Here is a 144,179-nt window from a genome sequence, read left to right as displayed (position 1 = left end):
CTGGGACTAGTTCCATCAATTTCTTAAAGTAAGTGTCCCTGGTTGCAGTATATTTAGGGCAGTGCAGCAGGAGTTGGTTTTCATACTCAAGGTTCTTCTGCTCACAGTGTTGGCATGGTCTCTCCTCCCTGGGTTTGTATGTTTGTCTGTGTCTTCCAGCCTCTATTTCGAGGTTGTGAGCACTCAGTCTGTAGATGCCCAGGATTTTGCTCTCTTGAGCGTTTTGGAGCTTTTCCAGGTATGGGGCCATTTTATATTCTCTCTGTGGGGACTGCTTTATTGTTAGCTCTGGTGACTGTTTTATTTCACTCCTCCATTTGTCCACCTAGTCCTCTTTGCTCTTGGCTGTGGTGTGTTTTATCTGGACTCTTGATAGGACCTGTAGATCTGGGGTTAAAGGAAGCAGAGAGTTGACCACTTAATTCAGTGTACACGGCTTTTCTTGGTCTTCATTATGCAGCATGGCTTTGTAGTGGGGTGAGTCGGGGCTGCTGCTCTGTAGGTGGGCCCAGAAGGACAACACTCTTTTCTGTATCTCAAGCAGTAATGGGAATCTCCCCAGCTCAGCTCGGCAGGCATTGTTTGAGGTACTCCGATGGACATGGAGAAGGTGTTTGCAGAACTCAAGGTGGAATATTTCTGTTGGGCTGGATTCCCATGTTGATTGGTCTGAGTAGGTGATGGAGCCCCATGCTTCACTTCCATAAAGTAGCATTGAGGTGATGACACTGTCAAGTACTGTCAGACAGACCTTTACTGGTGGTTTGGGGTGGTACAGTTCTTTCCTGATGGCATAGAACGTTTGGCATGCTTTGGCTTTAAAGTGAACTAGAGACTAAGCACCCTATATCAATGGTAACATAAGGAAAAAAAAAACTACCCTGCTCTCTGTTTCATCCTTCACTGCTCAGCCTGCTTGTTAGCAGCCCTGATGTCTTTTCAAGCCCAAGCCTGCCCCCTTTTAACTCTGCTATAATGACTCAGCTATAATGATTCCTGAGCAAAGCCAGCCTAAATGCTCAGTTGGGTATTTTATCAGTGCTGAAAAGAAGCAGGCTGAACAGTGAAGGATGAAAAAGAGAGCTGGGTAGGTATTTTCTCTAATGTCCCCACTGATATATATATATATAGTAAAATACATGAGGGTGCTTCGTCTCTGGTTCACTTTAAGGCCTCTATGGCTGACTTAAGGCTTCCAGATTGGTTGATTTCCTGACCAAGGTAGGTATATTTGTCAGTTCAGAAGATTAAAGGTTTTGCCATGAGGCTGCAACACATATGCTCAGAATACTCACTATAGTTTATATATACACAACTGGTGAATTTGTGTAGCCAGTAATTAACATACTAAAGATTTTTTGCACAAATTTGGCCATATACACTATTACCTCTCAGTTGTAAAAGTGAATCTTTATTGAACATACAAAACTGCCGGTAAACACCTTACACGACCAAAACACAGACAGTATTTGTCAGTTCTTCTGCTGATCACACTTAGACAAGCACGTGACCAAGAACCGGGTGTTGTGCCCGTCTGCTTTCCCTGAGACCCACTTCTTCCCACCTGCACCCCACTGGATGTAACTTTTGCATATTGCTTTATGTACCATCCTGTTGTGATGACCTTTTCATCTGTGCAATAAAAGCAGTGGAGGAGACAGTGCCCGGCCTATGTTTCTTGTTGCAATACTATTTACACTACGTATAGAAAACGGGTAATAGAATGTACACTAAAAAAAAAAAACAACAACAACACTGTATAGGCTACTAACTAAAGTAATAGCTGATAGTCCCTGGGGTTCTAATTCAGAAAAGGGGGCGGAGCTAAAAACAGCCAATCATATTTGCTTAATTTCAATGGGAAAATGCAAATTATTGATGCCAAGGACCCCAGAGCTCACAAACTTGGTCATTGAGTAATTGTGTGTAAAGGTTAGGAAAAGTGGGCGGAGCCAACACCAGCCAAATACATAACCGAGCAACACCGATTCATCAGCTAGTTCTTTATAAAGATATTCCCTAACAAGGATTTAAACAATGATGCTGGCCAGCCTCCCTGCTCCCTACACAGTTTTTTGGCAGTTGGACGAAGCAACTGCCATTCACTAAGTGCTTTTTTAAAACAAATAAATCCCTGAGAATCCCCTAGGAAGAAGTGACAGCAACATAGGAGGAAAGTAATTTATGGCTCATTTTACTCTGGAAGAAATGTACTTCTTATTTGTATACTAGCTGATTGCCCGGTGTTGCCCGGGTATGTATTTGGCTGGTGTTGGCTCCACATACTTTTTCTAACCCTAACACACAATTACTCAATGACCAAGTTTGTGAGCTTTGCAGTCTTTGGTAAGAATAATTTGCATTGAAAGGAAAACAATCTGAGTGGCTGTTTGTGGCTCCACCCCCTTTTCTGAATTTGAACCCCAGTCACCCAATAACCAACTGTACCAGGTTTAACCACTTCAGGACCACAGTCTTTTCGCCCCTTAAGGACCAGAGCCTTTTTCTCCATTCAGACCACTGCAGCTTTCACGGTTTATTGCTCGGTCATACAACCTACCACCTAAATTAATTTTACCTCCTTTTCTTGTCACTAATACAGCTTTCTTTTGCTGCTATTTGATTGCTGCTGCGAGTTTTAGTTTTTATTATATTCATCAAAAAAGACATGAATTTTGGCAATAAAATGACTTTTTTAACTTGCTGTGCTGACATTTTTCAAATAAAGTAAAATTTCCTATACATTTGAGCGCGAAAGTTATTCTGCTACATGTCTTTGATAAAAAAAAAAAAAACATTCAGTGTATATTTATTGGATTGGGTAAAAGTTATAGCGTTTACAAACTATAGTGCCAAAAGTGAATTTTCCCATTTTCAAGCATCTCTGACTTTTCTGCGCACCTGTCAGGTTTCATGAGGGGCTAAAATTCCAGGATAGTACAAATACCCCCCAAATGACCCCATTTTGGAAAGAAGACATCCCAAAGTATTCAGTGAGAGGCATGGTGAGTTCATAGAAGATTTTATTTTTTGTCACAAGTTAGCGGAAAATGACACTTTCTGACAAAAAAAAGAAAAAAAAAAAGTTTCCATTTCTTCTAACTTGCGACAAAAAAAAATGAAATCTGCCACAGACTCACTATGCTCCTCTCTGAATACCTTGAAGTGTCTACTTTCCAAAATGGGGTCATTTGTGGGGTGTGTTCACTGTCCTGGCATTTTGGGGGTGCCTAATTGTAAGCACCCCTGTAAAGCCTAAAGATGCTCATTGGACTTTTGGCCCCTTAGCGCAGTTAGGCTGCAAAAAAGTGCCACACATGTGGTATTGCCGTACTCAGGAGAAGTAGTATAATGTGTTTTGGGGTGTATTTTTACACATACCCATGCTGGGTGGGAGAAATATCTCCGTAAATGACAATTGTTTAATTTTTTTTACACACAATTGTCTATTTATAGAGATATTTCTCCCACTCAGCATGGGTATGTGTAAAAATACACCCCAAAACACATTATACTACTTCTCCTGAGTACGGCGATACCACATGTGTGGCACTTTTTTGCACCCTAACTGCGCTAAGGGGCCCAAAGTTCAATGAGTACCTTTAGGATTTCACAGGTCATTTTGAGAAATTTCGTTTCAAGACTACTCCTCACGGTTTAGGGCCCCTAAAATGCCAGGACAGTATAGGAACCCCACAAATTACCCCATTTTAGAAAGAAGACACCCCAAGGTATTCCGTTAGGAGGATGGTGAGTTCATAGAAGATTTTTTTTTTTTGTCACAAGTTAGCGGAAATTGATTTTAATTGTTTTTTTTCACAAAGTGTCATTTTCCGCTAACTTGTGACAAAAAATAAAATCTTCTATGAACTCACCATACTCCTAACGGAATACCTTGGGGTGTCTTCTTTCTAAAATGGGGTCATTTGTGGGGTTCCTATACTGCCCTGGCATTTTAGGGGCCCTAAACCGTGAAGAGTAGTCTTGAAACCAAATGTCGCAAAATGACCTGTGAAATCCTAAAGGTACTCATTGGACTTTGGGCCTCTTAGCGCACTTAGGGTGCAAAAAAGTGCCACACATGTGGTACCGCCGTACTCAGGAGAAGTAGTATAATGTGTTTTGGGGTGTATTTTTACACATACCCATGCTGGGTGGGAGAAATATCTCTGTAAATGACAATTGCTTGATTTTTTTTACACACAATTGTCCATTTACAGAGAGATTTCTCCCACCCAGCATGGGTATGTGTAAAAATACACCCCAAAACACAATATACTACTTCTTCTGAGTACGGCGATACCACATGTGTGACACTTTTTTGCAACCTAGGTGCGCTAAGGGGCCTAACGTCCTATTCACAGGTCATTTTGAGGCATTTGGATTCTAGACTACTGCTCACGGTTTAGGGCCCCTAAAATGCCAGGGCAGTATAGGAACCCCACAAGTGACCCCATTTTAGAAAGAAGACACCCCAAGGTATTCTGTTAGGAGTATGGTGAGTTCATAGAAGATTTTTTTTTTGTCACAAGTTAGCGGAAAATGACACTTTGTGAAAAAAAAAACAATACATATCAATTTCCGCTAACTTGTGACAAAAAATAAAATCTTCTATGAACTCATCATACACCTAACAGAATACCTTGGGTGTCTTCTTTCTAAAATGGGGTCACTTGTGGGGTTCCTATACTGCCCTGGCATTTTAGGGGCCCTAAACCGTGAGGAGTAGTCTTGAACCCAAATGTCTCAAAATGACCTGTGAAATCCTAAAGGTACTCATTGGACTTTGGGCCCCTTAGCACAGTTAGGCTGCAAAAAAGTGTCACACATGTGGTATCGCCGTACTCAGAAGAAGTAGTATAATGTGTTTTGTGGTGTATTTTTACATATAACCATGCTGGGTGGGAGAAATATCTCTGTAAATGACACATTTTTGATTTTTTTTACACACAATTGTCCATTTACAGAGAGATTTCTCCCACCCAGCATGGGTATGTGTAAAAATACACCACAAAACACATTATACTACTTCTCCTGAGTATGGCGATACCACATGTGTGACACTTTTTTGCAGCCTAGGTGCGCTAAGGGGCCCAACGTCCTATTCACAGGTCATTTTGAGGCATTTGTTTTCTAGACTACTCCTCACGGTTTAGGGCCCCTAAAATGCCAGGGCAGTATAGGAACCCCACAAGTGACCCCATTTTAGAAAGAAGACACCCCAAGGTATTCCGTTAGGGGTATGGTGAGTTCATAGAAGATTTTATTTTTTGTCACAAGTTAGTGAAAAATGACACTTTGTGAAAAAAACAATAAAAATCCAATTTTCGCTAACTTTTGACAAAAAATAAAATCTTCTATGAACTCATCATACACCTAACAGAATACCTTGGGGTGTCTTCTTTCTAAAATGGGGTCACTTGTGGGGTTCCTATACTGCCCTGGCATTTTACGGGCCCAAAACTGTGAGTAGTCTGGAAACCAAATTTCTCAAAATGACTGTTCAGGGGTATAAGCATCTGCAAATTTTGATGACAGGTGGTCTATGAGGGGGCAAATTTTGTGGAACCGGTCATAAGCAGGGTGGCCTCTTAGATGACAGGATGTTTTGGGCCTGATCTGATGGATAGGAGTGCTAGGGGGGTGACAGGAGGTGATTGATGGGTGTCTCAGGGGGCGGTTAGAGGGGAAAATAGATGCAATCAATGCACTGGGGAGGTGATCGGAAGGGGGTCTGAGGGGGATCTGAGGGTTTGGCCGAGTGATCAGGAGCCCACACAGGGCAAATTAGGGCCTGATCTGATGGGTAGGTGTGCTAGGGGGTGACAGGAGGTGATTGATGGGTGTCTCAAGGTGTGATTAGAGGGGGGAAATAGATGCAAGCAATGCACAACCGAGGTGATCAGGGATGGGGTCTGCGGACGTTCTGAGGTGTGGGCGGGTGATTGGGTGCCCGCAAGGGGCAGATTAGGGTCTAATCTGATGGGTAACCGTGACAGGTGGTGATAGGGGGTGATTGATGGGTAATTAGTGGGTGTTTAGAGGAGAGAAGAGATGTAAACACTGCACTTGGGAGGTGATCTGATGTCGGATCTGCGGGCGATCTATTGGTGTGGGTGGGTGATCAGATTGCCCGCAAGGGGCAGGTTAGGGGCTGATTGATGGGTGGCAGTGACAGGGGGTGATTGATGGGTGGCAGTGACAGGGGGTGATTGATGGGTGGCAGTGACAGGGGGTGATTGATAGGTGATTGACAGGTGATCAGTGGGTTATTACAGGGAATAACAGATGTAAATATTGCACTGGCGAATTGATAAGGGGGGGTCTGAGGGCAATCTGAGCGTGTGGGTGGGTGATTGGGTGCCCGCAAGGGGCAGATTAGGGTCTAATCTGATGGGTAACAGTGACAGGTGGTGATAGGGGGTGATTGATGGGTAATTAGTGGGTGTTTAGAGGAGAGAAGAGAGGTAAACACTGCACTTGGGAGGTGATCTGATGTCGGATCTGCGGGCGATCTATTGGTGTGGGTGGGTGATCAGATTGCCCGCAAGGGGCAGGTTAGGGGCTGATTGATGGGTGGCAGTGACAGGGGGTGATTGATGGGTGGCAGTGACAGGGGGTGATTGATAGGTGATTGACAGGTGATCAGTGGGTTATTACAGGGAATAACAGATGTAAATATTGCACTGGCGAATTGATAAGGGGGGGGGGGGGTCTGAGGGCAATCTGAGCGTGTGGGCGGGTGATTGGGTGCCCGCAAGGGGCAGATTAGGGTCTAATCTGATGGGTAACAGTGACAGGTGGTGATAGGGGGTGATTGATGGGTAATTAGTGGGTGTTTAGAGGAGAGAAGAGATGTATACACTGCACTTGGGAGGTGATCTGATGTCGGATCTGCGGGCGATCTATTGGTGTGGGTGGGTGATCAGATTGCCCGCAAGGGGCAGGTTAGGGGCTGATTGATGGGTGGCAGTGACAGGGGGTGATTGATGGGTGGCAGTGACAGGGGGTGATTGATAGGTGATTGACAGGTGATCAGTGGGTTATTACAGGGAATAACAGATGTAAATATTGCACTGGCGAATTGATAAGGGGGGGTCTGAGGGCAATCTGAGCGTGTGGGCGGGTGATTGGGTGCCCGCAAGGGGTAGATTAGGGTCTAATCTGATGGGTAACAGTGACAGGTGGTGATAGGGGGTGATTGATGGGTGATTGATGGGTAATTAGTGGGTGTTTAGAGGAGAGAATAGATGTAAACAATGGATTTGGGAGGTGATCTGATGTCGGATCTGCGGGCGATCTATTGGTGTGGGGGGTGATCAGATTGCCCGCAAGGGGCAGGTTAGGGGCTGATTGATGGGTGGCAGTGACAGGGGGTGATTGACGGGTGATTGACGGGTGATTGACAGGTGATTGACAGGTGATTGACAGGTGATCAGGGGGGATAGATGCATATAGTACACGGGGGGGGGTCTGGGGGGGGGTCTGGGGAGAATCTGAGGGGTGGGGGGTGATCAGGAGGGGGCAGTGGGCAGGGGGGGGATAAAAAAAAAATAGCGTTGACAAATAGTGACAGGGAGTGATTGATGGGTGATTAGGGGGGTGACTGGGTGCAAACAGTGGTCTGGGGGGTGGGCAGGGGGGGTCTGAGGGGTGCTGTGGGCGATCAGGGGGCAGGGGGGGGGGGAATCAGTGTGCTTGGGTGCAGACTAGGGTGGCTGCAGCCTGCCCTGGTGGTCCCTCGGACACTGGGACCACCAGGGCAGGAGGCAGCCAGTATAATAGGCTTTGTATACATTACAAAGCCTATTATACATATGTGCAGCGGCGATCCGGGTGCTAGTAACCCGCCGGCGCTTCCGAACGGCCGGCGGGTTACTACGAGCGGTGGGCGGAGCCAGTCCCCGGCGGCTGATCGCGTCACGAATGACGCGATCGCCGCATAGCCACTCCCGCAGCCGCCCCCGCCGATGGGCGTATTGCGGTCGTTTGGGCCCGGACTTTGCCGCCGCCCATCGGCTGGGGGCGGTCCTCAAGTGGTTAAGGCTTGTGCCATTTACAGCGCAAGAATGGCAGCAATTAAATATTCCCCTTGAAAAGCAATAGGTGAAGTTTGATTCACCTTTGTAGGCTCCACCCACTTTTCTGAATATTAATCCCAGTCACCCAGTGACCAACTGTGCAAAGTTTAAGAACCCTGCCATTAACAGTGTAAGAATGGCTGAAGTTTACATTTTCCCAGTAAAATTTGTATTTGTCTCCACCCACTGATGACCTGGCATTGCCCGGGAATGTATTTGACTGGTGTTGGCTCCGCCCACTTTGTAACCCTAACGCACATTCATTAAATGACCAAGTTTGGGAGCTTTGGGGTCCTTGGCATCAATAATTTGTATATTCCAATAGAAATTAAACAAATCAGATTGGCTTCACCCCCTCTCCAGCATTTGAACCCCAGTCACCCAATGACCAACTGTAGCAGGTTTGAGGCCTCTGCTATTAACAGTGTAAAAATGGCAGCAATTTAAATATTCCACTTGAAAATCAACAGGTGAATTTTGATTGGCTATTATGGACTCCACCCACTTCCCTGAATATTAATCTGGGCAAAGTTTGGGAACCCTGCCATAAACAGTGTAAAAATGGCTGCAGTTTACATTTTCCCCATGAAATTTGGTCTTGGCTCCGCCCACTGTTTGTAATATGGACACACAGTCAATCAGTGACCAAGTTTGTGAGCTTTTGGGTCCTTGGCATCAATAATTTGTATTTTCCCATGAAATGAAAGAAATCTGATTTACTGTTTGTGTCTCTGTCCCCTTTTCTGAATTTGAACCCCAGTGACCCAATTACCAACTGTACCAGGTTTGAGGCTTGTGCCATTAACAGTGCAGGAATTGCAGCAATTTTAATATTCTCCTTGAAAAGCGACATGTAATTTCTGATTGGCATTTTTAGGCTCAACCCTAAGCTTTTGGGTTCCTGGCATCAAACGTGTGTGAATGGAAGCAGTTTATCCAGAAAATAAATCTGGCTGTTTGTGGCTCCACCCCTTTACTGAATTTGAACCCCAGACACTTAACGACCAACTGTACCAGGTTTGAGGCCTCTGCCATTAACAGTGTAAGAATGACTGCAGTTTCAATATTCCCCTTGAGAATCAATAGGTGAATTTTGATTGGCTCTTTTAGGCCCCACCTACTTTTCCACATATTAATCCTAGTCACCCAGTGACCAACTGTGCAAAGTTTGAGAACCCTGCCAATAACAGTGTAAGAAAAGCTGCTGTATACATTTTCCCATGAAAAAAGTTAGTTGTTTTTGGCTCCGCCCACTATTTGTAATCTTGACATACAGCCACTCAATGACCAATTCTATGAGCTTTGGGTCCTTGGCATCAATAAGTTGCATTTTACCATTGAGATTAAACAAATCTGATTTTGGCCCGCTCCCTTTTCAGAATTTAAACCCCAGTCTCCCAGTGACTGACTGTACCAGATTTGAGGCCTCTACCATTAAGAGTGTATGAATGGCAGCAATGTAAACATTCCCCTTGAAAATCAAAAGGTGAAATTTGATTGGCTGCTGTAGGCTCCACCCACTTTCCTGAATATTAGTCCCAGTCACCCAGTGGCCAACTGTGTCAAGTTTGAGAACCCTGCCAATAACAGAATGGCTGAAATCAATCTAACAAATCTGATTGGCTGGTTGTGGCTCCACCTCTTTAGTGAATTTAGACCCCAGTCACCCAATGACTGACTGTATCAGGTTTGAGGCCTCTGCCATTAACAGTGTAAGAATGGTAGCAATGTGAATATTCCCCTTGAAAATCAATAGGTACATTTTGATTGGCTGTTGTAGGCTCCACCCACATTTCTGAATATTCATCCCAGTCACCCAGTGGCCAATTGTGTCAAATTTGGGAACCCTGCCATGTAAAAAAATTAGTTGTTGGCACCGCACACTTTTTCTAACCTTGACATACAGTCACTCAATTATCAAGTATATTCCCATTGAAAAATAAACAAATCTGGCTGTTTGTGGCTCCGCCCCCTTTCTGAATTTGAACCCCAGTCACCCAGTGACCAATTGTACCAGGTTTGAGGCATCTGCTATTAACAGTATAAGATAATGGTAGAAGCTTAAATATTCCCTTTAAAAATAAAAAGGTAAATTTTTATTGGCTGTTGTAGGCTCCACCCACCTTCCAAAATCGTAATCCCATTCACCCAGTGACCAACTGTGCAAAGTTTGAGAACCCTGCCATTAACGGTGTAAGAATGGCTGCAGTTTCCCAGTAAACATTCTTTTTGGCTCCGCCCACTTTTTTTAACCTGTACACACAGTCACTCAATGACCAATTTTGTGAGCTTTCAGGTTCCTGGCATCAAAAATGTGTGAATGGAAGCAGTTTATCCAGCAAGGAAATCTGATTGGCTGTTTGTGGACTTGCCCTTTAGGGAATTTGAACCTCAGTCACCCAATGACCGACTGTAGCAAGTTTGAAGCCTCCGTCATTAAAAGTGTAAGAATGGCAGCAGTTTAAATATTCCCCTTGAAAATCAATAGGTGAATTTTAATTGGCTGCTGTAGGCTCCACCCATTTTTTAAAATCTAAATCACATTCACCTAGTGACCAAGTGTGCCAAGTTTGAGAACTCTGTGATTAACAGTCTAAGAATGGCTGCAGTTTATATTTTCCCATTTAAAATGAATGGCTGAAATTTGATTGGCTGTTTTATGCTCCGCCCACTTCTCCTGTATTTGTAACCTTGGTCACCAAGTGACCCACTGTGCCAAGTGTGGGGACTCTGGCTTGAATACTGCGAGAATGGCAGCCTTTTCCATTTTTCCCATTGACTTGAATGGGTGAAATCTGATTTGCTGTTTGTAGCTCCGCCCATGTGTGCAGGGGGGACCCGAGACCCCCAGAACATATCATCCCAGGTAGTAAGGGATCTGCATACCAAGTTTCGTTCAAATTGGTCAAGCCGTTTTCGAGTGATCGTGGCACATACACACATACACACATACACACACATATACATCCGATTTTATATATATAGATGTTTGGACATACAGTGGTTTGCCAAAGTATTTGGCCCCCTTGAAGTTTTCCACATTTTGTCACATTAATGCCAAAAATCAATTTTATTGGAATTCCACGTGAAAGACCAATACAAAGTGGTGTACATATGAGAAGTGGAACGAAAATCATACATGATTCCAAACATTTAAAAAAAAAACCCTGCAAAGTGGGGTGTGTGTAATTATTCAGCCCCCTTAATTAATACTTTGTAGAACCACCTTTTGCTGCAATTATAGCTGCCAGTCTTTTAGGGTATGTCTCTACCAGCTTTGCACATCTAGAGACTGAAATCCTTGCCCATTCTTCTTTGCAAAACAGCTCCAGCTCAGTCAGTTTAGATGGATAGCGTTTATGAACAGCAGTTTTCAGATCTTGCCACATATTCTCAATTGGATTTAGATCTGGACTTTGACTGGGCCATTCTAACACATGGATATGTTTTGTTTTAAACCATTCCATTTTTGCCCTGGCTTTATGTTTAGGGTCGTTGTCCTGCTGGAAGGTGAACCTCCGCCCCAGTCTCAAGTCTTTTGCAGCCTCCAACCTTTTCTTCCAAGATTGCCCTGTATTTGGCTCAATCCATCTTCCCATCAACTCTACCCAGCTTCCCTGTCCCTGCTGAATAGAAGCACCACCAGAGCATGATGCTGTAATGTTTGGCGGTATATCCTCTATGGTCAGCGCGCAATGCACGCAAAGGAGACACACGCACAAGACGCAAGCAAGGTAAAAAAATATGAATCTCAGGGTATAGTGCGAACGCACAGGTGGAGGAGAGGACTGACTCCAGTAGGAGATGTGGTGCACAGAGCAGGCGTAGATCTGAGCAACTACAACAACACTTAATAAAGGTTGCTCAGCACAAAAACAGTGCTGAACGTTCTTAACCAGAACTTCAGAGAGAAAACGACAGGCTGACAGAATGAACGCTTGCTAATCTAATCACTCCTCCATGACAGCAAGCATTCACAAACAGGACAGACTGGAACGAGGCAGCCACTCGCGACCGCAGTGATGGCTTACCTCGCAAGAACAGGACTGGAAGGATTCGCTACTCCTCCACAGGAGATAACGCAATCCACAAGGCAAGACAAAGGCAGAGCAAGAAACAAGTAAAGGAAATACACAAATATATACAGTAATCCGTGTCGCAATATGGAAAAAAACAAACGCACTAGTATGCGTATATATTGGCAATGAACCAATATATGACGTAACACCAACTAGGAAACAATAATCCGCGACGTAATATGGAAAATAACAAAACGCGCTAGTATGCGTATATATTGGCAATGAACATATATATATGACACAAGACTAGGAAAATAACAAATCTAACTGAGATACGAATATACTGGCGAACCAATATATATGCACGTATCAGGAACTAACTATGGTCCCGAAGGACACACATAAACAAGGACTGAGAAGAAACGCGGAAAAGCCACCACATGGACGCAGGATGAGGAGGCTGTTTCCGCGGCTGGCATAGCAGAACGCGGAGAAACCGCCGCGTCTGACGCGGCGGTTTGTACGCATAGGCCTGCTTCTCTCAGTGGGGCGGAATGCGGAGGAAACACCGCACGCCCAGACAGCGTGACGGCGGATTCCACATCCCATGCAGCAACTTTCATTGGTCCAGCACTTAAGGGAGGTGCTGGAGAGCACTGGTGTATATATACTGGGTGCTGGACATTCCTCTGGTGTCTGGCGTTGCGATCACTACATGGTAGCACTCAGGCCTTGTCTGTATCTGTGTACTAGCATAGTTTCCAAAGGTGTTGACGATCACAGACTTCACACCTTAGCGTTAGGAAATTGAACTGTATTATTTGTTATGACCTTCTGCCTGCCTGACTATTCTTTTGATCTCTGATTCTGTACCTTGCTATTTCTGATAACCTGTTGCCAAACTCTGCTTGTTCCTGGACTCTGTATCTGCCTCCTGATTCTGTACCCTGCTATTCTGATACTCCGTTACCGAACCCTGCCTGTTCATTGGATTCCGTATCTGTCTCCTGAATCTGTACCTTATCTGTCTGTGTGTTAACGACCTGGCTTGCCCGACCTCGAGAACTAGCCTTACTGTTAGAGGAAGTTCCCAGATCTGTTAGTGACACTCCCTCATTGGTGTCACTCACACTCTGTCCTTCCTCTCTCTGCTTAGCTCCTCCCCCAGGAGAGTCTAGGCCACGGAAGGAACTTACTTCTGTGTGTACTCAAAGTATTACTGTGCATTAACACTCACTCGTTGCTTAGGTGTCCAGAGGTTAGAATATATATCTGATTATCGGTGATACTGCAGATCATCAATAATCGAGTATATTCTGCATTCTCGGTGCTACTGCAGTTCACCGGTAATCAGACCCTCTCTGTGTTACACCGATTGTTACACTGAGACAAACGGAATGAACGCTTGCTAATCCAGTCACTCTTCAGTGACAGCAAGCGTTCATATGTAGACAAACAGACAGGAGTGAGATAGTCAATAGCAACCGCAGCTATATGACTACTCTCCAGGAACAGGACTGGAAAGATTCACTACTCCTCCGCAGGAGCAAGTGCAATCCACACGAGAACCAGGAGCAGAGGCCCAGGAGTAACAGCTTAGACAGACTGAGACGGAAACTATTACAAGGCAGGGAGCACAGCAGGAAGCAACACTTTATACTGATGTCATCCAATGGGAGAGGACATGCAAATTCCCACACAGGTGATGGTAATCAGTCACAAGCTGACAGCAGGAAAAGGCAGACAAAACTATGCAACCTGCATGAAAGGGATTGCAGCTCAGCTGCAACAGGCAATGTTTACTTCTACACCGCTACCACAGAGTCCATACTTTGCTCCTCAGTCATCGTCTGGTATGCCAGCGCAATGGCTAGCAACAGACGCAAACTGCAAAGAATCATTAGGGAGGCAGAAAAGATCATCGGACCACCCCTACCACCTCTCGATCTCCTCCATGCAGCTAGGATGAGGAAGAGGGCCACCAGGATCTCCTGCAATGCCTCCCACCCCGGCAGCCGCTTCTTTGAGCGTCTCCCATCCGGCCGGTGCTTCCGAACCATCCCATCCAAGACCACCAGGTGCAGGAACTCTTTTTCCCCCCAGGCAGTTCTGCTGCTCAACTACACAGACTCATGACTATCCCTCCTAGTCTACAATCAGCACGCTGGCCTTCTGCCTTATCGTCTGCATCTAACTCACGCCATCACAGTGATGTCATCACACTGTTAATGATGCTCGGACTCCGTCCAGGGTATCTTGCAAATGCTGCTAGAATGTAAAATGGTATCAATTGCAGTCTTAATATGTATTGTTAATGTTGTTGTTTTGTATAACCGTAGTCACATATGTAATATGGACAACTGTTATCGTGTACTTTGCCTAAGCCATGTGTACCACAAGCAATTCCGAGTACGGTACCCCCGCACTTGGTGAATAAATCCTTCTTGTATCTTGTAAATTCACAAGAGCATCTCAAACTGCCATGAACTGCAAAGCTATTGCAGATAAAATCAACACTTAATGTGAGTGCAAGCAAAGCTATGCAAGCAAATGCATGTAAATAAATCAGAACTGCTTGGCTGCAGTACAACTGCAGCCAGCAGTACATGCTGTAAAAGCGATCATGACAGATCACTTGAACAGTGCTCTGTGGGATGTTCAAGGCTTTGGAAATATTTTTGTAGCCTAAGCCTGCTTTAAATTTCTCAACAACGTTATCCCTGACCTGTCTGGTGTGTTCTTTGGACTTCATGGTGTTGTTGCTCCCAATATTCTCTTAGACAACCCCTGAGGCCGTCAGAGCAGCTGTATTTGTACTGACATTAGATTACACACAGGTGCACTCTATATAGTCATTAGCACTCATTAGGCAATGTCTATGGGGAACTGACTGCACTCAGACCAAAGGGGGCTGAATAATTACGCACACCCCACTTTGCAATTATTGATTTGTAAAAAATGTTTGGAATCATGTATGGTTTTCGTTCCACTTCTCACGTGTACACCACTTTGTATTGGTCTTTCACGTGGAATTCCAATAAAATTGATTCATGTTTGTGGCAGTAATGTGACAAAATGTGGAAAACTTCAAGGGGGCCAAATACTTTGGCAAACCACTGTATTTTTAATTTTACAATTTTTCGCCATAGTGCCTCTTTAAAAATGTTTTCCCTATGCATTTTTAAAATTAATTTTCTCAAAAACTACAAGGTCTTTTTTTTTCCAAAACCTTGCCTTGTTTCTACTCTTCTGCTTAATCTCTCTGCGACCGCCTAACGCTGATCAGCAGTCGCAAAGTTGCTCCCCCAGGACCACCTAACGCCAAAAGGCATCAAGTCCTGGGGGAGGAAATTAGTGTGGATCGCGTGTGCGGATGCTCGTGCATCCCCGCTTGTGTAACGGAGTGGAGCTCCATCAACAATCTGCCATCGACAATCGTTGCTGGCAGACTGCATAGAAAAGAAACCACTGTTTATTTATGTTGTACAGCACTGCGATCTACTGCAGCACTGTACTGAGGACAGCCCTGTCACTGCTAGTGAGGAAGTACGGTGAAAGCGGCATTGGACGATGCAGAAGACCAGACCAGTGGCCGCCTGGAACCAGGAAGTGGTAAGTCGTTCCCCGCCCGCTGCCGCTTTGCTACATTCTGAAGGGAAAGGCGTGGAAGGGTGGGCCTAGGTGAGGGAGGGGGGCTTCCCCTTCCGTGCTGCATCCCCTCCTGTTCCCAGTCCGAAGGCCAGTTCTGCTGTGCTGATGATGGGGCCCCTCTGACTCGGAATGGGGCCCCAAGCTACTGCTTCGGTTGCCTGGTGGATAAACCGGCCCCATTAAACACATGAGTGAAGTAGACATGCACTCAGGGGCATCACTAGAGTAATTGGGGGCCCCCCACAAGCTCTGGGGCCCTGCAGCTTGTGGGGTGCCCCCAATTACTAACCTTCCCTTCCTCCGATACATAGTTACATAGTTACATAGTTATTTGGGTTCAAAAAAGACATACGTTCAACCAGAGAACAAAGTACAACACCAGCCTGCTCCCTCACATATCCCTGTTGATCCAGAGGAAGGCGAAAAACCCTTACAAGGCATGGTCCAATTAGCCCCAAAAGGGAAAAATTCCTTCCCGACTCCAGATGGCAATCAGATAAAATCCCTGGATCAACATCATTAGGCATTACCTAGTAATTGTAGCCATGGATGTCTTTCAACGCAAGGAAAGCATCTAAGCCCCCTTTAAATGCAGGTATAGAGTTTGCCATAACGACTTCCTGTGGCAATGCATTCCACATCTTAATCACTCTAACTGTAAAGAACCCTTTCCTAAATAAATGGCTAAAACATTTTTCCTCCATGCGCAGATCATGTCCTCTAGTCCTTTGAGAAGGCCTAGGGACAAAAAGCTCATCCGCCAAGCTATTATATTGCCCTCTGATGTATTTATACATGTTAATTAGATCCCCTCTAAGGCGTCTTTTCTCTAGACTAAATAAACCCAGTTTATCTAACCTTTCTCGATAAGTGAGACCTTCCATCCCACGCATCAATTTTGTTGCTCGTCTCTGCACCTGCTCTAAAACTGCAATATCTTTTTTGCAATGTGGTGCCCAGAACTGAATTCCATATTCCAGATGTGGCCTTACTAGAGAGTTAAACAGGGGCAATATTATACTAGCATCTCGAGTTTTTATTTACCTTTTAATGCATCCTAGAATTGTATTAGCTTTAGCTGCAGCGGCTTGGCAGGGGACTATACTGTAGATCGGGTGTTTTGTGGTCTCACTTGTTATGGGAAAGGAATATCATGGTGGCCTCACTTGTTGTATGACCTATGTTCTGTGTGCACACGCTCTGTACATGTACTTCATACTCTGCACACATGTTCTGCATAGATCAGCTTTTGGTCACATGATCAATATTTAGAAGTAACATTTGAGCACTCTGACAATGGCAATATTTACTCTCTGCCTGTATATGGCTTCTTTCCAGCATTAGAATGACATATTTTATCCAGATAACACACATTACAGTATTATCATTCATTATTGCTTCGAACTTACAAACCATTCCAAACATGTTATCTCTTGCTTGGACACTAGAGGTCACCAAAGCACCACTCAATAATTTCCTCTTTCATTTGTTCTGCACTATTCTGAAAGGAAGATCATTTCTGAGGATATTTAAAGGACATCCGAGGTGAACATAAACTGATGAGAAAAACAATTGTATCTATGCTCCTTCTCCTAAAAATGACTTTTTAAAAAAAAGATATCTCACAGTTCTATTTTATATTTAAATCTAGTTTGTTTAAAGAGAACCCGAGGTGTGTTTAAAGAATGTTATCTGCATACAGAGGCTGGATCTGCCTATACAGCCCAGCCTCTGTTGCTATCCCAAACCCCACTAAGGTCCCCCTGCACTCTGCAATCCCTCATAAATGACAGCCATGCTGTGAGGCTGTGTTTACATCTGTAGTGTCAGTCTCAGCTGCTCCCCTGCATAGCTCCAGTCCCTGCCCCGTCCCTTCCCTCCAATCAGCAGGGAGGGATGCAGGCGGGGACTGGAGCTCTGCAGGAGGCGGGGAGAGCAGCAGACTGACACTATAGAGATAAACACAGTCAGCTCTGACAAGCTGTTTGTCAGCAGCGTGGCTGGGATTTATGAGGGACTAGCTGATTGCCCGGCGTTGCCCGGGAATATATTTGGCTGGTGTCGGCTCCACCCACTTTTTCTAACCCTAACAATCAATGACCAAGTTTGTGAGCTTTGTGGTCTTTGGCATCAATAATTTGTATTGAAATGAAAAAATCTGAGTGGCTGTTTGTGGCTCCACCCCCTTTTCTGAATTTGAACCCCAGTCACCCAATGACCAACTGTACCAGGTTTGAGGCCTGTGCCATTAACAGTGCAAGAATGGCAGCAATTACATATTCCAAACTTGAAAGCAATAGGTGAAGCTTTATACACTATTGTAGGCTCCACCCACTTTTCTTAAAATAATCCTATTTACTGAGTGAGCAACTGTGCAAAGTTTAAGAACCCTACCATTAACAGTGTAAGAATGGCTGCAGTTTACATTTTCCCAGTGAAATTTGTATTTGTCTCCACCCACTGATGACCCGGCATTGCCCGGGTATGTATTTGACAGGTGTTGGTTCCGCCCACTTCTTCTAACCCTAACGCACAAACACTCAATGACCAAGTTTGTGAGCTTTGGAGTCTTTAGCATCAATCATTTGTATATTCCCATAGAAATTAAACAAATCAGATTGGCTGTTTGTGGCTCTGCCTCTCTCCAGCATTTGAACCCCAGTCACCCAATGACCAACTGTAGAAGGTTTGAGGCATCTGCTATTACCAGTGTAAAAATGGCAGCAATTTAAATATTCCCCTTGAAAATCGACAGGTGAATTTTGATTGGCTATTATATGCTCCACCCACTTCCCTGAATATTAATCTCAGTCACCCAGTGACCATCTGGGGCCTGGGCAAAGTTTGGGAACCCTGCCATTAACAGTGTAAGAAGGCCTGCAGTCTACATTTTCCCAGTGAAATTTGGTTTTGGCTCTGCCTTCTTTTTGTCACCTGGACATACAGTCACTCAATGACCAAGTTTATGAGCTTTGGGGTCCTTGGCATCAATAATTTGTATTTTCCAAGAAATGAAACTGTTTGTGGCTCTGTCTCCTTTTCTGAATTTGAACCCCAATGACTAACTGTGCCAGGTTTGAGGCTTGTGCCATAAACAGTGCAAGAATGGCAGCAATTGTAATATTCCCCTTGAAAATCAACAGGTGATTTTGATTGGCTTTTTTAGGCTCCACCCACTTTTATGAATAGTCACCCAGTAACCAATTGTGCAAAGTTTGAGAACCCTGCCATTAACAGTGAAGAAGGGCTGCAGTTTACAATTTCCCAGAAAATCTGTTTTTGACTCCACCCACTTTTTTGTGACCTTAAAACACAGTCACTACTCAATGACCAAGTTTGTGAGCTTTTGGGTTCCCGGCATCAAAATTGCGTGAATGGAAGCAGTTTATCCAAAAAAAGCAAATCTGATTGGATTTTTGTGGCTCCACCCCTTTAGTGAATTTGAACCACAGTCACTTGATGATCGACTGTAGCAGGTTTGAGGCCTCTGCCATTAACAGTGTAAGAATGACAGCAGTTTCAATATTCCCCTTGAAAATCAATAGGTGAATTTTGATTGGCTCTTGTAGGCTCCACCTACTTTTCCGTATATTAATCCTAGTCCCCCAGTGACCAACTGTGTCAAGTTTGAGAACCCTGCCATTAACAGTGTAAGAATAGCTGCAATTTATATTTTCCCATGTAAAAAGTTGTTTTTGGCTCTGCCCACTAACCTTGACATACAGTCACTCACTGACCAAGTTTATGAGCTTTGTGGTCTTAGGCATCAATAAGTTGCATGTTACCATTGAAATTAAACAAATCTGATTGGCTGTTTTTGGCCCACTCCCTTTACAGAATTTAAACCCCAGTCTCCCAGTGACTGACTGTACCAGATTTGAGGCCTCTGCCATTAAGAGTGTATGAATAGCAGCAATGTGAATATTCCCCTTGAAAATCAAAAGGTGAATTTTGATTGGCTGTTGTAGGGTACACTCACTTTCCTGAATATTAGTCCCAGTCACCCAGTGGCCAGCTGTGTCAAGTTTGAGAACCCTGCCAATAACAGAATGGCTGAAATCAATTTAAAGAATCTGATTGGCTGTTTGTGGCTCCACCCACTTTAGTGAATTTGGACCCCAGTCACCCAATAACAGACTGTATCAGGTTTGAGACCTCTGCCATTAAAGGATACCACAGCTGAATAAACAGATAACTCCAGTGTGTGGGGGGTCAAAAGTACATACCGTGACCTCCTCCTGCCCCCTCCGTCTGCCACTGTTCGTGCACTATTCATGCCGGTGTCCCGGTGACTTGCTTGACCCTTGACCTGGACATATTTCTTCCCTCTTCACTTCTGGCCGGCGCATAGCTTTCGGCTCAGAAGCACGCTGTCCTCTCCGTCTAATCTGGGCTGCGTGTGCGCTCCATTACACCAAGCGTCACATGATTAGCATGTGATGCTTGGTGTATTGGAACACACACGCAGCCCAGATTAGACGGAGTAAAATGTAATGTAAATGTTCCCCCTTGAAAATCAATAGGTACATTTTGATTGGCTGTTTTAGGCTCCACCCACATTTCTGCATATTAATTGCAGTCACCCAGTGGCCAATTGTGTCAAGTTTGGGAACCCTGCAATGTAAAAAATTAAGTTGTTGGCGCCGCACAATTTTTCTAACCTTGACATACAGTCACTCTATCAAGTTTATCAGCTTTGGGGTCCTTGGTATCAATACTTTGTATATTCCCATTGAAAAATAAACAAATCTGATTGGCTGTTTGTGGCTCCGCCCCTTTCTGATTTTGAACCCTAATCACCCAGTGACCGACTGTACCAGGTTTGAGGCATCTGCTATTAACAGTATAAGAATGGTAGCAGCTTAAATATTCCCTTTGAAAATCGAAAGGTGAATTTCTATTGGCTGTTGTAGGCTCCACCTACCTTCCAAATTCTTAATCTCATTCACCCAGTGACCAACTGTGCAAAGTTTGAGAACCCTGCCATTAACGGTGTAAGAATGCCTACAGTTTATATTTTCCTAGTCAAATTTGTTTTTGGCTCCGCCCACTTTTTGTAACCTGGACACACAGTCACTCAATGACCAAGTTTGTGAGCTTTCAGGTTCCCGGCATCAAAAATGTGTGAATGGGCCAAGATGGCGGTGTGAGAAGACGCTACTCCGAGAGCTCCGCTGCCTGGCGCCCTATCTAACGGCTACTAGCCTGTCCACCGGCTCACTCTGGGGTACAAATTGCTTCCTACGCCACCCGAGAGCACTTATGCACACTTCTGATGACAGGGAGCGAGACCAAGACACACTGGGAGCTCTTCCTCCCACAGCAGAGAGCGACCGGTACTCACCTCCGGGGCCTTCCCGCCTGACTCACGCCTCCTACCGCACCTCTCCATATCCCGCGGCCATGTCGCAGAGAGTAGAGTTGGGCCGAACCTCCGATTTTAGGTTCGCGAACCCTGTTCGCGAACTTCCGCGAAAGGTTCGGTTCGCGAAAAAGTTCGCGAACCGCAATAGACTTCAATGGGGAGGCGAACTTTCAAAGTTTTAAAAAAATTCTATCAACTGGAAAAATGATAGAAAACATGTTTCAAAAGCTCTAATACCTGGAGCCACACCTAATTGAGTGAAATACACATCACTGCTGGAGGTCCCGCCCACCCTCCCTCCTTCCCTCCTCCAAGCAAGGTCCTTTATACCATTTGCCTACCTACACTAATTAGTTATGGGACAGCTGCTACACACTCTGCTAGGCAGATTTGAATTTCCCTCCTCCCTCCTACCGGAGGGAGGAGGGTCACTTCTGCCAGGAAATTATACTATTTTAAAAACCAGTATACATCATACCATAGCTGGTACATCATACCATAGCTGGGAATACATACATGAGTATACATCATACCATAGCTGGGGATACATACATGAGTATACATCATACCATAGCTGGGAATCGAACCCAGATCTCACTGTGTGGTGTGCACGTCACCCTAAGCACTGTACCACTACAGAAGTAAGTGAAGCTAGCCTAAAATTTAACATTGATGCTCAATGCAATAGAACCATTAGGTTGCTTAAAGGAGAACTGTAGTGAGAGGTATATGGAGGCTGCCATATTGATTTCCTTTTAAGCTATACCAGTTGCCTGGCAGCCCTGCTGATCTATTTGGCTGCAGTAGTGTGAATCACACCAGAAATAAGCATGCAGCTAATTTTTCCTTTTAAAATAATACCAGTTGCCTGAATTGCCTGCTGATCCTGTGTCTCTAATACTTTTAGCAACAGCCCCTGAACAAGCATGCAGATCAGGTGCTCTGACTGAAGTCAGACTGGGTTAGCTGCATGCTTGTTTCAGGGTGTGATTCAGCCACTATTGCAGTCACAAAGATCAGCTGGACTGCCAGGCAACTGGTATTGTTTACAGGAAACAGCCATATCACTCTCAGTTAAGGTTCCCTTTAAAGGAGAACTGTAGTGAAAGGTATATGGAGGCTACCATATTGATTTCCTTTTAAGCAATACCAGTTACCTGGCTATCCTGCAGATCCTCTGCCTCCAATACTTTTAGCCCTAGACCCTGAACAAGCATGCAGCAGATCTGGTGTTTGACATTTTTGTAAGATCTGACAAGATTAGCTGCATGCTTGTTTCTGGTGTGATTCACACTACTGCAGCCAAATAGATCAGCAGGGCTGCCAGGCAACTGGTATAGCTTAAAAGGAAATCAATATGGCAGCCTCCATATACCTCTCACTACAGTTCTCCTTTAAGCAACCTAATGGTTCTATTGCATTGAGCATAAATGTTAAATTTTAGGCTAGCTTCACTTACTTCTGTAGTGGTACAGTGCTTAGGGTGATGTGTCCACTACACAGTGAGATCTGGGTTCGATTCCCAGCTATGGTATGATGTATACTCATGTATGTATTCCCAGCTATGGTATGATGTATACTGGTTTTTAAAATAGTATAATTCCCTGGCAGAAGAGACCCTCCTCCCTCCGGTAGGAGGGTAGGAATTAAAATCTCCCTAGCAGAGTGTGTACCAGCTGTCCCATAATTAATTAGTGTAGGCAGACAACTGAGTCAGATGGTATAAAGGACCTAGCTTGAAGGGAGGGTGGGCAGGTTCTCTAACACTGAAAGCAGTGTGTTTGACAATAACATGTCTGCTGACAGTGAAATGGAGGCTAAAAATTTTGCTCAATACAGCATTATGGGGCGAATCGAACTTCCGCAAAGGTTCGCCTGATGCAGGCGAACGCGAACCCCCAAAGTTCGCCTGGAACCGTTCGCAGGCGAACCGTTCGGCCCAACTCTAGCAGAGAGGCACTAAAACACAGAAGGACAAAGCGAAGGGGGACAAAAACAACGCGCAAGACGAGCACCTAACCACCCCAGCCCCGCCAAAGCACGCGGCCCGCACTGCTGCAGATAAAGATGGCGACACTGGGGGCGCAGAGGCGGTTGATACAGATCCCACTACTCCCGGCTGAACTACTCGCAGCAATACAAACCTGCCAATCCACCCTTACGATAAAATTTGATCATCTTGACTCTAAGTTCAGCTTGCTGCATCAAGACCTTGCCACGATCAGAGAACGCACTGTAGAGTTAGAAAGATGCACCTCCGCTACCGAGGACCTCACCCACGTGCATGACGCCGCCATTCCTGTTATTAACAAGCGTCTGGACGCCTTGGAATACCGAGCAGTGGACGCAGAAAATAGGAACAGGCGAAACAATCTGCGGCTCCTGGGGCTCCCCGAGGGAGCCAAAGGTAAGACTGTTCCAGCTTTTATTGAATCATTACTTAAGGAGCTGCTGCCCGAGGACACTTTCTCCTCGCACTTTGTTATCGAGCGGGCGCATAGAATACCAGCCAAGATGGGCCCTCTGGGTGCCCCCCCGCGTCCAGTCATTTTCAAGTTGCTCAACTTTAAAGACAGGGATGCCATACTCAGTGCGGCCAGGTCTGCGGGGGATCTAAACTATGGAAACACTAAACTTATGCTGTTCCCTGACTATACTATTGAGACTCAAAAACAACGGCAGTCTTTTGTCCACGTTAAAACTAAGCTTAGAGAGCGTAACCTCAAATATGCAATGCTATTCCTTGCAAAACTGCGAGTGGAAGATGGAGAAACTGTCAGATTCTTTGAAAAACCAGGCGATGTATCAAAGTGGCTAGACACCCTCCCAAAACCTTGATGTGATACGAGACCGTGTATTTTTACTTTATGCCTTCCGTCCTACAGAAAAGAGACACTATTCTGAAAAGGCCTGTGGACATGTATGCAAGATGCAAGAAGAATATATAAACTGCGCCACAAGCAGGAAAAGCACTCACGGACACAGCCCATCCTTAACCATTTGCTTTCTACATTTGTACCAGCAGAGAACTCCTGGACACAATAAAAGATCAGGTCTTTCTCCTTCCTGAATGCAGAGATAATGTGTTTTGAGTACAGTATGCATGAAGACTCTGGCATGCCAACAGTCTAGCCAAATACCTTTCAACCACATGACTCACTGAATGGCTCTTATCCATGAAGCTTGGATATACTACCATCTTAGACACTTATTATATCACGTCTTCAATGCCTTCTTGCCATATAAACTAATGTAATATGCACACAGTATGATAGTTTGATAACGTCCAATTATATATGCATTTCCTCTGGATTCGGTAGGGGTATGGGGAATAGTTTAGGAGTTCCCTCTATTCTGCGGGATCCCTCTCACACACTATCACACCTATGATCCACAAGTCCCTGCTAGCGGGGTAAGTGACTAACAATCTACAAAATACTAGAAGATTTCTTAGAGGATCCCTACATCACTGTTGATGATTTGAAAAAGCTGATCCTGCTAATACGCTCCAACATACATCTCCGAATAGTGTCAGTTCTCTCTATCTAAATGATGGAAGCATTTGCTAACAATAATACAACCCACTGGTCACATGACTATTAGAAATGGGTTTATTGGAATTTTATATAAGCTATATTCAGGCAGCGGAGGCATCCTTTCCTCCTCGGAAAGCCGCATCTGCAGGCGCGCACACCTCTTTTAGGCCCCACTCCTAGCGGATAGTTAGGAAGGGACCACGTTCAGGGATCCAAGCTACACCAGGTTATTGTTGTTGTTAGGGCGTAGCAGGGTGGGGGGAGTTATAGGGATGGATTTAGTTAGGTTGGTGGGCCCACAGGACTCGTGGCCCACACGCGTGTTATGTGTTAATGACTGTTCTTCTGTTCACTTCAAAGTCTTGTCTCGTCACATGATGGTTGTCCTGACTTGGTTATATGCCCAGCCTGTTGCTCCTTGGAGTTCTGGTAAGATAACCCTTTTAACAATTCTTAATGGCTATTCAAACACTGTATTTGATGTTTACACCTCAGATCATGGTTAAACTGATATTATGGAATGTCAGGGGTCTTAACTCCAAAATCAAAAGGTCGCTTGTTTTTAACCACTTGAAGGCCCATAATCCTCAGATATGTATTCTAACAGAAACCCACCTGCATGGCAGTAGAATCCTCGCCCTTAAGAAACCCTGGGTAGGCCATTATTATAATGCTACGTACTCAACATACTCTAGGAGAGTTGCCATCCTAGTGCATAAAACGTTGCCCTTCCAACTTATTAACGTACACATCAATAATCTAGGCAGATTTGTTATCTTACATGCCCGTATATATTCCGAGGAACTTGCTATAGTGGGACTGTATATACCCCCGCCAGCGTCGTTATCAATGCTAAATGATGTCATGCATAAAATCGCTCAGCTACCCACATCCAAAATCTTACTATGTGGTGATTTTAATATGGTCCTTAACCCACTTACAGACAGGTTAACCCCCAATCCAAGGGATACCCCTCTATTACATAACTGGGCACAATCATTCAATCTACTAGATCTTTGGCAAATGCGTAATCCTGGTCAGCCAGGGTTTACATGCCACTCTACCTCTTACCAATTTCTATCTAGGATTGACTTGCTTTTGACTTCCCCATCTATGGCCATGCAGGTGGGTCAGGTAAAACTTTTACCCAGGGGGATCTCAGACCACGCTCCTATTGAAGCTGCCTTGCTGCTGTCACCTGTCACATCAAAATTACCATGGAAACTCTCACCAGGTTGGATAGCGCATGATTTTGTAAAAATGGGAATGCAACAACCCTTGAACGACTACTGGGGCAGAAATGAACGCTCTGCTTCCCCCTCGGTGGTATGGGATGCCTATAAGGCCGTCACTAGAGGGAATTATATCAAAACCATAACTGAAGCCAGATTCCAGGACAGGGTAATCTTGTTTAATGCTGAGCAGGCTGCAGACACCGCTGAACAAACTTATATAGCTAATAGGACTAAACAAGCCTATGATGCATGGCAAGTGGCATTGACACGCCTCTCTGATAAACAACATGTGGCAACGTCCAGGATAGAGTCTGCGCGCCAAACTCGAATTTATGAGCAGGGTGAAAGAACGGGGAAACTTTTAGCGTATCTGATAGGGGAGGAAAAGCAAATATACCACATAGGAGCAATTCATAATTCCTCTGGTGACACCCTGGTAGAAGCTGAGTCCATCAATACAGAGTTCTTCAATTACTATCAAACTCTATATACATCTGACACTGAATATACTAAAGAACAACTCGATGGTTTCCTTGACACGATATGTTTCCCAGTGGTGTCTGCTGATGATAGAGTTTTCCTGGAGGCAGACATCACCGAGGAAGAAATCAGGGGGGTAATTAAGGATCTCCCGAACGCCAAAGCCCCAGGATCAGATGCATTCCCTGCCGAGTTCTATAAACAATATAGCAAGACCTTGGTCCCACGTCTATGACGCACTTTTAAATTTGCACTGGAAAATAATAAATTGCCAGAAACCATGAGTGAAGCACTTATCACGGTCCCCCCTAAAAATTGAAAAGATCTTACGCTATGCAAGTCCTATAGGCCAATTTCATTATTAAATCAAGACTACAAAATCCTAGCTAAAATCCTGTCCACTAGACTTAACACATTGTTAATTAAAATTATCCACCCAGACCAATCGGGATTTATCCCAGGGAAAGGGACAGATATAAATCTGCGACGATTAATGACTAATTTATCTATTGCACATGCCCAAATAGGAGACCGCATAATTGTATCCTTAGATGCCGAAAAGGCCTTTGATGTGGTGGACTGGAACTTTCTCTGGGAAGTGCTACTCCGTTTTGGACTGGACAATAGATTTGTAAGCTGGCTTAAGATCCTGTATACAGCACCAAGAGCACGGGTGCGCACGGGCCTATCAATATCCGCACCTTTCACCCTTTCTAGAGGAACTCGGCAGGGATGTCCCCTCTCCCCAACTTTATTCGCACTAGCGGTAGAACCCTTGGCCATATTACTGCGCAACAATAGTTCAATTAAAGGACTGCTTTATTTCACGAGGGAGGAAAAAGTATCGTTATATGCAGACGACCTCCTCTTATACCTGTCAGACTCAGGCCCCTCCTTAACTGCAGCACTAACCCTCATTAAAGACTATGGGAAATACTCTGGGTTCAAGGTGAACTGGGATAAATCAATTATTCTGCCTTTGGATGCACAAGTACCTGCACTCCCAACTCTAACCCCACTACAATGGGTATCAGAGTTCACTTACCTGGGCATTAAGATCACAAAAAATATCAAAGACTATTACCACCTAAATTTAGAACCGGCGCTACTTAAACTCAAACAAAAATGCAAAGTGTGGCAGACTCTCCCTCTATCCCTGATGGGGCGTGCCAATGCCATTAAAATGAACATGCTGCTAAAATTCCTATACTATTTCAGAAATAGTCCTCTGCTTATCCCAACTAAATATTTTAAAGAAATAAACAAGGCCATTACTTCATTGTTATGGTATCCTAAAGGCCCGTGTATTGCGCTTACAACTTTGCAGCTTGATCAGCATAGTGGAAGGCTTACCCGACTTCGAACATTACTACTGGGCATCTGCCCTGGTCACAATACGATGGTGGTTTGACCAATCGCTGTACAACCCAGCCACAGCGTTAGAAGCAGAAATTATGGGTTCCTTAACTGCTCTTTCAAGTCTCCCATTCAGAGGTAGCAAGAACATCCCCAGAGCTACACCAAACATGTTAATGTCGGTCCAAGTCTGGGAGAAAGTCAACTCAACTTTGTGCAAGCCAGGCCAAATTTCTCCATATACGCCACTTTGGATAAACCCCTCTCTGCCTGAATTTTTAACGATCCCAGATCCAAAGGCATGGGCGGACTATGGAATCTTTAAGCTAAAAGATATAGTTGAGGGGGATAAGTTAAAATCATACACATCTTTAAAACGTGAATACAATCTCCCTAATCATATGTTCTTTAGATACATGCAGGTAAATCACGCTTTTAAAGCGCAATTCCTATCTAGAAATAGATCAGTATTGGTGCAGTCCCATACCACCGAGGGCGAAATAATAAAAAAAGATGTGGAGCATGTCGTTTCGGTCTTATACAAGACTCTTCCTGCAAAGGGTCAAATAAAAATGAACAAACTCTTTTTGGCATGGCAAACAGACATACCAGACCTGTCCCCCGAAACCTGGTCTTCGATTCTAAGCTACTTTATTACTACTAATGTTTCAGCACGCGACAGACTAGTTGCCTTGAAATTCTTGCACAGGAGCTATCTATCTCCAAAGAGATTACAAAAAATTGACCCTAACACTACTGGAAGATGTGGCAGGTGTAGGCAGCCTAAAGCCGACTTCTTTCACATGGTTTGGCTTTGCCCATATGCCCTTTCCTTCTGGCACCAGGTCCATGCAGAACTGCAACGCGTATTTGGGGTTGCAATTGAATTTGCTCCAGAACAGATGCTGTTAGGAAACCAGATGACCTATTATCAATACATAAAATGTTAGCTTTTAGATCACTTATTTCTTATGCCAGAAAGCTCATAGCTATCAAATGGAAACAGCCTATGGGTCCCAAGAAAAAGGATTGGATTGCGTACGTGCATAAGGAGCTGGTGCTATTGCGAAAGGTATATCTTAAGCGTAAATGCCCCAAAAAGTTCCGAAAGGTCTGGTCTAGCTGGATCTCGCACTTCAAGCTCAAATTTGATGATTAAACTACTGTAGCCAGGGTGTTCTCAGCAGCCTCAAAGTTCTCCAGGGGGGATTGTAACCAAGTCATGACTAATCTACTCTTTGATACACTTCAAATAATTATTTTATGCTGTTTTTTCAATATTGGATTGCCGATCTAATCTCTGCGGTCACATACTATCTGCTTAATATATGCTGCAACCGGGAACCCTAGTATGTAATGTACGATGTTAAAACGGGACAAGACTGTTTGAATGTTACAGTGTCAGTTATCTGACACTGCTGTTGTTATTGTTGATGTTTAAAATGTAAAACTCAATAAACATATTCTTTCAAAAAAAATGTGTAAATGGAAGCGGTTTATCCACCAAGGAAATCTGATTGGCTGTAGGTGGCCCCGCCCCTTTAGTGAATTTGGACCCCAGTTACCCAAAGACACACTGTAGGAAGTTTGAAGCCTCTGCCATTAACAGTGTAAGAATGGCAGCAGTTTAAATATTCCCCTTGAAAATCAATAGGTGAATTTTGATTGGCAGTTGTAGGCTCCACCCACTTTCTTGAATCTTAATCGCATTCACCCAGTGACCAACTGTGGCAAGTTTGAGAACCCTGCGATTAACAGTCTAAGAATGGCTGCAGTTTACATTTTCCCATTGAAAATGAACGGCTGAAATTTGATTGGCTGTTTTATGCTCCTCCCACTTTTCCTAGATTTGTAGCCTCGGTCACCAAGTGACCAACTGTGCCAAGTGTGGGGACTCTGGGTTGATTACTGGCACAATGGCAGCCTTTTACATTTTTTCCATTGACTTGAATGGGTGAAATCTGATTTGCTGTTTGTAGCTCTGCCCACGTGTGCAGGGGGGCCGCGAGACCCTCAGAACATATCATCCCAGGTAGTAAGGGATCTGTATACCAAGTTTCATTCAAATCGGTCAAGCCGTTTTTGCGTGATCGCGGCACACACACGCACGCACGCACGCGCGCACGCACGCGCACACGCACGCGCACACGCACGCGCACACGCACGCGCACACACACGCACACTTTTATATATATAGATTGCAGAGTGCAGGGGGAGCTTAGGGGGGTTTGGGATAGCAACAGAGGCTGGGCTGTATAGGCAGATCCAGCCTCTGTATGCAGATAACATTCTTCAAACCCACCTCGGGTTCTCTTTAATGTTTTGCTGTTTCATTGTCTCTGCTAAATGACACCTTCATGGAAGTATGCCAGAGCTCAAATCTATGAATTATTGACCATTTGTATCTCTTTTCTGCTCTCAGAAGCCATTTACTGACAGGAAAGATTTTTATGGCTCTAATTACTTATTAGTGAGGGTTATGCTGCAGTCTGACCCGGTCCAGACCCGGGCAGAAACTGTCACTTGCATACCTGATGTTTAACGCTTTCAGGCAGAGAAAGAATAAAAGGAACACAGCATAGTTATTTGTGTGCTAGGCACTGTACATACCCATGCCTATCTCATCTTGTCACATGGTTGACAGGTTAACCTTTAATTAATCTTTCTTAAAACAATAATGAAAGTTTCCAGCCAAAATGTCAGCTTTGAACTGGTTATTTACTGGTGAGTAGTATATTTATACATTCAAATCTATCTAGTAGTGATCACTTCTCTGCTCTTTCTGTTTCTCAGCTCAGTAAAGGTGGCCATACACTGGTTAGATTAGCAGCAGATAGATCATCAGATAGATTTTCTGATCTATCTGGTTTGTTTAGGAACATTTTTTACTAGGCACAGATTTCCAATAGATTTCAGTATGAAATCTATTGAAAATCGATCTGATGGCATTTTTTTGCCATCAGATTTCCATTAGGTCTAATGCAAAATGATAAGCAATCTCAACAGATCGACCTAGATTTTCCAGCATGTCAGATCGATTGAAATCGATCGAAATCAGCTGCAAATCGATCGATTGGTCAATCGATCGATCGATTTCGATCGATCGATTGGCCGCTTATCGGCTCAGTGTATGGGCCCCTTAAAGCTCAGTTTCGGCAGTTAGCTAATGTTTACTAAATGCATCTGACAAAGGAATGTAAACAAAAGATAACGTTATCAACTCTTTGGATTCAGCCAGAAGCTTTCCACTGAAGATGAAAATGCCGTGTTTAACTGTTTGAATGCTGCTACATTTTTTGTGGTAGTAGACTTTATGCTGTAAATCTTTTAGAACAAAGAGGAAATATTGAGTTTCATACCACTTCAACTAACTACTTGCCGAAGGCGTCACGCCGATGGGTGTGGCCGTGGCGGCAGCCCCAGGACCGCCTAACATTGATTGGCTTTAAGTCCTGGGGCTTCGCTTTGCAGGAGATCGTGCGCAGGTTGTGCGCATCTCTGTTCCGCCTTCAGTCTCCCAGCGGAACACTGTTAGGCGAAACCGCCGTCTAATTACCCTGTACAGTGCTGCGATCTATGGCAGCGCTGTACTGGGGACAGCCGCGTGACATAGCTGTCCCCTCCAGAGTCTCGGCGGTGATCCGCTGTCATAGGCTTCAGCCTATGACAGCCGATCACAGTGATTGGCTGGCAGGGGGAGGGAGGGCGGGTTTGTTAAAAAACAAACTAAAAATAAGCAAATATATTTAAAAATAAATACAAAACATATTTATAAAAGAACAAACATCTGGGGGGCTATCAGACCCCACCAACAGAGAGCTCTGTTGGTGGGGAGAAAAAAAAAGGGGGGGGGGGAATCACTTGTGTGCTGAGTTGTGAGGCCCTGCAGCTTGGTCTTAAAGCTGCAGTGGCCTATTTTACAAAAAAATGGCCAGGTCTTTAGGGCGGTTTAACACTCAAGTCCTCAAGTGGCTAAATAAATAGTTTTATGAGACAAGGTAAACCCTCCTCCCCACCAGTTGTTTATATCAGGGGATCCTGACAGAGAATTATAGAACATCACAGACTATCCCCTCCAGGGTATTTTGACTCCTATCCTCCTATCCTCATGCTGGCTGGCATTCCCAGTTCAGGTTGGAGCTCACGACCATAGGGTTTGCACTGGAAGTACAACAAGCTCACACGGGCCATACTATTGCGGCGGGGAGGGGGGTCAGACCCCCCCTCAACTGGGTCCCCCATGTGTGCTCTACCTCCAGCTTAAGCTCAGCAGGAACCCCCTCCCCTGGGTCCCCCATGTGCACTCCCCCTCCAGCTTAAGCTCAGCAGGACCCCCCCTCCCTCACCTGGGTCCCCCATGTGCGCTCCCCCTCCAGCTTAAGCTCAGCAGGAACCCCCTCCCTCACCTGGGTCCCCCATGTGCGCTCCCCCTCCAGCTTAAGCTCAGCAGGAACCCCCCCTCACCTGGGTCCCCCATGTGCGCTCCCCCTCCAGCTTAAGCTCAGCAGGAATCCCCCCTCACCTGGGTCCCCCATGTACGCTCCCCCTCCTGCTTAAGCTCAGCAGGACCCCCACTCCCTCACCTGGGTCCCCCATGTGCGCTCCCCCTCCAGCTTAAGCTCAGCAGCAGCCACCACTATTAGTAAGAGGCAGCGGGCGGGGATGACTCACCTCTTCCACGTTCCAGCGTGCGTTCCACTGTCGTCACTTCCTGCAATGCCGCTACTGTATTGGTGTAATTTGCCTTCTTATAAGCGAACATTTGTGGTTACCCACAATGCACTGCTACTAAATATGCAAATTTTCCCTTTTCACCCTTGGTAAGCCAAGCAAGCATCCAGAACCACTAGTGTATACCAAACCTATAGCTTTAAATTTTAAACAGTCATATCAACCCCACATGTAGACAGCCTGTTTCAGACTTTAAGACCTCATCAGTACTTAGCAGGGCTTGATACAGATGTATGAGATAGGGCTTGGACCAGTACAACAGAGTAACCAAGCAGCTCAGGGTGACCCAAACCACTCTGAATGTATAGGGGGATAAAAGGGACCAAAAAGCCCTCCTACTAAAAAAAAACAAAGCTTGGTGTAATTTGTCTTCTTAAAACAGAAGGAAATCTGCAATAATTCAGCTATAAGTGAACATTTGTGGTTACCCACAATGCACTGCTACTAAATATGCAAATTATCCCTTTTCACCCTTGGTAAGTCAAGCAAGCATCTAGAACCGCTGGTGTATTAGTGTTGTCCGGATCATGAACGATTCGAATCTTTGATCCGAATCCTTTTCGTGAGTCGATCATCCGGATCATCACAGTGAATGATTCGATCACAGTGGAAGAAACAGGAAGCGCATATCTTATCATTCTGCACAAGTCTACATATCATGTCTTTAAACAGAACTAAAAGTGCAATATATCAAAGAAGTTGACACATAGCTTGCTATACTGGTTTGCTATAATAGCAGCCAGCCTTGAACTGAATGTACAGTGCAGGAAACGTCCCATCCTGCTAGTCATTTCACCCCATCTGCTTCACTAGTAAAATGATCCCAAGATTCAATTCAAAGATCCAGATCTTTTCAATGATCCAATTGGAATCACCTGGATCATTGAAAAGATCCTAACTTCCCATCTCTATGGTGTATAGCGAGTCTACAGCTTTAAATATTACACAGCCATATCAACCCCACATGTAGACAGCCTGCGTCAGACTTTTGGTCCTCATCAGTACATAGCAGGGATTGATATGGCTGTATGAGATAGGGCTTGGACCAGTACAACAGAGTAACCAAGCAGCTCAGGGTGACCCAAACCACTCGGAATGTATAGGGGGATAAAAGGGACCAAAAAGACCTTCTACTAAAGCAAACAAAGCTTGGTGTAATTTGCCTTCTTAAAACAGAAGCAAATCTGCAATAATTCAGCTATAAGTGAACATTTGTGGTTACCCACAATGCACTGCTACTGAATATGCAAATTATCCCTCTTTGCCCTTGGTTTGATATGACACTACTTCTTCCTCTTGCTTGGGCCAGCCCCTTCTTCTTGCTTGGACCGGCCCTGGGGGCAGGGCGCTACTTCTTCTTCTTGCTTGAAGGTTGAGGCACTCACTCTATTATATATATATAGATAATGAACAGAATAAATTCATATTTAATATGCTGTACATATATTCATCTATGAGAATGCGTAAAACAAGTCTGTATGCTTATTGTGAAACTGCAAAATACAATTATTATTATCATCATTATTATTTATTTACGTAGCACCCAGCATCTTACGTAGTACTGTACAAAGTACTAAACAAATATTGCGGGGACATATATACAAGTCGTTCAAGACACTGTGTACAATCACGACATCCATCAATACAAGTGCAAATACATGAATAGCTGATGTGTGATTTGAGACATCACTAATACTGGTGCATGTTCATATGATAAATTACAGCAGGATATGAAACAACAAGAGGAGGTCCCGGTCCTTGAGAGCTTACAGTCCAGAGATAATAATAATACATGGATGTTTGTTATCACATTGAGCTGGAGAAATAGGAGAATATATCACACTTAGAGAATAGATACAACTGATGAATGTGTGCAGACTCACCTGTGTACTTCCAGCCAATAATGATAACGTGAACTTCAAATTTTAGGTTTGCAAACTCGAACCTCTGCAAATGTTTGTGAACATGAGAACCCGGTGAACCGCCATAGACTTCAATGGGCAGGTGAATTTTAAAACCTACAGGGATTGTTTCTGGTCACAAAGTGATGGAAAAGTTGTTTCAAGGGGTGAAACACCTGGACTGTGGCATGCCGGAGGGGGATCCATGCCAAAAGTCCCAACAAAAATTACGGAGTTGATGCAAAGTCGGGTTTTAATCCCCAAAGGGCAGAAATCACAGTACATTCCTACAAATAATGCACTGGAGTGGTACTCTGTGCTTGCAACTAGAGTTGGGCCGAACCTCCGATTTTAGGTTCGCGAACCGGGTTCGCGAACTTCCGCGGAAGGTTCGGTTCGCGTTAAAGTTCGCGAACCGCAATAGACTTCAATGGGGAGGCGAACTTTGAAAAAAAAAAAATTATGCTGGCCACAAAAGTGATGGAAAAGATCTTTCAAGGGGTCTAACACCTGGAGGGGGGCATGGCGGAGTGGGATACACGCCAAAAGTCCCCGGGAAAAATCTGGATTTGACGAAAAGCAGCGTTTTAAGGGCAGAAATCACATTGAATGCTAAATGACAGGCCTAAAGTGCTTTAAAACATCTTGTATGTGTATACATCAATCAGGTAGTGTAATTAGAGTACTGCTTCACACTGACACACCAAACTGTTCACTGAACAGAACAGGTATGCAGTGGCGGGTTCACTGAACAAAACAGGTATACAGTGGCGGGTTCACTGAACAGAACAGGTATGCAGTGGCGGGTTCACTGAACAGGTATACAGTGGCGGGTTCACTGAACAGAACAGGTATACAGTGGCGGGTTCACAGAACAGGTATGCAGTGGCAGGTTCACTGAACACAACAGGTATGCAGTGGCGGGTTCACTGAACAGAACAGGTATACAGTGGCGGGTTCACAGAACAGGTATGCAGTGGCAGGTTCACTGAACACAACAGGTATGCAGTGGCGGGTTCACTAAACAGGTATACAGTGGCGGGTCCACTGAACAGAACAGGTATGCAGTGGTGGGTTCACAGAACAGGTATGCAGTGGTGGGTTCACAGAACAGGTATGCAGTGGCAGGATCACTGAACAGGTATGCAGTGGTGGGTGGGTTCACAGAACAGGTATGCAGTGGTGGGTGGGTTCACAGAACAGGTATGCAGTGGCAGGATCACTGAACAGGTATGCAGTGGGCTCACTGAACAGAACAGGTATGCAGCCAGGAAAAGCTAAGCCTAACTAATCTTTCCCTATGAGAGACAGACAGCAGCTCGCCCTACTCTCTCTAATGCAGGCACACGAGTGACCGTAATGGCCGCCGCTGCCTGCCTTATATAAGGGGGGGTGGGGCTCCAGGGGCTAGTGTAGCCTAATTGGCTACACTGGGCCTGCTGACTGTGATGTAGAGGGTCAAAGTTGACCCTCATAGTGCATTGTGGGGCGAACCGAACTTCCGGAAACGTTCGCCTGCGGGAGGCGAACGCGAACCACCGAAGTTCGCCGGGAACCGTCTGCCGGCGAACCGTTCGGCCCATCTCTACTTGCAACTTAGTGTGGCCACAATAGCAGTAGAGTGCACAGCTCTGCGTGTCAGTGGGCTATGGAGTGTCACACGCAAAATAAAAAAACAGGAGACCGATGTACTAGCCCTCAAAAGGGCTATTTGGGGTGCTTTCAGCAAGTAGTCAGTGAGGAACAAGAACACAGGCCTAGCTAAAGCTTTCCCTACCTATCTGCAGCAAGTCTGACCCTGCTCTCACTAACAGTCAGCAGCCAGCAGAAGATTAATGCAATATAGCTACCACAACTGTTTTTTAATGGGGAGGGGGGGGGATCCAGGAGGGGGTGCTAGCTGATTGGCTGCCATGTGTCTACTGACTGTGAGGTAAGGAGTCAAAGTATGGCTCCATGGTGATGTATAGTTGGCGGGTCGAACACTGCAAATGTTCGCAGTTCGCCGAGAATGCGAACAGCGGAAATTCGCCGGGAATTGTCAGCCGGTGAACAGTTTGGGCCATCTCTACCAGCAGCAAATAGATTTCTTGACCTATCTATCTGGAACAATATGTCTGGAAGAGAACAAATCGAGCTTGTGGGGAACAGTGCCAAACAGGCTTTCGACACTGTTCCCCACAAAAGTCTGGTGCAAAAGTTGAGGATGCAAGGACTGGGGAAGAGTCTGTGTGGATCTCTCAGCGGCTTTTGATACAGTTGACCATGAAATCCTGCTTAACAGACTGCAGGAGTACTGTGGCATCAGTGGATCAGTCCTCCAGTGGTTCAGATCATTCCTGACTGACAGAACACAGAGAGTATCCCTAGGACCCATAATGTCCAAACCTGCACCTCTACAATTCGGAGTGCCACAAGTATCAATCCTATCCCCTCTGCTGTTTGCAATCTACATGTTGCCACTCGGCACACTTATCCAACGACATGGCCTGACGTACCACTGCTACGCCGATGACACACAGCTATACCTGTCCTTCAAACCTGGTGGAACAGACCCTACCCCAAAAATAAACTCTTGCTTAGCTGAGCTACAGGCATGGATGAATGATAACTGGTTGAAACTGAATGCTGACAAAACTGAGGTCCTGTTTGTCCAAAGCCAGTGCCCGCCATCAAAACAGCTCTATCCTAAAGCAACACCAATCAGGATTGGGAATTCAGACATAAACAGCTCCAACTTTGTGCGCAGCCTTGGCGTACTAATCGATGGGGAATTGAGTTTCAGAAACCAAATTTCATCTGTAGTTAAATCCTCCTTCTTTCATCTGAAGAACATTGCAAAGATTAAACATCTGATTCCCCCAGAGGATCTTCCAACCCTAGTCCACGCCTTCATCACATCACGTCTGGACTACTGCAATGCCCTTTATGTTGGCCTCCCCAAAAAGGACCTGCGTCGCCTGCAATTAGTGCAGAATTCTGCTGCCAGATTGCTAACAAACCAGCCTCGCCACTGTCATATTACACTGATCCTTCGCTCACTGCACTGGCTACCAGTAGAATGGAGAATACTCTTCAAGATTGGACTGCTGACATTCAAATCCCTGCACAGTCTAGGCCCTGGATACATGAAGGACTTGCTGAAGCTGCACCACACCTCTCACAACCTCAGATCAGCAAGTTCTGTAAACTTGGTCACTCCCAGAGTGCACCTCAAAAAATCTGGAGATAGAGCCTTCTGCCATGCTGCCCCTACTCTCTGGAACTCCCTACCACACCCAGTAAAGACAGCACCATCCCTGGAGCTATTCAAATCCAGACTGAAAAGCCACCTGTTTAGCCTGGCATTTCCAGATTTATAAAATGTCTTCCTCTGTACCACGATGGTCTGAGCCATGCTTATGCGCTTTGAGTCCCACGGGAGAAAAGCGCTTTACAAATGTTATTTGTTGTTGTTGTTGTGTGCATGGATAGGGAACTGGCTAATGGACAGAAAACAAAAAGTTGTGGTCAATGGATCTTATTTAAAATGGGTGACTGTTAGCAGTGGGGTCCCACAGGGGTCTGTTCTGGGTCCAGTGCTCTTCAATTTATTTATTAAAGTGATCCTTAAGTCTATTAAAAAAAATTAGATTTACTCACCTGGGGCTTCCCTCAGCCCCCTGCAGCTGATCGGTGCCCTCGCAGCCCCGCTCTGATGCTCCAGCAATAGCAGCAATAGCAGCATAGGGGGCGATATTATGCCTGTCGGCCGGTGACGGCCAAATCGCAAGTGTTCGCTGGCGTGTCCTGGAGCATCAGAGCAGGGCTGCGAGGGCACTGATCAGCTGCAGGGGGCTGAGGGAAGCCCCAGGTGAGTAAATCTAATTTGTTTTAATAGACTTAAGGATCACTTTAATGACCTAGTAGATGCAGTATTGAGCAATGTTGCTATTTATGAAGATGATACAAAATTGTACAGAATAATCAACTCTCAGGAAGATAGTGACATATTGCAACAGGATCTGGATAGGATGGCTATATGGGCACATACATGGCAGATGAAATTCAATGTTGGAAAATGTAGTCATGCATTTTGGTTGTACCAATGGTCTAGCACCATACAAAATAAATGGGATACAGTTGGGGACATCAAACTTGGAGAAGGACTTAGGAGTACTCATCGACAACAAGTTAAATAATCGTATTCAATGCCAAGTCGCTGTAGCGAAAGCTAATAACATTTTGGCATGCATTGAAAGGGAAATAAAAACTCGAGATGCTAGCATATTATTGCCCCTGTTTACCTCTCTAGTAAGGCCACATCTGGAATATGGAATTCAGTTCTGGGCACCACATTACAGGAAAGATATTGTAGTTTTAGAGCAGGTGCAGAGACGAGCAACAAAATTGATACGAAGGATGGAAGGTCTCACTTACCAAGAAAGGTTAGATAAACTGGGTTTATTTAGTCTAGAGAAAAGACGCCTTAGAGGGGATCTAATTAACATGTATAAATACATCAGAGGGTGTGAGATGTGGAATGCGTTGCCACAGGAAGTAGTTATGGCAAACTCTATACCTGCATTTAAAGGGGGCTTAGATGCTCTACTTGCATTGAAAGACATCCATGGCTACAATTACTAGGTAATGCCCCGTGATGTTGATCCAGAGATTTTATCTGATTGCCATATGGAGTCAGGAAGGATTTTTTCCCTTTTGGGGCTAATTGGACCATGCCTTGTAAGGGTTTTTCGCCTTCCTCTGGATCAACAGGGATATGTGAGGGAGCAGGCTGGAGTTGTACTTTGTTCTCTGGTTGAACTCGATGGACGTATGTCTTTTTTCAACCCAAATAACTATGTAACTATGTAACTATCATTGTGTAAACTTTGTGTGTGTGTGTGTGTGTGTGTGTGTGTGTGTGTGTGTGTGTGTGTGTGTGTGTGTGTGTGTGTGTGTGTGTGTGGCATGTGTGGCATGTGTGGCATGTGTGTGTGTGTGTGGCATGTGTGGCATGTGTGACATGTGTGTGTGCGTGTGTGGCATGTGTGGCATGTGTGTGTGTGTGTGTGTGTGTGTGTGTGTGTGTGTGTCATGTGTGGCATGTGTGTGTGTGTGTGTGTGTGTGTGGCATGTGTGGCATGTGTGTGTGTGTGTGTGTGTACAGTGTGTGTGTGTGTGTGTACAGTGTGTGTGTGTGTGTACAGTGTGTGTGTGTGTGTGTGTGTACAGTGTGTGTGTGTGTGTGTATATATGTGTGTGTGTGTGTGTGTGTGTGTGTGTGTGTGTGTGTGTGTGTGTGTGTGTGTACTGTGTGTGTGTGTGTGTGTGTATGTGTGTGTGTGTGTGTGTGTGTGTGTGTGTGTACAGTGTGTGTGTGTGTGTGTGTGTACAGTGTGTGTGTGTGTGTGTGCCCCCGGGTGATTGATTATATTCTTTTATACCTGCCTCTCTTGCTGCATCTCTATTATACAACAAACACCAATCTCTTGGTCAGATCATGATGGTGTGATGATAGCATATGAATTGAAATCTGGAGACTAATAAGGCCTCATACACATCAGGGACGTTTCTGTGCACTTTTCACATCGCACTGCCCTGTGCGTTCTGCAAGGTATAGATTTTCCCATGTAATTAAATGCACCTGGTTCACATCTATGCGCTGCGCTGAGCAGTGTTACAAAAACTTAGGGCTGCAGGCATTTCTGTGCGTTGAGCTGTAAAGCGTACATCAATGCAAGTGAATGGGTGCGCTTTTTTAGTGCATACAAGCGCGTAGCAGCACATGCGTTTTTTTTACCCCTAATTGGGAAAAAATACATTTACATATGAAAGCAAAGCTTTATTGACAACTGCTACAATAAGCAAAGCACAGAAACATGCATTAAAGCGCGCACAAGCGCATGCTTTTTTACCATGCGCTTTTATATGTTTCTTAGCCCAGCAGATGTGAACGAAGCAAGGAGGCTAATTATAAATCAGTAAATCAGTACAGTGGGCGGCATTGAAGAAGGAGAAGACCTGTGGCGCACAGCGCTCCGACGCCTGAATTGCACAAGGAAGAGGTGAGTCATTCATTCCCCATAGTGTTGAGCTGATATTTTTGTAATTTTGTGTTTTCGTAATTACGGTTGCGGATTTTGCTGCTTCGACGCAAAAATTCATAATTTCGTAATTGCCATACAAACCTTAATTTGGAATTCCGTAAACGTAATTTCTGTTGCGTAATTTTGCGTTTCAGCGCAAATTTGCATTTAAAATTTCTTAATTTTCTGTGTGTTTTTATTGAAACAAAGTTATTTTAATTACGAAAATGGACATAATTTAGTTTCTAATAGTAATTATGCAAATTTAAGTAATTCCTAAACTCAAGGAATCCACTCATTGATTGCAATTACTAATTGCAATTACTGATAATGTAAAGGCACCTGCACGTGCTGTTGCTTTAAATGTATCTGGAGGCTCTACCTGCAGCCACATCTAAGACAGGTGCTCTTTGCCAAGGTGCACTTAGTGGTCATGCACGCTGAGACACTTGGTTTTGGGCCTTGCAATATTTGATAATGCAAACACTACAAGTAATCCTGTTTACTGAATCATTAAAACTTAACTTTTAATAAAATATAAAATAGAAGTTGTTGGCTGTCTGATTGCTCAAAAATTCTTGCAAAAATGATGCTGGACCTATACGGTCAATGCTAAGTGAATAAGGGAGAGATTTGCCTCTCCTAGGTCCTCTAGCATCACTTAGTTAAACATAAAAATTACACACCCCCCACCAAATAACCCGACATGTTTCACTCCATTAATGGAGCTTTTTCAAGGGATAAAGTGCTAAAGATAAGTGCCAAAGTGATAAGGTGCAAAGTTTACATTTAAAATAACAAGTTTAGAGACATAGCATATAAGCTCATAACATGATAGCAGCCAAACGGCTCATGTTATGAGCTTATATGCTATGTCTCTAAACTTGTTATTTTAAATGTAAACTTTGCACCTTATCACTTTGGCACTTATCTTTAGCACTTTATCCCTTGAAAAAGCTCCATTAATGGAGTGAAACATGTCGGGTTATTTGGTGGGGGGTGTGTAATTTTTATGTTTAACTAAGTGATGCTAGAGGACCTAGGAGAGGCAAATCTCTCCCTTATTCACTTAGCATTGACCGTATAGGTCCAGCATCATTTTTGCAAGAATTTTTGAGCAATCAGACAGCCAACAACTTCTATTTTATATTTTTTTAAAAGTTAAGTTTTAATGATTCAGTAAACAGGATTACTTGTTGTGTTTGCAGTAAAAATTCAGGTTCTGTGTTCTTGAATATTTGATAATGCAAAGGTACCTGCATGTGCTGCCACTTTAAATGTATCAGGAGCCTCTGGAATGGAACACAATTTCGAGAATGGCCAAATTTCCGCGTTAAACACAAAATTCTGATTTATTTCCCTTACAGAGATGATCATAAGCACGAAAAACGATCGGAATTATGAAATTCCACATTATTGCGAAATTTTGTGTAATTTCGTGAAATTACAAATTTTCAATTACGTCCGTAAACGCAATTAAGCGATTTATGCAAAATTTTGTGTAATTGTAATTAGGTCATTATGATCATCACTAATTCCCTGCACGCTGCCGCAGACAATGCTGTAACATCGGGAGGGGGAGGGTAGGACCCAGGTGAGGGGAGGCTGACCCCTTCTCTGCCACTGTGTGCTCGCAGCTCCCCATTCCAGGCTACCTACACTGAGGCAACTATACAAGCTACCTATATTGGGACAACTATACTACCTATACTGGGGCAACTATACTACCTATACTGGGACAACTATACTAGCTACCTATATTGGGACAACTATACTACCTGTATGGGGCAACTATACTACCTATACTCTGGCAACTATACCAGCTTCCTATACTGGGACAACTATACTACCTATACGGGGGCAACTATACTAGCTACTTATACTGGGGCAACTATACCTGGCTACCTATACTGGAGCAACTATACTAGCTACCTATACTGGGGCAACTATACCTGGCTATCTATACTGGGGCAACTATACTGGGGTCAACTATACTAGCTACCTATACTGGGGCAATTAAATTACCTATACTGGAGGCAACTATACTAGCTACCTATACTGTGGCAACTACAGTATACTAGCTACCTATACAGGGGCAACTATACTGTGGCAACCATACTACCTATATTGGGCAACCATACTACCTATATTGGGCAACTATACTACCTATACAGGGAGTCAACTATACTAGTCACCTATACTGGGGCAACTATACTACCTATACTGAGGGCAACTATACTAGCTTCCTATACTGGGACAACTATACTACCTAAACTGGGGGCAACTATACTAGCTACTTATACTGGGGCAACTATACTACCTATACTGGGGCAACTATACAAGCTACCTATACTGAGGCAACTATACTATCTATACTGGGGCAACTATACTACCTATATTAATCCCAGTCATCCAGTGACCAACTGTGTCAAGTTTGAGAAACCCGTCAATAACAGGATGGCTGAAATCAATCTAACAAATCTGATTGGCTGTTTGTGACTCCACCCTCTTTAGTAAATTTGGGCCCCAGTCACCCAATGACTGACTGTATCAGGTTTGAGGCCTCTGCCATTAATGGTGTAAGAATGGTTGCAGTTTATAGTTTCCCATGTAAAAAATGTAGTTGGCACCGCCCACTTTTTTTAACCTTGACATACAGTCACTCAATTACCAAGTTTATGAGCTTTGGGGTCCTTGGTATCAATAGGTTTGTATATATCAATATATCAATATAGTATGTATATAGTTTGTATATTCCCATTGAAATTAAACAAATCTGATTGGCTGTTTGTGGCTCGGCCCCCTTTCTGAATTTAAACCCCAGTCTCCCAGTGACCAACTATATGAGGTTTGAGGCTTGTGCCATTAACAGCGTAAGAATGGCAGCAATTTAAAAATTCCTCTTGAAAATCAATAGGTGAGTTTTGATTGGCTGTTGTAGGCTCCGCCCATTTTCCTGAATATTAATCCCAATCACTTAGTGATCAACTCTGCAAAGTTTGACAACCCTGCCATTAACAGTGTAAGAATGGCTGCAGTTTTTATTTGTGAAATTTGGTTTTGGATCTGTCCACTTTTTGCAACCTTGGCACACAGTCATTTAATGACCAAGATTGTGAACTTTTGGGTTCCTGGCATCAAAATGTGTGAATATAAGCAGTTTATTCACCAAAGAAATCTGATTGGCTGTTTTTGGCCCCGCCCCTTGAATGAATTTGAACCCCAGTCATCCAATGACCGGCTGTAGCAAGTTTGAAGCCTCTGTCGTTAACAGTGTAAGAATGGCAGCAGTTTAAATTTTCCCTTTGGAAACCAATAGGTGAATTTTGATTAGCTGTTGTAGGCTCCACCCACTTTCCTGAATCTTAATCTCATGCACTCAGTGACCAAGTGTGCCAAGTTTGAGAACCCTGCCATTAACGGTGTAAGAATGGCTGCAGTTTACATTTTCACATTTAAAATTAACGCTTGAAATTTGATTGTTTTATGCTCCACCCACTTTTCCTGGATTTTAACCTCGGTCACCAAGTGACCAACTGTGCCAAGTGTGGGGACTCTGGCTTGATTATTATGAGAATCGCAGCCTTTTCCATTTTTTCCATTGACATGAATGGGTGAAATCTGATTTGCTGTTTGTAGCTCCGCCCAGGTGTGCGGGGGGGCAGCGAGACCCCCAGAACATATAATCACAGGTAGTAAGGGATCTGTATACCAAGTTTCGTTCAAATTGGTCAAGCCGTTTTCGAGTGATCGCGGCACATACATACATACATGCATACATACGATTTTATATATATATATATATATATATATATATATATATATATATATATATATATATATATATATATATATATATATATATATATATATATATATATACTAGCTGGACGCCCGGCGTTGCCCGGGTATGTATTTGGCTGGTGTTGGCCCCACCCCCTTTTCCTAACCCTAACACACAATTACTTAATTACTTAATGACCAAGTTTGTGAGCTTTGCGGTCTTTGGCATCAATAATTTGCATTGAAATGAAATAAATCTGATTGGCTGTGGCTCCACCCCTTTTCTGAATTTGAACCCTAATCACCCAATGGCCAAGTGTACCAGGTACAAGTGATTAACAGTGCAAGAGGCTTGTGCCATTAACAGTGCAAGAATGTCAGCAATTAAATATTCCCCTTGAAAATCAATAGGTGAATTATGATTGGCTTTTGTACGCTCCACCCACCTTTCTGAATATTAATCCCAGTCACCCCGTGACCAACTGTGCAAAGTTTGAGAACCCTACCATTAATAGTGTACGAATGGCTGCAGTTCACATTTTCCCAATCAAATTTGTATTTTTCTCCACCCACTGATTTCCTGGCATTGTTTGGGTATGTATTAGGCTGGTGTTTCTAACCCTAACACACAATTACTCAATGACCAAGTTTGTGTGCTTTGCGGTCTTTGGCATCAATAATTTGTATTGAGATTAAACAAATCTGATTGGCTGTTTGTGGCTCCACCCCTTTGTCTAAATGTGAACCCCAGTCACCCAATGACCAACTGTACCAGGTTTAAGGCTTGTGCCATTAACAGTGCAAGAATGTCAGCAATTACATATTCCCCTTGAAAATCAATAGGTGAATTTTGATTGTCTTTTGTAGGCTCCACCCACTTTTCTGAATATTAATCCCATGTATTTGGCTGGTGTTGGCTGCGCCCACTTTTCCTAACCTTAACACACAATGACTCAATTACTCAATGACCAAGTTTGTGAGCTTTGCGGTTTTTGGCATCCATAACCTGCATTAAAATGAAACAAATAAGATTGTCTGTTTGTGGCTCCACCCCCTTTTATCAATTTAAACCCCAATGACCCAATGATCAACTGTACCAGGTTTGAGGCTTGTGCCATTAACAGTGCAAGAATGGCAGCAATGAAATATTCCCCTGAAAAATCAATAGGTAATTTTTGATTGGCTTTTGTAGGCTCCACCCACTTTTCTGAATACTAATCCCAGTCACCTAGTAATTAACTGTGCAAAGTTTGAGAACCCTACAATTAATAGTGTAAGAATGGCGGCAGTTTACATTTTCCCAGTAAAATTTGTATTTGTCTCTGCCCACTTATGACCCCATGTTGCCCGCTTATGTATTTGGCTGGTGTTGGCTGTGCCCACTTTTCTAACCCTCACACACAATTAATCAATTACTCAATTGCCAAGTTTGTGAGCTTTGCGGTGGTTGACATCAATAATTTGCATTGGAATGAAACAAATCTAATTGGCTGTTTTTGGCTTCACCCCCTTTCTCAAATTGAACCCCAGTCACCCAATGATCAACTGTACCGGGTTTGAGGCTTGTGCCATTAACAGTGCAAGGATGGCAGCAATGTAAATATTCCCCTTGAAAATCAATAGGTGAATTATGATTGGCTTTTGTAGGCTCCTCCCACCTTTCTGAATATTAATCCCAGTCACCCAGTGACCAACTGTGCAAAGTTTGAGAACCCTACCATTAACAGTGTAAGAATGGCTGCAGTTTACATTTTCCAGTTAAATTTGTATTTGTCTCCACCCCCTTTTTGGTTATGGGAATAAAAAGTATCCTATACTTTATTCCAGGTAGTGTACTATGTGTGTGCCAAATTTCATTCAAATCTGTTCAGCCGTTTTTGCGTGATCGAGTAACAAACATCCAAACATCCGAACTTTCCCATTTATTATATTACTTGGATATAGACTAGTTAGTGGCCCAGCATTGCCCGGGTATGTATTTGGCTGGTGTTGGCTGTGGCCACTTTTTCTAATCCTAACACACAATTACTCAATGACCAACTTTGTGAGATTTGTGGTCTTTGGCATGAATAATGTGCATTGAAATGAAACAAATCTGATTGGCTGTTTGTGGCTCCACCCCTTTTTCTGAATTTGAACCCCAGTCACCCAATGACCAACTGTACCAAGCCTGAGGCTTGTGCCATTAACAGTGCAAGAATGGCAGCAATGAAATATTCCTCTTGAAAATCAATGGGTGAATTTTGATTGGCTTTTAAAGGCTCTGCCCACTTTTCTGAATATTAATCCCAGTCACTAAGTAACAAACTATGCAAAGTTTGAGAACCCTACCATTAACAGTGTAGGATAGGCTGCAGTTTACATTTTTCCAGTTCAATTTGTATTTTGTCTCTATCCACTGATGACCCGGCATTACCCGCTTATGTATTTGGCTGGTGTTGGCTGTGTCCACTTTTTCTAACCCTAACACACAATTACTAAATAACCAAGTTTGTGGGATTTGCTGTCTTTGGCATTAATAATTTGCATTGAAATTAAATAAATCGTATTGGCTGTTTGTTGCTCCACCCCCTTTTCTGAATTTGAGCCCCAGTCACCCAAAGACCAACTGTACCAAGTTTGATGCTTGTGCCATTAACAGTGAAAGAATAGCAGCAATTAAATATTTCCCTTGAAAATCAATAGGTGAATTTTGATTGGCTATTATTAGCTCCACCAACGTTTCAGAATATTTATCCCAGTCACCCAATGACCAACTGTGCAAAGTTTGAGAACCCTACCGTTAACAGTGTAAGAATGGCTGCTGTTTACATTTTCCAGTGAAATGTGTATTTGTCTCCGCCCACTTTTTGGTTATCGGAATAAAAAGTATCCTATACTTTATTCCAGGTAATGTACTATGTGTGCGCCAAATTTTATTCAAATCCGTTCAGCCATTTTTGCGTGGTCGAGTAACAAACATACAGTCACCACATAGTCACCACCAACACAGACTTTATTAAAGTTTACACCCTTTCCCGCCCTCTTCTACTTTTTTTTTTTTTACTGTATTTGTATAGTGCCAAATGACTCGCAGAGGTAGAGGGCGAGGCACCACCAGGAGAGACAGTGCCATTGCAGGAGCCACTGCCAGTAGCAGCAGGTCTGGGACTGGTCCGTCCCCAGCCACTGACCGCAAGGAGGAGGGAGCAGAGGCGCAACAGCAGCGCGTTGCGCCCATTTTTGAGACGGGTCATCGCCCACGGCCCATTGTGGAGAGTCAGGTGAAGGCTGTGGTGGAAATGATGGCGGAGCAGGAAGCCACCGTTTCCAGCCAGGCCTCCAGCACCAGCGAGACCAGTGCCACCACCACCAGCACTCCTGTCCGCAGCAGGCCTCCACCACCGCTTGAGGCCATGATGACGGTGACCCCATCGACCAGCCTGCCCTCAATGAGCACGCTTTTCTCCCCTGAGACTGTGACCATGTACAGGGATGTTTTGGAGAAGTATGAGTTGGAGATGATGGGGCTATCCAAGGAGGAGGAGGATTTTGAGGTGCTCACAGGATATGTTTGGGGTTGATGATGATGACTTGCTGGATCCTTTCTATGTGATATCAGTACCACCAGCACAGTTGGATGAAGGCAGCTCATCATCGGAGGAGGAGGCGTCTCTGGCGCAGAGGCGTGACAGCAGCAAGGCGGCCAGCACAGGGTGTGGAAGGCAGGAGCCACAGCCTGCTGCTTCAGCCGCTAAGACCACCCGCAGCAAACCTCCAACTAAAACAAAAAAGGCACAATCCTCCAAGGGCACCCAAAAACCCCAGCCCTCAAGCTCAAAGAGCAGGTTGAAGTCCCCAATCTGACGGTACTTCACCAAGTGCCCAGTGGACGCAACACGTGCAATTTGCAACACTTGCGGTGTCAGTCTCAGCAGAGGTCGCGATCTGCTCAAGTTGAGTACGTCGTGCCTGCAGACCCACTTACAGAGCAGACATTTTGAGGACTTTAGTGAGTTGGAGAAGCTGATGCAAAGTGGTGCAGGCAGTTGTCAGAGCCAGGCAGCCACTGCACAGATTTCAGCAGCAGCAGCATCCGACCCTCCTGCCCATCCAGCAGCAGCAGCAAGAGCACAGCAGCAACTCACTCCCACTGACCCCCCCCCCCCCCGGGAAGCCAGTTCTCAGTGGCCTCATCAGCTCCCTCCACAGTGGCCTCCTCATCCTCCCGTGCAGGCAAACACCGCCAGACCCTGCTCAGCAAAGCATTCCCCAGTGTGACCAAGGTGCTGCCTCCCGCCCACAGGCGCATCCGGTTGCTGAACGGGTTGCTTGCCCGGGCCATGTGCTCCCAGCTCCTGCCATATACCTGTGTGCAGGAGGGGAGTGACATCAGAGTGCTGCTGCAAGTTGGGATCCCGGAGTGGCAAGTCCCCAGCCGCCACTATTTCTCAGGGCGATCCCAGCACTGCACCGCTCTGCCATGGCGAACGTGGGCCGCGCGCTCAATCATGCTGTGAGTGCGTGGATCCACATAACCATGGATTCATGGAGCAGCCGTTTTGGGACAAAGCGCTATCTGTCCTTTATGGCCCACTGGATCAGCCTGGTGGAAAGCCCGAGCGAGGAAGCAGCAGGTCCACTCTCGGGAGCAGAAGCAGCAGCGGCACCAGTCGCCCACTATGTGGTGCCACCGCGTTGGGTCAGGGGAGAAGCAGCAGCTCCCGCCGCCAAGTGATCCCGTCTCTCCAGCAGCGTGAAGGCCCGCCACTGCCAAGCGCTGCTGGAGATGAAAAGCCTGGGGAAAAACTCCTTGACGGCATCGAACGTGCTCCGGTACCTCAGGGAGCAGGAGAGGACGTGGCTGACCCCCAGAGGCCTCACTGTGGGATTGGTGGTGTCTGACAATGCCGCCAATCTGCTGGCTGCCATCAGTAGGGGAGACTTGCTCCACGTCCCTTGCTTGGCCCACGTCCTGAACCTGGTGGTGCAAAAGTTCATGCCCACCTACCAGGGGATGCAGGAGCTGTTAGAAGCGGCGTGGAAGATTGTACGTGCTTTCCGCAAATCAGCAGCTGCCGCAGCCAAACTGGCAGACATCCAACAGCTGGAGGGCCTGCCACGACACCGCCTCATCATAGATGTGCCAACTCGCTGGAACTCCACCCTGGCGATGTTGGAGCGGCTGGTTGAGCAGAGGAGGGCTGTCAACCGGTACATCTATGATGCCACGGTCGCCGGCACCGGCAGCAGCACCACCAAACTCCAGCTCCTCACCAACGCACAATGGAGGCAGATGCAGCAGGTCTGCTTGGTGTTGGCTCCCTTCCTGCAGGGAACCAACCTGGTGAGTGAACAAGGGGCATCCCTCTGCCAGTGGGTGCCCTTTGTTTGTCTGCTGGACAGGGCACTTGGCGATTTGGTGGATTTGGGAGAGTAGGCCCTGAAGTAGCTGGAACAGAAGCCGCCTGCGCATTCCACTGCTCCGCAGGTATTTGAGTCCCTGGAGGAGGTTGAGGAGGAGGAGGAGTTGGAGGTGCTGGACATTGCTGCTGGGGGGGGGGAACATCGAAGCGCAGCAGCAGTGGTGCGAGGGTAGAGAGAGGAGGAAGAGGCTCAGGGGCAAGAGGAGGAGGAGGAGGAGGACGCTGACCCTGATGTCTCTATTGGACGGTCCACCCTGTTCCCCATGGCAGCGCACATGCTGCGCTGCCTGCGCACAGACCCCAGGGTCAAGCGGATGCAAGCGAGGGAAGACGCCTGCATCAGCATGATCCTGGACCCACGGCTGAGGGGGAGGTGGGATCAGTTTCTGCCTGCCAGAGACCGTGAGCAGCGAGCAAGGGAGTTGCAGGAGATCCTTGTTTGGCGACTGGAGGAAGCCTTCCCCCGCCTTCCACCCCCTCTGTCCCTGTCCAGCAGCCAGCAAGCAGCCGGTGCCTGCGGCCAGCATCAGGCGCCCAGGAGACCTGCTGTCATTGACGCAGGCATTCTACATGAAGGTACAGCAGCTGAGAGAGGAGGTGCGTGCAGCAGCCACCTTTGCTGAGAGTCACAGCCAGCGCATGATCCGGATTGTGGCCGACTACATGGGGTCCTTCAGTGGGCTTGACACCGGCAGCGAGGAGCCTGTGGACCCCATGGAGTACTGGGTGCAGCGCTTGCACATCTGGCGGGAGCTTGCGCAGTACGCCCTGGAGGTATTGTCTTGCCCCCATACCAGCGTGCTGTCTGAGAGGTGCTTCAGTGCAGCCGGTGGCGTGGTCACCGAGAAGCGCTCTCGTCTGTCCATAGAGGGCGTGGACAGACTGACATTTTTGAAGATTAACCAGGCCTGGATAGAGGGCACGTTCCTGGCACCTGTTGTCGGCGAGAGGAGGACATGAGGTGCCTGCCTGGGAATTACAATACATTGCCTGCTGCCATACGTGATGACTCCTCCTCCTCCTGCTGGCCTGCTGCATTTATTTATTTATGAATTTATTTATGTATTTATTATATTTCTACGTGACTCCCCCTGCTGCTGCTGGCCTGCTGCATTTATTTATTTATGAATTTATTTATGTATATATTGTATTTCTACGTGACTCCTCCTCCTCCTGCTGGCCTGCTGCATTTATTTATTTATTTATGAATTTATTTATGTATTTATTGTATTTCTACGTGACTCCTCCTCCTCCTGCTGGCCTGCTGCATTTATTTATTTATTTATGAATTTATTTATGTATTTATTGTATTTCTACGTGACTCCTCCTGCTGCTGCTGGCCTGCTGCATTTATTTATTTATGAATTTATGAATTGCTGCCAGTGCCACACGTCACTCCTCCTCCTGCTGCTGTATTTATCCTGCTGCCGTCTGTGGTCCCACCGCCAAGGTCCACACAATACATTGCCTGCTGCCAGTGCCACACGTCACTCCTCCTACTGCTGCTGTATTTATCCTCCTGCTGTCTGTGATCCCACCGCCAGGGTCCACACAATACATTGCCTGCTGCCAGTGCCATACGTCACTCCTCCTACTCCTGCTGTATTTATCCTCCTGCTGTCTGTGGTCCCACCGCCAGGGTCCACACAATGCATTGCCTGCTGCCAGTGCTACATGTCACTCCTCCTCCTGCTGCTGTATTTATCCTCCTGCTGCTGTATTTATCCTTCTGCTGTCAGTGGTCCCACCGCCAGGGTCCACACAATGCATTGCCTGCTGTCAGTGCCACACGTCACTCCTCCTACTGCTGCTGTATTTATCCTCCTGCTGCTGTATTTATCCTCCTGCTGTCAGTGGTCCCTCTGCCAGGGTCCACACAATACATTGCCTGCTGCCAGTGCCACGCGTCACTCCTCCTCCTGCTGCTGTATTTATCTTCCTGCTGCTGTATTTATCCTCCTGCTGTCAGTGGCCCCACCGCCAGGGTCCACACAATACATTGCCTGCTGCCAGTGCCACACGTCACTCCTCCTACTGCTGCTGTATTTATCCTCCTGCTGCTGTATTTATCCTCCTGCTGTCAGTGGTCCCACTGCCAGGGTCCACACAATACATTAGCTGCTGCCAGTGCCACACGTCACTCCTCCTCCTGCTGCTGTATTTATCCTCCTGCTGTCAGTGGTCCCACCGCCAGGGTCCACACAATACATTGCCTGCTGCCAGTGCCACACGTCACTCCACCTCCTCCTCCTGCTGCTGTTGTATTTATCTTTTTTATATATTTTTTTTAATTACACCTATTTCAATGTGATTTCCCTTTAAAAAAAAAAAACGCATCCGAATTCCCGAACACAAATTTTTTACCGAATTTTGAGCCCGACAACTGAACCGAATCCGAACCGAATTTCGTGGTCGAACGCGAATTCGAATGTCATGCGGACCCGAATTCGAATGTACCCGAACCAAATTTTGGTACATCTGAGCATGCCTGATGTACGGCCCCCATCGTTCTCGTGAGAACATGAATAGTGCATGTTTGCCAAGTACTCTTATCTGGTGAACATGGTATGCCATCCCTACTGGAGGCACATTTGGTTACATATACAGGGATAGGCACAATTCAGGGGGTGGAGGGCATCCTTTTAAATCTCTTCCCTTAGTGTTGAAGAACCTTGTCCCGGTCCTGTTGGCTTATTATGGGGAACCTGATGGTTAATGTATGAAGAGCAGAATAGCAGCACTTACTATATAGAGGACATGATGGCAACACTTGTTAAATAAGGCGCCTGAAGGACAACACCTCTTTTATAGGAGTCACGATGGCTGTTCTAATTACATGGTGGGGATGGGGGGATATAATCATTGCTCATGTTATTGGCACATGATGGCAGCACTTGTTTTATGAGGTACATGAGGCCAAAATGTTTCAAATAAGGGGAATGAGAGCTGCTCTTGTTGGATGGTGGTGGTGATGGTGGGGAGGGGGGCACTATGGCTGCTGCACTGCTCGTAATGGACACAATCATGGCATTTACATTTTTGGTAAACTTTTTACAGAGGCTCGTGTGAAAAAAGAGAAGCAGTTTCTAAAAGCTCGAATCAACATAACTAATTAAAATACGTTAACTATATTCTTGAAATTGTATTCTCCAGCATACATTTTATTTTTAATGTTGCCATTATTTCATCTGTTTATGGTTTTGCAGCTGTGTCTGTGAGTGTAGATCAGTGTGAGATGATGTATATAATATGGTGTCTCTCTCATGTCCTGAGGATGAATACAGTGACAGTAGCTCTGCTGTGTGACATGGCCTGGTCATCTCTGTGCTGATGTATACATCTGCCGGTGACAATACCTCTGCTGTGTGACATGGCCTGGTCTCCTGTCCACTCTGCCTCTTACCTGCTCACCCTTCTCCTGCCGGTGACAATACCTCTGCTGTGTGACATGGCCTGGTCTCCTGTCCACTCTGCCTCTTACCTGCTCACCCTTCTCCTGCCAGTGACAATACCTCTGCTGTGTGACATGGCCTGGTCTCCTGTCCACTCTGCCTCTTACCTGCTCACCCTTCTCCTGCCGGTGACAATACCTCAGCTGTGTGACATGGCCTGGTCTCCTGTACACTCTGCCTCTTACCTGCTCACCCTTCTCCTGCCGGTTACATACTGGAGAGCAGCGACAGCCTCTCTCTGTGCACTGAATGCATTCACACCTTTCTTTGAGTATGAATATTACCAGAAGGGAGACGTAATTATCGGAGGACTTCTCTCTGCTCACCACAAAATGCTGAAGTTTCATGATATGTCTGACATTCTAGGTCTCCCTCCAAACATTCCCCTTAGAGATCACAACCCTACTCTCTGTGTTATGTATGTATCTATCTACCACATTTTCCTTGTGCATAACTGTGCTCATGTCTCCCAACTTTCTGAGATATGAAAAAAGGGATATCTTCAGACATGCCCCCAACACACCGATTGTCACACATATAACAAAAAATGTATGAGTAAAAGACATACAATAGGCTACACATGGGGGCGGTCAGAAATGCCGATTTTTGATTCCGAAGAAATTGTCATTTCCACCTATGCCGATTACCGATTCTGTGGATTTCCAATTTCTGATTTCCGATAAGTCTTTTATTTTTAATTTTTTTTGGTAATTTTTTTGCATCCCCTGATTGGCCAAATACTTCCGAGTTGTCTCTGCATTCTTTGATTGGTCCAATGTGTCTCATTCTGTGATTGGTAGATAGTGATTGGTAATGAACGCAGGAGTGCTCAGATGGAGGTCGTGATCACGACTTGCCGTGATTCCACGACCATTTTTACGCTATCCGCCACGGGTATTCATCACCGTGGATCAATTTTCAATCACTAAAATCCGCTCCGGCAGACCGTAAATGCGTACATTCGAACGCATTCACGCTCGTGAAAACCGGCGCAGAAGCCGTGGTTAGGGGAAATGCGTAGAAATGGGCAGAAGTGACTTCCCTGGTCAATCAGAGGCCCCCAGCAAGGCCCTAGCAACCAATCATATATTTATATAAAGCGGCAGCCATCATGAAAAGCTCCGTCCTTGCTGCTAGACTCTGGTACTGAGCGGATCATCTCCAGGCCATTGTTGCTTCAGCAAGGGCATTTTTGTGTGAAAAACCTAGCGTTTTTACTGCTAACAGTGCTCTTATACTGTCCTTCTATTCAGTTAGCTAGCCAGTGAGTCATTGCTGTAGTTAGTTGTAGTCAGTGTAGTAAGAGTGTACTGGTGATTAGTGTGTGTAGTGCAGGCAGGCAGGTTCAGAGTGCTCACTTGTATTCAGCTAACCAGTCATACACTTCAGCTACTGCTTACAGACAGTCACACTGCCACTGCCAGTGCTGCTCATTCAGTAAGTTTAGTGAGTGACATTGTGTACTGTGCTCACTGCTCACTGGTATTATTCATCTCATTTGGCAGTGATACCCTTCAGTTACGTTGTACTACTGTGCTCACTGCTTACTGGTATTAATAATCTCATTACCCAGTGATACCCTTCTGCTACGTTGTACTGTGCCCACTGCTCACTGGTATTAATCATCTCATTACCCAGTGATACCCTTCAGTTACGTTGTACTCTGCTCACTGCTCACTGGTATTAATCATCTCATTACCCAGTGATACCCTTCAGTTACGTTGTACTCTGCTCACTGCTCACTGGTATTAATCATCTCATTACCCAGTGATACCCTTCAGTTATGTTGTACTGTGCTCACTGCTCACTGGTATTAATCATCTCATTACCCAGTGATAGCCTTCAGTTACGTTGTACTGTGCTCACTTCTCACTGTGCTTCACCAATGTATGAAACCATTAAAAGAGCAGTGGAAAGTAATTGGTGGATTATACAGCAGGACAAGTTATTCCAAAATTACAAACACTTCCTCCTTCCGTGTTGAAGGAGGAAGTGTTTGTACTCACGTGACACGCGTGGACCGCATCGTGGGAGGCGCCGAGGGACGGACCGAAGAAGACGTCATATGGGTAAGATTGACCCCCTGCCCAGCCCGCACAGGTGAGTAGATTTAACAGGATGAAATCTGGATAACAACTGTCCGGATTTCATACGAATTCGGAGTTGAGCGTCCCTGGCGGTAACGCTCAAAGAATTGAAGCCCATGTGTCTTAGTTTGCTTTCCACATATTCTTACTGAAAAGGCTAAAAGTTTCCTTTTGTATTTTGTTTCATTATTTTCTTTACCTTAAATGGTTGTTGCTTTCCTGCAGGGTTAACATTGGAGAGTACAGAGGCATCTTAGCTCTGATCTTTACTGTGGAGGAAATTAATAGAGACCCCGATCTTCTGCCCAATGTCACTCTGGGATATCATATATTTGATACTTGTGGAGATCCCAGCCTGAGTGTGGGGTATGTGCTGCAGATACTATCTGGATACAAGATGGAGGCTCCAAACTATTCCTGCAGGGAACGTGAGGAAGTGGCTGGATTTATTGGTGACACCACTTTCCCCACAAGCCACGTCATGGCCCAGCTACTCAGCCTGTATCAATACACACAGGTCAGTGATCACCACAGTACAAGAAATGTATACTGTCCCTATAAAGCAGGGATCTCGAACTCCAGTCCTCAAGGGCAGAGGTCCTCACATATTTTTGACCAGGGATGGTCGTAGTCAGTCAACTTCACTACACTGGAACTACGCGTAGTTTTACGCAATTACGCTTCACCAAACTACGGCTTCGAAATCAAATATTCGCTTCGTATGCATTTAGTAAAATACGCATAAAAATACGCAATTACGCGTAGTGCGAAGCATAGTGTTTGCAGATGCTTATGACCGTATGCAGTAAATTTTACGCATTAATTCCTACATAAATGCTTACACCGGGAACTCTTCTATGCGTACATTCCCATTTCCAATGCGTAAATTTGTAAGCATACAATCGCACGTGAAAAATTAGACGCCAGTAGCACATTCGTAGTTTACTATGCAATACACATGTTAACTAAGCATAGCGGTACTTTACTTCGCGTAAATTCGTAAGCGTAGTTTTGAAACTTCACCTACGAACTACGATGCGTAGATGCGAACTACGATGCGTAAATTCGCACTGGCGTAGTTTCTGCTCATCCCTGTTTTTGACACAGCTAAATTAATGGGAATGAATCAGGAAAGGTATGGCCCATAAAGTAGAGTCCATTTCTCAGTCCATCCTAAACACTGATGTGGATAAGGCCTTCGAGGATGGAAGTTTGACACCTGTGCTATAAAGTCTCAGTAAGGTGGTATTTCCTTGGAATTCCGATTTCTGCATACTGAAATCTGCCATGGAAAGCCCTTTTCCACTAGGAAACACAGAAATTGGAATTCCACGGAAATCAGAAGCTCATCATTAATCCTTGCAAGCAGATATATTTCTTACCTACCTGACAGGAGCAGTCATCAGGCAGTGGCGGCGCTACACTGGGGCTTGCCCAGGCTTCAGCCCCAGCTGGCAACTTGTTAGCCCCTCTTAAAGCCCCCCCGCTGGCCGTGGCCACCGCAAGTCTGTACTTGTCAGATGACAAAAAATGATCGAGGCGCCAGCCGCGCTAATAAGGGATGCGGGAGCCTGCTTTATTCCTCCCTTCCTATGACTGCGCCCCCACCTGCTGTGAATGTCCCCCCCCCCGTAGGCAGTGTGTGCGGAGCAGAGCGGAGCGGTAGGTCCTCTTACCGCAATCCATGCTCACCGGCAACTAGTCTCTTGCTTCCTGTTTACCATGACGTCACAGGAAGCAGGAGACTAGTTGCCGGTGAGCATGGATTGCGGTAAGAGGACCTACCGCTCCGCTCTGCTCCGCACACACTGCCTACGGGGGGGGGGGGGACATTCACAGCAGGTGGGGGCATTCAGAGGAAGGGAGGAGGTAGGGAGGAATAAAGCAGGCTCCCGCATCCCTTATTAGCGCGGCTGGCGACTCGATCATTTTCTTCCTGTCTTCTCTCCCCAGGGCAATCTCCTCATACACAGGGGCACCCTCCTCCCCACCCACGGGCATTCTCCCCCCTCCACTGACGACCCCCCTACCCACTGGCACTCTCTTCCCCACCCACTGGCACCATCCTCCTACCCACTGAGACTATCCTCCTACCCACTGGCACCTTTCTCCCCCACCCAGTGTCACCCTCCTTTCCACCCACAGGTTCCCTCCTCCCCACCCACTGGCACCCTTCTCCTACCCACTGACACCCTCCTCCTGCCCACTGGCACCCTCCTCCCCACCCAGTGGCACCCTCCTTTCCACCCACAGGTACCCTCCTCCCCACCCACTGGCACCCTCCTCCCCACCCACTGGCACCCACTGAGCTGCCCTGGGGCCCCCAGCCCACCACCACCAGCCAGGCCTGAGCTGCCCTGGGGCCCCCAGCCCACCACCACCAGCCAGGCCTGAGCTGCCCTGGGGCCCCCAGACCACCACCACTAACCAGGCCTGAGCTTCCCTGGGACCCCAGCCCACCAGCCACGCAGGCATGAGGCCTCCAGCCCACCACCAGTCAGGCTTGAGGTGCCCTGGGGCCCCCAGCCCACCACCACCAGCCTGACTACATATACTGGGGACAGCTATACGCCTGGCTACATATACTGGGGACATCTATACACCTGGCTACCTATGCTGGGGACACTGTCTGTCATTATGTGCATTAACTGGTGAAAAGCTGTCCCTTATGTGCATTTACTGCGGAAACGCAGTCTGTCATTATGTGAATTAACTGGTGAAAAGTTGTCTCTTATGTGCATTTACTGGGGAAATGCTGTCTGTCATTATGTGCATGAACTGGTGAAAAGTTGTCCCTTATGTGCATTTACTGCGGAAACGCAGTCTGTCATTATGTGAATTAACTGGTGAAAAGCTGTCTCTTATGTGCATTTAATGGGGAAACTGTCTGTCATTACATGCATTAACTGGTGAAAAGCAGGCTCTTATGTGCATTTAATGGGGAAACTGTCTGTCATTACATGCATTAACTGGTGAAAAGCAGGCTCTTATGTGCATTTAATGGGGAAACTGTCTGTCATTACATGCATTAACTGGTGAAAAGCAGGCTCTTATGTGCATTTAATGGGGAAACTGTCTGTCAATACGTGCATTAACTGGTGAAAAGCAGGCTCTTATGTGCATTTACTGCGGAAACGCAGTCTGTCATTACGTGCATTAACTGGTGAAAAGCTGTCCCTTTATGTGCATTTACTGCAGAAACGCAGTCTGTCATTATGTGCATTAACTGGTGAAAAGCTGTCTCTTATGTGCATTTAATGAGGAAACGCTGTCTGTCATTACGTGCATTAACTGCTGAAAAGCTGATTCTTATGTGCATTTACTGGTGAAAGGCTACCTGTCATTATGTGCGTTTACTTCATTTTTTTTTCATGTAACTACGTTAGCTGGTACAACTACATTAAAGTTAGCCCCGCCCACATGACATCATGACCACGCCCAAATTTTCGCTGCGCGCAAATCCCCCCCCCCCTAAGCCCGGCCTGCCAGCCCTCGTGCCCCCTTTGAGCCCCCCAAAAAATCTGAAGCTGGAGCCGCCACTGTCATCAGGCCACTGTGAAAGAAAACATCCTGAGATCTGGATATTTTGAGAAGCTACAGACCTGTCTCTAACCTCCCCTTTCTGGGGAAAATTCTTGAAAAGGCCGTGTATCTCCAATCGGAAGCCAGGCTCTCAAGGTACATCTTTGACCCCCTTCAGTTTGGCTTCATAACGCACCACAGCCGTAAAACACCCTCACCCAGATATGATCTGCACATGGCCAGAGACAGAGGTGAGTGTTTCATCCTGATACTGCTTGATCTTTCAGTGGCTGTTGACAGGTGTGCAGCTAAGGTTTTGGTGGCCCCAAGCAACAGCCCATGACTTGAGGCCCTCTGCCCCCTTGGCAAAAAATGGGTGTGGCACCAACACCAAAGGAAGCAGGTTTCGATAAAAAATGTCAGTTAAATATATCATATAGGAGACCCACACAGCGATACTTGAGAAGTGAAATGAAGTTTATTGGATTTACAGAAAGTGTGCAATAATTGTTTAAACACAATTAGGCAGGTGAATACATTTGGGCACCACAAAAAAAGAAATGAAATCAATATTTTGTAGATCCTCCTTTTGCAGAAATTACAGCCTCTAAAAGCTTCCTGTAGGTTCCAGTGAGAGTCTGGATTCTGGTTGAAGGTATTTTGGACTATTCCTTTTTATAAAACATCTCTCGTTAATTTAGGTTTGATGGATTCCAAGCATGGACAACTCTGTTCTGTTCTCAACATTTGTCGCTTCTGTCTATCCAAGATTTTTCTTGATCTACCACTTCAAGCCTTAACTTGAACTGAGCCTGTGGTCTTCCATTTCCTCAATATTTTCCTACCTGTGGAAACAGACAGCTGAAATCTCTGAGACAGCTTTCTGTTTCCTTCCCCTAAATGATGGTGAACAATCTTTGTCTTCTGGTCATTTGAGAGTTGTTTTGAGACCCCCATGTTGCTATTTTTGCGACAATATATACAGCTTCATCTTAGCCTCAGGGGCACAGATATACTTGTCTCACTGTGACCAGTGACCACCACTGTGTGCTCTCCCATGTGCATTCTTGATGACGCCTGTTAATACACAAATCTGTGAAAGGGGAACACAGTTCCCATACACTGATCTAAGTGCCTGTGATCAATGATCAACAGCATCAATGAGATGCCAGTGGTCATTGGCAAAAGTGAAAGTAAAACATACTATGTACACATTACTTCCTCGGTGTACTGTTCACAGTATATAGGAAGAATAGAATGGAAGGAAATTTAGTGGCCAAAGAGGGAAATTACAGCTATATACATTACATGAAATATAAAAATAAAATACCTACCCATTAATTAACCACTTACCTCCCTCCCATAGGCGGAAAAAAATTACATTTAACTTTTATTGAGAAATAATGTTTGTTATTTTTTTATTTATTTTTTTTCTTAGTATTTCCATTAAAGTGCATTTAGAATAAAATAATTCTTAGCAAAATGTACCACTCAAAGAAAGCTAATTGGTGGCGAAAAAGAAAAAAAAAAAGATATACATAATTTAGTTGTGATATGTAGTGATAAAGTTATTGGCAAATGAATAAAAGGAGCAGTACTGATGTGTGAAAATTGCTATGGTCCATAAGGGAAAAAAAACCCTCAGTGGTGAAGTGGTTAAAGCAGATGTGACAGACCCCATTCCAAAAATAAACACACGTTTAGCCTAGCTTTAGTAGTGGATGAATAACAAATGGCTTAAAGGAATACTGTAGGGGGGTTGGGGGAAAATGAGTTGAACTTACCCGGGGCTTAGTTCTAATGATCCCCCGCAGACATCCTGTGCCCACGCAGCCACTCACCGATGCTCCGGCCCCGCCTCTGGTACACTTCTGGAATTTCAGACTTTAACCACTTCAGCCTACAGCTTCAAAAATCTTATGCATCCGAGCAATGTTCACCTCCCATTCATTCGCTAATAACTTTATCGCTACTTATCAAAATTAATTGATCTATATCTCGTTTTTTCTGCCACTAATTAGGCTTTCTTTGGGTGGTACATTTTGCTAAGAGCCACTTTACTGTAAATGCATTTTAACAGGAAGATTAACCACTTGAGGACCACAGTCTTTCTACCCCTTAAGGACCGGCCACTTTTTTTCCATTCAGACCACTGCAGCTTTCACGGTTTATTGCTCGCTCATACAACCTACCACCTAAATGAATTTTGGCTCCTTTTCTTGTCACTAATAAAGCTTTCTTTTGGTGCTATTTGATTGCTCCTGCGATTTTTACTTTTTATTATATTCATCAAAAAAGACATGAATTTTGGCAAAAAAATGATTTTTTTAACTTTCTGTGCTGACAATTTTCAAATAAAGTAAAATTTCTGTATACATGCAGCGCGAAAAATGTGGACAAACATGTTTTTGATAAAAAAAAAAACCATTCAGTGTATATTTATTGGTTTGGGTAAAAGTTATAGCGTTTACAAACTATGGTGCAAAAAGTGAATTTTGCCATTTTCAAGCATCTATGACTTTTCTGACCCCCTGTCATGTTTCATGAGGGGCTAGAATTCCAGGATAGTATAAATACCCCCCAAATGACCCCATTTTGGAAAGAAGACATCCCAAAGTATTCACTGAGAGGCATAGTGAGTTCATAGAAGATATTATTCTTTGTCACAAGTAAGCGGAAAATGACACTTTGTGACAAAAAAAAAGAAAAAAAAAAAGAATCCATTTCTTCTAACTTGCGACAAAAAAAAATGAAATCTGCCACGGACTCACCATGCCCCTCTCTGAATACCTTGAAGTGTCTACTTTCCAAAATGGGGTCATTTGTGGGGTGTGTTTACTGTCCTCGCATTTTGGGGGGTGCTAATTTGTAAGCACCCCTGTAAAGCCTAAAGGTGCTCATTGGACTTTGGGCCCCTTAGCGCAGTTAGGCTGCAAAAAAGTGCCACACATGTGGTATTGCCGTACTCAAGAGAAGTAGTAGAATGTGTTTTGGGGTGTATTTTTACACATACCCATGCTGGGTGGGAGAAATATCTCTGTAAATGACAATTTTTTCATTTTTTTTACACACAATTGTCCATTTACAGAGTTATTTCTCCCACCCAGCATGGGTATGTGTAAAAATACACCCCAAAACACATTGTACTACTTCTCCCGAGTACGGCGATACCACATGTGTGGCACTTTTTTGCACCCTAACTGCGCTAAAGGGCCCAAAGTCCAATGAGTACCTTTAGGATTTCACAAGTCATTTTGCGGAATTTGATTTCCAGACTACTCCTCACGGTTTAGGGCCCCTAAAATGCCAGGGCAGTATAGGAACCCCACAAATGACCCCATTTTAGAAAGAAGACACCCCAAGGTATTCCGTTAGGAGTATGGTGAGTTCATAGAAGATTTTATTTTTTGTCAAAAGTTAGCGGAAAATTGATTTTTATTGTTTTTTTCACAAAGTGTCATTTTCCACTAACTTGTGACAAAAAATAAAATCTTCTATAAACTCACCATACTACTAATGGAATACCTTGGAGTGTCTTCTTTCTAAAATGGGGTCATTTGTGGGGTTCCTATACTGCCCTGGCATTTTAGGGGCCCTAAACCGTGAGGAGTAGTCTGGAAATCAAATTCCGCAAAATGACCTGTGAAATCCTAAAGGTACTCATTGGACTTTGGGCCCTTTAGCGCAGTTAGGGTGCAAAAAAGTGCCACACATGTGGTATCGCCGTACTCGGGAGAAGTAGTACAATGTGTTTTGGGGTGTATTTTTACACATACCCATGCTGGGTGGGAGAAATAACTCTGTAAATGGACAATTGTGTGTAAAAAAATCAAAAGATTGTCATTTACAGAGGTATTTCTCCCACCCAGCATGGGTATGTGTAAAAATACACCCCAAAACACATTGTACTACTTCTCCCGAGTATGGCAATACCACATGTGTGGCACTTTTTTGCACCCTAACTGCGCTAAAGGGCCCAAAGTCCAATGAGTACCTTTAGGATTTCACAGGTCATTTTGCGAAATTTGATTTCCAGACTACTCCTCACGGTTTAGGGCCCCTAAAATGCCAGTTCAGTATAGGAACCCCACAAATGACCCCATTTTAGAAAGAAGACACCCCAAGGTATTCCGTTAGGAGTATGGTGAGTTCATAGAAGATTTTATTTTTTGTCAAAAGTTAGTGGAAAATGACACTTTGTGAAAAAAACAATAAAAATCAATTTTCCGCTAACTTTTGACAAAAAATAAAATCTTCTATGAACTCACCATACTCCTAACGGAATACCTTTGGGTGTCTTCTTTCTAGAATGGGGTCATTTGTGGGGTTACTATACTGCCCTGGCATTTTAGGGGCCCTAAACCGTGAGGAGTAGTCTTGAAACCAAATGTCGCAAAATGACCTGTGAAATCCTAAAGGTACTCATTGGACTTTGGGCCCCTTAGCGTACTTAGGGTGTAAAAAAGTGCCACACATGTGGTACCGCCGTACTCAGGAGAAGTAGTATAATGTGTTTTGGGGTGTATTTTTACACATACCCATGCTAAGTGGGAGAAATATCTCTGTAAATGACAATTGTTTGATTTGTTTTACACACAATTGACCATTTACATAGAAATTTCTCCCACCCAGCATGGGTATGTGTAAAAATACACCCCAAAACACATTATACTACTTTTCCTGAGTACGGCGGTACCACATGTGTGACACTTTTTTGCAGCCTAGGTGCGCTAAGGGGCCCAACGTCCTATTCACGGGTCATTTTGAGGCATTTGTTTTCTAGACTACTCCTCGCGGTTTAGGGCCCCTAAAATGCCAGGGCAGTATAGGAACCCCACAAGTGACCCCATTTTAGAAAGAAAACACCCCAAGGTATTCCGTTAGGTGTATGGCGAGTTCATAGAAGATTTTATTTTTTGTCACAAGTTAGTGAAAAATGACACTTTGTGAAAAAAACCCAATAAAAATCAATTTCCGCTAACTTTTGACAAAAAATAAAATCTTCTATGAACTCGTCATACACCTAACAGAATACCTTGGGGTGTCTTTTTTTCTAAAATGGGGTCACTTGTGGGGTTCCTATACCGCCCTGGCATTTTACGGGCCCAAAACCGTGAGTAGTCTGGAAACCAAATGTCTCAAAATCACTGTTCAGGGGTATAAGCATCTGCAAATTTTGATGACAGGTGGTCTATGAGGGGGCGAATTTTGTGGAACCGGTCATAAGCAGGGTGGCCTTTTAGATGACAGGTTGTATTGGGCCTGATCTGATGGATAGGAGTGCTAGGGGGGTGACAGGAGGTGATTGATGGGTGTCTCAGGGGGTGGTTAGAGGGGAAAATAGATGCAATCAATGCACTGGGGAGGTGATCGGAAGGGGGTCTGAGGGGGATCTGAGGGTTTGGCCGAGTGATCAGGAGCCCACACGGGGCAAATTAGGGCCAGATCTGATGGGTAGGTGTGCTAGGGGGTGACAGGAGGTGATTGATGGGTGTCTCAAGGTGTGATTAGAGGGGGGAATAGATGCAAGCAATGCACTGGCGAGGTGATCAGGGCTGGGGTCTGAGGGCATTCTGAGGGTGTGGGCGGGTGATTGAGTGCCCTAGGGGCAGATAGGGGTCTAATCTGATAGGTAGCAGTGACAGGGGGTGATTGATGGGTAATTAGTGGGTGTTTAGGGTAGAGAACAGATGTGAACACTGCACTTGGGAGGTGATCGGACGTCGGATCTGCGGGCGATCTATTGGTGTGGGTGGGTGATCAGATTGCCCGCAAGGGGCAGGTTAGGGGCTGATTGATGGGTGGCAGTGACAGCGGGTGATTGATGGGTGGCAGTGACAGGGGGTGATTGATGGGTGATTGATAGGTGATTGACAGGTGATCAGTGGGTTATTACAGGGAAGGACAGATGTAAATAATGCCCTGGCGAATTGATAAGGGGGGGTCTGAGGGCAATCTGAGCGTGTAGGCGGGTGATTGGGTGCCCGCAAGGGGCAGATTAGGGTCTGATCTGATGAATAACAGTGACAGGTGGTGATAGGGGGTGATTGATGGGTAATTAGTGGGTGTTTAGAGGAGAGAATAGATGGAAACACTGCGCTTGGGTGGTGATCTGATGTCGGATCTGCGGGCGATCTATTGGTGTGGGTGGGTGATCAGTTTGCCCGCAAGGGGCAGGTTAGGGGCTGATTGATGGGTGGCAGTGACAGGGGTGATTGATGGGTGGCAGTGACAGGGGGTGATTGACAGGTGATTGACAGGTGATCAGTGGGTTATTACAGGGAAGGACAGATGTAAATAATGCCCTGGCGAATTGATAAGGGGGGGTCTGAGGGCAATCTGAGCGTGTAGGCGGGTGATTGGGTGCCCGCAAGGGGCAGATTAGGGTCTGATCTGATGGGTAACAGTGACAGGTGGTGATAGGGGGTGATTGATGGGTAATTAGTGGGTGTTTAGAGGAGAGAATAGATGGAAACACTGCGCTTGGGTGGTGATCTGATGTCGGATCTGCGGGCGATCTATTGGTGTGGGTGGGTGATCAGTTTGCCCGCAAGGGCGGGTTAGGGGCTGATTGTTGGGTGGCAGTGACAGGGGGTGATTGATGGGTGATAGGTGATTGGCAGGTTATTGACAGGTGATCAGTGGGTTATTACAGGGAAGGACAGATGTAATTAATGCACTGGTGAATTGATAAGGGGGGGGGGGTCTGAGGGCAATCTGAGCGTGTGGGCGGGTGATTGGGTGCCCGCAAGGGGCAGCTTAGGGTCTGATCTGATAGGTAACAGTGACAGGTGGTGATAGGGGGTGATTGATGGGTGATTGATGGGTAATTAGTGGGTGTTTAGAGAAGATAACAGATGTAAACAATACATTTGGGAGGTAATCTGACGGCGGGTTTGCGGGCGATCTAATGGTGTGGGTGGGTGATCAGATTGCCCGCAAGGGGCAGGTTAGGGGCTGATTGATGGGTGGCAGTGACAGGGGGTGACAGGGGGTGATTGATGGGTGATAGGTGATTGGCAGGTGATTGACAGGTGATCAGTGGGTTATTACAGGGAAGAACAGATGTAATTAATGCACTGGCGAATTGATAAGGGGGGGTCAGAGGGCAATCTGAGCGTGTTGGCGGGTGATTGGGTGCCCGCAAGGGGCAGATTAGGGTCTGATCTGATAGGTAAAAGTGACAGGTGGTGATAGAGGGTGATTGATGGGTGATTGATGGGTAATTAGTGGGTGTTTAGAGGAGAGAATAGATGTAAACAATGGATTTGGGAGGTGATCTGATGTCGGATCTGCGGGCGATCTATTGGTGTGGGTGGGTGATCAGATTGCCCGCAAGGGGCAGGTTAGGGGCTGATTGTTGGGTGGCAGTGACAGGGGGTGATTGATGGGTGATTGATGGGTGATTGATGGGTGATTGACGGGTGATTGACAGGTTATCAGGGAAGATAGATGCATACAGTACACAGGGGGGGGGGGTCTGGGGGGGGGGGTCTGGGGAGAATCTGAGGGGTGGGGGGGGTGATCAGGAGGGGGCAGGGGGCAGGGGGGGGGATAAAAAAAAAATAGCGTTGACAGATAGTGACAGGGAGTGATTGATGGGTTATTAGGGGGGTGATTGGGTGCAAACAGGGGTCTGGGGGGTGGGCAGGGGGGGGTCTGAGGGGTGCTGTGGGCGATCAGTGGGCGGGGGGGGGGCAGATCAGTGTGTTTGGGTGCAGACTAGGGTGGCTGCAGCCTGCCCTGGTGGTCCCTCGGACACTGGGATCACCAGGGCAGGAGGCAGCCTGTATAATACACTTTGTATACATTACAAAGTGTATTATACACTTTGTAGCGGCGATCGCGGGGTTAACACCCCGCCGGCGCTTCCGTATGGCCGGCGGGATGTTACGGCGGGTGGGCGGAGCCAGTTGCCGGGGGAAGCGCGCGTCATCAATGACGCGATCGCTCCCCCGGCATGCCTAAAGGACGCGCCGCCTGAAGGCGTATTGCGGTCCTTTAGGCGTCCACTTTGCCGCCACCCATGGGCTGTGGGCGGTCGGCAAGTGGTTAAGATAGAAATGGAAAAATATCATTATTTCTCAGATTTGGCCATTATAGTTTAAAATTAATACATGCTACAGTAATTAAAACCCATGCATTTTATGTGCCCATTTGTCCCGCTTATTACACCGTTTAAATTACGTCCCTATCACAATTTATGGCACCGATATTTTATTTAGAAATAAAGGTGCATTTTTTCAATTTGCGTCCATCACTATTTACAAGCTTATAATTTTAAAAAATTTAATAAGATACTCTCTTGACATGTATATTTAAAAAGTTCAGACCCTTAGGTAACTATTTATGTTTTTTTTTTTTTTTTAAATGTATTTGGGTAATTTTAGTTTGTGAGGGAAACTGCTAATTTTAGATGTAGTATAATGTATTTTTTTATTTAATAAAAGGATGTGGGTGCAGTTTACTATTTGGCCACAAGATGGCCACATTCAAAAAATTCCTGGATGCGAACGATGTCGCATCTAGGAACTAAAATGAAGAGAAGAAGTTTCCTGGGGGCAGAAATACCACGCTCTCTGATGAGAAAGCGTCGGTATTTCTGCCGGGGACTTAGATCGGTGAAAGGGAATTATATTCCCATTCACTGATCGGGGGGGCAGCGGGAGGCAGCAGGAGCGCGCCCGATTGCGCGCACCACATGGCTGCAGCACCACTGCCTATCTGGACGGATATGTGCGTCCAGATATGGCGAAGTGGTTAAAGTCTGAAAACCAATGCTCTTGTGTTGCCATGTCCTCGCCCCAGCTGATGTCACCAGGAGCGTACTGAGCAGGCCCAGTATGGTCTGTACCTGCGCAATACGCTCCTGGTGACATCTGTATGCATGTTGGATTAATGTGGCTCTGTACAATTAACAAGCTGACACATCATTGCATTCCATTGGTTCTGGGGGTGTTACTAGCTTACAGGGACAGCAAGGGATAATTTGCATATTCAGCAGTGATTGTGAGCATTGTGGGAGACATCATATGCTCACTCCAATCTGAATTATTGCAAATTCCTTCTGTTTTAACCACTTGCCGACCACCTTAAGCCTGTTCTTCCCTGTAATAACCCACTGATCACCTGTCACTGCCACCCATCAATCACCCCCTGTCACTGCCACCCATCAATCAGCCCCTAACCTGCCCCTTGCGGGCAATCTGATCACCCACCCACACCATTAGATCGCCTGCAGACCTGACGTCAGATCACCTCCCAAGTGCAGTGTTTACATCTGTTCTCTCCTCTAAACACCCACTAATTACCCATCAATCACCCCCTATCACCACCTGTCACTGTTACCCATCAGATTAGACCCTAATCTGCCCCTTGCGGGCACCCAATCACCCGCCCACACACTCAGATTGCCCTCAGACCCCCCCTTATCAATTCGCCAGTGCATTATTTACATCTGTTCATCCCTGTAATAGCCCACTGATCACCTGTCAATCACCCATCAATCACCCCCTGTCACTGCCACCCATCAATCACCCCCTGTCACTGCCACCCATCAATCAGCCCCTAACCTGCCCCTTGCGGGCAATCTGATCACCCACCCACACCATCAGATCGCCTGAAGACCCGACGTCAGATCACCTCCCAAGTGCATTGTTTACATCTGTTCTCTCCTCTAAACACCCACTAATTACCCATCAATCACCCCCTGTCACCACCTGTCACTGTTACCCATCAGATTAGACCCCTATCTGCCCCTAGGGCACCCAATCACCCGCCCACACCCTCAGAACGCCCTCAGACCCCAGCCCTGATCACCTTGCCAGTGCATTGCTTGCATCTATTCCCCCCTCTAATCACACCTTGAGACACCCATCAATCACCTCCTGTCACCCCCTAGCACACCTACCCATCAGATCAGGCCCTAATTTGCCCCGTGTGGGCTCCTGATCACTCGGCCAAACCCTCAGATCCCCCTCAGACCACCTTCCGATCACCTCCCCAGTGCATTGATTGCATCTATTTTCCCCTCTAACCACCCCCTGAGACACCCATCAATCACCTCCTATCACCCCCCTAGCACTCCTATCCATCAGATCAGGCCCAATACAACCTGTCATCTAAAAGGCCACCCTGCTTATGACCGGTTCCACAAAATTCGCCCCCTCATAGACCACCTGTCATCAAAATTTGCAGATGCCTATACCCCTTAACATTCATTTTGAGACATTTGGTTTCCAGACTACTCACGGTTTTGGGCCCGTAAAATGCCAGGGCAGTATAGGAACCCCACAAGTGACCCCTTTTTAGAAAAAAGACACCCCAAGGTATTCTGTTAGGTGTATGACGAGTTCATAGAAGATTTTATTTTTTGTCACAAGTTAGCGGAAATTGATTTTTATTGTTTTTTCATAAAGTGTCATATTTCACTAACTTGTGACAAAAAATAAAATCTTCTATAAACTCACCATACTCCTAACGGAATACCTTGGGGTGTCTTCTTTCTAAAATGGGGTCACTTGTGGGGTTCCTATACTGCCCTGGCATTTTAGGGGCCATAAACCGTGAGGAGTAGTCTAGAAAACAAATGCCTCAAAATGACCTGTGAATAGGACGTTGGGCCCCTTAGCGCACCTAGGCTGCAAAAAAGTGTCACACATGTCATATCGCCGTACTCAGGAGAAGTAGTATAATGTGTTTTGGGGTGTATTTTTACACATACCCATGCTGGGTGAGAGAAATCTCTCTGTAAATGGACAATTGTGTGTAAAAAAAACCCCAAAAAATTGTCATTTACAGAGATATTTCTCCCACCCAGCATGGGTATGTGTAAAAATACACCACAAAACACATTATACTACTTCTCCTGAGTACAGCGGTACCACATGTGTGGCACTTTTTTGCAGCCTAACTGCGCTAAGGAGCCCAAAGTCCAATGAGTACCTTTAGGATTTCACAGGTCATTTTGCGACATTTGGTTTCAAGACTACTCCTCACGGTTTAGGGCCCCTAAAATGCCAGGGCAGTATAAGAACCCCACAAATGACCCCATTTTAGAAATAAGACACCCCAAGGTATTCCGTTAGGAGTATGGTGAGTTCATAGAAGATAGCGGAAAATGACACTTTGTGAAAAAAAAAAATTAAAATCAATTTCCGCTTACTTGTGACAAAAAATAAAATCTTCTATGAACTCACCATACTCCTAACGGAATACCTTGGGGTGTCTTATTTCTAAAATGGGGTCATTTGTGGGGTTCCTATACTGCCCTGGCATTTTAGGGGCCCTAAACTGTGAGTAGTAGTCTTGAAACCAAATGTCGCAAAATAACCTGTGAAATCCTAAAGGTTTTCATTGGACTTTGGGCCCCTTAGCGCAGTTAGGCTGCAAAAAAGTGCCACACATGTGGTATAGCCGTACTAAGGAGAAGTAGTATAATGTGTATTGGGGTGTATTTTTACACATACCCACGCTGAGTGGGAGAAATATCTCTGTAAATGGACAATTGTGTGGAAAAAAAAAATCAAAAAATTGTCATTTACAGAGATATTTCTCCCACCCAGCATGGGTATGTGTAAAAATACACCCCAAAACACATTATACTACTTCTCCTGAGTACGGCAATACCACATGTGTGGCACTTTTTTGCAGCCTAACTGCGCTAAGGGGCCCAAAGTCCAATGAGCACCTTTAGGCTTTACAGGGGTACTTACAATTTAGCACCCCCCAAAATGCCAGGACAGTAGACACACCCCACAAATGACTCCATTTTGGAAAGTAGACACTTCAAGGTATTCAGAGAGGAGCATAGTGAGTCTGTGGCAGATTTCATTTTCTTTTTGTCGCAGCTTAGAAGAAATGGAAACTTTTTTTTTTTGTCACAAAGTGTCATTTTCCGCTAACTTGTGACAAAAAATAAAATCTTCTATGAACTCACCATGCCTCTCAGTGAATACTTTGGGGTGTCTTCTTTCCAAAATGGGGTCATTTGGAGGGTATTTATACTATCCTGGAATTTTAGCACCCCATGAAACATGACAGGTGCTCAGAAAAGTCAGAGATGCTTCAAAATGGGAAAATTCACTTTTGGCACCATAGTTTGTAAACGCTATAACTTTTACCCGAACCAATAAATATACACTGAATGGATTTTTTTTATCAAAGACATGTAGCAGAATAACTTTTGCGCTCAAATGTATAGGAAATTTTACTTTATTTGAAAAATGTCAGCACAGAAAGTAAAAAAAGTCATTTTTTTGACAAAATTCATGTCTTTTTTGATGAATATAATAAAAACTAAAACTCGCAGCAGCAATCAAACAGCACCAAAAGAAAGCTGTATTAGTGCCAAGAAAAGGAGGTAAAATTCATTTAGGTGGTAGGTTGTATGACCGAGCAATAAACTGTGAAAGCTGCAGTGGTCTGAATGGAGAGAAAGGCTCTGGTCCTTAAGGGGTAGAAAGACTGTTGTCCTCAAGTGGTTAAGAAGGCAAACTTTTGTTTTGCGTAACATTTTAAAGTAAGTGTGTTTTTTTTACCCTTTGTAGCCCCTTACACACTCCAGTAAGTTCTGGTTCAACATGATCTTGCTGGGCACCCTGTAACCGTAAACAAGTTATCAGTTTATAATAATACTAGCTGATGGCCCGGCGTTGCCCGGGTATGTGTTTGGCTGATGTGGGCCCCGCCCACTTTTTCTAACCCTAAGGCCTCGTTCACATCAATTAGTGCAGATGGCTGTGCGATCGGAATGCAACGCGTCCGATCGCACGCCATCTGCGCTCCAATGCGCTACGCTGCAGATCCCATTCATTATAATGATTGGGATCTGCGCTGCGATTCACAAAAATGCGTGAAGTACGCGATAGCACAATCGCGCTGCCACGCAGCGCATATGATGGGAACGGTAGAAGGGCTGTCTATGCCCTTCTACCGTTCTTGCGTGTCACACATTATACGCGCTGCCAAAATGCGCACGGCAGCGCGTATAGTCTGAACGAGGCCTTACACACAATTACTCAATTACCTAGTTTGTGAGCTTTGCGGTTTTTGGCAGCAATAACTTGCATTGAAATGAAACAAATCTGATTGTCTGTTTGTGGCTCCACCGCCTTTTCTGAATTTGAACCCCAGTCACCCAGTGACCAACTGTACCAGGTTTGAGGCTTGTGCCATTAACAGTGCAAGAATGGCAGCAATTACATATTCCCCTTGAAAATCAATAGGTTAATTTTGATTGGCTTTTGTAGGCTCCACCCACATTTATGAATATTAATCCCTGTCACCCAGTGACCAACTGTGCAAAGTTTGAGAACCATACCATTAACGGTGTAAGAATGGCTGCAGTTTATATTTTCCCAGTAAAATTTGAATTTGTCTCCACCCACTGATGACCCGGCGTTGCCCGATTATGTATTTGGCTGCTGTTGGCTGCGTCCACTTTTCTAACCCTAACACACAATTACTCAGTTACTCATATTTTTCGGCACGCTAAGCGGCCGCACAGCTTCACCAGTAGGCCGCACCACTTCTTCCCTGCCTTTTTAATCCCCCCCACCCCCTGGAAATCTTTCTTCGGACGCCCATGTCTGCCACCACAAATACACACAGAACGATGGGTGGATTATACAATTATACAGGGTATAGATTCAGGGTAATTTGGTGCACCAATTATACCGGTATATGCATATATGTATATATTTTTCTTCAGGCCCCTTTAATCCTGTTCAGTTGTACTATAGAACGTCATCCAAGAGAGAAAAGCAGTATCTTCAATCCACCTTCTATCAACTTATTAATAAACAAGCCTCTGTTCCATTTGTAAGGTACGCCCCCATTACATGCAGCCAGCGGCTAACAAAACCTTGCTTGCCTTAAACTACGACCAGAACCTCAGCAGATAAGGGTAACTTTAACAGGGATTACTTTGACTGATTATTCAGAGGCACATAGCGTTGGGTCGGGTCGGCCAACCAAGCCTGGTACTCACGTGCCCTGTCATGTTAGCAGGGACTTGGTCGTTGTTGTAGCGCTGTTCCAGGGTGTCCGCGTTATCCTTGCGGCTGGACGGCAGGTTCAGACGCGCACGAGTAGTGACTACTTATGGATCTCATTACAATGAGGTTAGGGATATACTTACAAAACATTGGCACTTGCTAAATAGGGATCTGATTATTAAGGATCTAGTGGGTGATTATCCCCATATAGCGGCAAGACGTGGCAGAAACCTGTCGGATGTGCTGGTGAGTAGTGAGTTCAAGCCCAGGAATCGAAGAAAAATATATACATATATGCATATACCGGTATAATTGGTGCACCAAATTACCCTGAATCTATATCCTGCGTAGGTTGTTCTATAGGTCATGAGTTTTAATTGTTTTTAACTATGTGGATATAATTATGTGGTTTTGATATATGTTTAATTGATTAATAAATATATTTAATGTGACATCTCAGCTCCCTATATGTGTTGTTGGAATTGTACTAAGTTAATAGGTGAGGCAGAGTGGTCAATTACTTAATTGGTTTGATATCCCGCAGTAATCTATGTGGGATTATACAATTATTCCTAAAAGTGCATTGTGCTGTACAAAGACTCTAATATGACCATATTTCACCACACAGGCTTCCTTACCATATCTATAAGTGATGATGGCAAGATTAATATGGAGATTTTCCATAAGCCAACATCCACGAATTCCCTACTGAGGTGGGAGAGCTCACATCCTAGCTCCCTTAAAAACGGGCATCCCTGTGGGACAGTCTCTCCGTGCCAGAAGAAATTGTTTGACCGAGACAGCTTTTGCAAATGAATGTGATCTACTTAGGAGGCGGTTTAAACAAAGAGGTTTTCCTGACCATGTAATCAATAAAGCACACCAGCGAGCAAAAGACACCCCCCGAGATTAGAAACTTTGGTGAAGAATCAAAAGACCCCCACGACAATCAATGCAGGGCCTAAGAAAATAGATACCAAGATGCCAAGAATGGTCGGTAATTTTACAGACCAATCACATACTATCTTTGAGATATTTAAACACTACTGGCCGATCTTGCAGAAACATAAAGATCTGGCATAGGTTTTACCGATAAATCCAGCTATCATATATAGAAGATCTCCAAGTTTGAGAGATATGTTGGATCATAGCACATTTTCACATGTACATACTCCTGTACAGACTTGGCTGTCATCGAAGCCAAATGGATCATTCCGATGTGGGAAGTGCAAGGTCTGCAGATATATGCCTAGAATTAAGAAATTTACAGCACCCACGAATGGCCGCACTTTTGAGATTAGATCCTTTATAAACTGTGATACAAATGGGGTAGTATATGGAGCAAACTGCAAGTGCAATATGTGGGATATTGGAAAAAACACAAGACAACTGAAAGATCGAGTACTCGAACACGGGGGTGACATTAAGCATAAAAGGGAAACATCAATTGCAAGACATATGAGCGAGGTACATACGAGCAGCCGCTTCGATATAGCTTTTTGGGGGATACAGTGTTGGAAAAAGGATCAAAGAGGAGGGGATTTCGACCGTAAACTCACATAGATTGAATCACAATGGATTTTTCGACTGGACACAATTGCACCAAAGGGCCTCAATGAGGACTTTAACCTAGCCTGTTGTTTTTGACGTAATGGAGTGATCAACCCTTTTCCTGGATAGATACATACACAGGCCGATCCCTTCACAACACTAATTGTATCCTCACTGGCTGAGGATTAGAGATAGACCGAACCTTCGATTTTAGGTTCGCAAACCCCGTTCGCGAACCTTCGCGGAAGGTTCAGTTTGCGTAAAAGTTTGCGAACCGCAATAGACTTCAATGGGGAGGCGAACTTTGAAAAATAGAAAAATTATGCTGGCCACAAAAGTGATGGAAAAGATGTTTCAAGGGGTCTAACACCTGGAGGGGGGCATGGCGGAGTGGGATACACGCCCAAAGTCTCGGGGAAAAATCTGGATGTGACGCCCAGCAGCGTTTTAAGGGCAGAAATCACATTGAATGCTAAATTGCAGGCCTTAAGTGCTTTCAAACATCTTGCATGTGTATACATCAATCAGGGAGTGTAATTAGAGTTCTGCTTCACACTGACACACCAAACTCACTGTGTAACGCACCGCAAACAGCTGTTTGCGTAGTGACGGCCGTGCTGGACTGATGCGCAACATGGCCAGAGTGCAGGTGATGGCGGCTTTTCAGCCCATATGGTCGCCGGGCTGTGGTAGCTCAATGATAGAACAACAGTGACTGTCCAGCTGATCAAATTTGGTCTGTCCACAATGAAGCAACGACCTTATTATCTTCTTGTACGTAGGTAGGCATAGGTAGGAGTCCCAGTATAGGTAGGTAGGCATAGTTAGGTGCCTTAGTAGTTAGCTAGGCATAGGTAGGAGACTCAGTATAGGTAGGTAGGCATAGGTAGGTGCCTCAGTAGTTAGCTAGGCATAGGTAGGAGACCCAGTATAGGTAGGTAGGCATAGGTAGGTGCCTCAGTAGTTAGCTATTCATAGGTAGGAGACCCACTATAGGTAAGTAGGCATAGGTAGGTCCCCTAGTATAGGTAGGTAGGTGTCCCCGTATAGGTAAGTAGGTGCCCCAGTAGTTAGGTAGGCATAGGTAGGTGTCCCAATATAGATAGTTAGGCAGGGCCTGGCTGGCACAGTAATAACAATTACCAAGGTCCAGCTGCAACAGATAGGGCTGTATAATGTCAGTGTCAGACACACACACAAAAAAACACATCAGGAAAACATTAGCTCTCAAAAGAGCTGTTGAAGGGTGCTATTTTAGCAATAACAATCAGCCAGGAGCAAGCCAAGAGCCTAACTAATCTTTCCCTAGGAGAAAAAATCGGCAGCAGCTCTCCCTAGTCTGTCTATTTGCAGCAGGCACACGAGTGAGTGTCATGGCCAGCGAGGCTGCCTTAAATAAGGGGGGTGGGGCTCCAGGGCTTAGTGTAGCCTGAATGGCTACAATGTGCCTGCTGACTGTGATGCAGAGGGTCAAAGATGACCCTCATAGTGCATTATGGGGTGAATCGAACTTCCGCAAAAGTTCGCCTGGTCCAGGCGAACGCGAACCCCCAAAGTTCGCCTGGAACCATTCGCCGGCGAACCGTTTGTCCCATCTCTACTGAGGATTTAGAGTCTGGTCTAAAACTGACTATGTATCCCACTATCCATATACATGTGATGTGAAGTATGGTGGGGTCATTCATTGTACTCAATCTGATGTCCGTGGTTGCATAGTTACTAGAGATGGCCCGAACGGTTTGCCACCGAACGGTTCCAGGCAGACTTTTGCGGAAGTTTAATTCACCCCATAATGCTCCATTGAGCTCAACTTTGAACCTCTACATCACAGTCAGCAGGCACATTGTCACCAATCAGACTACACTCACTCCTGGAGCCCCCCCCCCCCCCTTATAAAAGGCAAGGTTCTTCTATCGTTTTACTCACTCGTCTGCCTACAGTAATTAGTTAAGGGACAGCTGATGACAGACTTTGCTAGGGAGAACTTAGTTAGGCTCTTGTAGGCTTGTTCCTAGCGTATTGTTATTCCTTATATTCATCACTCCCTCCCTCACCCCGGAGGGAGAAGAGTCTTTTCTTCCAGGGAATTGTAGCATTTCAAAAGCCAGCTTACATACCTTGGCCAGGAATTGAACCCAGGTCAGAGTGCTTGGTAGGTAGCTCTCTTCACCACTATACCACCACCAACACTACATGCTGAAGCCAGCCTAGCATGTACCATTATGATATATCCAAGAGAAAAATGAGCTTGCTTACGGATTTGTAGTATGTCAAAAGCCAACTCACATTGGCCAGGAATAGAACCCAGGCCTACCACTCTGTAGGCTGCTATCCTAACCATTATACCACCAACACAACACACTACAATGCTACATGCTGAAGCCAGCCTAGCATGTACATAGCGCGGTGCGTGCGAAATGTCGCATCGCGGTGCGACAAAAACAGTGCACGCGATGCACCATGTGACGTTAAGTTCGCACCCCATGCACCGTTTTCATCGCACCGCAATGCGACGTGTCGCGCGCACCGCGCAGTGCATGTGCAAAGTTTTGCGCATGGGACTTTGCGCTCAATGAGATTTTAAAAAATGGTACTAACCTACTTAGCACCCTGGTTAACACTCCCAAAGTCTTTAGGCGTGCTAAGTAGGTTAGCACCGCTTTGTGAATCGAGGCCAATACCTTTGAATACAAGTGCAGGTACAAGTGCAACCGGCTGGCTGGCTTTCCCCTCTCCCAACAGCACGCGGTGACCAATCCGGTGCAATTGGCTCAGCTTTTCAGAGAGGAGGACCAATCAGGGGAAGCCATCCATGATGATGCGGGTATGGATCGCAGCATGCATTTACAAGGTGCATTGTCTGAGATGCCGAAAAAACTAGAGCGGGTCCTGTGCCAGCAGATACAATTTCTATAGTGAACAAGATACTTTATAAATCAGGCGAAAAGCCAGGAAAGGAAATTTTGAGAACTTTTCTCAAAAAACTTTTCCAAAGATGTGTTCAATATTTACAGATTAATTATGTAGTCACGGACCCTCTACTCAGCAAAAGAGAACTGTTCCCGACCTTATACCGCTTGATGAATGACGACCAGGACTATTATGGAGCAGTCATAACGTGTTTGCTACATTTTGGGTGGAACTTCGTTGGAATGGTGTCAGGAAGTGATGTCAGCAATGGGATTTCGGTAGAGGAATTTGGACGGATGATGACCCGCCACGGGATCTGTGTTGAGTATGCCTTTAAACTTAAGGAATTTACAAAGGACAATGTTCAAGTAAGAGCGGATATTGAGAAAGCAACAGCTAACGTTGTCATCTTCTGTGGCCTCTATTCAGCATACACATTTCTTTTTTTGCAAGACTTACATGATCTGAAGAAAAAAAATACCTTCATCCTCCACGGGTCATGGACAGATGTAAAATATTTAGATGCTATCGACTTTCAATCACTCAACTGTAGCCTTTTATTTCTGCGGCCCCAAAAACTCATCCCCCACCTGGATGATGCCATTAATAATGCCAGTCTGTTCACCCGCCCCACTGACCCCATCATGGAAGATTTTGCGGGTGAGCAGTTTCACTGTCTTTCACCAAACTTATACAAAAATAAACTTTATGTTTACCGGCTTGCCTTTCGTTTAAAAAACTGCACAGAGGATCTCCACGTTAGATCAACATTTTATGGAACGAGGGACACAACGTCTTCTTACATGTACACAGCAGTTTATGTTCTGGCTAATGCCCTGCAAAGTGTGTACGGGATGAGGAGCATCAATGGAAGACTCGGACTGACACAAGGAGTATGTTGAATTAATACTGTTAGTATTTTGCTTGTCATATACAGTAGCAAGAAAAAGTATGTGAACCCCTTACGAATTATATGGATTTCTGCACAAATTGGTCATCAAATGTGATCTAATGTTCATATAAGTCTCAACAATAGACAATCACAGTCTGCTTACAATAATACCACACAAATAATTAATTATTTCCATGTTTTTATTGAACACACCATGTAAACATTCACAGTGCAGGTGGAAAAGGTATGTGAACCCCTAGATTAACCCTCCTGGCGGTAACCCCGCGCAGGAGGATTTCTCAGGCCCCGCTGGTCCGATTTGCATAATTTTTTTTTTTGCTACACGCAGCTAGCACTTTGCTAGCTGCGTGTGCACACCGATCGCCGCCGCTCCGTGCCGATTCACCGCTACCCGCCGCGCCGCCCCCCCCCCCCCCCAGACCCCATGCGCTGCCTGGCCAATCAGTGCCAGGCAGCGCTGAGGGGTGGATCGGGACTCCCTTTGATGTCGCGACATCGATGACGTCGGTGACGTCATCCTGCCCGTCGCCATGGTGACGGGGGAAGCCCTCCAGGAAATCCCGTTCTTTGAATGGGATTTCCTGATCGAAGCGGGTGGGGGGATGCCGCTGCACAGCGGCTATCATGTAGTGAGCCCTAGGCTCGCTACATGATTTAAAAAAAAAAAAACTGCTGCGCTGCCCCCTGGCGGTTTTTAATAGACCGCCAGGAGGGTTATGACATCTCCAAGAGCTAATTGAGTGAGGTGTTAGCCAGCTGGAGTCCAATTAATGAGATGAGTATCACGCTTGGGTACAGGCGTATATAATGAAGAACAGATAATCGTAGTCAAACGTCAACTCAGGTCATACATGTGAGATCAAATGGTTGCGGTACTAAATACTGAGACAGAGGCTAGGTCAATTAACAGGCTAGGGTCATACACAGGTGGTCAGATGGCTGAGGTACAAATAGGCTGAGGCAGAAGCTAGGTCAATTAACAGGCTAGGGTCATACACAGGTGGTCAGATGGCTGAGGTACAAATAGACTGAGGCAGAGACGTAGTCAGGGAGTAGCAAAAGTCATACACAGTAAATCAAGAAAATAACAAAGCTAGTCTAAAGAATAGATACAGTATATATCGCAAACACTGCATATATATCTATCAGAGCAACTAGGCTAACACATATAATAACACAATGATATCACAGAGTGACAGAATGCCCAGCACCAGCGTACTGATTGCTATCACGGGCAGCGAGTGAATGAGAGCCACGAGTTTAAATACTCACGAGCCCGCCCAAGGCTGGCCTACACATTCCAGCGTCCAATCATGTTGCAGCAGTCCCTGCCTGAGTGAGTGTCAGCTGATAGCAAAGTCAGCTGACACTATAATCTCCGCCTCCTGAGTAAACAGAATGGATGCTTGCTCTGCTGCATCCACCCCTTTCTCTTCCCCGGCTGCGTGCGCACCTCCCTGTTGCTAGGGACGCTCTGTGCGCGAGAGGAGTACGCAATCCCGGAAGTGCCAGGATGTGGCAGACTCCCGGCAGAGACGGTGACATCGCTAGATCCCGGAGGTAAGATTATCACAATGAGATTGGAGGTGTTGGTTATAGCTGCCCTTCCCTATAAAAACACACACCAGTTTGGGGTTTGCTTTATCCAAGAAGCATTGCCTGATGTGAATGATGCTTCGCACAAAAGAGCTCTTAGAAAACCTATGATTAAGAATTTTTGACTTGCATAAAGCTGGAAAGGGTTATAAAAGTATATCCAAAAGCCTTGCTGTTCATCAGTCCACGGTAAGACACATTTTCTATAAATGGAGAAAGTTCAGCACTTCTGCTACTCTCCCTAAAAGATGACTGCAAATGCACAGTGCAGAATGCTCAATGAGGTGAATAAGAATCCCAGAGTATCAGCTAAAGACTTACAAAAGTCTCTGGCATATGCTAACATCTAAACAAGAATGGAGTGCATGGGAGGATATCACAGAGGAAGCCACTTCTGTCCAAAAAAAATTGCTGCACATTAATAGTTTGCAAAAGAGCACCTGGATGTTCCACAGCAGTGCTGGCTAAATATTCTGTAGACCAACACTATGGCCTCAATTTACTAAGATCATGCTGGAGATAATAAGGCAAGAGAAAACTTACCTCCACACAGTGGGAGAGTTATCTTATCTCTTCATTCCTTAAGTTACCTCCTCTGTAGTTAATTTACCTCCTCTGTGGTTAATTAAACTCCTCTGTAGTTATTTTCACACGCAGTTAATGAACAGCCTGTCTTTAACTCTGGAGTTATTTTAAGGATTGAAGAGTTAACTTAAAGACAGAAGAGTTAACTTTAGGTTTGCCTGAGGTAAAATGTTCCCTGAATACGACATGCCTCATCACCATGGTAACAACTCTAGAAATGTTAGTAAAGACAGGAGATAAGTTTAGTGAATTGAGGCCAATGTGTGGAGAAAAAAGAGGCACAGCACACCAACATCAAAACCTTATTACAACTGTGAAGTATGGCGGTGGGGGGTCATGGTTTGGGCTGCTTTGATGTGTCAGGGTGTGAACAGATTGCTATAATCAAGTAAAAATAAATCCCCAAGTTTATCAAGACATTTTGCAGGAGAACTTAAAGAGAATCTGTATTGTTAAAATCGCACAAAAGTAAACATACCAGTGCGTTAGGGGACATCTCCTATTACCCTCTGTCACAATTTCGCCGCTCCTCGCCGCATTAAAAGTGGTTAAAAACAGTTTTAAAAAGTTTGTTTATAAACAAACAAAATGGCCACCAAAACAGGAAGTAGGTTGATGTACAGTATGTCCACACATAGAAAATACATCCATACACAAGCAGGCTGTATACACCCTTCCTTGTGAATCTCAAGAGATCATTTGTGTGTTTCTTTCCCCCTGTTCTCATGCACTGAAGTTTCAGGCTGCTCTTTTCTTCCTGCAAACAGCTTTGCCCTTGTCTGTAATTCTTCAGTATGTGAAAGCCCAGCCAGCTCAGAGGACGATTTATCCAGCTTGTAAAAGATAAGAGAGCAGAGAGAAGCTGCACTAATCTAAATATCACACAGGCAGTGTGCAGAGAGGGGCCTGGAGGGGGGAGATTCATCACAGAACCACAACACTGAAGAACTTGGCAGCCTTCCAGACACAGGCCGACAAGTCTGACAGGGGAAAGATACATTGATTTATTACAGAGACTGTGATAGCAGAAAGTGCTGCAGTAAGCCAGAACACATTAGAATAGCTTTTGGAACTTGTAGGATGATAAAAAACAGGATGCAATTTTTGTTACGGAGTCTCTTTAAGGCCATCTGTCCACCAGCTGAAGCTCAGCAGAAGATGGCTGTTGCAACAGAACAACATCCCAAAGCATAGAAGTAAATCTAAAACAGAATGGCTTAAATAGAAGAAAATATGTCTTCTGGAGTGGCCCAGTCAGAGTCCTGACCTCACCCCGACTGAGATACTGTGGCATGACCACAAGAAACCGATTTACACCAGACATCCCAACAATATCACTGAACTGAATCAGTTCTGTAAAGAGGAATGGTCAAAAATTACTCCTTACCATTGTACACGTCTGATCTGCAACTACAGGAAGTGTTTGGTTGAAGTTATTGCTACCAAAGGAAGTTCAACCAGTTATTAAGTTCAAGAGTTCACATATCTTTTCCACCTGCACTGCGAATGTTTACATGGCGTGTTCAATAAAAACACGGAAACCTTTAATTATTTGTGTGATATTCGTTTAAGCAGACTGTGTTTGTCTATTGTTGCGACTCAGATGAATATCAGATCACCAATATGTGTTGAAATCCATATAATTTCCAAAATACTTTTTATTTCTACTGTAACTAGATGTTATGTTTACTGGACAGGAAATCAGGGAACGAACACAGTTTGCTGAGATACTGAGACAAGACTGATAGTATGCAATAGTGTTTATTGTGTAAGAATGTGCAAACAAATATCATGCAAATTAAGTCAAAATAACATGCAATCACTTTAATACAAGATATACAGTATACAAGGGATCACCCACAAACCAGGAAATACAGTGTGCACACATAAGACTAATACCCTGAATATCCAATCTAACAATTTGCAAGCAATATACAATACATGCAGTATATACAAATATATGTGGTATCAAAGGAGCAGGCAGTAGCAGAGTCAAACAGGAAGGCAGGGTCAGCAACAAGCTAAGGCTAGGTACACGCATAAGATAAAAATCTTTGGAAAATGAAAAATCAAAGACCAATTTTGCCACCTCCAAGTAGTACGAGGGTGAACAGATTTTGAATACTAAAGCTGCATACTAACTAGTGTTGGGCGAACAGTGTTCGCCACTGTTCGGGTTCTGCAGAACATCACCCTGTTCGGGTGATGTTCGAGTTCGGCCGAACACCTGACGGTGCTCGGCCAAACCGTTCGGCCACATGGCCGAACTAAGAGCGCATGGCCGAACGTTCCCCGAACGTTCGGCTAGCGCTGTGATTGGCCGAACGGGTCACGTGGTTCGGGCCCGAACGCGCTCTGATTGGCCGAACGGTCACGTGGTTCGGGTAAATAAATACCCGAACCACGTCATATCTCCGCCATTTCTCTGTGGGTTTAGCTTTGGGTAGGCAGGCAGGGTAGTTCGCTCTCCAGCCACGCTAGCCAGGGTCCCCCCCAGTCATTGTGTGTCGCTGCTGGGAACAGTAGTACACCGCTCGCTCAGCCACACTATATATATAGCATTGTTTACTGCCACTGTGTACCTCACTCAGCCACGCTATATATAGCATTGTGTTTTCTGACACTCTGTGTACACGGCTTAGCCTGGCTATATAGCATTGTGTGTACTGCCACTGTGTACCTCGCTCAGCCACGCTATATATAGCATTGTGTTTACTGCCACTCTGTGTACACAGCTCAGCCAGACTACATAGCATTGTGTGTACTGCCACTGTGCACCTCGCTCAGCCACGCTATATATAGCATTGTGTTTACTGCCACTCTGTGTACACAGCTCAGCCAGACTACATAGCATTGTGTGTACTGCCACTGTGCACCTCGCTCAGCCACGCTATATATAGCATTGTGTTTTCTGACACTCTGTGTACACGGCTTAGCCTGACTATATAGCATTGTGTGTACTGCCACTGTGCACCTCGCTCAGCCACGCTATATATAGCATTGTGTTTACTGCCACTCTGTGTTCACCGCTCAGCCAGACTATATACCATTGTTTACTGACACTCTGTGTACACGGCTCAGCCTGACTATATAGCATTGTGTGTACTGCCACTGTGCACCTCGCTCAGCCACGCTATATATAGCATTGTGTTTTCTGACACTCTGTGTACACGGCTTAGCCTGACTATATAGCATTGTGTGTACTGCCACTGTGCACCTCGCTCAGCCACGCTATATATAGCATTGTGTTTACTGCCACTCTGTGTACACCGCTCAGCCAGACTATATACCATTGTTTACTGACACTCTGTGTACACCGCTCAGCCAGACTATATACCATTGTTTACTGACACTCTGTGTACACGGCTCAGCCTGACTATATAGCATTGTGTGTACTGCCACTGTGTACCTCGCTCAGCCACGCTATATATAGCATTGTTTACTGACACTCTGTGTACACGGCTCAGCCAGACTATATAGCATTGTGTGTACTGCCACTCTGTGTACACGGCTCAGCCAGACTATATATCATTGTGTGTACTGCCACTCTGTGTACACCGCTCAGCCAGACTATATAGCATTGTGTGTACTGCCACTCTGTGTACACCGCTCAGCCAGACTATATAGCATTGTGTGTACTGCCACTCTGTGTACACCGCTCAGCCAGACTATATAGCATTGTGTGTACTGCCACTCTGTGTACACCGCTCAGCCAGACTATATAGCATTGTGTGTACTGCCACTCTGTGTACACCGCTCAGCCAGACTATATACCATTGTTTACTGCCACTCTGTGTACACCGCTCAGCCAGACTATATACCATTGTTTACTGACACTCTGTGTACACCGCTCAGCCAGACTATATACCATTGTTTACTGACACTGTGTGTACACCGCTCAGCCAGACTATATAGCATTGTGTGTACTGCCACTGTGTACCTCGCTCAGCCACGCTATATATAGCATTGTTTACTGACACTCTGTGTACACGGCTCAGCCAGACTATATAGCATTGTGTGTACTGCCACTCTGTGTACACCGCTCAGCCAGACTTTATAGCATTGTGTGTACTGCCACTCTGTGTACACCGCTCAGCCAGACTATATAGCATTGTGTTTACTTCCACTCTGTGTCTGCTGGGCCTGGGAACAGTAGTACACCGCTCACCTGCCACTGTATAGCATTGTGCTCTGTGTCGCTGCTGGGAATAGTGGTACACCGCTCACCCGCCACTGTATAGCATTGTGCTCTGTGTCGCTGCTGGGAATAGTGGTACTGTATAGCATTTCTGTACTGCCACTGTACTGCTGCCAGTCAGCGTGTACTGTAAGGATAAGTGAAATTAGGAAGAAATCCGGTGAAAGAGGAAGGGGCAAGGGAAGAGGTGTTTCCCCTGACGGTTCACGTACAGGCCACAGGGGAGCACCCAAGAAAACCCACTCAATACCGCCCATGTTGTCCAGGACAACAACCCTCACAGATCCAAAAGAACAGGACCAGATAATTACTTGGATGACCTCTCAAGCGTCCAGCAGTGGGTTAAGCAGCACCAGCACATCACGCACGAGGTCCGAGTCCTCAGCCAGTTACAAGGAGCCAGTGGGCACAAAGCTGACACAACCGGCAGCGACACCACGCACACAACTGCCAGATAATCAGTCCGATGAATTACCTCAGGACACAATGGGGTATTCGCAGGAGCTATTCCCAGCCCAACAAACTTCCACCTTTCAAAGGTCAATGGAGGAACAGCCAGAAATGTTGTGCCCGGATTCACAACCATTAACTGTGGGAAATGCACCGCGCACTGAAATACAAGGCGAGTCCGAGGAGGACTCGGAAACCCAAATCCCAGAGCAAGTTGGGCAGGAGGGGTTGCAATTGCAGGAGGTCGGCCGACAAGATCTGGAAGACGACGATGGAGTGAGCTGCGCAGAGGTTGTTCTGGGGAGCTCTACTCCACGGCGGCGGCCCCCCACAATGACATATGACGAGTTTGAGGAGATGGAAGAGGAGGGTATGGACAATGTGGACATAGACCCAGATTTTGTTTGTGAACGAGAACATCGCCGTCGTAGCAGCAGCACAGATGAGTCTGTTGAAGAACCCACTGCTGCACGAGTTCGCCTTGTGCCACAAGGTAGGCGGCGCGCAATTTCAGGCACCACAAGCGTGGAAGTTCAAGTGAGAGGCAAAAGAGGAGCAAACAGAAATCGCCAGCAAGGAGGCAGGTGCTCCAAAGTCTGGGCTTTCTTTGAAGACTGCACTGAGGATGTTACCATGGCGATTTGCAAGGTGTGCAAGACCCGCCTGAGCAGGGGGAAAAGTATTAACAACCTCTCCACCACCAGCATGAGCCGCCACATGCTATCCAAACATCCCACTCTGTGGGAAAACGCGGCAGGACAGGGTACCAGCAACACTGCCTCCCTTGGGTTCACCAGACTCACCACCAGACCCGCCTCAGCAGCAGCAGTAGCCCAGCCATTGCGTGGTTCACAACATTCACAAACATCAGACGACGCTGACACTGTCACTTTCCGGAGTAGTGCTCTTGAGGTCTCCCAGTGTTCATCAAACACAACAACCAACAGCCCTTCCGCGTGCAGCGCTACGGTTCAGTTGTCTGTGTCGGAGATGTTTGAGCGCAAGAGGAAATTGCCAGCAAATGACCCCCGGGCCGTGGCAGTAACAGCCAGCATAGCCAAGCTTCTGGCCTGCGAAATGCTGCCATATCGAGTGGTGGAGACAAACAGCTTCAAGGGCATGATGTCAGTGGCCATCCCACATTACGTGGTTCCCAGCCGCTACCACTTTGCGCGCTCTGCAGTGCCTGAGTTGCATGAGCACGTGGTCAGCAAAATAACCCGAAGCTTGAAGAATGCCGTTGCCTGCAAGGTTCACCTCACCACTGACACTTGGACGAGTGCGTTCGGACAGGGTCGATACATCTCCCTTACCGCGCACTGGGTGAACCTTGTGGAGCCTGGCAGCGATTCCTCACCTGCTACGGCGCGGATGTTGCCCACGCCGCAAACAGCTGCACCGCCGTCCCTCCCACTGGATAACAACAGCAGCACCTACCTCTCTGACTCCTTCTCCTCCAACGCATCTCAAAGCTGTACCTCATCCGGAAACGCTAACCCAGCAGCAGTAGGATCGTGGAAGCAGTGCAGCACAGCTGTTGGCATGCGTCAGCAAGCGTTGCTGAAGCTGATCTGCCTTGGGGATAAGCAGCACACAGGGGAGGAAATTTGGAAGGGAATAAAGGAACAGACGGATTTGTGGCTGGCACCGCTGGACTTGAAACCGGGCATGGTTGTGTGTGATAATGGGAGTAATCTCATTCGCGCTTTAAGGTTGGCTAAGCTGACACACATCCCTTGCCTGGCGCACGTGATGAACCTAGTAGTTCAGCGGTTCCTGAGGACATACCCAGGCGTGGCCGATCTTCTGTTGAAGGTGCGTCGAGTGGCCAAACATTGTAGAAATTCCAGTACTGCTTCGGGGGCACTCGCCAAGATGCAGGAGCGCTTCAATCTCCCCCACCATCGCTTGCTGTGTGATGTCCCTACGCGCTGGAATTCTACGCTGCACATGCTAGCACGCTTTTGTGAGCAGAAGAGTGCAGTGGTCCAGTACATGACGGCGCAGTACCGAGGCGCATCCGGACAGCTGCCAAGCTTCTGTGGATCCGATTGGGCCAACATGTTGGACCTCTGCCAAGTCCTCCAAAATTTTGAGCAATCCACGTTGCTTGTGAGCAGTGACAACTCTTCAGTCAGCATTACCATACCACTGCTGTGTTTACTGAAGAGGTCAATGTTGAAAATCAAGGAAACAGCTGTCATGATGCAACTGGGGGAATCTGAAGGAGAAAACGATCAGCGTGATGGTACCAACATCAGGCCATCCGCCTCAGGGAACGCTGGCCCCAGCAGCTATGACGAAGAAGAGGAGGAGGAACAGCTGGAGTTGGAGCAGGAATTTCATGCCACCACTGACGAGGGCCAGAGCGGTGCACGTTGGACTTCCACAATTCAGCGCGAATGGTCAGCAGAAGCAGACCAGGAGGAAGGTGACGACTATGATGCATCACAACAACTATCACAACGCTCACAAGAGGATGATGAGGATTCTGGTAGGACTCTTGCACACATGGCTCAATTCATGCTAGACTGCATTGAACGCGACCCACGCATTGTGCGCATTCTGGACAACACCAATTACTGGGTTTATACCCTTCTGGATCCACGGTACAAACACAATGTTCCAAAACTGCTTGAAGAAAGAGTCAGACAGGTCAAAATGGAAGAATACCAGCAGGCCCTTGTGGAGACTTTAGAGAGGAGATTGACATCCTCCCCCTCCTCTAGCCAGTTGTACGCCGACAGACTGACTTCCGCAAACCCAGGACGACCAGGAGGGCAGCAAACAACGCAAGCCGCAGCTAGTGCCCAAAAGGGAATGGTATCGGCAGTGTCCTTGGAGTGGGAACATTTTCTGACACCCATGCAGCAGCAGCCCACTGAACAGCAAGCGTGCAGATCCACCTCCAACACCGATCGCCTGGAGAAGATGGTCAAGGACTACATGTCAGATGACGTAGCTGTGTCGAACAATCCATCTGCACCCTTCAACTATTGGGTATCGAAGCTAGACACCTGGCACGAACTGGCAATGTACGCAATAGAGGTGCTGGCTTGCCCGGCAGCCAGCGTTATGTCGGAACGCTGTTTCAGTGCTGCCGGAGGCATCGTCACAGATCGGCGTATCCGCCTCTCCACAGAAAATGCAGACCGTCTGACTCAAATGAAAATGAATCAATCCTGGATTGGAAATGACTACGCAACACTCCAGGACCCCAACCAAGTAACATGACCAATGAACATCTGGGATGGTGTAGCGTTTCCGGTCCCTGTTTATTGAACCTCTCATCTGTATTACATTTATGACTGCATGGCGGCAAAAAGCATTGCTGCTATATCCGCACGCTTTTTGTCCTCATGCAAGGCCTGGGTTGTTGTGTCTCAAAAAGCATGGCCTTCTCCTCCTGCGCCTGCTCCTGTTCCATCACGTGTGCTGCTGCTGCTGCTGCTGGGTTAGCGTTGCCGGTCCCTGTTTATGGAACCTCTTATCTTTATTACATTTATGACTGCATGGCGGTACAAAGCATGCTATCCGCACGCTTCTTGTCCTCATGCAAGGCCTGGGTTGTTGTGTCTCACAAAGCGTGGCCTTCTCCTCCTGCGCCTCCTCCTGTTCCATCACGTCTGCTGCTGCTGGGTTAGCGTTGCCGCGTGGTCCCTGTTTATTGAACCACTTATCTTTATTACATGTATGACTGCATGGCGGTACAAAGCATGCTATCCGCACGCTTCTTGTCCTCATGCAAGGCCTGGGTTGTTGTGTCTCACAAAGCGTGGCCTTCTCCTCCTGCGCCTCCTCCTGTTCCATCACGTCTGCTGCTGCTGGGTTAGCGTTGCCGCGTGGTCCCTGTTTATTGAACCACTTATCTTTATTACATTTATGACTGCATGGCGGTACTTCATGCAAGGCCTGGGTTGTTGTGTCTCACAAAGCGTGGCCTTCTCCTCCTGCGCCTCCTCCTGTTCCATCACGTCTGCTGCTGCTGGGTTAGCGTTGCCGCGTGGTCCCTGTTTATTGAACCACTTATCTTTATTACATTTATGACTGCATGGCGGTACCTCATGCAAGGCCTGGGTTGTTGTGTCTCACAAAGCGTGGCCTTCTCCTCCTGCGCCTCCTCCTGTTCCATCACGTCTACTGCTGCTGGGTTAGCGTTGCCGCGTGGTCCCTGTTTATGGAACCTCTTATCTTTATTACATTTATGACTGCATGGCGGTACAAAGCATGCTATCCGCACGCTTCTTGTCCTCATGCAAGGCCTGGGTTGTTGTGTCTCACAAAGCGTGGCCTTCTCCTCCTGCGCCTCCTCCTGTTCCATCACGTCTGCTGCTGCTGGGTTAGCGTTGCCGCGTGGTCCCTGTTTATTGAACCACTTATCTTTATTACATTTATGACTGCATGGCGGTACAAAGCATGCTATCCGCACGCTTCTTGTCCTCATGCAAGGCCTGGGTTGTTGTGTCTCACAAAGCGTGGCCTTCTCCTCCTGCGCCACCCTCCTCCTGTTCCATCACGTGTGCTGCTGCTGGGTTAGCGTTACCGGTCCCTTTTCCTGGAACCTCTTATATGTATTACATTTATGACTGCATGCCGACAAAAAGCATGTTACCTGTGCAAAGAAAACAGACATTTCCCGCATTTAAAAGACAGTTTTCCCTTTGAAACTTTAAAATCGATTTTCTCAAAAACTATAACCTCTTTTTGCTAATTTTTTTTTCTTCTTGTACCCACTCCCAAGGTGCACATACCCTGTAAATTTGGGGTATGTAGCATGTAAGGAGGCTTTACAAAGCACAAAAGTTCGGGTCCCCATTGACTTCCATTATGTTCGGAGTTCGGGTCGAACACCCGAACATCGCGACCATGTTCGGCCTGTTCGGCCCGAACCCGAACATCTAGATGTTCGCCCAACACTAATACTAACAAGATAAATCTTTAAAAAAAAAAGTGAAAGATCAAATGTGCAGTTAATCTTTGTAAAAAAAGTTCACAATAGACCTAGACCTCAAAAGATCCATGTGAAAGATATTAATCTCTCAATCTTTCAGAACCATCCTGGTGGATCTGATCTGCAGATGAGTGTATGTTAAACAAGGTGTGTATGAGATCTGTAGATATCATAGAATGTGAATGCATTTTGCAGGAAGTCAGGAACTGATCTTTTGCAGGAACTGATCTTTTTGCAGTAGTACTGTGCAGGGAGCGTGGCAGGGGGCACACATTTGGCCGGGCTGGCCGACTGGCTAAGCTAATGGGGCTTCTACCAGGAGGAGGAGGAGGAAGACGGCGTGGGAGTATTCAGTGCAGAGAGGGGGCTGGAGGAAGCCCAAGGTATGTATAAAACTTTTATAGTGAGTCATCCCAGGTTTCCTTTAATAGAATAGACTGTGTAGAGTATGGCTCTCATACTACATGGAAGGGGGTAAGATTTCTCTCTGATGGGGAGTGCAGCTCCATAGAATAGACTGTGTAGGTGTGGCTCTCATACTACATGGAAGGGGGTAAGATTTCTGTCTGATGGGGAGTGCAGCTCCATAGAATAGACTGTGTAGGTGTGGCTCTCATACTACATGGAAGGGGGTAAGATTTCTGTCTGATGAGGAGTGCAGCTCCATAGAATAGACTGTGTAGGTGTGGCTCTCATACTACATGGAAGGGGGTAAGATTTCTGTCTGATGGGGAGTGCAGCTCCATAGAATAGACTGTGTAGGTATGGCTCTCATACTACATGGAAGGGGGTAAGATTTCTCTCTGATGGGGAGTGCAGCTCCATAGAATAGACTGTGTAGGTGTGGCTCTCATACTACATGGAAGGGGGTAAGATCTCTGTCTGATGGGGAGTGCAGCTCCATAGAATAGACTGTGTAGGTGTGGCTCTCATACTACATGGAAGGGGGTAAGATTTCTGTCTGATGGGGAGTGCAGCTCCATAGAATAGACTGTGTAGGTATGGCTCTCATACTACATGGAAGGGGGTAAGATTTCTGTCTGATGGGGAGTGCAGCTCCATAGAATAGACTGTGTAGGTGTGGCTCTCATACTACATGGAAGGGGGTAAGATTTCTGTCTGATGGGGAGTGCAGCTCCATAGAATAGACTGTGTAGGTGTGGCTCTCATACTACATGGAAGGTGGTAAGATTTCTGTCTGATGGGGAGTGCAGCTCCATAGAATAGACTGTGTAGAGTATGGCTCTCATACTACATGGAAGGGGGTAAGATTTCTGTCTGATGGGGAGTGCAGCTCCATAGAATAGACTGTGTAGGTGTGGCTCTCATACTACATGGAAGGGGGTAAGATTTCTATCTGATGGGGAGTGCAGCTCCATAGAATAGACTGTGTAGGTATGGCTCTCATACTACATGGAAGGGGGTAAGATTTCTGTCTGATGGGGAGTGCAGCTCCATAGAATAGACTGTGTAGGTGTGGCTCTCATACTACATGGAAGGGGGTAAGATTTCTGTCTGATGGGGAGTGCAGCTCCATAGAATAGACTGTGTAGGTGTGGCTCTCATACTACATGGAAGGGGGTAAGATTTCTGTCTGATGGGGAGTGCAGCTCCATAGAATAGACTGTGTAGGTGTGGCTCTCATACTACATGGAAGGGGGTAAGATTTCTGTCTGATGGGGAGTGCAGCTCCATAGAATAGACTGTGTAGGTATGGCTCTCATACTACATGGAAGGGGGTAAGATTTCTCTCTGATGGGGAGTGCAGCTCCATAGAATAGACTGTGTAGGTGTGGCTCTCATACTACATGGAAGGGGGTAAGATCTCTGTCTGATGGGGAGTGCAGCTCCATAGAATAGACTGTGTAGGTGTGGCTCTCATACTACATGGAAGGGGGTAAGATTTCTGTCTGATGGGGAGTGCAGCTCCATAGAATAGACTGTGTAGGTATGGCTCTCATACTACATGGAAGGGGGTAAGATTTCTGTCTGATGGGGAGTGCAGCTCCATAGAATAGACTGTGTAGGTGTGGCTCTCATACTACATGGAAGGGGGTAAGATTTCTGTCTGATGGGGAGTGCAGCTCCATAGAATAGACTGTGTAGGTGTGGCTCTCATACTACATGGAAGGTGGTAAGATTTCTGTCTGATGGGGAGTGCAGCTCCATAGAATAGACTGTGTAGAGTATGGCTCTCATACTACATGGAAGGGGGTAAGATTTCTGTCTGATGGGGAGTGCAGCTCCATAGAATAGACTGTGTAGGTGTGGCTCTCATACTACATGGAAGGGGGTAAGATTTCTATCTGATGGGGAGTGCAGCTCCATAGAATAGACTGTGTAGGTATGGCTCTCATACTACATGGAAGGGGGTAAGATTTCTGTCTGATGGGGAGTGCAGCTCCATAGAATAGACTGTGTAGGTGTGGCTCTCATACTACATGGAAGGGGGTAAGATTTCTGTCTGATGGGGAGTGCAGCTCCATAGAATAGACTGTGTAGGTGTGGCTCTCATACTACATGGAAGGGGGTAAGATTTCTGTCTGATGGGGAGTGCAGCTCCATAGAATAGACTGTGTAGGTGTGGCTCTCATACTACATGGAAGGGGGTAAGATTTCTATCTGATGGGGAGTGCAGCTCCATAGAATAGACTGTGTAGGTATGGCTCTCATACTACATGGAAGGGGGTAAGATTTCTGTCTGATGGGGAGTGCAGCTCCATAGAATAGACTGTGTAGGTGTGGCTCTCATACTACATGGAAGGGGGTAAGATTTCTGTCTGATGGGGAGTGCAGCTCCATAGAATAGACTGTGTAGGTGTGGCTCTCATACTACATGGAAGGGGGTAAGATTTCTATCTGATGGGGAGTGCAGCTCCATAGAATAGACTGTGTAGGTATGGCTCTCATACTACATGGAAGGGGGTAAGATTTCTGTCTGATGGGGAGTTCAGCTCCATAGAATAGACTGTGTAGAGTATGGCTCTCATACTACATGGAAGGGGGTGAGATTTCTGTCTGATGGGGAGTGCAGCTCCATAGAATAGACTGTGTAGGTGTGGCTCTCATACTACATGGAAGGGGGTGAGATTTCTGTCTGATGGGGAGTGCAGCTCCATAGAATAGACTGTGTGGGTGTGGCTCTCATACTACATGGAAGGGGGTAAGATTTCTATCTGATGGGGAGTGCAGCTCCATAGAATAGACTGTGTAGGTGTGGCTCTCATACTACATGGAAGGGGGTAAGATTTCTGTCTGATGGGGAGCGCAGCTCCATAGAATAGACTGTGTAGGTGTGGCTCTCATACTACATGGAAGGGGGTAAGATTTCTGTCTGATGGGGAGTTCAGCTCCATAGAATAGACTGTGTAGGTGTGGCTCTCATACTACATGGAAGGGGGTAAGATTTCTGTCTGATGGGGAGTGCAGCTCCATAGAAAAGACCGTGTAGGTGTGGCTCTCATACTACATGGAAGGGGGTAAGATTTCTGTCTGATGGGGAGTTCAGCTCCATAGAATAGACTGTGTAGGTATGGCTCTCATACTACATAGAAGATGGCAAAATTGGTATTTGATCTTTCATTTTCCAAAGACATTTATCTCATGTTTGTACCTAGCATAGGCAGATCTAGGCTTAGTACAAAGCAACAGGCAAGAGGCAGTGTCAAAAACAGGCTTAATCGGTTTTGGCAACAAGTAGACAGGTAAGGATCAGTGTACAGGGTTACAGGAATCAAGGAACAGGTACAGGAGTGTCCAGATACTCAGGCCTGGAAGCTACAACAAAGTTCTGGCAACCAAGAGGAGGAAGCGGTAGTTCTTAAAAGTCCATGCAATTGGTAACAGGAAGCAGCTGGTGGCATTCTTCTGTGTGCAAAATAAAATCACCATTTCTAAAAACCTCTTATGACTAACAAATATAGATTAAAAAAACATTTTTCAATATACCCTTACATTAGCAGGCACAGGCATAACTCCTTCCGCGGCATCAGCAGCTCCTCCCATCTCATCACATCTCTCTGTAATGCTGCAAGTATACAGAACAGAAAAGCAGAGCCAGAGGGGGGCAGACTTGGGCTTGAAAAGACATCAGAAAAGACAGACTCAGCTAAAATGATTCCTGAGCAAAGCCAGACTGAATGCTCAGTCGGGGAATTTGTCAGGGCTGTGAACAAGCAGGCTGAGCAGTGAAGGATGAAACAGAGAGCAGGGTAGGTGTTTTCTCTAATGTTCCCACTGATATATATGGTAAAATACATGAGGGTACTTCGTCTCTGGTTCACTTTAAAGTGGTAAGAAATTTGGCATTTTCTCTTTGTTCTAAAAGATTATTTACAGCTTAAAATGTACTACCATATAAAAAAAATGTAGCTGAACAGCATCCAAACAGTTAAACAACACTTTGATCTTCAGTGGAAATGATCTTCAGTGGTTGCATCGGAAGAGGTGATAACATTATCCTTTCTATCCATTCGTCTGTTGCGTCAATATTAGTATCTAGCCAATAGCGTGCTGAGACTGAGCTGCACTGAGCTGAGAAGCAGAAAGAGCTGAAATGTGATCACGAGATAGATTTTATTATATAAATACAGCAGCTATGCTATAAAATGCAATGGCAGCTTTCAGAGCAGATAAACTGTACGTTGGGAATTTGTAATTTGTAAACAAACTTGTCACTTGTGCATGAAAGCAAATATGGTAGCAGTTTGGGTGATAAACACATTTTTATTGTATGTTATGTCAGAGTTTTATCCTACTTTAATCTGTTGGCCAGCCCCCATGACTATGAAGATTAGCCTGACCTTGAGTATGATAGATTTCTAGCAAAATAATGTGTGTATTTCTGCCTGCATGGAAAGCTGCACAGGGTTATCAGAAATGTACGCTATACCGACCTAACAGGAGACAAGATCTTCTTTAGCGAGAGAGGAGAAGTCCCATCCAAACTCATTCTGGCAAACTGGGTTATACATGGATCTGAGGATGATTATACATTTATTATTAACCCGCTGGGAAGCTTTGGTGGCTCCAGAGATGCATGTAATGCTTTGGAATCCATATCAGGAAACATCACATGGAAAGGAGGCACGGTGAGGAAATTGCATGCAGTTCCCATTTTCTCTTCTTCCTATTGCATAATATAGTTTAGCCATTCATTATACAAAGTGTGTGTCTACATTTGTCTCCAGAAATAACTAATAACTGCTTTCCATCCACTGATTTGCTCTGAATAATACCAAAACCAAGTGGTTTAACCATTTCAGCCCGCGGGTATTTTTCACCTTATGCATCAGAGCAAATTTCACCTCCCATTCATTCGCTAATAACTTTATCACTAATTATCACAATGAATTGATCTACATGTTGTTTTTTTCTGACACCAATTAGGCTTTCTTTGGGTGGTACATTTTGCTAAGAATTATTTGTTTCTAAATGCATTTTAATAGGAATATTAAGAACAAAATGGTAAAAATTAATTATTTCTCAATTTACGCCTATTATAGCTTTACAATAATACATGCTACCATAATTAAAACCTATGTATTTTATTTGCCCATTTGTGCCGGTCATTACACCATTTAAATGAATTTTATTTGGAAATAAAGGTACATTTTTTTTCAGTTTTGCATCCATCACTATTTACAAGCTTATAATTTAAAAAATGTTCATAATATACCTTCTTCATGCATATTAAAAAAGTTCAGATCCTTAGGTAACTATTTATGTTGTTTTTTTATAATTTAATTGTAATTTTTTTCCATTAAAAATGTTATTTAGGTCATTTTTGGTGTGGGAGGTAAACAGTTAATTTTAAATGTAATGATGTGTGCTTATTTCCTAAAAAAAATGTATGTAGATGTAGTATTACTAATTGGCCACAAGATGGCCACAGTTAACTTTTTTTCTTGTTTAGTGCGGGAAGCAAGAGCTTGCTTTCGGGAAGTATAAGGAGGACAGAAAACTTTTTTTTTTCTCAGAAAGACTGCGGCTGCTGATAGGAAGCCATCTGTCTTTCTACTGGAGTCTTAGATCAATTAATGGGGACTATGTTCCCATTCATTGCTCTCTGGGCTAACGGGGCGGCACGGGAGCACGTGGGCACACGCACGATCGCGCACAGGAGAGTGCAGCAGCAGCACAGCAGCTGCCTGGACGTGATGATCACATCAAGGCATCTTAAATGGTTAATGTCTTGAGGACCATACGCTTACACCCCCCTATTGACCAGGCCATTTTTTACAATTCAGCACACTGCAGCTTTAACAGTTTGCTGCACGGCCATACAACTTAGCACACAAATATATTTTAAATCCTTTTCTTGCCACCAGCAGAACATTCTGTTGTTGGGATCTGATTGCTGCTGCAAGGTCATTTTTTAAATTAATTTAAATTGTATTTTTTAATATATTTTGATATATATATATTTTTTAATGTTCCCTCTTTTCCCGCAAGATCTAATAGCATGGTCACCTCAGATGTCTATGAGAGGGATAAAATTGTGAGCCACTCGAGGGGACAGCTCAGTGACAGAGCTGTCCCCAGTACAGTGCTGCACTAGATCGTAGCGATGTACAAAAGAAAAATTGCTTTTTTTTTCTTTAACAGCTTGCCAGCCACTGTCAGGCTGATCATGGAATTTCTCTCTGTGTAGTTACGGAAGCTGGCACTAGAGCGAGTGTGAGCTTCCATCAAATTTTGGAAATCGCAAAATGATGCACCAGTGCTTCCCGGAAGAATGAGGAAACCACTCTGCGGCCACCATCCTGTGTTAGTCACAGAGTGGTTAAAGGAAAAGTCTTCTCCAGCACCACATTTGGATGATGTCAATTCTTCTGTGCTCAGCCTTCCTTCAGCAGCAGCAGGTGTAATGTGTGCCAGAAGCATGTCGGAGATTGTACTGTGTCTGTGGCACATAGCGTTGGTACCACGGCTGTAAAAAAAATTGTGAACCAGGCTAAGTTAGTAATAGTTAACAATCAGGAGGAGCCAGGAGGTTGTGGTGGTAGTAAAGGGTGGTAAGGCAGACATAGTGATTCCCAGCCACTTTATGTCCCCCTCTTGCCAACAACAGGGAAAGACTCGCCCAACAGGGTCTGGCGGCGTTTTTTCCTTGCACGCGAAGCGGTGGAGGGAGCAGAAGAGGCCACTGAGGACTAGATGCCTGAACAGGCCTCAGTGTTGGCAGGAGTGGCAGAGGGGGTTCTGGTGCTCTGAGTCTGACCACTGTTTCAGCCTCTTGAACTCCTCATGCTTAACAAAATGTTTTTTGGACAGATGGGTGATGAAGCTGGAGGTGCCATAGTTGGAGGGGTTACAACCTCTGCTCAGCTTTAGTTTGCACACATTGCATATGGCAAACTTGCTGTCCAATGAGGGCAGAGTGAAAAAATGCCAGATTGGGGATGTGAAGATTCACCTGTGGCCTGAATGGGATGCTGCTGCTTTTCTCCCTGTGGCGGTTGGGGGTTGAGTGGTGCGGCTGGTGGTAGTGGCAGAAGATGAAGCAGCAGGCTGTGGGTCCCGCATTCCATCTCCACTGCTGCTCCTGCCACTGTCTGCAATGCTGATCCTCCATGCCAAACCCACCGATGCATCCTCCTACTCAGAGTCAGAGCTGACCTCCCCATCCGGTGGTGGTGGTAGTCACGGTCCTTCATCTCATAATCAACATCATACTCCCCCTCCTCAAACAACTGCTGCTGGGATTATGACCCCCAAACTCCTCTTCTGCTGCCACATGCAAGGACCTACCCCCCCCCCCCCCCCCCCAACAACCACCATCTGCATCTGTTACTCCTCCACATAGCCCAATGTGCCCAGAATATCCTCCTCAAACTCGCTGCGGGTAACAGCCCTGATTTCAATCGCGGTGCCTGGAGTGAATCGCTTGCTCACTGAGGATAGGCTGCCCGCTGGGGTCGACGTGATGACCGAGTCCCCAGGAACTGCTGGGTGGCTGCTGCTGCTCCTGCGAGCAGGACTGGTGGTGGGGGTGGAGGTCTCAGTTTTAGAGCTCGTGGTGGCCTGCTCATCCACCATCAGCTGGAAAATGGCCGCTACACGCTGCTGCGCCTCTGCAGTGTGACTACCCCTAACAGCTGGACGGCCAGTGGCTAGCGGCGGAATGGACACTGACGCGGCAGAACTGCTGACGGTGGCCGCAATGTTGCTCCCTCTCCTCTTGGCCTTGCTGTCCCTCCCCCGGCTGCCAGTGCACACTAACTGTCTAACTGTCACACTGACACTGCTCAGCACAGCAGCACTGCAGTAATCTGTAGTAAGCTAACAAAGTACTACTCTAACAACTAACTAGCACTGCAGTACTAACTACACAATAACACAATAATCCTATTCCCTAACCTATACTGTAGCTAAGGCTAATAGCAGGCCAGCAGCAGGCCAGGCCTCTGCACAGCACACACAGACACAGGACCTAACTAGTAGCTGCTGCAGCACAGAGTCTGTCACTGAATGAAATAAAACAATTACACAAGCTAGCTAACTAAAAAACAATAGAACAATAGTGTAGTGAAGGTTTTTAGCACTCAAAACGTAGGTTTATCACTGTATACAGCACTTGCTAGGCCAGCAGCACCGGAGCAAGTCTCTCAGTGAGCATTCACAAGCAAGGACGAGATTTTTCATCATGGCACCCCTCCTTATATACAAAGGGGCTGGCCAGGGTTCCCTTCTGTGATTGGTTGCTAGGGCTTAGGCTGGGAGCCCTCTGATTGGCTCACAGACGTCATCTCCATGGTTACACTATCCGGATTCGGATATCCAACCTAAGTATCCGACCGGATTCCGGATTTCAGATAGATATCCGAGTTAACTCGGATAGTGCTATTCAGATTTACACAGATATCCGGAATCCGAATCTGAGTTCGGATAGCGGAAAAAGTTCGGATTATCTGGGTAGTTCGGATACCCGAAATCCAGATGAGCATCCCTGGATGGGAGTACAGAGAGGCATATTGAGGGTGCTGGGGGTGGGTGGAAGTACAGAGAGGCATATTGAGGCTGCTGGGGGTGGGCACTGGGCGGGTGTACAGAGAGGCATATTAAGGGTGCTGGGGGTGGGCGGGAGTACAGAAAGGCATATTGAGGTTGCTGGGGTTGGGCAGGAGTACGCCTTGTACTCCTCAGTTAGCCCCTCTCTTCCCAAGGGGTTGGGGGGAGTCCGCAACTCCCTCTGTAATGCTACCAGTGAACATGGTGTTACGCACAATGCATGTTTGCAGATGACACTGGTCAGTCCCATTATGCAGTTGTGTCTCTGTCACCTTTCACACCAATTGAAAGGCAGGGCATTGGCATCCTACTAATATAATAAATGGGAAAGTTTGTATGTTTGTATGTTTGTATGTTTGTATGTTTGTATGTTTGTATGTTTGTTACTCGATCACGCAAACATGGCTGAAGGGATTTGAATGAAATTTGGCACACACACATAGTACATTACCTGGAATAAAGTATAGGATACTTTTTATTCCCATAACAAAAAAGGGGGTGGAGACAAATACAAATTCCACTGGAGAATGTAAACTGCAGCCATTCTTACACTGTTAATGGCAGGGTTCTCAAACTTTGCACAGTTGGTCATTGGGTGAGTGGGATTAATATTCAGAAAGGTGGGAGGAGACTACAAAAGCCAATCATAATTCACCTATTAATTTTCAAAGGGAATATTTACATTGCTGCCATTCTTGCACTGTTAATGGCACAAGCCTCAAACCTGGTACAGTTGATCATTGTGTGACTGGGGTTCAATTTCAGAAAGGAGGTGGAGCCACAAACAGCCAATTAGATTTGTTTCATTCCAATACAAATTATTGATGCCAAACACCGCAAAGCTCACAGACTTGGTAATTGAGTAATTGATTAATTGTATGTGAGGGTTAGAAAAGTGGGCACAGCCAACACCAGCCAAATACATAAGCGGGCAACACGGGGTCATAAGTGGGCGTCAGTGGACAGAGAAAATACAAATATCACTGGCATAATGTGAATTGCAGCCATTCTTACACTGTCAACGGTAGAGTTCTCAAGCTTTGCACAGTTGATCACTGGATGACTGGGATTAATATTCAGAAAAGTGGGAGGAGCCTACAAAAGTCAATCAGAATTCACCTATTGATTTTCAAGGGGAATATTTACATTGCTGCCATTCTTGCACTGTTAATGGCACAATCCTCAAACCTGGTACAGTTCATCATTGGGTGACTTGGGTTTGAATTGATAAAAGGGGGTGGAGCCACAAACAGCCAATCGTATTTGTTTAATTTTAATGCAGGTAATTGATGCCTAAAACCGCAAAGCTCACAAACTTGGTCATTGAGTAATTGAGTAATTGTGTGTTAGGGTTAGGAAAAGTGGGCGCAGCCAGCACCTGCCAAATACATAATCGGGCAATACCGGGTCATCAGTGGGTGGAGACAAATACACATTTCACTGAGAAAATGTAAACTGCAGCCATTCTTACACTGTTAGTGGTAGGGATCTCAAACTTTGCACAATTGGTCACTGGGTGACTGGGATTAATATTCAGAAAAGTGGGTGGAGCCTACAAAAGCTAATCAAAATTCACCTATTGATTTTTAGGGTGAATATGTAATTGCTGCCATTCTTGCACTGTTAATGGCACAAGCCTTAAACCTGGTACAGTTGGTCATTGGGTGACTGGGGTTCAAATTTAGACAAAGGGGTGAAGCCAAAAACATCAGATTTGTTTAATCTCAATGCAAATTCTTGATGCCAAAGACCGCAAAGCGCACAATCTTGGTCATTGAGTGTTAGGGTTAAAAAAAGTAGGCGGAGCCAACACCAGCCAAATGCATACTCGAACAATGTCAGGAAATCAGTGGGTGGAGAAAAATACAAATTTCATTGGGAAAATGTAAACTGCAGCCATTCTTACACTGTTAGTAGTAGGGTTCTCTAACTTTGCACAGTTGGTCACTGGGTGACTGGGATTAATATTCAGAAAGGTGGGTGGAGCCTACAAAATCCAATTAAAATCTACCTATTGATTTTTGAGGGGAATATTTAATTGCTGCCATTCTTGCACTGTTAATGGTTCAAGCCTCTTGCACTGTTAATCACCTGTACCTGGTACACTTGGCCATTGGGTGATTGGGGTTCAAATTCAGAAAAGGGGTGGAGCCACAAACAGCCAATCAGATTTTTTTCATTTCAATGCAAATTGTTCATGCCAAAGACCACAAATCTCACAAACTTGGTCATTGAGTAATTGTGTGTTAGGGTTAGAAAAAGTGGCCAAAGCCAACTCCAGCCAAATACATACCCAGGAAATGTCAGGACGTCAGTGGACAGAGAAAATTCAAATTTCACTGGCATAATGTGAATTGCTGCCATTCTTACACTGTCAACGGTAGAGTTCTCAAGCTTTGCACAGTTGATCACTGGATGACTGGGATTCATATTCAGAAAAGTGGGTGGAGCCCACAAAAGTCAATCAGAATTCACCTATTTATTTTCAAGGGGAAGTATTTAATTGCTGTCATTCTTGCACTGTTAATGGCATAAGCCTCAAACTTGCTACAGCCGGCCTTTTGGTTACTGGGGTTCAAATTCAGAAAAGGGGGTGAAACCACAGCCAATTAGATTCATTTCATTTCAATGCAAATTATTGATGTCAAAGACTACAAAGCTCACAAACTTGGTCATTAGGTAATTGAGTAATTGTGTGTTAGGATTAGAAAAAGTGGGCGGGGCCAACACCAGCCAAATACATACCCGGGCAACGCCGGGCGGCCAGCTAGTAGTAAATAACTGGAGGAGGGAGGGGGAGGATAGGTCCATATTCCGCATTGGCGCCCAGTGCTCTTTAGCTAGACCACTGTTACTGACATTGTCATACAAACTACTCACATTACATCACTGTCTTTACAGTGCAGTGGTAGGTCCAGCCCCAAACTGCACAAACAGCACATTTTGTGACCATTCTGTAAGTACCCTGTCACCTCACCAGACATCGTCACTCAAAGCTTTTCACATCACTCTTGAGTTTGCAGTGCAGTGTAACGCTCAAACTGCGCAGGCAGCGTTTTTTTGTGTTAATACATAAAAAAAAGCCTGTGCGTAAAATACATATTTTTGATGGAGACATTTTGCACTTGATCCCCCTCTGCCATGCCACTGCCCGAGTTTTTGGACAGTTTTGGTACAAAAAAATTGGGGCTGCAAATATGCCCTGCAGGTTTTCAAAGTTTGGCGCACAAGGAGCCTTGCAAGAAGCTTGTTTTTGAGGGAAACTGTCATCAGGCAGACCACTGCTCCCACACTACCATACAGCGAAGGTCTATCTGGGTATGTTACAGCATGATTGATGGAACTAATGTATGTGCACAACTGAGCATGTTGTAAGAACTTTTGCAATAAATAGAATGGAAGACAGAGCCTATAAGGTAGTGAAGGATGAATTTTTCTTCTTCTGATAGAATGAAAACGTGCTTATTTCTCTGTCCAGAGCACAGAAGGCTGCATACCCTTTTCTTCCATACCTCAAAGGCATCCCCATTTTGAACCCGTGATCACAGTGCCATTCTCTTTTTCTCTTACTGAAGGTTTTCAAAGTTTACCTGCCATTAAAGTCAATGGGGTCCGCTGCATAGATATATAAACTGCATCATGATCGCCCACTGCGTGCCCGCGCACCGGCTCCATGTGCATTCTCGTTGCCACCTGATGGTACGCTGATTGGTGAATGGAACAGGTGTTCCCAAAGCCGATCAAAGCCAAAGCCGATCAAAGTGCTTGTAATCAATGATCACCGGCATCAGTGATAAAGTTATTGGTGAATGAATGGGAGGAGCGCCGAAAGGTGAAAATTGCTCTGGTCCATAAGGGAAACACCACCTGTAGTGGTCAAGTGGTAAACAGTTTACTAAACACACTTACCCCGAGGGAAGTTTCTAATCTTTCTGCTGCCTGAAGCAAATTTGTAAGGAATAAAAATGTGAGACTCTTTTCTTTGCTATTAATATATTATGTTCTATTCATTATCTGTACTACACATACAATTCATTATATCATATGTTTTTTTCTTTAAAGAAAACCTGTAACAAGAAAAACTTCCCCTGGGGGGTACTCACCTCGGGTAGGGGAAGCCTGGATCCTATTGAGGCTTCCCCCGTCCTCCTCAGTCCCACATCAGCGGCGATAAAGCTCCCCGAACAGCAAGGATGTAAATATTTACCTTCCCGGCTCCAGCGCAGGCGCAGTATCAGCTCTCCGCTCGGAGATAGGCGGAAATAGCCGGTTGCTATCGGGCAGCTCTACTGTGCAGGCACAAGTCTCCTGTGTCTGTGTAGTAGAGCGGACCCGACGGAGATTGGCTATTTCCGCCTATCTCCGTCAGGAAAGCCACAACAGCGCCCCCGCTGGAGCCAGGAGAGGTAAATTATACATCGCTTATCAGCGCTTGACAGGATTGTCGAGGGAGGATTGCCGGACACTTCGGGGCAGGGGTGCCTCTAGCCATTTTGTCACTCCAGGCAAGAATACCTGTGGTGCCCCCACCCCTCCCATGGCCCCCCTCCCATGAAAATAATTGTAATGCGGCAGCGTATCACCGAAAAATAATTGTAATGCAGCAGCGTTTCACCAGAAAATAATCATAATGCGGCAATGTTTCACCAGAAAATAATCGTAATGCGCAATGTTTCACCAGAAATTACAGTTATTGCGGCAGCGTTTCACCATAAAAATACACGTAAATGCGGCAGTGTTTGACCAGAAAATACACAATGCGGGCAACATTTCACCAGAAAATATACATAATGTGGGCAGCGTTTCACAAGAAAATACACATTGGCAGGGCTCCACTTTAATGAGGCATAAAGGGGGACAGAAGGAGACACAAAGGGGGACAAAAGGAAGCACAATGGTACAGAAGGAGGCACAATGGGGGGCAGAATGAGACACAAAGGAGGACAGAAGAAGGCACAGGAGGACAGAAGGAGGTATACAGAGGGGCAGCGGGAGGTACCGGGGGACAGAAGAGGGCATGAGGGCCGGAAGGAGGCACAAAAAGAGACAGGAGGCATAAAGGGAGACAGAAGGACAAACAGGGGGTCAGACATGGCACAAGGTACTGAAGGAGGCACAAGGAAACAGAAGGAGGCACAAAAGGGACAGAAGGGGGCACAAAGGGGGAAAAAAGGATGCACAAGGCACAGAGGGACACAGTGGCAGCTGCCTGCAACTTATGCTAAGCAGATGCAGCAGAAGCAAGTAATAGAACAACTATGGGGTGGGGCTTAGTCAGGGGCGTGGCTTAGTTCAGGAGACGTGGCTCAATCCAGCAACATGGCGCCCCCAGGACCAATGTCACTCCAGGCAATGGCCTGTACTGCCTATGCCTAAAGGCACCCCTGCTTTGGGGGAGCCAGTGCTGGACTGCCTACAGCTACAGCAGAGGGGGAAGCCTCATTGGGACCCTGAGGCTTCCCCCTCCCGAGGTGAGTACTCCCCAAGGGAACTTTTTTTTGATACAGGTTCTCTTTAAGTGAACATTAGTAAATGAATGACCTATATACATTCTTATCTCCATTCATAATAACACGTCTCATTTCTTCTACAAGGTGCCAGAATCCCGCTGCAATGATAGATGTGCTCCTGGCTACAGAAAAACTTCTAAGGGAGGAATCCATGTCTGCTGCTATGACTGTGTTCTGTGTTCCGAGGGGGAGGTGTCTAATGTGACAGGTGGGAGTGACCACTGGAGATTTAAATAAATTACAACTGACACTTTCTGGCTTCTCTAAACTCTCTAAACTCATCCATTAGAAGGGATGAGTAGAGGTGTTCAATGCGACATCCCTATAACTTATTTTACCATAAGTTGATCCAATGTTTATCTTAATTTATGCAAATGTGTTCTGAATGGACAAATTAACCACTTGCTGACCGCACACTCATACCGTGTGGTGGCAAAGTGGTAGCTGGAGGACCAGCGACGCACATCTGCGTCGCCAGGTGCCTCCCTAATTAATCAGGAAAGGCCGCTCGCGCGAGCGGCCGTTTCAGTTAGATCACGGAGCGGGTCTCCGTGAATAGCCTGCAAGCTGCTGATCGCGGCTCGCAGACTAAATGTAAACGCAGGAGACTTTTGTCACCTTTGTTTACATTGAACGGCGCTGTTGCTACAGCAGCACCGTAAGGCAGATCGGCGATCCCCGGCCAATCAGCGACCAGGGATCGCCGCCATGTGACAGATGACAGCCTGTCACAGGTTGCACAGGACGGATAGCGTCCTGTGCAGCCCAGATCACCAGGGGTGAGAGGGAGGAGAGGGAGGGGGGGGGGAATTTCGCCGCGGAGGAGGTCTTTGAGGTGCCCCACCCACAAAACAACCAGGCAGGCAGGAGCGATCAGACCCCCCCTGCACATCACCCCCATAGGGGGGAAAAAAGGGGGCGATCTGATCGCTCTGCCTGCAACCTGATCTGTGCTGGGGGCTGCAGAGCCCACCCAGCACAGATCATAAAAAAACACGCTGGTCCTTAAGGGGGGGGGGGGGGGGGGGTAAAGGCTGGGTCTTCAAGTGGTTAAAATCATGAGCAACAAACAATTTTCAGTGTACTTCCAAGCTGCGTACATTTACATACAATGAACACGGAGTTTGCATGAATTTAAAGTTGTTGGCCAATCTCTAGAAGTACAGTGGGATGTGAAATTTTTGGCAACCTTGTTAATCGTCATGATTTTCCTGTATAAATCGTTGGTTGTTATGATAAAAAAGTCAGTTAAATATATCATACTAGTAGACTTACGCCCGTTTAAAAACGGGCGCTAGGTCTTTGCTTAAACCCTGCCCACCTCCCTCCCCACTCCTCTCCTCCCTCCCCTCTCCTCTCTCTCCTCCCCTCTCCTCCCCTCTTTCTCATGCTCCCGTGACCACCACGCATGCGTGTGCGCACCCGCTGCATGCGCGCCCGGCTGCCCAGCCCCCTGCCTGTCCTGCCCTGTCTAATGGCTGTCCCTGCGGCACATGCGGACATGGGACACAGAGACAAAGGGGTTTTATTATAAAGGATAGGAGACACACACGGTGATACTTGAGAAGTGAAATGAAGTTTATCGGATTTACAGAAAGTGTGCAAAAATGGTTTAAACAAAATTAGGCAGGTGCATAAATTTGGGCCCCACAAAAAAGAAATGACATCAATATTAAGTAGATCCTCCTTTTGCAGAAATTACAGACTCTAAACCCTTCCTGTAGGTTCCAATGAGAGTCTGGATTCTGCTTGAAGGTATTTTGGACCATTCCTCTTTACAAAACATCTATAGTTCATTCAGGTTTAACAGCTCTCTTTAACTCACACCACAGATTTTCAATTATATTCAAGTCTGGGGACGGAGATGGCCATTCCAGAACGTTGTACTTGTTCCTCTGCATAGATGCCTTAGTGGATTTTGAGCAGTGTTTAGAGTTGTTGTCTTGTTGAAAGATCCAGCCCCGGTGCAGCTTCAGCTTTGTCACTGATTCCTGGACATTGGTCTCCAGAATCTGCTGATACCGAGTGGAATCCATGCGTCCTTCAACTTTCACAAAATTCCCAGTCCCTGCACTGGCCACACAGCCCCGCAGCATGATAGAACCACCACCATATTTTACTGTAGGTAGCAGGTGTTTTTCTTGGAATACTGTGTTGTTTTTCCTCCATGCATTCCGCCCTTGTTATGTCCAAATAACTAAATTTTAGTTTCATCAGTCCACAGCACCTTATTACAAAATGAAGCTGGCTTGTCCAAATGTGCTTTAGTAAGGAAGAGCCCTAGGTGATGGAGGGGGGGGGGGACTGTCTCCCATCCTTGCCGATGTGCAAAGCTCTTCCCTCTGCAATCCCTCCTGTCCTCCCAAAAAGGACCTGCCTCTTGCAGGGGGGGGGGGGGGGGGGCGTTGACAATCTAGTTATGCCCCTTCTGCAGCATCAGCGGTGGTGGCAATGGGGGCGGGGGGAGAGGGGTTGTAAGGGGCGTAGCAGCCGAGGCCTAGTGCTTGTTATTGTGAGGGGCCTAAGGTCTTGTTATTCCATGATGTAGCAAGGTGCACACAATCTAACAATTGATTTGAGGCCAGGTGTCCTTTTAAAATGTGGCATTCTGGATCATCAAAGGGACTTGGAGGACAACTTGGAGTGACTACAATTAGCTCCCTTGGCCGGTTTTAGTCAGGGCCGGGCCGAGGCATAGGCTGGAGAGGCTCCAGCCTCAGGGCGCACTGTAGGAGGGGGCGCACAATTCATTCAGCTGTCATTCCTAATTGTGTTTGAAGCAGAAAGAAATAAGAAAAGGAGATACATGGCAGTGACTGCAGGCCAGATAACTAGAGATTAAGGTGTTGGGGAGGTTGTGAGCCCTGTGGCCCTTTTAATCTAATAGCAATCAGTGTGTGATGGCTGGGGTGGGAGGGATGGAGGGGCGCACTTTGGTGTCTCAGCCTTGGGTGCTGAGGACCTTGTCCCGGCTCTGGTTTTAGTATAGTATGAACACGCCTTTAGTCAGATGCACCCTTTAAGATCCTATCCTATTCCAAGGATTCCTGATTTGTTTGTATTGTCAGTATGGAACAGAGCTTGTATTTAGAGTTGGTCATTAGGAAGATAATGCTTTTGAGTTGATGCTAACTTTATAAAAATGTATGACGTTTAAATTTTGACGGGTAAGAATCACCGGTTACTGCATTAGATTGGTCTATTTCCAAGCTGCATAATTTGCATCAGTGGTGCTCAGCAGAGCTCGAATATTCGAGTAGCTCGAATATTCGAGCTCTTTCTCAGCTATTCGAGCTCGGTATTCGAGCTCCGAATAGCTAGAGCTATTCGAATGGGGTATTCGAGTACACTCGAATAGCCCATTCACTATTCGAGCTATTCAAACAAAACGGCGCTATTCGAGCTCGGTACCGAGCTCGAATAGCGTCATAGCCCAGATTGATGTCCTTAGAGCCAATCAGAGGGCTCCCAGGCCCTCTGACGGCAGCCAATCACAGAGGGGGACCCTGGCCAGCCCCTACCCTATAAATAGCGGCCGCCATGTTAGGTTTCTCCGTGCTTGCCTGAGACTTGTACAGAGAGAGAGTTGCTCCTTTGTGCTTTGGCTTAGCAAGAGCTCTATTGTGTTTATTTACCTAGCGTTTTTGCTCACATACACCTCCTATATACACCTATATTGTTGTTAGTTAGATAGACATTGTATTTTAGTTAGTAGCTTTTGTGTTACATAGACAGAGACACAGCTGCTGCAGGCTTACACAGCTTTAGGCCTCAGGGCCTGCCTGTGTGGGCACTGGGCAGCTGTTCTCTCCTGTCCTCTGTTAGTATATTTCTCTCATCTATACCAGTATTTCTGCTGCTGTCCTTTACTACTGATTGATTCTGTATTTAGTATTGTAGTTAGGCTAGGACACTCACTGTCACTGTTCATAGGCTAAGGCTAAGGCTACTAGCTCCTGCGTGTGTGCACTCACAGTCTTGTACACACACACTCTATTTCCTTCTGATTAGTGATTGATTATTGTAATTAGTTAGTTACTTACTGTTACTACTTGTTACTCTTACTGTACTAGGAGTCTAGGACACTCAGTCACTGTTCATCGGCTACTAGCTCCTGCGTGTGTGCACTCACTGTCTGAGTACACACTACACACACTCTATTTCCTTCTGATTAGTGATTGATTATTGTAATTAGTTAGTTACTTACTGTTACTACTTGTTACTCTTACTGTACTAGGAGTCTAGGACACTCAGTCACTGTTCATCGGCTACTAGCTCCTGCGTGTGTGCACTCACTGTCTGAGTACACACTACACACACTCTATTTCCTTCTGATTACTGATTGATTATTGTAATTAGTTAGTTACTTACTGTTACTACTTGTTACTCTTACTGTACTAGGAGTCTAGGACACTCAGTCACTGTTCATCGGCTACTAGCTCCTGCGTGTGTGCACTCACAGTCTTGTACACACACACTCTATTTCCTTCTGATTACTGATTGATTATTGTAATTAGTTAGTTACTTACTGTTACTACTTGTTACTCTTACTGTACTAGGAGTCTAGGACACTCAGTCACTGTTCATCGGCTACTAGCTCCTGCGTGTGTGCACTCACTGTCTGAGTACACACTACACACACTCTATTTCCTTCTGATTACTGATTGATTATTGTAATTAGTTAGTTACTTACTGTTACTACTTGTTACTCTTACTGTACTAGGAGTCTAGGACACTCAGTCACTGTTCATCGGCTACTAGCTCCTGCGTGTGTGCACTCACTGTCTGAGTACACACTACACACACTCTATTTCCTTCTGATTACTGATTGATTATTGCATAAGTTAGTTGTACTTACTGTTCTTACTTGTTACTCTTACTGTACTAGGAGTCTAGGACACTCAGTCACTGTTCATCGGCTACTAGCTCCTGCGTGTGTGCACTCACTGTCTGAGTACACACTACACACACTCTATTTCCTTCTGATTACTGATTGATTATTGTAATTAGTTAGTTACTTACTGTTACTACTTGTTACTCTTACTGTACTAGGAGTCTAGGACACTCAGTCACTGTTCATCGGCTACTAGCTCCTGCGTGTGTGCACTCACTGTCTGAGTACACACTACACACACTCTATTTCCTTCTGATTACTGATTGATTATTGTAATTAGTTAGTTACTTACTGTTACTACTTGTTACTCTTACTGTACTAGGAGTCTAGGACACTCAGTCACTGTTCATCGGCTACTAGCTCCTGCGTGTGTGCACTCACTGTCTGAGTACACACTACACACACTCTATTTCCTTCTGATTACTGATTGATTATTGTAATTAGTTAGTTACTTACTGTTACTACTTGTTACTCTTACTGTACTAGGAGTCTAGGACACTCAGTCACTGTTCATCGGCTACTAGCTCCTGCGTGTGTGCACTCACTGTCTGAGTACACACTACACACACTCTATTTCCTTCTGATTACTGATTGATTATTGTAATTAGTTAGTTACTTACTGTTACTACTTGTTACTCTTACTGTACTAGGAGTCTAGGACACTCAGTCACTGTTCATCGGCTACTAGCTCCTGCGTGTGTGCACTCACTGTCTGAGTACACACTACACACACTCTATTTCCTTCTGATTACTGATTGATTATTGCAATTAGTTACTTACTGTTACTACTTGTTACTCTTACTGTACTAGGAGTCTAGGACACTCAGTCACTGTTCATAGGCTACTAGCTCCTGCGTGTGTGCACTCACTGTCTGTGTACACACACTACACACACTCTATTTCCTTCTGATAACTGATTGCTTATTGTAATTAGTTAGTTGTACTTCCTGACTGTTACTACTTACTTACTGTACTAGGGACACTCACTCAGTCACCTCACCCACCAACCCACTCCATTAAAGTACCCCACTTTTCACCCGCCCTTTTAAAAAACTTTTGTCTATACGCCCAAAACATCGAAGATGTCTGGAAGTGGCAGCCAGCGCGGTTTGGGCAAGAGGAAGGGCAGCAAGGGAATCAGGAGGAGAGGGAGCAGCATTGTGGCAGGCCGCGGCCGCGCCACCATGCACAGTTCTGCAGCAGCAGCAGCAGCGTCAGTGGCTAACATTCCTCCCATAGCCACTGGCCGTGGACGCCTTGGGCGCCGCCCAGCAGGAGCATCTGCAACTCACGCTGCAGAGACACAGCAGCAGCAGCGTGTAGCACCTGCTCCGATTTTCCTCCAGCCGGGTCGGAAACGTCCCATTGAGGAAAAGGATGCAGACACTGTGGTGCAACTGATGACGGAGGATGAGCAGCCCGCCATCAGCCCTGCATCCGAGGCCTCCACCCTCACCACCACCACCACCACCACCACCCCTGTTCGCAGCAGCCGCCCAGCAGGGCCTGGGGAGGAGGCCAGTTCACCGTCAGTCGCCGACCTGTCACTCAGCAGTCTTTTGACCCCAGGCACCATCAGGGTATTGTCTGCTGTTGTTGGCGATTTTGAGGAGGAGATGCTGATGGGCACTTTGGGGGATGAGGGATTGGACAGCAAGACTGTGGCGACAGTCAAGCAGCCCATCCATGCATCAGGAGAGGAGTTTGGGGGGTCATCATCCCAGCAGGACATGTTTCAGGAGGGGGAGGATGATGGTGATGACACGGTGACAGACAGAGACTGGGTGCCACCACCTCCAGGGGATGTCGTCCTCAGCAGCTCTGAGGAGGAGGAGGAGGATGCTCTTGTGGGCCTTGCAAGGAGGCGCATCATTGCAAGCATTGGCAGCAGTAGGCAGGTCCCACAGCCTGCTGGTGTCTCAGGCTCAGCAGCAGCAGCAGCAGCATCTGCCAGTACCACCACCAGCCGCACCCAAGCCCCCCAAGCCCCCCCCCAACCACCACAGGGAGACAGGCAGCAGCGCTTCCATGCCGTAGGGGGATGTTTCTGTCACCAATCTGGCGATATTTCACCATGCCCACTGTGTACAGCAAGTACGCCACTTGCAACCACTGTCAGCGGAAGTTGAGCAGAGGTGCAGACCCCTTAAAGTTCAGCACCAGCTCGCTCATCAACCACCTTGCTGCGAAACATTTCCACCAGCATGAGGAGTTCCAGAGGCTGAAGGAATCTGGTGCTGGCAGTGGCACCACACCCATCACTGCACAGCCTTCAGCAGCAGCAGCAGCAACAGCAGCCACCCGCCCTCCTGCTCCTCCAGCAGCACCAGCAGGAGTGCGGAAACGAACTGCTCCTCCCCCCTCTGCAACTCCTGCCACCGACACTGAGGCCTGTTCTGGCAGCCAGTCCTCAGTGGCCTCCTCCGCTGTGTCTGCTGATTCCCGTGCCAGCAAAAAGCGACGCCAGAGCCTTTTGAGCGAGTCCTTCCAGGGGGTGGTTAGGGCTCTGCCTCCCAGCAGCCGTCGCGTGCGGCAGCTGAACGGCTTGCTGGCACGGGCCATGTGCTCCCAACTCCTGCCGTACACGCTCGTGCAGGAGGGGAGCGACATTCGTGCGCTGCTTGCTTGCGCAGCCCCAGACTGGCAGCTCCCCAGCAGACACTTTTTCTCCCGCAAGGCCATTCCTGCACTGCACCGCTTTGTGATGGCCAATGTGGAGAGAGGGCTGGAGCACGCAGTTGGTGAAAGGGTCCACGTCACCATGGACTCCTGGAGCAGCCGCTTCGGGACAGGCCGCTACCTGTCCTTCACTGTCCACTGGGTCAGCTTGGTGGAAGGGGGTGAGGATGGGAGAGCAGCAGCGGGCACAGCAGCAGCAGCAACACAGTGGGTGGTGCCACCCCGCAGGGTCAGGGGAACTGCAGCAGGTTCCTCCGATCCTCTGCCATCCTCCGGCACACCTGGCCAAACCCCCCGCCTCAGCAGCAGCGTGAAGGCCCGCCACTGCCAAGCGCTGCTGCACTTGGTCAGCCTTGGGAAGACCAAGCTGACGGCAACCCATGTGTTGGCCAAACTCCAGGAGCAGGAGAGGATTTGGCTGACCCCCAGAGGCCTCAGAGTCGGAGAGGTGGTGGCCGACAATGGGGCCAATTTGGTTGCCGCAATAGACAGGGGAAACCTGACCCACATCCCCTGTCTTGCCCACGTGCTGAACCTGGTGGTGCAAAAGTTCTTGCGCACCTACCAGGGGATGGGCGAACTGCTGAAAACGGCAAGGAACGTTGTGCGTCACTTCCGGCGCTCGGCTGCAGCCTGTGCGAGCCTGGAAGACGTGCAAAAGGAGCTGGAGCTGCCACGCCATCGGCTGATCCTTGACGTTCCGACTCGCTGGAACTCCACCCTGGCGATGTTGGAGCGTCTGGTTGAACAGAAGCACGCTGTCAACCAGTACCTTGCCCTGGCCACTGTTTCCGCCGCTCAGAGAAGGGACAAGACCAGCAACATCCCGTCCATCGTCCCCGATGATGACTGGAGGCACATGCAGCAGGTGTGCTTAGTGCTGGCTCCCTTTCTGCAGGCCACTAACATGGTGAGCAGGGACCATGCTATGGTCTGCGAGTGGGTGCCCCTGGTTTGTCTGCTGAACAGGGCCCTCGATGCTTTGCTGGAACAGGGAGCGGCAGCCTTGGACCAGCAGGAGCGGCAAGCAGCTGCACAGTCCACCTCTGAGGGGGAGGAGGAGGAGGACTTGGTGGAGGTCCCTGACCTTGCTGCTGATGAGGGGGAGCAGCACAGTGCAGCTGAGTTGGTGCGGGGGTGGAGAGAGGATGAGGCTGACGAGGCAGAGGAGGAGGATGAGGACAGCAGCACTGCCGTTGATGTGCCAGCAGACGTGGCCCGCCTCTTCCCAATGGCAGCGCACATGCTGACGTGCCTGCGCAGGGACCCCAGGGTGATCCAGATGAAGCAGAGGGAGGACATCTGGATCAGCATGATGTTGGACCCACGCCTCAAGGGGAAGTTGAGCCAGTTCCTGCCGCCTGCAGGAGGAGACCCAGCGCAACAAATAAGGAGCTTGCAGCAGGCCCTTGTTGAGCGCTTGGAGGAAGCCTTCCCCCAGCCTTCCACCCCCACTGTCCAGCAGCCAGCACAGAGGCAGCAGCAGGTGCCTGCATCCAGCAGCAGCAAGCGCCCCACAGACCTGCTGTCTCTCAGCCACGAGCTCTACAGGACTGTAGAGGCTCCGGCAGCAGTGACTAGAGAGGAGGTGCATGCAGCAGCATCCTCCTCCGGTCACAGCCAGCGCCTGACCCGCATGGTGGCTGACTACATGGGGTCCTACAGCGGGCTTGACAGCGATGCCCCTGTTGATCCCATGGAGTATTGGGTCAAGCGCCTGGAGATCTGGAGCGAGCTGGCGCAGTACGCCCTGGAAGTGCTGTCCTGCCCCCCTTCCAGCGTGCTGTCCGAGCGCTGCTTCAGTGCAGCTGGTGGCGTGGTCACCGAGAAACGCTCACGTCTGTCTCACAAGTCTGTGGACAGACTGACGTTTCTCAAGATGAACCAGGCGTGGGTGGAAGGCGAGTTCCTGGCCCCTGTTGTCGGCGAGAGGGGGACATGAACTGGCTAAGAACCATCGTTAATGTGCCTTACCACCCTTTACCACCTCCTGGCTCCTGCTCACTAAGCCAGCCTGGTTCACTTTGACTATTACGTCGCCTGCAGCCACACATTTTACACCTACAGTGGGCTGCTGTGTGCTGCTGCTGCTGTCTGTCTGTGTTTCCCACTGCCAGGGTACACAGATTTACCTTCTGCTGCCACTCTGCCACCAGCTATTACGTCAAACAATAGCTATATATCTGTGTAATTTCTTTTACAAACAAAACCAAAAAACCATTAAAAAAAAAAGGTTTAATTTTTCTGAGGTGCCCGGGTTGAAAACTGTGTTGTCCCAGTTGTGTATTGGACACAATGTGGGCTGCACGACCGCTGTCTGGGACCTCCTGTTGTGTTTATTTACGGCCTGGTATCACCGCTAGGTACCAGGGCTATTATGTCACGCTGTCTACCTGCTGCCACACTCACACTACTCCTCCATTACTCCTGCTGCTGCTGTCTGTCTGTGTTTCCCACTGCCAGGGTACACAGAATTACCTTCTGCTGCCACACTGCCACCAGCTATTACGTCAAACAATAGCTGCTCACATAATTACTCCTCCATTCCTCCTCCTGCTGCTGCTGCTGTCTGTCTGTGTTTCCCACCGCCAGGGTACACAGATTTACCTTCTGCTGCCACTCTGCCACCAGCTATTACGTCAAAAAATAGCTATATATCTGTGTAATTGGTTGTAAAACCAAAACTACAAAACCATTACAAAAAAAGGTTTAATTTTTCTGAGGTGCCCGGGTTGAAAACTGTGTTGTCCCAGTTGTGTATTGGACACAATGTGGGCTGCACGACCGCTGTCTGGGACCTCCTGTTGTGTTTATTTACAGCCCTGGTATCACCGCTAGGTACCAGGGCTATTATGTCACGCTGCCTGCCTCATTGACTGCATGCTGCCACACACTCATCCTCCTCCTCCTGCTGCTGAATTTACCTCCTGCTGTCTGTGTGTTTCCACTGCCAGGGAGCACATACAATGGCGCTTCCAACATGCGTGCGCCACCAGCTATTTGTTGTTACGCTCAAAAATAGCTGCATTTCTTTAAAAAAAAAAAATGAAAAGAGAAATAAGTGAAGAAGAAGAAGACGATATAGGAGAAGATGAAGAAGAAGAAGATGAAGAAGAAGAAGATGAAGAAGAAGAAGAAGAAGATGATGAAGAAGAAGAAGAAGATGAAGAAGATGAAGATGAAGAAGATGAAGAAGAAGATGAAGAAGATGAAGAAGATGAAGAAGAAGAAGATGAAGAAGATGAAGAAGATGAAGAAGATGAAGATGAAGAAGATGAAGAAGAAGATGAAGAAGATGGAGATGAAGAAGATGAAGAAGATGAAGAAGAAGATGAAGAAGATGAAGATGAAGAAGATGAAGAAGAAGAAGATGAAGAAGAAGAAGAAGAAGACAATATAGAAGAAGAAGATATAGAAGAAGAAGAAGAAGAAGAAGATATAGAAGATAAAGAAGAAGAAGAAGAAGAAGTATATACAGTACTGAACAAAATTCTGGACACAACTTCTCTTTTCACCTTTTTTTTTTTAAAGGAACATCCCCACATAATCACTTGCTGTTGTTACTTGGAAAAAAAGATGTTTCTTGCATCATTCACCCTCAAAACAAGTGTTGGAAGCTATTTAAGGCCAATTCGAATAGTCAGCTCGAATAATGAGCTCGAATACCGACTCGAATAGTGAGCTCGAAGTCCGAGGTCGAATCGAATAGTAAAATTTATTCGACTCGAATATTCGACTGACCTCGAATAATTTACTATTCGAATTCGACCAAACTCGAATTTTAAAAAGGGGTATTTGAGCACCACTAATTTGCATACAATTAACATAAAGCTCAACATTGGTAGCATCTGACTAAACATCAAACTTTCTGCTGACACAATTGTTTAATATTAAGGATTTTTCACACAACTTTTGTTTGCATTCCAAGCCTTCCTTTATGTATTAGTGACTCACTAAGTAGAGAAGCCAAAGCTAGGAGAGGAGAAATGAACATTTAACATTTTAAAAAAGTTCACATTGTCCAAGAATCACATCATTCTAAGCTTATGGTCATTTTTAAGCTGAAGTTTGGGCCTTAATTTGCCCAATATGATCATTCTTGGCCACTTTTTATATTTTTTTAAAAGGGAGTCTAAAGAGAAAATAATAAAATAAAAGATACTTGCCTAAGGAGAGGGAGGGTCTTGTACAGCCTTCCTGTTCCTGTCCTGGTTCCCCCTTTCTAGCTTTGGCTTTAGGGATGCTCATTCAGATTTTGCGGTATTGAAATTTCCAAAAACTAGGAAATCGGAAAGCAAAACTCAGAAATCGGATTTCTGTGGAAATACTGCATTGCTGCAATTCAGTAATTTTAGTCCAATCACAGAACTCGGAAGCAATAGAAAGTCAAAGAATGCAGAAACAACTTGAAAGTATTTGGCCAATCAGAGAATGCAAAAAAATGTCCCAAAAAAAGACTCGGAAATCTGAACTCGGAAATCAGAAACGGATTGAAAATCCAAGGAATCGGTAAACTGCATTGTCGGAAATTGGCATTTCCGACCATCCCTAGTTGCCTTCATGGGAAGCTTCGGAAGTCTTTGGGAGCTCAAGTGCTCCTGAAAACATACGGCTCTCTACTGTGCATGCCCAAGTGCACGAGAGAGTGCACTCGCTTATGTGAATAAAGGGAATGGCCCACACCCGGGCTCCAAAGCCTCCTGCAGCGACAGAGAGCGGTCTTCGACCCATCAGTTGAATGCTGCTAATGGGAAGCCAGTTCTGGAACAAGGGGACCAGGAGAGGAACGGGAAGGCTCTATAGGCCTTCCCTCTCCTTAGGTTAGTATCTGTTTTGTTTTTGTTTTGTTTTTTTGCTTCAAACTCACTTTAAAATTGGAACAAGATCTTCAGTTCACTGTTTAACTACTTCAGGACAAGATCAATTTTCACATATCAGCACTGCTTCCATTCATTTGTCAATAACTTTATTACTATTAACCACACCTAAATGATATATATATTGTGTTTTTTTCAGGACAAATTAGGCTTTTAGTGTGTGAAAATGTTGTTTAGTAATTACCTTATTTTCTACTAGCTGGACGCCCAGCGTTGCCCGGGTATGTATTTGGCTGGTGTTGTCCCCGCCCCCTTTTCCTAACCCTAAAGCACAATTACTCAATCAGCTTGGAATTAATGACCAAGTTTGTGAGCTTTGCGGTCTTTGGCATCAATAAGTTGCATTGAAATAAAATAAATCTGATTGGCTGTGGCTCCACCCCTTTTCTGAATTTAAACCCCAATCACCCAATGGCCAACTGTACCAGGTACAGGTGATTAACAGTGCAAGAGGCTTGTGCCATTAACAGTGCAAGAATGGCAGCAATTACATATTCCCCAAAAAATCAATAGAAAGATTTTAATTGGCTTTTGTAGGCTCCACCCACATTTCTGAATATTAATCCCATTCACTCAGTGACCAAATGTGCAAAGTTTGAGAACCCTACCATTAACAGTGTAAGAATGACTGCAGTTTACATTTTTCCATTGAAATTTGTATTTTTCTCTACCCACTGATTTCCTGACATTGTTCGGGTATGTATTTGGCTGGTGTTGGCTCCGCCTACTTTTTCTAACCCTAACACACAATTACTCAATGACCAAGAATAATTTGCATTAAGATTATATAAATTGGCTGTTTATGGCTCCACCCCTTTGTCTAAATTTGAACCTCAGTCACCCAATGACCAACTGTACCAGGTTTAAGGCTTGTGCCATTAACAGTGCAAGAATGGCAGCAATTACATATTCCCCTTGAAAATCAATAGGTGAATTTTGATTAGCTTTTGTAGGCTCCACCCACTTTTCTGAATATTAATCTCAGTCACCCAGTGACCAACTGTGCAAAGTTTGAGAACCCTACCATTAAAAGTGTAAAATGGCTGCAGTTTACATTTTCTCAGTGAAATGTGTATTTGTCTCCGCCCACTGTTGACCCGATATTGCCCTATTATGTATTTGGGTGGTGTTGGCTGCGCCCACTTTTCCTAACCCTAACACACAATTACTCAATTACTCAATGACCAAGTTTGTGAGCTTTGCGGTTATTGGCATCAATAATCTGCGTTAAAATGAAACAAATAAGATTGGCTGTTTGTGGCTCCACCCCCTTTTATCAATTCAAACCCAAGTCACCCAATGATGAACTGTACCAGGTTTGAGGCTTCTGCCAATAACAGTGCAAGAATAGCAGCAATTAAATATTCCCCTGAAAAATCAATAGGTAATTTTTGATTGGCTTTTGTAGGCTCCACCCACTTTTCTGAATATTTATCCAAGTTCCCCTCTAATTAACTGTGTAAAGTTTGAGAACCCTACAATTAACAGTGTAATAATGGTTGCTGTTTACACTTTCTCAGTAAAATTTGTATTTGTCTCCGCCCACTTATGACCCGGCATTGCCCGCTTATGTATTTGGCTGGTGTTGGCTGTGCCCACTTTTCTAACCCTCACACACAATTAATCAATTACTCAGTTACCAAGTTTGCGAGCTTTGCGGTGTTTGACATCAATAATTTGCATTGGAATGAAACAAATCTGATTAGCTGTTTGTGGCTCCACCCCCTTTCTGAAATTGAACCCTAGTCACCCAATGATCAACTGTACCAGGTTTAAGGCTTGTGCCATTAACAGTGCAAGAATGGTAGCAATTACATATTCCCTTTGAAAATCAATAGGTAAGTTTTTATTGGCTTTTATAGGCTCCACCCACTTTTCTGAATATTAATCCCAGTCACCCAGTGACCAATTGTGCAAAGTTTGAGAACCCTACCATTAACAGTGTAAGAATTGCTGCAGTTTACATTTTCCAGTGAAATGTGTATTTGTCTCCGCCCCCTTTATGGTTATGGGAATAAAAGGTATCCTATACTTTATTCCAGGTACTGTGCTATGTGTGTGCCAAATTTCATTCAAATCTGTTCAGCCGTTTTTGCGTGATCGAGTAACAAACATCCAAACATCCAAACATCCGAACTTTCCCATTTATTATATTAGTAGGATGCATTTTAAAGGGAAATTAAAGGGATACTGTAGGGGGGGTCGGGGAAAATGAGCTGAACTTACCCGGGGCTTCTAATGGTCCCCCGCAGGCATCCTGTGCCCGCGCAGCCACTCCCCAATGTTTCGGCCCCGCCTCCGGTTCACTTCTGGAATTTCTGACTTTAAAATCAGAAAACCACTGCGCCTGCGTTGCCATGTCCTCGCTCCCGCTGATGTCACCAGGAGTGTACTGTGCAGACACAGACCATACTGGGCCGGCGCTGTGCGCTCTTGATGACATCAGCGGGATCGAGGACACGGCAACGCAGGCGCAGTGGTTTTCAGACTTTACAGTCTGAAATTCCAGAAGTGAACCGGAGGCGGGGCCGGAGCATCGGTGAGTGGCTGCGCGGGGACAGGATATCTGAGGGGGACCATTAGAAGCCCCGGGTAAGTTCAGCTCATTTCCCCCCGACCCCCCTACAGTATCCCTTTTAGGTAAAAAAGGTTTGCATTGAAATAAAATAAATCTGATTGGCTATGGCTCCACCCCTTTTCTGAATTTGAACCCAAATCACCCAATGGCCAACTGTACCAGGTACAGGTGATTAACAGTGCAAGAGGCTTGTGCCATTAACAGTGCAAGAATGGCAACAATGAAATATTCCCCTTAAAAATCAGTAGGTGGATTTTGACTGGCTTTTATAGGCTCCACCCACTTTTCTGAATATTAATCCCAGTCACCCAGTGACCAACTGTGCAAAGTTTGAGAACCCTACCATTAACAGTGTAAGAATGGCTGCAGTTTACATTTTCCCAATGACATTTGTATTTTTCTCCACCCACTGATGTCCTGACATTGTTCGGGTATGTATTAGGCTGGTGTTGGCTCCGCCTACTTTTTCTAACCCTAACATACAATTACTCAATGACCAAGTTTGTGCGCTTTGCAGTCTTTGGCATCAATAATTTGCATTGAGACTAAACAAATCTGTTTGGCTGTTTGTGGCTCCACCCCTTTGTCTAAATTTGAACCCCAGTCACCCAATGACCAACTGTACCAGGTTTAAGGCTTGTGCCATTAACAGTGCAAGAATGGCAGCCATTAAATATTCACCTTGAAAATGAATAGGTGAATTTTGATTGTCTTTTGTAGGCTCCACCCACTTTTCTGAATATTAATCCCAGTCACCCAGTGACCAATTGTGCAAAGTTTGAGAACCCTACCATTAACAGTGTAAGAATGGCTGCAGTTTACATGGTACATTATTAGTGTAAGAGTGGCAGCAGTTTCAATATTTTCCTTAAGAATCAATAGGTGAATTTGATTGGCTGTTATAGGTTCCACCCACTTTCCTGAATATTAATCCCATTCATCCATTGACCAATTGTGTCAAGTTTGAGAACCCTGCCAATAACAGAATGGCTGAAATCAATCTAACAAATCTGAATAGCTGTTTGTGGTTCCGCCCCCTTTAGTGAATTTGGACCCCAGTCACCTATCAACTAAGAGGCCTCTGCCATTAACAGTGTAAGAATGATAGCAATGTAAATATTCCCCTTGAAAATCAATAGGTGAAATTTGATTGGCTGTTGTTGGCTCCACCCACATTTCTGAATATTAATCTCAGTCACCCAGTGGCCCACTGTGTCAAGTTTGGGAACCCCGCCATTAAAAGTGTAAGAATGGCTGCAGTTTATATTTTCCCCTGGAATAAAATGCAGTTGTTGGCTCCGCCCACTTTTTCTAACCTTAACATACAGTCACTCAATGATCAAGTTTATGAGCTTTGGGCTTTTGGTATCAATTATTTGTATATTCTCATTGAAATTAAACAAATCTGATTGGCTGTTTGTGTCTCCGCCCCCTTTCTGAATTTGTACCCCAGTCACCCAGTGACTAACAGTACCAGGTTTGAAGCATCTGCTATTAACAGTGTAAGAATGGCAGCAATGTAAATATTCCCTTTGAAAATCAACAGGTGAATTTTAATTGGCTGTTGTAGGATCCACCCACTCTCTTGAATATTCATCCCATTCACCCAGTGACCAACTGTGCAAAGTTTGAGAACCCTGCCAGAAACAGTGTAAGAATGGCTGCAGTTTATATTTTCCCAGTGAATTTTATTTTTGGCTCCGCCCACTTTTTGTAACCTTGACACACAGTCACTCAATGATCAAGTTTGTGAGCTTTCAGGTTCCCGGCATCAAAAATGTGTGAATGGAAGCAGTTTATCCAGCAAGGAAATATGATTGGCTGTTTGTGGCCCCGCCCCTTTAGTGAATTTGGACCCCAGTCACCCAATGACCAACTGTACCAGGTTTGAAGCCTCTGCCATTAACAGTGTAAGAATGGCAGCAGTTTTAATATTCCCCTTGAAAATCAATAGGTGAATTTTGATTGGCAGTTGTAGGCTCCACCCACTTTCTTGAATCTTAATCGCATTCACTCAGTGACCAACTGTGGCAAGTTTGAGAACTCTGCGATTAACAGTCTAAGAATGGCTGCGATTTACATTTTTCCATTTAAAATGAACGGCTGAAATTTGATTGGCTGTGTTATGCTCCTCCCATCTTTCCTGGATTCGTAACCTCGGTCACCAAGTGACCACCTGTGCCAGGTGTGGGGTCTCTGGCTTGATTACTGTGAGAATGGCAGCCTTTTACATTTTTTCTATTGACTTGAATGGGTGAAATCTGATTTGCTGTTTGTAGCTCCGCCCAGGTGTGCAGGGGGGGGCGCGAGACCCCCAGAACATATCATCCCAGGTAGTAAGGGATCTGTATACCAAGTTTCGTTCAAATCGGTCAAGCCGTTTTCGCGTGATCGCGGCACGCACACACACACACACACACACACACACACACACACACACACACACACACACACACACACACACACACACACACACACACAAACAAAACAAACAAACACAGAACATTTATATCGCGCTTTTCTCCTGGCGGACTCAAAGCGCCAGAGCTGCAGCCACTAGGACGCGCTCTATAGGCAGTAACAGTGTTAGGGAGACTTGCCCAAGGTCTCCTACTGAATAGGTGCTGGCTTACTGAACAGGCAGAGCCGAGATTCGAACCCAGGTCTCCTGTGTCAGAGGCAAAGCCCTTAACCATTACACTATCCAGACACACACACACACACACACACACACACACACACACACACACACACACACACACACACACACACACACACACACACACACACACACACACACACACACACACACACACACACACACACACACACACACACACACACACACACACACACACACACACACACACACACACACACACACACACACACACACACACACACACACACACACACACACACACACACACACACCTGAACAGATGTGAATGAAATTTGGCACACACATAGTACATTACCTGGAATAAAGTATTGGATACTTTTTATTCCCATAACCAAAAAGGGGGCGGAGACAAATACAAATTTCACTGGAAAATGTAAACTGCAGCCATTTATACACTGTTAATTGTAGGATTCTCAAACTTTGCACAATTGGTCACTGGGTGACTGGAATTAATATTCAGAAAAGTGGGTGGAGTCTATAAAAGCCACTCAAAATTAACCTATTGATTTTCAAGGGGAATATTTACATTGCTGCCATTCTTGCATTGTTAATGGCACAAGCCTCAAACCTGGTACAGTTGATCATTGGGTGACTGGGGTTCAAATTCAGAAAGGGGGTGGAGCCACAAACAGCCAATTAGATTTGTTTCATTCCAATGCAAATTATTGATGCCAAACACCGCAAAGCTCACAAACTTGGTAATTGAGTAATTGTGTGTTAGGGTTAGAAAAGTGTGTCACAGGAGCCCTAGTGGCTGACCGCACTTAGCCTTCTAAACGGTGCCAGCGCACAGATTGTGCAAACTCTGGTCGCAGTCAATGCACAGGAACCGTTAAGAATTAGCCGCAGACAACTCAGAAGGAAGCCTGTGAGACACGGGTGATTACCACTTCACCCACTGGTTCAGAGTAAACTGCCACCACCGCGGTTATCATGGGACCGTGGGGCCCACTAACTGACTGACTAATCCTGCGAATAAAACGGTTAAACACACGATATTCTGTCTAGCCAACAGCAAACAAACAGTAGCGTATCTTCAGAGACCCGGGATCATTTCTGTGTGTGCTGATAAGCAGGGTACCGAAACAGTGAATGACTTGGAGGAAGTCTTTTATTCACAGCAATATAAATAATTAATATATACAGACAATTATTAAAATCAACAATTATTAAAACAGTAATAGCCAGTATGAAAAATAAAAGAAGGGAGAAAAATACTTAGTTCCTGGAAAGATGTCCTTATTGTGGGAAGAATCATAAAGTTCTTGGTTTCAAAGTCCAGAGTTCAGAGTTCAGAGTTCAGACCAGGTGGATGCCAGCATATCCTCAAGCTGGCATCTGATGAGTGCAAGATGGTTCAGTGTGGAGGACACTGAGTTTGGGTCCTCAGCCATTCTTATGCCCCTGCTTCAGTAGGAGGGAGTGAGGGCGGGGAGCCATACACCCCCTTCAAAGATGAGATGAGCCCTCCCCTTGTACTGGGGCTAGAAATCATATCTACCCCGAGTGCGATCGTTCTTTTCTTCACGGGCGTCCAGGACGCGCCTGCGTCCCCGCAATCGTCCGTGACAGCCCTCCCCCTTGTCCGTGGCTTAGCCACTCATCCGCAAGATGTGTGGCGGCGCCGCTAACCTGGCTGACGGGCCTCGAGTTGCCGGTACGGCGGGAAAACCTATTGGAGCCTGTGGCTCGGTTCCCCTGGACCGGTCGCGGTCTGCTACCCTCAGGGTTGACCCAACATGGACCGTTCTGGACAGGGCGTTTGCGCCACTGCAGTCGGACGTGGTGCCTGCCGGGACTGCTGACAACGGGCAGTGGGTTGGTTAGGTCAACAGCCAGCCCACGCAGGGTTCCCCTGCTGGGTGGCTGTGGACCTACGGGAACCCCGCGGGAATCCCTGGACCTTCCCAGCCCCTGACAGACGGCACATGCCCCGCAGTAGTTTGCTACATCCCTGTTCATCCGGGGCCAATAAAACTGTTTCCGAATACCGGCAAGTGTCTTGCGGACCCCTGAGTGCCCTGTCAGAGGATTACCATGTGCGGATTTCAGCACATGTCCCCTGAACGCACTCGGGACCACAAGCCATTTGGTATTCGCGTGGGATCTGCCTGTAGGGGGCTGTACAGACTTACTGTACAGTCTCCCACCTTCCCAGTACACCTTGAAAGCGGCCCCGTCTGCGAGGGGCTCAACGGCTTGCTGCCTGAGCACCTCCAGGCTTGGGTCACGTTGTAGTGTGGCTGAGAATACGGCGCTGTCAGTTTCAGCCAACTGGCTCATGTCACACGAGGCCAGCGGCTGAAAGGTCTCATCCCTGCGGTCAGAGGAGGGGGAGGAGGCCGGAACCCCCTCCACCTGTTCTGAGCTCGGGTTCTGAGCAGTGCAGCTGCGCGGTACTGCTAGCACAGGTACACTGTCAGAATGGCACAGACGGACATTACTCAAATCATCATTGCATGCAGTAATGACATTGACAGGTATAGACATTTTTTCATTACAGACAGGTTGTACAGTAAACTCAGGTACAGTTACAGCATCATCACAACAGACAGTCTGTACATCAAACTCAGGTGCCTTTGAAGCAGGCACTATTGAACCTGGTACCCTTGAACTGGGCACATTCAACCCACCTCCCCCTGGTGCTCCCCCAAGTGTATAAAGTACCTGGTGGTGGGTGGAGAGTCCGTCTCCTTCCGTGAGCGACAAGGCGGTCGTGGCAGGTTCATAGTAGGACACAAGCTTGCCCAAATCAGTCCCCAGCAACACAGGGACTGGGAGATCCTTCATAACCCCAACAACCCTTTCTTGGATTCCTCCCACTCCCCAATCCAGCTTCACTGTCGCGTGGGCTATGTGAAAAAGGGTGCCCTCTACTCCAGTAAGGGCAAGGGATCGGCTGGAGCTGATGCTCTCCTTTGGCACAAGATGTGAGTGAACTAACGTGATGTCAGCTCCGGTGTCTCGAAATCCGGTGACAACTTTGCAGTTCACTCTAACAAGTTGCTGCTGGTCGGTTCGGTCGCGGATTTCCTTTCCGCGGGCAAACAGGACAAAATCTGATGATCCAGGCTGTGGTTCGCTGGCGGGCTGCCTCTGCTGTGGGTGAGGTACAGGTGATGCAGATGATCCAGGTGCTGGTGGTGTCTGTCTCCGCTCCGGACAGTCGAATTTCATGTGTCCGGGCTGGCGGCAGTAGTGACAGGTGACCTCTCCAGGCGCTGCAGGCCTGGGTGCAGCAGCTGCGCTGGGTGGCCTCTGTGGCGGACGGCTCACAGGGGCAGGAGGGTCTGCCGAGGTATTGGGCTGACCTCCTCTCCAGCTGGATGGGACAGTTCTGCGGGTATCAGCCACCCGGGTAGTTGCAAAAGTCTCAGCAAGGTCTGCAGCGACAGTTGCTGAAGCCGGCCTGCGTTCTAGCACAAACTGTCGTACATCAGCAGGGCAAATGTTCAGAAATTGTTCGAGGACTATCAAGTCCTCCAGGACGCCATAGGACCCTTTGGTGAGGCCTAGAGTCCACTGGCGTAGTGTGGTGAGCAAGCTGCTGACCACATCTCGGTACGAATCAGAAGACTTTTTCTGCCAGGCCCTGAACTTTTTCCGATAGGCTTCTGGCGTCAGCTGGTACTTAGTAATGATAGCGTCTTTTATAGCAGCATAATCATTATCCTTTTCCGCAGGCAATTCTGCGAAAGCATCAAGCGCTTTGTAGCGCAGCAAAGGTGTCAGATGTCTGGCCCACTGGTCTTGGGACAGACGATACTGACGGCATGCTTTTTCGAAAGATCGCAAAAACAAGTCAATGTCTGTGTCTTTCTCGATATTAGCAAATTTAAATTTTGCACTTACGGGTGCTGCAGCTCCTTCAGCAGGGAGGCTGGGCGGTGAACTCCGGCTGGCCTGTTGCACTTTTGCCATGTTTAGCTCATGCTGTCGTTGGCGCTCCCGTTCTCGCTCAGCGGCATCCCTCTCCGCGTGGCGTTCTGCAGCAGCAGCAGCAGCCTTGCGTTCTGCAGATTGGCGTTCCCGCTCCTCGCGGGCTTCCATGTACTGCATGTACTTGTCCAGGTCAGTCTCCATCAGCTTTTGTAATGCCTGCTGCATTACCGGGTCAGCACCCCTGGTCAGTCCAGTACTGGCCAGTTCCGGGCGAGTATTTTCAGAAACTTTGGGGTTGGGGTCCACACTGACATTCTCCTGCGTAACTGTTGATGCAGGGCCCTCAGGATGCACAACCTCTGTACGGTCAGGAGTCTCAGTCTCTGGTTCCCCTTGCCTTGAGTCAGATGGGTCAGCGTCTACCTCAGCAGACACATCCAGCTCCTGCAGTTGCTGGGTATCCCATTGAAACAATTCCGTTACCAGGTCCCCTTGTTTCTTGCGGCCGACATCAATGCCTCTCTCTTGGCAAAGATTTTGCAGGTCCGCCAGGCACATTTTCTTGTAGTTCCCGGACATTTCCACGCCAAATAAAATAAAACTTTTGGGGAGGGGTACTGGCTACACAGTCTCTCTGTATATATAAAAAATATATTGCCTTCCAGCTACACCAACGAATTAGTTCGTTTCTCGATAGCGCTAGCGCTATCACAGATACTTTCAGCACAACACAGGTCCCAACCGCTGCCTAACACTGTCACAGGAGCCCTAGTGGCTGACCGCACTTAGCCTTCTAAACGGTGCCAGCGCACAGATCGTGCGAACTCTGGTCGCAGTCAATGCGCAGGAACCGTTAAGAATTAGCCGCAGACAACTCAGAAGGAAGCCTGTGAGACACGGGTGATTACCACTTCACCCACTGGTTCAAAGTAAACTGCCACCACCGCGGTTATCATGGGACCGTGGGGCCCACTAACTGACTGACTAATCCTGCGAATAAAACGGTTAAACACACGATATTCTGTCTAGCCAACAGCAAACAAACAGTAGCGTATCTTCAGAGACCCGGGATCATTTCTGTGTGTGCTGATAAGCAGGGTAGCGAAACAGTGAATGACTTGGAGGAAGTCTTTTATTCACAGCAATATAAATAATTAATATATACAGACAATTATTAAAATCAACAATTATTAAAACAGTAATAGCCAGCCTAAATAAAAGAAGGGAGAAAAATACTTAGTTCCTGGAAAGATGTCCTTATTGTGGGAAGAATCATAAAGTTCTTGGTTTCAAAGTCCAGAGTTCAGAGTTCAGAGTTCAGACCAGGTGGATGCCAGCATATCCTCAAGCTGGCATCTGATGAGTGCAAGATGGTTCAGTGTGGAGGACACTGAGTTTGGGTTCTCAGCCATTCTTATGCCCCTGCTTCAGTAGGAGGGAGTGAGGGCGGGGAGCCATACACCCCCTTCAAAGATGAGATGAGCCCTCCCCTTGTACTGGGGCTAGAAATCATATCTACCCATATATGGGCTCTATCTCACAGAACCGTACAGGTCAGGGCAGATTTATTAACATTTTCAGGTCTGTCTCGATTTACCCAGCGCCCTGATACCAGACATGAGGGGTGGGACCCCTGTGGTATCATCAGGGCATTTTCAAACTGCCTAACTGGCAGTCCTTACCTCAGAATGTTCTGAAACTTCCTCAGAACCAGCACCGGGGCTCATGCTACACTTCCCCCACGTTTGGCGAAGCTGCCATCTCAGGAACCCCAGAAATATGACAGATCTGGGAAGTTATGGATTATGCCATGAGACTGAGGTTGTGTTCTAGCTGCTAACAGCTGACTTTCCTTTGATCTTTACTAGGGAGCAAAGTGTCAAGACCTCCCGTGGATTCGTAGCCTGCTTGGCTGCACCTAGGCATCCTTTGGTTAATTAACATCTCCATGAGATCAGCTATGTGTCACCTGGTTCCCAGAACCAAAAGGGAAATTGTGCCTTCCACAGGGAATATGTCCAAGCTAATTAACACCTTCCCCCAGGCCGTCACTTAGCTAAGACAGATTCCCCAGCTGTTTTAAGCAGAGGGATACTACACGTCAAATCTTGGTTCTATTGATCTGAGGCGCACTTGATGCAGGAATCGAGTGCGATCGTTCTTTTCTTCACGGGCGTCCAGGACGCGCCTGCGTCCCCGCAATCATCCGTGACAAGTGGGCACAGCCAACACCAGCCAAATACATAAGCGGGCAACGCGGGGTCATAAGTGGGCGGAGACAAATACAAATTTTACAGGGAAAATGTAAACTGCAGCCATTCTTACACTATTAATTGTAGGGTTCTCAAACTTTGCACAGTTGGTTACTGGGTGACTGGGATTAATATTCAGAAAAGTGGGTGGAGCCTACAAAAGCAAATCAAAAATTACCTATTGATTTTTCAGGGGAATATTTCATTGCTGCCATTCTTGCACTGTTAATGGCACAAGCCTTAACCCTGGTACAGTTGGTCATTGGGTGACTGGGGTTCAAATTTAGACAAAGGGGTGGATCCACAAACAGTAAATCAGATTTGTTTAATCTCAATGCAAATTATTGATGCCAAAGACCACACAGCGCACAAACTTGGTAATTAAGTAATTGTGCGTTAGGGTTAGAAAAAGTAGGCGGAGCCAACACCAGCCAAATACATACCTGAACAATCAGAAATCAGTGGGTGGATAAAAATACAAATTGTATTGGGAAAATGTAAACTGCAGACATTCTTACACTGTTAATGGTAGGGTTCTCAAACTTTGCACAGTTGGTCACTGGGTGACTGGGATTAATATTCAGAAAGGTGGGTGGAGCCTACAACAGACAATCAAATTCCACCTATTGATTTTTAAGGGGAATATTTAATTGCTGCCATTCTTGCACTGTTAATGGCACAAGCCTCTTGCACTGTTAATCACCTGTACCTGGTACACTTGGCCATTGGGTGATGTGGCTTCAAATTCAGAAAAGGGGTGGAGCCACAGCCAATCAGATTTATTTTATTTCAATGCAAATTATTGATGCCAAAGACCGCAAAGCTCACAAACTTGGTCATTAAGTAATTAAGAAATTGTGTGTTAGGGTTAGGAAAAGGGGGAGGGGCCAAAACCAGCCAAATACATACCCGGGCAACGCTGGGCGTCCAGCTAGTACTAAATATTAATAATAGTAATAATATGTTTACAGATACACAAAAGAAAGAAATGAGTAAAATCTCCAGAGTAAAGTCGTCATAACCCTCCTCTGCATGAGTGGCTAGGAATGCAACATCACCATCATACCGTGTTTTCCTGAAAATAACAATGTATCTTATATTAATTTTTGCACCAAAAGATGTGCTAGGGTTTATTTTCAGGGGATATCTTATCTTTCTATGTACACACAAGTTCCTGTGCTGTGTCCTCCTGCCTTCCCCACTGTGCTGCCTCTTCCTCTGCTGAATCCATTTCTTGTGTTCCCCTGTGCCCCCCTTGTACCTTTAGTTTAATGTCTTCCTGTTGTCTCCCTCTGTCCCCGTGTCCTCTTCTATGTCCTGTCCTCCTGTGTCCCCCTGTGCATCCTCTTCTTTCCTCCAGCTCCAGGCCGCTGTGTCCCTGAGTTTCAGCCTATGGGCAAGAAGTACGGCAAGTTGTGTTTCTGGGCTCCAGTAATAACACAAGTTGCCATACTTTTCCCCTTACTGCTGTTCAGGCTTACTTTTGGGGTATGGCTTACATTTGAGCATGCTCAAGTTTTTTACTAGGACTTACTTTCGGGGGATTTCTGAATTTCGGGGAAAGAGGGTATTTAGTCAACCATATCAGAATTCTCGTATGCCGGTTCTGGCTTAGAAACTTAAAAAGAATGTCTAAACACAATAACTCTATTCCAATACCTAACTGGAATCATGCAACTGCAGTGATTTAGATCCTTTATCGCCATGATCCAGACTTGCAGTAGAAAAGTCTATCATCTCAGAGGGATAGTGATGAGCACAAATCACTCATTATCGTAATTTTGCATCATTATTCACAATTATGATGCAAAATCATAATGTGAAATTTCAGGTAAAATTGTAATTACCTTTGTTTGTAAATGCTATGAAGAAACATATTTTGACAATTTTGCATGTATTTTGCATTTTGCATGTATGGGGCACATAATTACGCAAGAGAACGGATTACACTAAATCAATTGAACGTCCGAATTGTTATTATGTATGGCCGTAATTGCAAAAATGTACACAAAATTTTGCTTCATCGCAATTAACAGAGTACGATCATTACTGCATGGTACTTGAAGCAATTTTTAGGTAAAAGCTCTGTTTTTAAAAACTTTGAATGCATAATCAAATAAAGAAGGTCATGAATGTGTCTGTGAATTTTTCCTGGATTTTGGAATCTTACTGTAAATGTTTCAAACTTCCATTTCTTAGAGAGAAATGATTTATCTACTTCCCTTTTCATTGCAGATAGTGAAAGCTGCTTCAAGTGTCCTGATGAAGAGTGGCCGGATGAGAAGAACGTGAGATGTGTTCCCCGGGTCGATGAGTTTCTGTCCTACGATGATGTTTTGGCTTTAGTGTTTTCATTGGCATCTCTAACATTTTCTTCTATGACAATATTTATATTAGGAAACTTTATTTATTTCTGGGGCACTCTGATAGTGAAAGCCAATAACCGGACTGTGAGCTTCATTCTCCTGACCTCCATCCTGCTGAGCTTCCTCTGTGTCTTCTTGTTCCTCGGATGTCCTGTGGATATAACCTGCTTGCTGAGACAGGTGGCATTTGCAGTCTTCTTCTCCATCTCCGTCTCTTGTCTTCTGGCCAAGACTGTCACTGTCTGCATTGCCTTCAAAACCACCAAACCTGGAAGTTACTGGAAAAGGCTAGTTACGGTCAAACTCTCCAATTCCTTAGTTGTCATCTGCTCTTCTGTCCAAATTTTGATTTGTACTGTTTGGCTGTCAGTGTCTCCTCCCTATAAGGAGTATGACATGTCATCTCCTGGGAAGATCATCATTCAGTGCAATGAGGGGTCAGTGATTGGCTTCTACTCTGTGTTGGGCTATATGGGGTTTCTGGCAGCTGTGAGTTTTCTCCTGGCTTTCATGGTGAGGACATTACCGGACAGCTTTAATGAGGCCAAGTACATCACGTTCAGCATGCTGGTGTTCTGCAGTGTCTGGATTGCCATGATCCCGGCCTATCTGAGCACCAGAGGGAAGTACATGGTGGCTGTGGAGGTATTCGCCATACTGGCCTCCTGTGCTGGAATTTTAGGCTGTATATTTTTACCCAAATGCTATATCATACATTTCAAACCTGAACTAAACAGTAGAAGAAAAACCTGCTACAAATTATAAAGTTCTCTAAATGGAGGACATGATGTGATATGACAACATTTGTAAACTGCTTAATTATTGTTTGTCTGTCCCCTTCCATTTACTCCATTCTTTGCCTAGACCACTGCTCTTCCCCTGGGTCAAGTATCTTCATCCCTGCAAAATCCCTCTACACCTCGCATGGACGTAGTTACTCGTCCCTTGCTGCTGCTCACTCCCATTCGTTCCCGCGCTTATCCTCCCTGCCGGTCGTTACAGTTCCCATTCATTGCTGTAAGTCCCTGTGTCAATGATCATCGGTATTAATGAGATGCCGTGGTCATTAACAAAAACCGAAACTTACACGTCCACACATTACATCCTATTCGCTTACTAATAGTACACTCAGGAAGCTAATGAGTGAGGACAACTTGTGGCCAAATAGTGAAACTACACCTACATACATTTATTTTAGTAAAAAGACCTACACCTAATTTAAAATTAACTCCTTACCTCCCACACTCTCCCATAGTTACCAAAATAAAATTTTTCATTAAAAAAATAAATACAAAAAATTACAATAATACAAACCATAAATAGTTACCTTAGGGACTATACTTTTTTTTTAATATGTATGTCAAGAGGGTATATTATTGTTATTTTTTAAATTATGGGCTTGTAAATAGTGATGGTTGCAAAATTGAAAAAATGCACCTTTATTTCCAAATAAAATATTGGCGCCATACATTGTGATCGGAACATCATTTAAACAGTGTAATAGCTTGGAGAAATGGGCAAATAAAATACATGGGTTTTAATTATGGTAGCATGTATTATTTTAAAACTATAATGGCCAAAAGCTGAGAAATAATAATTTTGTTCCCATTGTTTTTTCTTATGATTTCCATTAAAATTAAGTTAGAATAAAATAATTATTAGCAAAATGTACCACCCAAAAAAAGCCTAATTGGTGGTGAAAAAAGCAAGCTATAGATCATTTTAGTGTGATAAGTACTGATAAAGTTATTGGCAGATAAATAAACATTTTTGAAATCCAAATATATTCATTTATGGACACGGGTATGCATGCATATTTTGAAACCGGGGATCAGCTGTAGGTTGGCACCATCATTAACCACTTCACCTCTAAGGGATTTTTTCACCTTAAACACCAAAGCAATTCTCACATTTCGGCGCTGTGTCCTTTCATTCAGAAATTACTTTATCACTACTTATCACACTGAAATAATTTATACAGTGTTTGTTTTTTTTGCCACAAATTAGGCTTTCTTTGTGTGGTACTTTTTCCAAGACTTATTTTATTTTATATGCATTTTAAAGTGAATATTAAGAAAAAAACAACATTATTTATCTGTTCAGTCAAACTATATTCACCCAATATAGTTTTAAAATAAAACTTGGTAACATAGTTAAAGCCCACATGCCTTCCCAACCCCGGATGACCACCACCACCTGCAAGTCCTCCTCAGATGGGGCCTGCATACTCTACTGATCCAGCTCTGCCAGGGCTGCCTCTTCCTGTTCGAGCAGATCAGACAGTGCCCTGTCCAGCAGGAAAATTATCAGCAGCCAACTACAGATGGACGCATGCTACCGGTACACAAGGTTTGTTCCGTGCTGAAATGGAGCCAACACCAGGCAGATCTGCTGTATCTGCCCCCACTCCGCAGCCCTCAGCATCTGCAGGGTTGTGACACCGACAATATTCTCCTCCAGTAGGTAGCAGGATATGGCCATCCTGTGCTGGCATAGTCACTCCAACATTGCCAGGATAGAGTTTCAGTGTGTTGGGCAATCTGCCACAAGTCTGTGGGGTGGCAGGCCCTGGCGCTGCTGAAAGTTTGACAGCAATGCAGTGACAGTGGGTGAGTGTCTGAAATGTGCCCTTTTCAGCACATCCTCCATGCCCAGGTAGGTGAGCAGGAACCTTTGCAACACCAGGTGTTGTGTGCCAGGCAGGGCATGTGGCCACCAAGGAGGGTGGCCACCAGGTTTTTGCCATTGTCGTAAACCACATGACTGACCTGGAGGCCTGTGGGGGTCAACTACCTCTGCACCTGCTCCCGGAGAGTGGCCAGGACATTGTCAGCTATCAGCCTCTCAGTCCCAGTGACAATGGTGGTGCACCCCGCTGCTGTTGAGACAGGCATGTTTGCATGGTGTATGCAGATAGCGTACACAAGCACTCTCCTAGGTCTCTCATGTGTACACAAAACAATTCAAGTGATAATTCAGCTGCCAAGATTCCCATATCCCCTTTGGTCACAATCAACGGTCGTATCAAACCTCAGTGCTAAATTCCATATAATTGCCAGTAAGGTCTCCTGTAGCCACCCAGTGCTCAATGGACACACAGCAGAAGACCACCAAAAGAAATCAAAGCCAAATGCTTAGTTCACTCCTTAAAAGCCAGAAAACATGTATTTTCCATAAATAAATGCATAAAAACACAGTTGCAGTACTCACATCGGGGCCATTATGGCAGGGACCCTTTAGTTAAATAAAGTGTATCGAAGACATCCAGTACATTGTATATACACGTCATGCATCAGATGAATGCCCAGTACCAGTTCCAGACCAGTTTCGGAGTTACTCCGTCATCAGGGGATAACTGAGGGGATAACTGAGCTAGGCTCACAACATATAGGGCATAGATCACATACATTATTGGCAGATCATCTCCTCCCTTATCACGTCTTCTCACTGCAACCATTGACAATTTTCCTAGGTTAACAACTAGGATGGTAGAATGGCTCGTCATTAGTTGATAGAACCTGGTGCCAGGGCCGGTTCTAGACATTTTGAACCTGAAACAAACCCTCGATTTGGAATGATTGCACAGCATCCGACAAATTGCACCATGCATTCACCCGCAGTGCATTCAGAAATAAAAAGGCCATCAGTATAGGTAGGTAGGTGGCCAGGTATAGGTGCCCCCTGTATAGCAAGCCAGGTATAGTTGTTCACAGTATAGGAAGCAAGGTGTAGGTGCCCCCTCTATTGGAGGTCAGGTGTAGGTGGCCCCAGTATAGATAGCCAGGTATGGGTGTTCCCAGTATAGGAATCCAGGTATAGGTGCCCCAATATAGATAGCCAGGTATGGGTTTTCCCAGTATAGGTAGACAGGTATAGGTGCCCACAGTATAGGAAACCAGGTATAGGTGCCCTCAGTATAGATAGCCAGGTATGGGTGTTCCTAGTATAGGTAGCCAGGTATAGTGCACCCAGTATAGGTAGCTAGGTACAGGTGTCACCGCTATAGGTAGCCAGGTATAGGTGCCACTGGGTGGGAGGAGGTGATACTGCTGGGATGGGGGCTAACATCATTCTTCCTACTTTATTGCCCCCCCTCTTCTGCCCCCTTGCAGAGCTGGAGCAGCTGTGTGTTTTGCTCCATGCAATGATGCATCCACTTTGGCAGCCGGCCCCTCGCTGGTCACCTGATCTCTGTATGACACATGTAGTCACGGGTCATGCAAGAAAACAGGAAGTAGAGAGGGGATGGCTGCCAGAGCTGACGCATCATTGTATGGAGTGATCAGGTAAGTTATTTATGAAACGCACTGCTGCATCAGTTCTTCAGGGGGGTACAGGAGGGGGGCTCATGAAGAGGGAGGGGGAAATGATGATCGCCCCCCCTTCCCACTTCTGCTGGACGGGCAGATCTTCCATGCGGGTGTCACCCCTTCCACATATGTACCCTCCGAGTCCTAGCGCTCCCCCAAGTAAAAGCAGGTGCTGCCAGGTGCTAGGGACAAAGTTCCCTCTGATTTCCCCAGACAGCTGTAAGGACTTTCACGGATTGCCTATCTGAGGGTCATTTTACAATTTATCCTTTACGTTGCATTACAGCAGACAAAATCATTGCATGGCACAGCACATGAGTCCTATGGGCCAATCACAATGATTGTTATGCGTCGGGATAATGCAGTGGATGCACTTGAGTTAGTGTAACACTTGCACTTGCCTTGTCAGTGAAGCATACTTTCATTGTACTGTATGCCTCACTGTATGGTTGCACTGCCCAATAAACATGTGATACAAAGTTTTTGATACACTGGAATGCAATTGAAGAATAATCACAATGCACTCTTGATAGTGTGAAAAGAGCCTACAAATTGTCATAACATCAAATACTTATACAAAGTGAATTCAAGTGAATTACCAAATATCTCTTGTTTTAAAAAAATCAAACCATATTTTACAGTGCTCACAATAAAGATGTTTTATTCCTTCTGGTCTACTTAATATGGTGTTAATAGTTAGTGTACAAATAAAGCAACAATTCCAAACTATCAGTAAGGTATAGGAAACATTCATGAGTTTAGTTTCCTGTTATTTATTTTGAAAACTGTCTGGTGTTTAATTCTGGTTTTAGGAGAATAATGTATAATTTAGGAAGAAATATACAGCCCAGTACTCCAGCACTGGAGGCCAGTATGGCAAATACCTCCACAGCCACCATGTACTTCCCTCTGGTGCTCACATAGGCCGGGATCATGGCAATCCAGACACTGCAGAACACCAGCATGCTGAACGTGATGTACTTGGCCTCATTAAAGCTGTCCGGTAATGTCCTCACCATGAAAGCCAGGAGAAAACTCACAGCTGCCAGAAGCCCCATATAACCCAACACAGAGTAGAAGCCAATCACCGACCCCTCATTACACTGAATGATGATTACACCAGGAGAAGAAAACATGTCATACTCCTGAAAGGGAGGAGACATGGACCACCAGATAACACAAATCAGGACTTGTAAAGAAGAAGATGTAAATATAACGTAATGAGATAATTTTCGGTTAATCCATTTTTTCCATTGGCTTCCAGGTTTGGTAGCTTTGAAAGCAATGCAGACTGTGATTGTTTTAGACAAAACACAGGAGACAGAAACTGAGAAGATGATCCCAAATGAGGTTTGTCTCATCATGCAGGTTACGTCTACAGGACATCCAAGGAACAAGAACACGGAGAGGAAGCTCAGCAAGATGGAGGCCAGGAGAATGATGCTCACAGTCCGGTTATTGGCTTTTACTACTGGAGTGTCCCAATAGGAAATAAACACTTCCAATACAATGGCAGTGATGATTGCACCTGACAGAGAGACTGTAGAAAAGATGAGGGTCAAATAATCTTCTTCAAATGACAAATACTCGAATGTTTTGGGAATACAAGATGATTTCTTCTCATTGGGCCATTCTTCATCAGGACATCTCTGGCAATTGTCACTGTCTGTAGATGAGAACAAGTAGTGGCTTAACAATAAATCTCAGGTAGGGTAACTTGCCTTCAAGATTGTAAGCTGTGTGTTGTGTCTTATTTTTCATGTGTTAAAAATGGAAACACGTGATTGAATTAGGCTGTAGAGAGGACCCAAATCATGATACACCTTAGGACTACTGTTAAGTGATAAATGAAGGGGAAAGTAAGTTCCTTCCAGTTTATGGTGGCATTTAAAGAGAAACTATAACCAATAACTGAACTTCATCCCAATCAGTAGCTGATACCTCCTTTTACATGTGAAAGCTTTTGTTTTTCACCAACCGATCATCAGGGGGCTCTGATATTTTGGTGAAACCCTTCCCACAGTGTGATGTAAGGACCATGGTTCACACTGTAGGAGCCTTGTTGCATTGTGGGAAATAACAGCTGTTTACAACGGCCAACTGCCAAAAAAGCAAGCAGCATCTCCTTCCACTGACATCACCTGCCAGCAGTAAAAATGTCACCATGTGATAAATGTCAGAATGTAAATCAGGGAGAGGAAAGATTTTACAATGGGAAAACACTGACTAAATCATTTATACATAATTATTGTAAAAATGAAGCACTTTTTTTATTACATTACTAGCTGATGAACTGGCGTTGCCTGGGTGTGTATTTGGCTGGTAGCGGCTCCGCCTACTTTTTCTATCCCTAACACACAATTACTCAATTACACAATGACCAAGTTTGTGAGCTGTGCGGTCTTTGGCATCAGTAATTTGCATTGAAATGAAACAAATCTGATTGGATGTGGCTCCACCCCTTTTCTGAATTTAAACCCCAATCACCCAATGACCAACTGTACCAGGTTTAAGACTTGTGCCATTAACAGTGCAAGAATGGCAGCAATTACATATTCCCCTTGAAAATCAATAGGTGAATTATGATTGGCTTTTGTAGGCTCCTCCCACTTTTCTGAATATTAATCCCAGTCACCTAGTAACCAACTGTGCAAAGTTTGAGAACCCTACCATTAACAGTGTAAGAATGGCTGCAGTTTACATTTTCCAGTGAAATGTGTATTTGTCTCCGCCCACTGATGACCCGGCGTTGCTCGGGTATGTATTTTGCAGGTGTTGGTTGCACCCACTTTTTCTAACCCTAAGGCTGGGTTCACATATGACGTAGCGTGAAAACGTAGCCTTTTTTGTATGGTGCGTTTGCGATTTTCTGTTTCTCTGTTTTTGGAGCGTTTTTGTGTTTGCATTTTATTTTAAGCAGATACATTTATAGTACATTTTGCATGCGTTTTAATGAGTTTGCGGTTCGCTAATGTAAAATGCATATGTGTTTTGTATGCGTTTTTTTTTATTTATGCAAATCACTAGGAAGACCACAGGAAGTGGAAACACATCAGAGAAATTTAATTTTTTATTAAAAACGCATTAAAAAAAACGCATTAACAATGCAATACATATGCGTTACCATAGACTTTCATTATGTGTGTTTTGGCAGCCAGCCTGCATATTATGCAACACTGCCAGCATCTGCAGAACGCTTACTGTACAACGCAAGCGCAACGCTGATCCTTCTGCGTCCCATAGACTAACATTGCTGCATAAAACGCAGTGTTTCCCTTCTACGCTAGTGTTTCTGCTATGTGTGCACCCAGCCTAAGGGCTGGAACCCACTGAGCGTTTAGGGAGTGATTCAAACTGCCAGCGATTTCCCTAAATGCTCAGCTAATGTTAATGGATGGGCCAAATTCCACTGGAGCGATTGCCATTACCAAATCGCAAAACTCAGGACATGCAGCATTTTTCAGCGTTAGCAATTAGCGGTAGTGTTTCTGCAATGTAAAGTATATAAACGCTGGCATAATCGCTCGTCAAAACCTACACAGAGCGATTTTGCAAGCGATTTTTACATTACTGCACACTGTAACAAAATTAAAATTAATTGAAAGGATCAATCAGAATTAAAACGCTAATCGCTACACAACCGCTGGCAAATTGATTACACTTTTTAAAATCGCTCCTGAAAACGCTCATAAAATTGCTTACAAACCACTGATACAAAATGCTAGCGATTGCGATTAGCAATAGCGTTTTGTAGTAGGTTCCAGGCCTAAAAAGGATTTAAACAACGATGCTGGCCAGCTTCCCTGCCCGCTGCAGTTTTTTGGCAGTTGGAGGGAGCAACTGCCATTCACTAAGTGCTTTTGAAAATAAATATATCCCTAAGAATCCCCTATGAAGAGATGGACTAGTCCAAAACCTGTCGCTTCTGTCAGATTTCTACTACCTACTGTAAGTGACGGCAACATAGGAGAAAAGTAATTTATGGCTCATTTTACTCTGGAAAAAACGTACTTCTTATTTGTCTAGGTTTGTGCATATTTTACATTTTACAATGTTTTGCCATAGTGCACCTTCAAGGTTAGGCACCACGGGAACGGGTGAGGGGGGGCTCTGAGTTAGAGTAGGGAGAGGTTAGGTCGTGTTAAAATATCAGCAAATATTACTAATATTTTACTGTATGATTTAAGTAGTAGGACACCAGTAAATTTACCATTGTTGCACAGCTGGCTCGTTCGGTGACTCCCGTCGGTCCATACATGTGTGCCTTGGTGCAACACTCACCGGAATTTTAACTTACTGCGTCCATTAGTGGCTGTGTTGTCCTAGTGTACTGGTTAAGGGCAGCGCATTTGACATGGGAGACCAGGGTTTGAATCCTGGCTAGAGTCACTGCAGGGTGGCCTCTTGAGGGCATTCCAGTGGCTGCAGCTCTTGTGTATAGGGCTGAGCTCTCGGATTCCGAATTTTGAGTTTGCCATCGGAATTTGGCAGTTCCGAGTAAGCACTCGAAACTTGAAAATTCGGCAATTACGAGTACCGAATTTGCGTTACACAAGTCAATTGTGCAGGAGAGGGGGAGGTTGACCGCCCCTCTCCTCCAGAGCCCCCCCCCCATACCATGGACCATGCGGGCTGGTATAGCTCAGGGTGCAAAGCCCCACGTGGCCGGGACTCCGCATTCTGGCTATCCCAGCCTGCATGGGAGACAAGGGGTTAAGGAGGCTTAGGAGGGGGGACCCCACGCTGTCTGTTTTCATGAAATGTATACAATATGTATACAGAACTCAGAATGCCGTAACCTGTACTGCAGCACTGTCATTTTACACAGTTTAAAAAACAATTTTCCTATGAAACTTTGAAATCGATTTGCTCAAAAACTATAAGGTCTTTTCACAATTTTTTTTTTTACCACGTTCCTACTCATCTGCTTAATATACATGCCAAATTTGGTGATGATAGCATGTACGGGGGCTTTATAACTAACCGCAGAATTTGGCACTATTGACTTCAATAGAAATGCACTAGGAGCACGAAAATTCGGAACACGAAATTCGTTTTTCGCATGCGGTACACAGAATTTCGACGAAATCGGAATTCAGCTGTTCCGATCAGCCCTGCTTGTGTGCTTTGAGTCCAGCAGGAGAAGAGCGCTATACAAATGTCTGAATTATTATTATTACTCCAAGCACAGTGCCTGCGATAATGCACTGCAGCCCTTGCATTGGATCGGATAAACCCGGCGCACCGCAACAGACTGTAATCAGTGTGAAAGTCTCCATAGACTTTCATTGCTCTTGTGGCCCCTTGCAGTAAAATAGGGTAACACAACACAGGTTTACCCTGCAAGTGTGAAAGGGGCAGGATATTCTAGTTCCAGCCCTGTTGACGTAACAAATGCAAGTAAAAGCTTCTCACCTGTGATATTGGATATTTCCCCTTCTGAACACGGCAAACACTTATAGCAGCAGACATGGTGACTATTTCCAGGAGCTACTCTGAACCCAGGAGGACATCTGTCATTGCATCGGGATACTGGGACCTGAAAGGGAATGAATAGTTATGTTATTTGTTGTATTTTTTATTATTATTTATTGACTGGCTGGTCGCCCGGTGTTGCCTGGATATGTATTTAGTTGGTGTTGGCTCTGCCCACTTTTTCTAATCCTAACACACAATTACTCAATAACCTAGTTTGTGAGCTTTGTGGTCTTTGGCATCAATGATTTGCATTGAAATGAAATACATTTAATTAGCTGTGGCTTCACCTCCTTTTCTGAATTTGACCCCCAGTCACCAGAAGGCCAACTGTACCAGGTTTGAGGCTTGTGCCATTAACAGTGCAAGAATGGCAGCAATGAAATATTTCACTTGAAAATCAGTAGGTGAATTTTGATTGGCTTTTGCAGGCTCCACCCACTTTTCTAGAAATTAATCCCAGTCACCCAGTGACCAACTGTGCAAAGTTTGAGAACCCTACCATTCCACAGGGACTGGAGGACCACACAGGGGGGGGGGGGGGGGGGGGGTGAAGGAGACACAGAAACACACACATGGGGGGCAGGAGGGGACACAAGGGGCCTGGAGGACCACAGAGGGGGGCTGGAGGAGACACACAGGACATGAAGGGGACACATGGGGCAGGAGGACCACACAAGGTGGCAGGAAGGGATGCCACACACAGGGGGACAGAAAGGGACACATAGTGGACACAAGATGACAATGGGGAGAACATGTACTGTACAATACGCTCCTGGAATATGGACGCACCAGGTTTAGTATATACTGTATACATTTTTTCCCCCAGATTTTTGCCCTCTAAACCTAGGTGCGTCTTATATTCCAGAGCGTCTTATATTCCAAAAAATACGGTATGTCCCGACATTGCTCGGGTATGTATTTGGCTGGTGTTGGCTCCGCCCACTTTTTCTAACCCTAACACACATTTGCTTAATGACCAAGTTTGTAAGCTTTGCAGTCTTTGTCATCAATAATTTTCATTGAAATGAAACAAATTCGATTGGCTGTTTGTGGCTCCACTCCTTTTTCTGAATTTGAACCCCGGTCACCCAATGGCCAACTGTACCAGGTTTGAGGCTTGTGCCATTAACAGTGCAAGAATGACAGCAATTAAATATTTCCCTTTAAAATCAATAGGTGAATTTTGATTGGCTTATGAAGGCTCCACCCACTTTTCAGAATATTAATCCCAGTCACCCAGTGACCAACTGTGCAAAGTTTGAGAACCCTACCATTAACAGTGTAAGAATGGCAGCAGTTTACATTTTCCCAGTGAAATGTGTATTTATCTCTGCCCACTTTTTGGTTATGGGAATAAAACATATCCTATACTTTATTCCAGGTAATGTACTATGTGTGTGCCAAATTTCATTCAAATCCGTTTGCCTGACCGAGTAACAAACATCCAAACTTTCCCATTTATAATATTAGTAGGATTGTGCCTGGGAATTATAAGTACCGTATTTTTCGGACCATAAGACGCACTTTTCTTCCCTCAAAGAGAGGGGGAAAATATTGGTGCGTCTTATGGTCCAAATGTGCCAAAACAGACCTGCCCCCCCTTAAGAAGTGGAAGTGGAACATTCCGATCTGCTTGTCGGCAATGTCCCCAGGCGTTTATCTTGTTTTCCCCCGGCTCTTTATGTGGTTCACTTGTGGCTGCCCTCGGTGAACTTATTGCTGCCCCCGTGTACTTATAGCTTCCCCCCGTATAGTCATGTCGGCTTCCCCGAGCGCCGTCCTTAATGCTCTCTGTCCCGCCTGCCTCTATGTAGCGTGAGGCTTACCCCCGTGTACTTATAGCTGCCCCCAGTACTTATAGCTCCCCCTGTACATATAGCTGCCTCCCTTACATATAGCTGCCCCCCGTGTAGTCATGCCGGCTTCCCCGAGCGCCGTCCTTAATGCTCTGTGTCCCGCCTGCCTATTTGTAGCGTGAGGCTTACCCCATAACGCCGCTATGAGTAGCGGTAATCCTCCTTGTAAAGCCGCTGAGGGGTTCACGCTCGCAGGCAAAGTATTTCCCTTCACTTCCGCATTAGTGACATATGCGGAAGTGAAGGGAAATACTTTGCCTGTGAGCGTGAACCCCTCAGCGGCTTTACAAGGAGGATTACCGCTACTCATAGCGGCGTTATGGGGTAAGCCTCACGCTACAAAGAGCATTAAGGACGGCGCTCGGGGAAGCCGGCATGACTACACGGGGGGCAGCTATATGTACAGGGGGGGCAGCTATATGTACAGGGGGAGCTATAAGTACTGGGGGCGGCTATAAGGACACTGGGGGCAAATATAAAGGACACCAGGGGAAGAGATAATGACGCAGGGGGCAGGGATGAGGAAACATCAGGCACATATAGGGAAACATCAGGCACATATAAGGACAGGGGCAGAGATGGGGACAGAGGACACAGGCAGGGCAGAAGAGGACAGAAAGGAGACACACAAAGTACAAAAGGGGGACATAATTAAGGGAAGGAGAAGATCCACAAGATGCCCCTGCTCCATGGATGCACCAGGTTTAATAAAACATTTTTTTCCTGGTTTTTGTCCTCTAAACCTGGGTGCGTCTAATGGTCCAGAGCGTCTTATGGTCCGAAAAATACGGTACATAGGTGCTTTCCTTGCGTTGAAAGACATCCATGGCTACAATTACTAGGTAATGCCCAGTGATGTTGATCCAGGGATTTTATCTGATTGGCATCAGGAGTCGGAAAGGAATTTTTTCCCTGTTGGGCTAATTGGACCATGCCTTGTAAGGGTTTTTCGCCTTCCTCTGGATCAACAGGGATATGTGAGTGAGCAGGCTGGTGTTGTACTTTGTTCTCTGGTTGAACGCGATGGTCTTTTTTTAAACCCAAATAACTATGTAAATTTACTATGCAATTGTATCAAAGTATTACATTGAAATGTTTCAAGCTTTTTTTTCTTTTTCTTTCCACCCTGGCGTTCTGATTAAATCGCCAGGGTGGCTGCGGGAGGGTTTTTTTTAAATAAAAAAAAAACTATTTCATGCAGCCAACTGAAAGTTGGCTGCATGAAAGCCCACTAGAGGGCGCTCCGGAGGCGATCTTCCGATCGCCTCCGGCGCCCAGAATAAACAAGGAAGGCCGCAATGAGCGGCCTTCCTTGTTTTGCTTATATCATCGCCATAGCGACGAGCGGAGTGACGTCATCGACGTCAGCCGACGTCCTGACGTCAGCCGCCTCCGATCCAGCCCTTAGCGCTGGCCGGAACTTTTTGTTCCGGCTACGCTGGGCTCAGGCGGCTGGGGGGACCCTCTTTCGCCGCTGCTCGCGGCGAATCGCCGCAGAGCGGCGGCGATCAGGCAGCACACGCGGCTGGCAAAGTGCCGGCTGCGTGTGCTGCTTTTTATTTCATTAAAATCGGCCCAGCAGGGCCTGAGCGGCAGCCGCTGGCGGTGTTGGACGAGCTGAGCTCGTCCAGACCGCTCAGCTGGTTAAGTAATGTTGGACTTGCATCTCCACCTGATAGTGTTTTGTAAAAAGAAAATAATATTGCTTCACTTTTGCAGTACATATGTGTCTAAACATTAGAACTAACTAATGTAATCATTACTCACTAAACATTAGAATGTCAAAGTCCCCAGACTTGGCGACTGATAATCAGGTAAATAATAAGCAATCTTATCCAGGCTTCATTTTCTTGCACATCTTGCCACGATGGGAGCAGTGTGTGTGGGAAAACCTTGTGCTGCCATAAATATGTTTTCCTGCATGCAGAAATTGCATTAACCACTTCCCGACCGCCCACTACACAGGGGCGGCGGGGAAG

At 45.8% G+C, this 144,179-nt stretch overlaps 1 protein-coding gene across 1 annotated transcript; it reads left to right on the top strand.

Annotated features, from left to right (window-relative positions):
• The first annotated feature begins 55,128 nt into the window (after positions 1-55,128).
• LOC137550970 (vomeronasal type-2 receptor 26-like) lies at positions 55,129-131,321 on the top strand. The gene is made up of 4 exons (XM_068271344.1): positions 55,129-55,163; positions 55,376-55,667; positions 77,235-77,790; positions 130,426-131,321. Exons 1-4 carry the CDS (start codon positions 55,129-55,131, stop codon positions 131,319-131,321), a joined length of 1,779 nt encoding a protein of 592 aa, XP_068127445.1.
• The last annotated feature ends 12,858 nt before the right edge of the window (positions 131,322-144,179 follow it).

Source organism: Hyperolius riggenbachi, chromosome 1 (genome assembly GCF_040937935.1).
Source record: "Hyperolius riggenbachi isolate aHypRig1 chromosome 1, aHypRig1.pri, whole genome shotgun sequence".
Taxonomy (NCBI): Eukaryota; Metazoa; Chordata; class Amphibia; order Anura; family Hyperoliidae; genus Hyperolius; species Hyperolius riggenbachi.
This window is presented reverse-complemented; position numbering and strand designations above follow the sequence as displayed.

Excerpts from the sequence above, each read along its gene's own strand:
- LOC137550970 (XM_068271344.1), top strand. The coding sequence starts at position 55,129 with ATGGGTAAGATTGACCCCCTGCCCAGCCCGCACAG. Across the intron at positions 55,668-77,234 it reads GCCTGTATCAATACACACAG|ATTAATTATGTAGTCACGGA; the intron begins GTCAGTGATCAC and ends CAATATTTACAG. Across the intron at positions 77,791-130,425 it reads CATCATGGAAGATTTTGCGG|ATAGTGAAAGCTGCTTCAAG; the intron begins GTGAGCAGTTTC and ends TTTTCATTGCAG.